This window comes from Benincasa hispida, chromosome 10 (genome assembly GCF_027475165.1).
Source record: "Benincasa hispida cultivar pf3 chromosome 10, pf3_genome.v1.1, whole genome shotgun sequence".
Taxonomy (NCBI): domain Eukaryota; kingdom Viridiplantae; phylum Streptophyta; class Magnoliopsida; order Cucurbitales; family Cucurbitaceae; genus Benincasa; species Benincasa hispida.
The window spans coordinates 48,053,605-48,195,148 of record NC_143487.1 but is presented as its reverse complement, the minus strand read 5'-3'; the positions used below and the strand labels follow the sequence as shown (position 1 = coordinate 48,195,148).

The 141,544-nt window shown below is 37.2% G+C and overlaps 1 protein-coding gene across 2 annotated transcripts; it reads left to right on the top strand.

The window, feature by feature from the left end:
* Window positions 1–50,444: 50,444 nt before the first annotated feature.
* Window positions 50,445–136,841, top strand: LOC120089385 (nucleoporin (DUF3414)). 2 transcript variants are annotated; one of them, XM_090305853.1, is made up of 33 exons: window positions 50,484–50,790; window positions 50,864–51,037; window positions 51,929–52,024; window positions 60,668–60,711; window positions 60,779–60,848; window positions 61,020–61,150; window positions 76,063–76,203; window positions 76,292–76,446; window positions 88,172–88,340; window positions 88,430–88,528; window positions 88,715–88,792; window positions 97,631–97,690; window positions 97,807–97,964; window positions 105,309–105,510; window positions 110,604–110,720; window positions 111,643–111,728; window positions 111,812–111,916; window positions 112,024–112,095; window positions 112,756–112,844; window positions 114,207–114,355; window positions 114,914–115,057; window positions 115,130–115,237; window positions 121,782–121,892; window positions 122,478–122,582; window positions 122,678–122,788; window positions 124,017–124,195; window positions 124,358–124,829; window positions 125,144–125,251; window positions 125,337–125,395; window positions 133,599–133,983; window positions 134,397–135,932; window positions 136,116–136,326; window positions 136,411–136,841. In XM_090305853.1, exons 6-33 carry the CDS (start codon window positions 61,124–61,126, stop codon window positions 136,506–136,508), a joined length of 5,334 nt encoding a protein of 1,777 aa, XP_090161979.1. In that variant the 5' UTR covers window positions 50,484–50,790; window positions 50,864–51,037; window positions 51,929–52,024; window positions 60,668–60,711; window positions 60,779–60,848; window positions 61,020–61,123; the 3' UTR covers window positions 136,509–136,841. The 2 variants fall into 2 exon arrangements, with proteins under 2 accessions (XP_038902764.1, XP_090161979.1); XM_039046836.2 differs by lacking the exon at window positions 60,668–60,711 and having other exon boundaries at window positions 50,445–50,790.
* Window positions 136,842–141,544: the final 4,703 nt, after the last annotated feature.

Here is a 141,544-nt window from a genome sequence, read left to right as displayed (position 1 = left end):
CTTCCTCTAGAAAAGTTGCATTTGTTGATACAAATACCTTATCTTCCTGAGGATCATAAAAGAAACAACATTTTGTCTCTTTAGGGTAACCTACTGAAGGAACTCTTTTGACAAAGGGCCTTTGAGTGGAAGCGGATCATTCAAATCCCATTTCAATTGAACGCATACATTTATAGTCAACAAGAACATATTATGCATAAAACTAAATTACAACATGCTTTCTCATAATAAAGAAAAGGTTTAGAGATTATACCTTTGAAGAACTGTTCTTCAACTTAATCCCTCGATTGTACTTGTTCACGAACACGTCAAACAAGTCACGAACTCTCTTCGAACACCAGAAAATGGCAACAAGAAACTCGAACCAAACAGGGACATTACCACTTGGTGACCTTAGTATTCTCGATGTGAGAATCCAAGAGTGGTGGGCTCTGGCTAATTTTAGTTAGAGGGGAAGTTTGGAGTTGGAGGAGGAAGACGATCGAGTAGAAGACAAAGATATCGCATAGACAAGTCTCTTGATCGTGTAGGCGATGAGGCTATCATATAGTCTCTCAAAGTCTATTGTCTAGTAAATCTCTATAGAGTAACACCTCTCTTCTTAAATAATGAAATCATATTTCATATATCCGAAATTGCCATAAAAAACCGAATAACTTCCCACTAAGGGTGGTTATGGAGAAAAATGATTTAATCATCAAATAATTAATAATTATAAATAAATATGATAACTAACTTATCATATTATATTTATAACCTGTAGTTTTAATATTGCATCATATACAATATATAAACCATAGTTCTTTTTCTCTATTTTATGGCATTTAATATAAATCATATTTATATTAAATTTAATATCTATGAATCTTATTCATAGAAAATATATTTGAATCATATCCAAATATTTATTTCTCCAATTAAACAATAACGTATCAAATACATATTGTCAATTATATCATATATAATTGAACTAATTTATTATATCATATATAATTAAATTCCCTCTTATTAATTTGAACATTTCAATTTAACCAAAAAACTGATTCTCAACTTAATCCATTGAGCTATCAAAGGCGCTTTATAGACCTGTAGCTTGAAACTCCAACGGTACGTGAATAACTTATTAAACTCTTTAAACACATTATCTACCATCTGTTAACTATTGAGCACTCCACTAAAAACTGACAACTGCACTCTTCGCACTACTAGAGTTGGCAACGGGGAGGGGCGGGGCCGGGGGATGCACTCCCTGTCCCCGTCCCCGAGCCATTCCCCATTTTGGGGAGTGGGGGTCGGGGTCAGGGAATCCCCGTTCGGGGATCGGGTTTCTGCAGGAAAAATTTCCCGTTTATATTTTTATTTTTAATTAATTCTTTATTTAAAATCAATTAAATTTGGGTATTTTTATTCAAATTTTAAATATTTAATATAACAAAATAGTATTATTATTATTTTATTTATTTAAATTAATAATTAAAAATATTTTAGATTTAATAAAAAGCTTAATATAATTATACTGTGAAATAAAAAAAAATTTAAAAAAGTTAGAAAAATAAAACAGTAGTTATAAGCCATTGTTATATATATATTATTAAAAATTATTAAAAAAATATTCGAGACGGGGTCGGGGACGGTATCCCCGCCCTCGCTCTGTCCCCGATTGGGAACCCGTTTTTTATCCCCGATTTAACCTTTATCCCCGGTTTCCCCGTCCCAACAGTACAAATATATTTTTGTGTCCATTGGATATAACCAATCAACAGTACAATGACCCTTCACAAATTGCTCGTAACTACAGTTGAGCCAAATTACCATTTTGCCCCTAATTGCTTGTAAGTACATCTAACTCCTTAAGTACCACTGATTTCTCTAATGAACAATAGATCAAAGTCCCACTATGACTAAACCCCTCTCGAGCAAAGAGAGGGTGTAGCGCCACATTGTTCAAGACCCAAAATTAGCTCTTAAGGGAGCAATTTATCTACTTACCCCTGCTTCGGGGGAAGAAGTGAATTCCATCTTGTGTAGCTGAGCTTTTAGCTCCCCAATCAGACGAATCTCCAAAATGGTAGGCTTGTTGAATCGGCGATCTGGCCACTTGTAATCTCTTGGTATGCATTGATTTCTATGCATTAAATTGAATAATATGCAATGTGCGTTAACGTGTATGCGATGACCATGCATTCCTATCACAAGTTAATTAACTATGCGCTACTCCTACTCCTAGCTAAACAAACTGAGTAATGGAATTTTGACTGTGAGAATTTGTAGAGATGCGACAACTGTTAACGCATAATAAGATGCATGGAGAAATAGAATTGTCGAAGGGATAAATTCACCGCATCATTAAGCTTGGTCGCAAGGGTAATCCCAGCTCGCCACACTAATGCATCGCACACCTCTCGGTGGTCAGCCACATACTTATATCTCTATAACGCATGGTTGCATTGAGCATAAGATTATTCCTATCTTTAGAAACACATCTTACTTTGCTTAGTGACTTCCACTACTTACCCTCTTAGGTGGCTATAACTACTCAGCTCATAGACAAGCATTGCGATAGCCTCGCACCAAGCAAAGAGGATTGACTCACTATACTTACGCAATGCACACCTCTCGATGGTTTGCTAAATGTGTCATATCTCTATGCCGCATGATTCAGTATGTAATAACTATTGCAATCTACACTTAATTTATTACAATGAAAGTAAAAGATGAGTAAGAAGAAGATGAAGATGAAGATGGTGTTAAAGGAACTACAAAGATGCATTGATTACAAAATGTATTAATGTAATACAATACAGAGGTAAGAGGAGAGGTGGAGGGCTAGATGTAGGCGAACTCTTGCTTCCATCAAAAGTACGTCAAGACTTTCGGTGGTGCCATGGATGGGTGGTGGTGTAGTCTCTCTCGAGCTCTATCTCCAACGAAGCTCCGATCGTCACTCAGAAAGGGTTGAGGGAATGAAGAACTCTTGAAGAATCTCTTGCTCACGCTCTCATCTGTGATCACAAGAATCTGCCTAAGGCAGAGACTCGGATGCTTTGAATTTGGGCTTCAAGGCTCTATTTATAAAGCACAAACGTCGATAGCATTGGTAGTCCTGCTCTGAATCAATGCCACTTCTGACCCGGTAGGTGAAATGTCAACATCATCTTACCCCTTTAATACTACCAAGGTATAAGTTCATGATTGTTTCTTCTGAAGTATAAACGCATTCCACCGACTTCGTGATCAACCTTCTATCACGGTTATCACATTGTAGCTACACATTCCATGCGATGAATTGGTCTTCATGAATATCAACGCATGCAATCAACTTTGCGATGGTTTGGGGTCAATGCATGTAATCGATTCCTAGAATAGCTACAATAATAGACATTTTGACGCAGAATAACGGATGATATAGGGTTAGTGGGGATTTTCAGTGCTAATCGACGCAAGCTCACTTTTCTACATGAATCTTTAGTTATATTAACGCATATTATGCTTATCAACCCTCATAATTCTAAGTAAAAGGCTTCAATAGCTTGTATTTCTACAAGCTATCACCACTCTCACCCATGCAAATCAAAGGACCGCCCTCATAGGCAAGAGTTCACAACTCACTCAGGATTAAGGTCATGTTACCTATGGTCATCCTAATGAAATGAAAGTCTCAATTGTAAACGCTTAATATAATGAGACTAAACATTTCGTGGTCTGGTCTTATACAAACTACTTTGTATAGAATATCCTCACTCGCATGTCTAATACATGAATGATCAGGATCAGTTCATTTGTAGCACTTTACAACACTTGTAACACCTATAAAGTGGGTTATACTCGTAGTGTCACCAAGATAAGGTACCCAACCTTATCCATATACTACAAACCATTTAGGTTACCACTTAAACACGATCCACCTATATGTCTCCACATATATGTTTAAGTTACAACGATAACCATGGATGTTAGTTTATTGGTTTGTAGTAAATGCAACTAAAATATCATATATTTCATGGACATAAGTGAATAAAATATCATATATTATTAAACACAAAAATGTTTGTTCAAGTGTTTACAAACTATAGGACTCTGTGAGATTTAGGGTAATAACCCCAACACCTACAGATAGGCATACCTTTTAACGGCATTCCACCTTCTTAGGATTTTGCACCAACACATGTGCTAGGCATCCCTAGATCTTAAAGTGACGTAAACTACCTTTACGTCCTCTTCATAACTCGTAAGGTGTTTCTGGAACACTTTTCGAGGGAACCATGTTTAATATATACACCACAGTCTCAACTGTGTGTCCCCAAAAAGAACTTGGCAACTGGGCATAACTCATCATAGAACAAACCATGTTTAACAGAGTCATATTCTCCTTTCTACTACACTATTTTGTTGAGGTGTGATAGGTGCTGTGAGTTGAGACTGAATTCCATGTTCTATCAAATAGTCCAGGAATTTTAAGTCCATATACTCACCCCCTCGATCTGATCGAAGTGTTTTAAGCCTTTTACCTAATTGGTTCTCAACCTCAACTTTATATTCCTTGAACTTTTCAGGTGTTTCGAACTTATGATGTATTGGGAAAATATGGCCATACCTTGAATAAATCATCAACGAAACTCATGAAATATTCATATCCTCCTCTATCTTTAACATTCATTGGACCACAAAGGTCTAAATGTACTAGCTCCAAGGGTTCTTTGGTTCTAAGACCTTTTCCAAAAAAAAAGATCTTTTAGTTATTTTTACCCTCAAGACAAGATTCACATGGCGATAATGAAATGTCTTCAAACTAATTTAGATGATCGTTCTTAATCAATCTCTCAATCTTGTTGAGATTGATGTGATCAAGTCTCAAGTGCCAAAGATGGGCATTTGGAGAAATTTTCTGTTTCTTATTTTGAGTCTCAGCTGTTTTAAATATCTCTATGTTCTAAACGGCTTTTACCTCATTCGGTTTTAACATGTACAAGTTATTTTCTAGTTTTGTAGAACAAATTTTGATATCTTTCAAAGTAATGAACATTTCATTATTTTCAAAAGAAACTTTGTAATTTTGTTCTAGTAAACATGAGACAGATATTAAATTCCTTTTCATATGAGGAATGTAATAAACATTTTCAATTAAAATGTACCTATCTCCTATAAACATTTTCAAGTAATAAACATTTTACCTCAGGATTAAGATCGAGTTACCAAGGTTTCAAGTAAAATGTACATATCTCCCACTGCTTTAGCTGAAACAGCCTCCCCAGTTCCTACCTTAAAGGTTGCTTCGCCTTTTGTTAATTATCTCCAGGAACTTGTTTCCTGAGAGAAAATACAGATATGATTAGTGGCACCTGAATCTATTATCCAAGTCTTCTTATCGTTTTCTACTAAACATGTTTCGATGACAAGTAAATCGTATTTACTATGTCGTTCAATTTTTGCATTCTCATCTATATAGGTCAAAACTTTAGATGAGATGGGAGATAAAGGACATTCCTCTGTTAAAACTTGTTTTGAATCATCTTTTGCTAGTAATTTGCATGTTGAATTGTTATTGTTGTTAACTAATGTGGAAACGAGTATTCTAAAAGAATTCAACATACTGAAATTTTAAAAAAAAATTTATTAGTAAATTTCAGCTAAATCCAAATCAAGTTTTAGCAAAAAATAATAATGTACCCGTAATCAATATTTATTTGCAATGATACAATAGTGAGTCAGAATAAGTGCTACTAAGGGGCAGTCAAATACTCCTTCATTAAAGTAAGACGTTATTAACTAAATACTATTTCTAGAATAACTTTTATTCCTATAGTCCTTTAGTTACCGTTTTTTGTTAGAAATTACTAAAACTTAGTAATTCTGTAAGTGTAACCCTCCATTTTCAAACTTCAGAGGTCGACCCCAACGATGCTACCGAATTGGAGAGTCAAGTTTGAGAATGGACCTAAGAAATCCTATCCATTTATGAAGTTTGAGTTGTTCTGAATCCTATGTTACAACTCTCCGAGGGGATAGACATTGTTAAACAACTAGTAAGGGCCACCCAAAGCTAACTAGCAGGTTCAACATAAGAATCTCACGGTCCAAGCCAACGGAAGAGACCGTAGGACATGTTGACATATATCCTTTACCCACTTACTATGAACTTCTTCTCCTATTCACCTTGATCTTGACCCATACAAACACTTTCTGAATGGAGGTCACTCCAAGGGTGACACAAAGCGTCATATGAATCTCACGGTGTGAAATTTCTAGGGGCATGAAAGTTGAAATCATTATATCATATATTTGATTTTACAATAAACAACTTCCTTTTATTCACTTTAATATTGACTCATGTAAACACTTTCCGAATAGAGGTCACTCCCAGGGCGACACGAAGTGTCGCATGAACCTTACTATGTGAACTCTTTAGAGATGTGAGAATTAAAATAAAAAATGTCGTGTATTTGATTTTACTGTGAACAACTTTCCCTATTCAACTAGATTTTAATTCATGCAAACACTTTCCGAATGGAGCAATCGAGGTATAATTGACATGAAGTGAAGTATGAATCTCGATGTGAACTCTTAGGGATGCGAGAGTTAAAACCAATATATCGTATATGTTATTACTCTCCCACTGAAGCGTTCTAACAACATGTCATATACGTTATTAAATTCTCATTGAAGCATTCTAACAACATATCATATATGTTATCAAACTCTCACTGAAGTGTTTTACTAATTGTATTGGTATACTTATACTCAGGTTTATTTCGGCTAACTAAACAACCCTAATTCTATGTGGTTTGTCCAAGTATAATGCTTATAAATGGATTTTAACCTACATTTTCTATAAACCATTTTATTACCTTACACTGCCCATGTATGCTTATAAAACCAGTTAACAATGCTCAATTATTCGGCCATAATCCCCAGGTAGGAGGTGTTTGATAACGGGCAGAAATGCACGTTATCATAGTGCTAAGTTCTTAAACAATGTTGGATTGCGTTGATAAAATATGTTAAATTACGTCCATTAATCATAAAATCTATAATATTGCGGTCACATGCATCCAATGCATTAGAACAGTTAATCTTTATATTTTCGTGCAGAATATGCGTTAACACAATACAAAGATGGCGATCATAGGAATTCACTGGTCGAGCGCAACTTCACTGCAGTCTTTGCGTTGATTGTGCTCGCAAACATTCGCCCAAGAAGAATCACGGCAAATTGGTCAGTGCAAAATGGTGGGCACATCCGAGTGAAAGGATAATTAAGAGCGATAGGACAGAAAGTTGATGACAGTCGGATCCAAATTAAGTTGACAGTCGATAATGGTCACGAAGTACATTCAGCTTTATCGGTGATAATTATTCGGCGCGTCAATCAGGAATTAAAGCTATCCCATCTGTACAACCGGGAGAGAGAAGTCGCCTTTCATCATGGAAGGTCTATAAATACCAAGTGTATTCTTCAGAGAAAGGGTTAAGCAGTCGATTAATTCATCACTTTACAAGTTCACGCCTCTGTCCATAGTTTTCTTTCATTTTAAGGCGGACGCAAGGAAGAAAGTGTGCTGGTAGATCGTTCCAGTAAGCTTGGGAAAGCACCGGAAGCTCCAAGACAGAGAGAGGGCCGACGCTTGCGAAAGTGGGAACATTTGTAGATCAGAATAGATATTCAATGTAAAAAGCCTCGGTCAGCAAGGAATTACTACCAGGCTCTCTACCTTTACTTTCCATTGTCATTTTGTACTCAACTCAGTTATAAGAATGGAATTTCTTTCTCTATATCTGTTCACTCTCTGTTATTCATGCATGAGTAGCTAAATTAGTTGAATGGGTTGAGAAGCAGTTAGCTAGCATAACGAGGGAATCTTCATTCTTTGCGATTATCTTGTTTATGTATGTTGCATTCTTCTATTAGAGATACTCGGGAGGGTAGTCTAAGGACAGGATCTAGACTTGGGGAGGTGAGGTCAGAATCTAGGTTTGGAAGAACTAGATTAGAACACATAAATGAGAGATAGGTGCTTAGGAATGAACACTATTTGTTATTAACGCATCGCATGCATCTTAGTGATAAGATATGATTGTATGTGGTCACCTTGCTTTCATGCATTTGGCATCAACGCATAGGACAAAAGTAGAGACTTAGGGATAAGCTCTATGGACATTTTGCATTCAACACATGCGTCCTAAACTTAGGAGCATCGCATTTACAATGGGAAATGACTTGCTATGCATGGTTGTAACATGATCGCATAGTTTGATGCATTCCCGAGTAACGCCAGCTAAAGATCTTCTCAACCCATTCATCGCATACTCATTGCATCTATCAACGCAACTATCTTTCTCAAATCCGCCGCCTTTATTTACTACTTTTTCGTCAACACAACAACATACCCAACACTTTATTTATTTACTTGGTTACCACAAAGTTTTCATAAACATTAGCAAAATAGCAACTATTTTCACAAGTCCCTGTGTTCGAACGTAGACTTACAAGGAAACTCAGAGGAATTTACACTTGACTTCTGCTGGGGAAACTTGAGTGCACAACGCAATCCATCAACGCATATCATCCGTATTTCCATTCAATAAAATAACGCATCAGTGTTCCATAGACTGTCAGCTTAAAAACCTCCAGCCTCAGACAGGATTATGTACCAGTTAAGTTTGTAACCGTGATTTATAAGATAACGACCTATTTTAACTATTTAAAACAAGTATTAAGCTACGTGAGCACGCAACTTATCTTTGTTATGGATTTTAATGTCTAATTCAATTTTATAACTACTTACAAAATTAGACATGCTTTGTATCCATAACTTCAATAAGGCATCAACATTTAATATAACACTTATATTAAACAAAAGAAACCTTAAACATGCATACTATATATTATAGCTCTTTATTACATATGTCCAATGCATGTAACATGCTTCCTATGGTAGAGTTTTAAATCCACATGACATAAAATATGCACAAACATGTTTTAATTTAAATATAACATATTCACGTGTATTAATATTTATGATATGGTTCAACTTTGACATCCTAAGCAAGCAATAATAATTAAATTATTACATAAAATGTACAAAAACAACTTCAATTTTGATTTGGACTGCACAAATCAACCTGAACCGGACTTCCAGAGCTTCAAAAGAAGTTGAACCAGACCAAACCAGGCCAAGTCAGACCAGAATAAGCCAGACCGGTCGAACCAGTCACCTTCTATGTAAACCAGGTCACGGACGCGCACTGTTCTTAGCTCGGATGATCAGCGTCATAACGCTGCATCCCAGCATTGCAATGTTGTTCATCATTATGCTCGAAGCATTTTAACACTTGATGAACAGTGTCACGACACTGATGGGCAGAAGCTTTAGTCCAGAAATCTGCAGCTCCACCACGTTTGCTTCTCATTTCTTTTACAACCTAATTTCAACTCTATTGACTCCAAAGGATCTGAAAAACCAGAACAAACTGCGCTTTTCTCAAATCTTTTATTTGGTATTGGGTCGCCAACCACTGTTTTAACGTCGGTCAGTAGACCTACATCATTGCCAATGAGTAGGATATCATCTTCATACAACACTAAGAAAGCTACTGAACTATCAATGATTTTCTTGTAAACACAAGGCTCGTTAACATTTTAATCAAAGCCATAAGATTTTATCGGATTATTAAACCTTATAAGATCAAGAAGCTTGTTTTGATTCATAAGTGGACCGATTAAGCTTGCAAACCTTTTACTCTTGACCTTGGATTACAAATCCTTCAAGTTTCTGCATATAAATGGTCTCCTTAAGATTATCATTCAGGAAGGTAGTCTTAACGTCTAGGGGAGATGGTGACTTTCTCTGAAGAAGACGGAATTCATCCTTATGGTATGTCCGCTTTACTAGGACAAAGGATGTGATTGTTGGCTTTTTGACCCTTAACCCAAATTAATTAATGTTAATTAATGTTAATTAATTAATTAATCAACATTTTGATGATAACAAACCTGCTTTTACTTATTACTAATTTCAGTGTTTTGAAGTGTCCATTGCATAGAGCTCGGGACAACGATTCCAGCGCAATTTGAATCACCTAAATTGGACCTCTAATAACTTGTAGAAATACAAGTTATTTATCCTACTTTATTTAGATATTGCGGCCAAAAGAAAGGAAAGTTGCATCAATTGTAGAGAAATTAGCTAAGAAATGCAATAATGATAAATTGTCGTCAATATACCCACTGACACCATCGCAATGGTAGAAAATGATGTTTCAAGTCTGTTTTGTAGAAAATCAAGTCACCGTATGCGTTCATGGCTCAAGAGAAAAAGAACAATGCATCTACGTCGTATTGTGCCAATCATTCAGAAATGAATAGACAATCAATACAATGACGGCGCATGCAACAATCGATCAAGAGCTAAGTGATTAACGCAACTTCAACCGCATGCGGTAGTCAAAAACAACACCGCATGTGGGCAAACGATCGAAGATGCAAAAGAGCAGCGCAATTATGGAGGATTCAAACACGTGTACAGCTGACCGTTGTGCATTTCTGACGGGATTGATCGCGTAACAGAAGGAATATTCATTCCACCATCTTCGGAATTACCATAACAATAAGTGGGGTTCACAAGTTAGAGAGTCAAAGCTGAGCCTATGAATAGCCTCTGAAAGTTTATTGGAAAATATACTTGATACGGGCATATTTTGATATTTATATATTGAGAGAGAGACTGGTCTAAGTTCTAATCGGAGAAGATCTAGGAAGATTTAAGAGACAAGGCCGAGAGGTGAGTCTCAGAGTAAATCCTTTCAATCCCCACCGTGAAGCTTTGTAGCAAGGTCACTCCTACCGGACGAGCAAGACTGAGAGGGAAGCTCTTCCTTCCATTCACTTCATTTTCCGGCAAGCAAATCCACTATCCAGATCTGTGTCAAGATGTTGGCACTTTTCCGTATTTGTTTCTATCTCTTATCATCAATTGTATTCATCTTCTTAATCTCTATCATTCCCATCATGTATCAGACGCTAAATATTAGTATTGAATGTCATGATCATTTTCATCTCCATCTTTCTGTCTATTTCCGTTCCTCCACTAATCGCTTTCTCCATGATGTTTTCTTAATCCCTTGGTAATTAGAATGAATTAAACAAGTAAATTAATATGTGTTAAAGAAATAAAAATGTTTAGCTAAAGCATGCTAGACGGCATCTTCACCTGTGAGAATAGAAGTGAAGATGTCATTCTACCTGTCGAGAGAAGGTTAGAAGAATGCGTTGACTAAAGCGAGAAGTACTTCCAGAGATGAAAGCAACCTTGCGTTCATTACGTTCATCCCTGTTTCACCATAGAGATGTGGGAACATGCCAATCACCGAGAGGTGTACGCCAAGGGAAAGCAAAACCGTAGTTATATCTTTAACGTAATTAATGAACTTGCGATGTTTATAGTAATTACCCTTTCTATTTCTGTCGCATTCATAAAGACTTGCCACCGCATAACACGACCCTTTGTATAATCTTCACAGTCAGTCTCAATCTCGGTATTATGTATCAGTACCTTGTATCTTGTATCATATTAACTTAGGTTTACTTTTATGCACTTTTATTTAGTCATCGCAACTTTACTTTACCGCATATTTTACTTTACTGCAATTTTAAATATCTGTATAAACCAATCTTTTATTAATTGAAAAACCCACGGTCGCATATATCACAAATGTAACACATTAACTACGCAATCCCTGTGTTTGACCTTGGATCACTTCGAGAAATTTGTGGTGAAATTATACTTGGTTTCAACGTAAGGAAACTTGTGACAACGCATAGCATACTACAAGCATTTCATTAATAACGCATACATCTAGAAGTAGTATCGCATATCATCATCAACACATTCATTCTTCTACGTTACAAGTTTATGGCGCCGTTGCTGGGGACATGGACTTGTTCATTCATTCACATTCATATTTGCCCACATGCTTAAAGATATAAATTTGCGTTACAAGTTTATGGCACCGTTGCCAGGGATTGGTAACGGTTATTGTTGAGTATGTTTGTAATATTTTGCAGGACAGATCTCTTTGTATTGGCTATTCGACGCGGAGAGTAGTCTGACAGTTTATGAGTACTGGGACTGAACCAGAATTTGAAGCTGACCCAGAGATTGAGCGTACATTTCGCGCTAGGGCACGCTAGAACCGAGCGAGGCGAAAGAAAGCAGCCAACATGACAGATAATAATAATGACAATGTGGCTCCCGCAAGAAATCAAGGGGCAGTACGGCCAGCACAAGATCCAGTTTTCCTTGCTGCTGGCCACAACATTCCCATGAGGAACTATGCGGCACTCAATTTGTACGATTTCTTGCCTGGGATTTCAAGGCCGATGGTCGAGGAGAACGCGAGATTCGAGATCAAGCCGGTCATGCTCCAAATGATCCAGAATGCAGTGCAATTTAAGGGTCTGCAAGGTGAAGACCCACATGCCCACCTGACCAGCTTTGTCAAGATACGGCAACTTCTTGGAATTACCCCTAAGGATATTAAAGTATATCTCTTCCCTTACACCTTGAGGGATGAAGCCAAGAGGTGGGCTCACTCACTGGAGCCAAATGAGATTACTTCATGGAATCAGGTGGTTCAACGGTTCATGAAAAAGTTCTTCCCTCTGGCAACGCAAGGCGACGGAAGGATGTGCTGAACTTTGAACAAATGGACAATGAGACCTTGAGCATTGCCTGGGTGCGATTTAGGAGACTAGTGAAGAACTGCCCGTATATCGGGATACCCAATTGCATCCTGATGGAGACATTCTATAATGGCCTAAACAGATCAACGCAGGCTATTGCTGACACCTCCGCAGCAGGAGGTTTTATGGATAAGACGTATACTGAGGCCAAGGTCATCCTTGACCGCATCTCGCAGAACATAAATGACTAGGTCGATGATGGATACGAAGGAAGAGGCTTTGCAGAAAGAAGAAATGAAACTGCCATTGTCCCTGCAGAGACAATGAACACACTGGCCGCTCAGATGGCCACAGTAACCTCAATCCTCCAATTGATGGCAATCAATCAAGAAGCCATCTCCCAACAAACAGCGCAACCCACTGCGTCAACTCAAGTGGTCGCAATTAGTTGCGTTAATTGTAGAGAGGCCCATGCGGCAGACATGTGCCCATCGAACGTCCAGCAAGTATGCGACATCCAGAATAACCCCTTCAGTAACACATATAATCCTGGTTGGAGGAACCATCCTAACTTCGGTTGGGGAGGGAATCAAAACCAAGGTGGGCCAAGCAACCATCAGGGTGGCAATTCAGGGAATCGGGGAAACCCTCCTCCTTTTCACCATAATTCTAATCACGGTCAAGAAAGGCAATCGCAAAACCAACAACCCTCAACTTCAAACACCTCTGGAAGATCATTGGATGCCCTACTCAAGCAGTACATGGATAAAAATGATGCAATGATGCAGACGCAGGCGTCTTCAATAAGAAATTTGGAGATTCAAGTGAGGCAGCTGGCTTCTGAACTTAGAAATAAAGACCCTAGAACGTTGCCCAGCAACTCTGAAGCCCCCGGATCTCATGAAAACGAGCAATTTCCCTGAAGATATTGGGTAGGCAAGCTGGACTTCCTGCAGAGATGTGGATTGCGCTAATCAGAGAACACTATTTTCCGGTTCATATCTCAAATCTATGTTTAAACGCTTTCTAAATTCCTGTCTTTATTGTTTTTGAACTTTGTCATTTATTGCGTCTTTAAATCTGCTTTTATGACTTTATGAATTTATTCTTCAATTAACTCTCTTGCATTTATTTCTATGCTTTCTTTAATTCTTTTAACTTTTCTGTATTTAATGCGTTATTCTTTAACTTGGTGAATGATTGTTGAATAAGAGGAAAATGACTACCGCAAGGCCTTTATGGCTTGCATTGATGAAATAATAATAATAATAATAATAATAATAATAATAATAATAATAATATAAAAATAAAAATAAAAACAAATAAAAATAATAATAAAACTGTGAACCCCGAATCCTAATTTCTCTACTTGAGTATGTTCCCTACTAAGACTAGTGTGGTGAGTAGGTTGATGTGGAAACTAGTGTGTAATGGTAGAGAAAAGAGTGGAGATTTGAAGAAAATAGGAAATTTGGAAGTTTAACTCTTGGGGAAATTTTGGAAAATTTGGCTAAGTATAGAATTTTGTGTGGGATGCGTTGGAAGGGACCAATGCGTTGGAAGGGTGTGTTGATGATGGCATGCGGCTGAAGAAGGAAAAATGGAGATGACGCGTTGGAAGGCAAAAGGGTAGACAAGGCATACGTTGGAAGGCAGCCCATGCGTCGAGCAGCCTCGGCCAGTGCCTTTGCCCAATGCGTCGAGCGGCCAGCCATGCGTCGAGCAGCCTCGATCAGATGCCCTATCCATGCATCGAGCAACCTCGGCCAGACGCCCTACCAATGCATCGAGCTGCCACACACATGCGTTGAGCACCTTGCTGAGCGGCCATACCCGTGCGTCGAGGTGCCCTGCCATGCAACCAAGCGCGCAGCCCATGCGGCCAAGCGAGCGAGCGATGACCAGCCTATGTCGCACACCCATGCATCGAGCAACCAGCCTATGCAGCGCGCTCATGCGTCGAGTGGCCAGCCTATGCAGTACGCCTATGCGTTGGTGGCCAGCACCATGCGCCCATGCCAAGCAAGTCGTGCAATGCTACCTAGTGAGCCATGCGTTGAGGGTGGACGGTCACCCTATGCATTGGTGATGGTTAGCTCGTGGCGATGGCTAAGTTGTATTGTAATGATAATGAATTGGCTTGCTATGCGTTGGTGATGGCTATGCATTGAGTATGGACTATGCGTTGAACATCCAAGAGTTGGACGCATACAAAGGATGAGTTCATCAGGAGAACATCATAAAAAACATGTGTCTTCTTGGGAGGAAAGCCTTAAGCCATAAGAATGTGAGGTGGTGGCATCAAATTGGAGGCTCATGCGTTGGCAACATGGGATGAAGAAACTTAGCTTGCGTGGATCACAGAATTGCGTTGATGGGGTGAAAATGAGACACTTGGCCATGCAGCCAAGTAGGTGGTGTCAAATCTGGAGAAGGTTTGGATGCCTATAAATAGAGCCAAGAGACTTCATTTTTAGATCAAAATTCAAAAATACCATAAAAAGAGTGGTAAAGTTGAGAAAACCTTGCGTTGGAGCCAAAATCCATGTGTTGGTCATAGTATTTCAAAGAGGATGCATTGGACAGTGAAGTCTGGAAAGTAGCATATTTTGGACGAGGAGTTCTCCCAATTTACTCGCACGTTTGGAGTGATTCAAAAGCCACCTAAAATCTCTGAGAGTCTAGATTTCAAGATAAGGCTGTCGGAGGAAAAGCTCGAAGGGATCGGGCTGGAAACTGAGAAGAAGACAGAAAGGTCAGGCTATCGGATCAGTTTGGGCCAGTCTTGAAGATTCTATGATTCTGGCTAAACCACGAGGAGTTCCAAATTTTAGGGAAAGCTTCCTAAGACATTTTATAATATGTTTGTAGAAGGAAGTATTTCAAAATAAGGTCCAGAACTATGAGTAATCTAAGCTGTAAGTTGAATCTGGATTCTAGGGGTGAAAAAGGAGCCCGAGGAAGAAAAGGGAGCTACTAAAGTGAAAAGCTCCTAAGCAATCAAGGTGAGTGGCTAAAACATTTTGACCAATACATTTTCTTACAATGTTTGATTACAACGTGTTATAGAAAGCATGTTTTAAAGAAAATTATTCTCATGCCAGCTAGTTTTACAAAGTGATTTCCAAGCAAACCATGAGTTATGTTTTAAACGCATGCATGTATGAGAAATTGTTGAAAAGCGATTTATATGTGTTTAATATACTCAGCATGCATTAGTACCTTTAAAGCAATGTTTTTATATGTGTTATACTTTACATGCTTTAAAGAGAGAAAGTCATTTATGACTAGTTTTACTTAAAACGCGATACCTAAGGACATTTGAGAAGGTATCCGCCCAACTAGATACCGAACGACTTTGAGAAGATATCTATTGGTACTGAAAGATGTTTGAGAAGGTACCAAACCAACCAGATACTGAAGGACGTTTGAGAAGGTATCTGAATAGAAGTACCTAAGGTATGACGGTACTTAGTATGGCCACGTGCACGTAGGTAGAGTCAGAGATTAAGCAAAAGGGTTCTCTCTTGACAAGTAGTTGGTGTTGGGATTGTTTTTATCCATAGTAGGGTTATCCTCAACTGAGAAACAGTTTTACTGTTTTTGTTTAAAATAGCTTTATATGTTTCATGCTTGGAAAATGTTTATACTATAGTACAAGTACTATAGAAGCTTATATTTCAGTTAAACTCTTTATTGAGATTTTGCGTGAGAATCAATTATCTTTCTTAAGTCACTCACTGGGCGCAAGCGCACCCCGTTTTCAAATGTTTTCTTCCCCCCCCCCTACAGGTAGCAGTCAAATCCTCTGAAGATAGCTCTGCATCTGCTCTGCCACTAAAGGACAAAGAGATTTGTAAACCGTCTGTTTAGGTGGTTTCTGTTAATATTGTACACATGTTACTGTTGTTCATATAGAGACTAAAGTTTTTGAGTTTTGGGACTTGTAAATCTAGTGTTGTAATGACTCTAAATTTGTTATGTTTCTAAATTAATAAATTTTTGGCCTAAAGACATTCCGCTGTATATAAATTATATTTTGGTATCAGAGTTATTCTGCAAGAGTTATAACGCAATAAGTGTCAGCCAAAGGATTGATAACTGCTACAGTCACACCCTTCTTTAGGCTAAGAGGGTGGTCTAGGGCGAGGTGTGACAAAAATAATCAACATCCGATATGCATTGCATTAATGGGTGCATCTTGTATCGCAAGATACACTTTGCGTTCATCCAATTCAAATGCATTGCGTTGAGGGGTGTATTGCGCTCGTATGTGTTCTTTGCCCGTCCTTAGCAAAAATGCACAATGTTGAGGTAGTGTTGTGCTGGTAGAAATACCGTGCGCCTGATCCTACACAAATGCATTTAGTTAAAGGGTGTGTTGCGGGGATACATGTGTTGTTGCCCGTCCTCTGCAAAAATGCATTTGCGTTGATGAATTCATTGCGTAATTCCTTACCTTGCGCCCATTCGAATAAAACTCCAAAGAAAATTCTTTTTGCAAGCTGATAAGTCTAATCGCTTCAGCTTCCAAGGACATGAAGAATTTATAGTTGAAAGAACGACGACTCTGCAATTTCATAAATGTGAGGAGTACTAACGACAGGCTTTTTGAGTAGATCGAGGCCTGCCGCCGCAGAATTCGCGTTGGGCCCATCAAGGCCCAACCTATAAAAGCAGGTTTTTTCGTCTTAGGTTGTCTACTTGCTTCATTTTGCAAAAAAAAACCCTAAAATCGCCTTTGCATACCGAGCTTTCTTCTTTCTATAACCTTACCAATTTTCCAGTTTCTTTTCACTCAAGAATCAATGGCAGACCAAACTTCCCAGCCTTTCGCTTCACCTCCAACACCTTCATCAGCCCAAATTTCCATGCGAGAGACAGCATTTCTTGCTACCAGTCGCCGTCTCGCTGCCTAACCATACACCATTCCTCAAATTGTCGGAAGACCCCGATGAAACCCTCTAGCAGTCAGGCCAGTCGTATTCAAAATGGGGAAAAGTTCTGAGAGCACCCCACTCCCAACACCAGCAGTCTCCACTGAAAGTGAGAAGAAGAGGCAAGATGACAAGGAGGTGTTTGGGAGCATTCTGAGTAACCTAGAGAAAGAAGGAGGTTTACCCGAGGCTGGGGTTATGTACCAACCACTGCTTACGGAGGAGGTGATGGTGGAGGAGACAGAGAAAGTGGTGGAAGAGGAGACAAGGAGAAGCACTCTGGTCATAATGGATCCTAAGGAAACTACGCAAGTAGAATCCTATGAAGGACCCATCAGAGTCGCATTGGAGGAAGTCGCGGCAGAGAAGCAACTTGAAGAGGCTGAAGAGAAGAAGAAGAAGAAGAAGAAGAGCAAAGGAAAGAAGATTGGAAAAGGTGAGCCATCCCATCATCGCAAAGCAGAGAAGAAAATCAAAGAGAAGGAGGATGAAGAAGATGAAGAGGCCAAGTTAAAGAAGAAGCAAGAAAAAAGTGAGAGAAAAGAGCGCAGGCGTGAGGAAAGGCGCCTGAAGAAAGAAGAGGGTTATAAGCCTAGAAAAGGATGGAAAATCGACCTCCATAAGGGAGGACAAGGGTGAATCAGTGCAACTTAGACAAATAACGCAATCTGAAATAACGCAAACGGTTGCAACTGAAGAAGAAGAAGAAGGAGAAGATGTTACCTCCTTATGCGGCGTTGCAAGGAGAATGCGCCGCAAGGGTCACCAGTGGCCCGCCAATTTTGATTGACGCATTAGAAAAGGAGGAGAGGAAGAGAAAAAGGAAAAAATGGCGCGAGCACAACTCATCATCGCAGAGGTTAATCGAAAGAGAAGACTACAAGATGAGTAGGTGCGCCGCAATAATGAAATATCGAGAATCGAGGAGATAAAAAGGCTCGAAGAGGAACAACACCTTTTACTGGCCTTCGAGCAGTTTGAGAGAGAGTTTGAAACAGAAGAGAGGGAAGAGGAAGAAGAAGAAAAGAAAAAGAAGGCAGAAGAAGAGGAAAAGCAGAAAGAAGAGAAGGAGAAGAAGCACCAAGCAAACAGGCAACGCTTAAGAAAGAAGAAAGGAAAAACACTTGCAGAGCGAGAAAAGGAGGAACAACGCAAGGCGCGAGAAAAGAAACAAAGGCAACAATCTCGCCTTGCATTGGCCAAAGGAAAGGGCAAAGCAGTTGCAGAGAACAGCAAGCCCGCGTTGGCAAAGGTGCGTCCATCAAGAAAGAAAGAGAACGATGACTTGTTGATGGAGATGGGCTTTTTCCCTGTGCCAATGCCACTACCAGACCTGATCACGAGTGTGATCGTAGAGCATGAATAGGACACGTTTTGCTAGTGCCCAACCATTTTCATTCCAAAGGTAGTGAGGGACTTCTACCACAGACGGCTATATGGCACCAAGGATGTGGTGACCATAAAAGGGCAAATGGTGTCTTTCAGCGCAAGGGACATCAATGAATTGTACCAGATGAAGGATAACTCGGATGCACTGGGCAACAAAATCATTGATGATCCCACTGAAGAGCACATGGAAAATGCACTGCGAGTATTAACGCAACCAAGCACTAAGTGGTCGGTTTCTTTAAAAGGCATCAAGACCCAAGCGTCCAAGACTCTGCTTCTTGAGGCACGGCTTTAGGTTTATTTGGTCAAACGGCGGCTGATCCCAACTTCCCATGACAAAAAAATTTCGAGGGATCAAGTCATGGCTGCATATTGCATTACGCGCGACATTCCGAGTTTGAAACAAAAGAGAGGGAAGAGGTATAAGAAGAGGAAAAGCAGAAAGAAGGGAAGGAGAAAAAGCGCCAAGCAAACAGGTAATGCTTAACAAAGAAGAAAGGAAAAGAACTTGTAGAATGGGAAAAGGAGAAACAACGCAAAGCGCGAGAAAAGAAACAAAGGCAGCAACCTCGCCTTGCGTTGGCAAAAAGAAAGGGCAAGGCAGTCGTAGAGAGCAGCAAGCCTGCGTTGGCAAAGGTGCGTCCATCAAGAAAGAAGGAGAACGATGACTTGTTGATGGAGATGGGCTTTTTCCCATACTAACGCCACTACCAGACCTGATCACGAGTGTGATCGTAGAGCATGGATGGGACACGTTTTACCAGTGCCCAGCCATTATCATTCCAAAGGTAGTGAGGGACTTCTACCACGAAGGCTATATGGCACCAAGGATGTGGTGACCATAAAAGGGCAAATGGTGTCTTTCAGCGCAAGGGACATCAATGAACTGTACCAGATGAAGGATAACCCGGATGCACCGGGCAACAAAATAATTGATGATCCCACTGAAGAGCAGATGGAAGATGCGCTGCGACTATTAACGCAACCGGGCACTAAGTGGTCGGTTTCTTTAAAAGGCATCAAGACCCTGGCGTCCAAGACTCTACTTCCTGAGGCACGGCTTTGGGTTTATTTGGTCAAATGGCGGTTGATCCCAACTTCCCATGACAAAACAATTTCGAGGGATCGAGTCATAGCCACATATTGCATTGCGTGCGACATTCCAATTGATGTGGGCCAGTTGATCGCAAGGAAAATTTGAGGTTTTATGGGGCACATAAGAGGGCAGTACTTCTTCCCATGGACAGTTTCAAGTTTATGCCTATCACTAGGTGTGGGCATAGATGAAGAGCCAATGGTAGAAGTTCAGAACCTAATAAATGTCAAGATTTTGAGGTTGCTCTTCAAAGATTCCCCACACTACCCTGAGCTCCCTTTGAAGAGGCTTAACATTGATTTAAATGCGCCGCAAGAGCCTAAGCCGAAGAAACAGTGTAGAGACGACAAGGGAAAGGGGAAAATCCAAGAAGAAACAACACAAGAACCAGAACCCTTGGACCCTTTACCCTTGATAATTCGCCCTCCAAGCCCTCCCGCACAACCCTCTTCCTCCCTTCCCGAGCACTTTACTAATCTTCTTCTTCCCCCAGATTCTCCAACCACATATCCAGCAGCCCCATCATCACCTTCAGCATCATCACCGCAACTTCCCCTTCCACCATCGCATGTTGATGACCTACACGATTTGGGTGAAGGCACTTCTGCCCAACCCTAAAACATCGATGGCGAGGCATCGTAGGCACAATCGACCATTGCTTCCTTAGCTGCTGAGTTAGCAGATATGCGATTCCTTCTTGCCCAACAACAATAACTCTTCTCCCAACAGCAAGAACTCTTTTCTCAACAACAAGCCTTCTTCGGCCTGAAAATTGATGCGATAATTGAGCGAGTCAACGATTTACAACGCAGTGCTACCATGACAAGGCAGGTGTTGATCAATATTCAGCGCAACATTCTTACGATGCACCTGCATCAAAGACAGCTAGCAGAGCGGAACCATAAGTACTTTAATTTTCTAACAGCATATCTTCATGGACCTGTGGTACCTCCGCACCTCAGGCAACATCTGATTTTCGAAGATGCTCCTCAAGTACCACATCCGAACCCTCCTTCAGAACCTCCTGCTCCTCAATAATTTTTACAATTTAATTTTTATTGTGGCCATTCTGTTATCATTCTTTCATTCATTGTTAGGTAAATTATTTGATTCTTTGTACAAGCAACAATTTTTGTATTGCGTTATTTGCAATTACTTGTATACTTAGTTAATTTTCAATACAATTAAGTAGCAATTCTCTCTATATGTCTGTGCCTCTTCTTTATCATCCTTTGTCAACTTTGCGATATTCTTAATCTTTCTTTTTATGTTATTCATTGCGTTGCCATGATGTATAATATGCATACATTTAGTAACATTTCCCACACTCTGTATTTTCTAACTAACACTTAGTTAATTCGTAGCTTAGTAGTACTTTACCTTTTATCCTTCAAAATTCTGCTCAAACCTTCTTTTTGAAATTTTGTCTAAGTGTTTGTCTATTCTGTCCAAACAATGCAATGAGAACCTTGCGCATCTCTAAATTTGGGGGTGGGGACGGTCTGAGCATATGAGATCAAGAGTATGAGGTCATTAAGAAAAATGCGTTCATTTTTCATCGTAAAAAAAACTTAATGGAGAAAACCCGAGCTGATGACATGGAAGAATTTTCTCATCAAAGTGGAGCAATTGAAATGTGCCACTCGGAGCAATGGAGAAGTGACACATTGTGGACTTTTGATTTTTTGATTGTTTTTAAACAGAAAATGAATTTAATATTATTTTATGTTTGTGTCTAACGGCTAGTTTTAGACACATGCTGGGCTTTTGCTTTTTGATGATTTTAAAAGCTATAATTAATATATATAATATTATAATATATCTTATTTATATATATATATATATATTTATATTTGTGTCTAATGGCTAGTTAAGTTTAAAATCTCTACCATTGATATTTCTTTTCTAAGATCCAATGACCCAAATTAAATGTAGTTTTCAATAATTTTCCTCTCTATTTAAACTCGTATTATTTTCTGAACCATGACAACAACTTTAATTATTTTCAATCCTCCATAACTCATTAACCCACCATTGTTGTTCTCTTTCCAAGCGTCAATTTTCTGCTTTTTATCATCTTCTTGAGAGAGATATTCTATGTTATGAAAATTGATTCATTGAGTGCTAAATTTTTAAATCCACTCTATTTATAGAGTTTGTCAAGTATGCTCTTCATTTTTTCAAACTATTGTAAGGATTGCTATTGATTCCGAAAAAAGAGTCGTTGTAACGGCTTGATCCTCAACCGTGGAAAGGACTGGATTTGTTCTTGCGCCCGAAAAAAGAATATTGTATGGTTCGACTCTAAGTCATGGAAAGAGTCAAGTTCTTAGTGCCATACCCAAGAGGAGCTTGAGAAGTTGATGTAGGCCGGTTGTGCCGGACCACTATAAAATTCTCGATGTCAATTTCTCTATCCCTTTTCTATTTAATTTTGCAATTAATTTGTTAATATTTTTAATTGCATAAAATTAATTGCTACATTTTGTTCTTGAATTTGTTTATGTAAAACTCTTAATTATTTTGGGTCGATATTATATGCTTGAAATTCTTGTTTGAATTAATTTGAAAACGAGCATTGACTTGGTAGTTATGCAAGGTGTGTAGTGGAAGTTATGTTGATAGCTGAAGAACTTTCAGATGAGCCAAGTAGGTGGAAGTTGCATAAAAAATATCAGCAAGATTTATTGACATGTGATGAAAAAGGAAAATCTTAGGAGGTAGTATTCTAGGTGGTCTACTTTTTATGATGATGTAGGTTATGGTTTTATGAGATGAGAATTATGATTATCGGTGAATATAATTGATGTTACAGAAGCTGTGGATTCTTTAAATACCTTGCCAAGGTGGAATTTGTTAGGGTCTTGGCAAAAAATTAGAAGTGCAGTTTGTTTCCCATTGGTTAAATTGAATAATGTGGATGGGCTTCAAGCCTATAAAAGGAAACTATGTATCTAGTTTCAAGTTATCTCAGATAGAAACACTTTAAGTTTGGTGTGCTAACTCTAATTAAATTCCTTTTGTATTCTTTAGTTTAAGAGTGAAAAAAAATGTGCGAGTAGTCAAAAGTTTTAAGAGAATGCTATTGTAATCGGAGTCGGGAGAAAGATAGTAGGGTCAAGTTTATCATTGCTGTAAACCTTTGCTACACAAATAATATTTATAAATCCTCGAACTAACTATTTATACTAACTAGTAGTACAAGGACCATAATAGCCCTCCTCGACGAATCCATATGGTGTTGGCATCCATTGCAACCTTAGGCATGCTTGTGTGGGATGTCCCTCGAGTAGGCAACTTCTGCACACCTCCACTTGTTGGGATCTTCTTTTCATCAAGTGGCAACCTAAGGAAGTCAACTTGGCAAGCTCGTGGCGAAGGCCACTTACCTCATCATCAAAATTTGTAACTTGGCTTTCGAACATCCAAGACTGATTCAAAAATCTTGTCATGCTTAACTAACACAAAAAGAAAAAAAAATTAAAGCAAAAGAAATTTTAACAAAAAAAACTAACTAAAAATAACTAATTGGCTTCCTCGGCAACGACGCCAATTTGTGGGGTCGAGTTTACTGTCGCTTGTAAACCCTCGCTACACAAATGATATTTATAAACCAGCGAACTAACTACTTATACTAACTAGTAGTGCAAGCGGCAAGTCTGGGGTCGAACCTCAGGGAAGCGCGGAAGATTAGTTCATCAAAGCTCGTTTTCAGTTAAGGAGATAAAATGGGGGGGGGGGGGGGGGGGGTTGATTGATAAATGAAATTGCATAAAATAAAGTGCAAGAAAAATAAAGGTAGAAGTGATATTAATCGAGATATCTTAGCTTAGAGAAATGGATTCACCCAATATAATTTAGATCATTGAACCAATTTATGACTTTTCTTGTTTACGCCTAACCCATTTGATTGGAATCCCAACCAATGGTCCTAATTATCTAATTAATCAAAATGCACAGAAAATGAATATGCTCCATACAAATTGATAAATCGCATTAAGTTCGAGGGATTACGCTAAGATGAGTGTTTAACTTCCAACGTCTAATTAAACAATCAATATGGTTTTTCTCTAAGTTGCTAGGAGTAGTCCTTTTTGCCTAACTAACCTATTGCTTCCATTGGGATTAACCTATAATTATATGTCACATATTACAAGCTAATCACAAAGCATTAGAATTACACAACAAAATCATTGGGCGTCAATCAACAATTAAAATCATGCAATTCATAAATGTAAATTTGGATTAAAACCCATAGTCAAGTTTGTATACATCAATAAATCAAAATCTCACAAAATTACATCGAGTTCCTCCAAATCCCTAAGCTAAGAAACCAAAACCTTAACTTCCTATGGAGATGGAGAAGCTACAATTCGACATCTACCCGATAAATTACTAAAGAAACACCCAAAATACAAAGTGGAAGAGAGAAGAGAGGGGAAATTCAGCTGGAGGCCGAAGGTGGGTGAATGAATCTGACCTAAAGCAAAAAAATGTATATATCGGGTAGCATCACAGCATTTCAACGCTGCACAGATAAGCGTTGCAATGCTACAAGTAGCGTTGAACGCTATTCTGCCTTGCAGTGCACTTTCGTCTTCAATTCGTGGCATTGCAACACTACCTTGTTTTGCCCAAAATAGGTAGCTACTGCCTTATAGCGTTGCAACACTCCATCCAGGGGTGTTTTCGTCCGTTCACATCATTTTGAAGCCCGATTGCTCAAATTAGCTTCTAATTGCTCCAAATTAACCTCGAATAGCTTGTAACGACTGATTCTACCTCCAAGATGCTCAAACCCTACAAATTCATCAAATAAACACATGAAACATAGTAACAACCTAGAATTAAGAAGAGGAAAATAACACATTTTCGGTGCTATCAAACACCCCAACTTAATTCTTGATTGTCCTCGAGCAAGGTAGAATCCCACATTCACACAAAAAAAGATATTATGCTTGCTCAATCACATAGGTCGTTACTTTAGTCCCAACAGTCTATAAGGATGAGATTTTCAATAAAAAAAATGCAATTAAATTACAATCAATCAATGAAGCACATTTAAAAAAGATTCTAAACTTTTCATGCATGAGTGAGTCAAAAGCCCTATTAATTAAGCTCGCAAAACCCAAAATGGTTTTATAGGGCCCTTAATTCGTTTTCCCCCTACACTATCTCGAAGGTTCAAAAGCCAAGCTTTCTAGACTCAACTTTGTAATAATGCACTTAAGGAAACAAAAAATTTATTTTAGCACTTTTTTTCCCTTTTTTTTTATTTTTACTTTACACAAAAGAGGAAGCCTTATCTCGACAAAACATCTTTGTTTTGGCTTGCCCACACTGGTGTCATGTAGGTCATCCAACTACGAGCAATGTCTCCTAACAAGGTGTCGAAGCTTACTCATTCCTCGAGATACATTAGCTTAGGGGGAAACTACGGGTGTCATAGCCGCCCCAGGTAATTATAATCCAAGAAAGAGGAGTAATCCCCTTCAAAAATAACATACAAACTTGCTTTTACTTTACAACACACTCTACCTTTTACAAACTATTTTTTACATACTCTACACTTTGCTTTTACAATACAAAACAAGATTTTCGCAAAAACTTAGACATGCAATTCTAGGTTGGGCTTTCAGTCAATTAACACATATCACCTAGGTCTTTCGAGGTGACAACAAAAATATAAGCCCAATAATACAACTCTAAGCACGCAAGACCTAACTTCGTTGGACATGGAACTTAAAGATGCATGAGAGATAGGAAAATTTTTTAAAACGAGCTAAAAATCATGATCATGCTCTTTAAACAGAGTTTCATGCAAAAATTACAAAAATGGTGTGTCATCAACTACTCATCATAACAAACCAAGCAAAAGAGCAAGCAAGCAACTCAAGCACATAAACATCGTCCGAGCACAGCGCTCAAGGACCCCAACAGTTACACATACCCCACCTCAACTTAAAATGATACATTACCCCCAATGTATCCCCAATTTAAGCCCAATAAAATAAAATAGTCAAGGGAACAGAAAACCTCCCTTGATGATGTTTTCGCACACGGGATGGTGGTAAGAGGATTGCGTTAAGTTGATCTTCTTCTTCTTTAGGGCAAAGGGAAAGATCCTACAAAAGAGAAAAAAGAAATTAAACTAGAAAGCAGTAAAGGAAAGCAATAAAATTTTCACTTGGCTCCCTCCAAGAAGGGCAAATTTTTAAAGTCGATTGCTCGACGTGACCTGTCCCCTGTCAAGGTACAAAGAAATTCTCATATTTCTCTGGTCCTTTCTTAGATGAATCAACATAGCTCGGTAAGGCTATAAGGCTTCTCATCTTCTGAAGAGAACCAGACAGGTCCAATTTGGGTTTTTTGGAATATGGAAAAAAAGGTAAAAATAAAGACTCAAATGACTCAAATGACCCAAAAGAGTACAAATAAAAGACTCAACAGACTCATGAGGACTAGGGGAACAAAACTCGAATATATACAAAATACCAGGAGTCAGAATAGGGCGAGGTCTTTTGACCTCTAACTCTATCACTTGGATCTCATCAGATTTAGGCTCTAAATTCTCCTTAACCTCACAAACTGGCAAGCATGAAGTGACATCTTCATCATCATCATGGAAGTAGTAGCACTCCATAAGGAACTCGGCCTCCAAGGTACAGACAATGGACTGCTCTCATCTACTTAATTCAAAATTTTAGACGAGTTGGGAGATAGAAGACAATCCTCTGTTAAAACTCTTTTGGTGTAATCAACCGCTAGTAACTTGTTTGTTGATTTGATTTTACTATTATTTAAATCGGAAGAAAGTATTCTAGAAGAATTTGACATGCTGATAAAATTGAAAAAAAATCTAATTAGCAAATTGTAACTAAATCCAAAATCAAGTTTTAGCAAAAGTAATAATGTACCCATAACCATTATTTATTTGCAACGATACTGTAGTGAGTCAGAATATGAGCTACCGAGGGGAAGTCAGATACTCCTTCACTAAAGCAAACAATTTTGACCAAACACTATCTCTGGAATAACTCTTATTTCTATAGTCGTTTAGTTATCGTTTTCGGTCAAGATCTTTACTAACAATTTAGTAATTCTTGTAAGTGTGACCCGCCATTTTCAGATCTTATAGGACGGTATGAATTGGCCTTCGAAATAAAAGACAATATCCAAGACGGAACTATAAAACCCTATTCATTTTACTGAAGCCTGGGTTGTTCTGTATCCTATGTTACAACCCTCTGTGTGGTTAACCGTCTTTAAACGACTAGCAAAGGGCCACTTAAAGCTAACCAGTAGGCGCAACATAGGAATCTCACGGTTTAGACTAATGGAAGAGACCGTAGGATATATTGACACATATCCTTCACCCATTTACTATGAACTACTTCCTCCATTTACCTTGTTATTGACCCATACAAAACACTATTCCATATGGCGGCCACTTCCAGGGTGACACGAAGCGTCATATGAATCTCATAGTGTGAACTATGTAGAGACGTGGCAGTTGAAATTTATATATCGAATAATAGACTTATGTTTGAACAACTTCCCCTTATTCACCGTAATCTAGATTTAAGCGAAAAAAATACTTCTCGTATGGAGGTCACTTCCAGGGTGACACGAAGTACCGCTTAAATCCATACTGTGAACTCTTAGGGATGCGGGAGCTGAGAATAACATATCCTATATGTTATTAATCTCCCACTGAAATTTTCTAATAACTTTACATATATAAGTTATTAAACTGGCACTAAAGTGTTCAATTGGGTAGATTTATACTTAGGTTCTTTTTGGCTAATTAAAACAACCCTACGTCTATGTGGTTTATCTAAGTATAACTCTTATAATTGGATTTTAACCTACGATGTCTAGGTGATAAACAATTTTATTACCTCACATCACTCACATGTGCTTATAAAATCAGTTACCAACGCTCAATAATTCGGCCATAATCCCCAAGTAGGAGGTGTTCCATAAACCGTCAACTTAAGTACCCCTAGCCTTAGACAAGATTATATACCAATTGAGTTTGTAACCTGAGTTTTATAAGTTTTAACTATTAAAACACGTGGTCAACCTACGTGAGCATGCAGCTGTTGTTTATGGATTTTAAACGTTTAACCCAATTTTATAACAACTTATAAAACTTTAGACATGCTAAACATCCATAACATACATAAAGGCATTCAATATTTAATATAACACTTAAATTAAATACAAGAAACCTTAACATGCATACTATATATTATAATAGATTATAACATACTTTCAATGCATGTAACATGCTTCCTATGGTGGGATTTTAAATCTAAATGACATACTGTATACACATACAAGATTAATTAATTATAACATACATCAAATGCATAAATAATTAAACATAGACTGATATGGTTTTAGCTTTGGTATAAACAAGCAAACAAAAGCCTAACTATTACAAACAACTTCAAAATCGTCTTTGAATCGCTCGAATCGCTCCAAATCGAACCCAAGCATCTTGAACCAGACTGGATGAGTCTGAACTGGGTCAACAAATTCTGAACCAGACCAGCCAAAAACCCTTTGAGGCTGAACTGGATTGGACCTTGAGAAAATCGGTCGAACCGGCTGCTCTCGATCTAACCTCAAAGTCTTGCCAAGGAAAATCATGTAGCGCTAAAGGCAATCATCTAACACCATCGCCTTGTGTTGAGAAGACGTACATGATCGCTTATTGTTGTATGTCTATCGCATAGAGAAACCGCTTAGCTTTCGGGTAGAACTATACGATCGCTTAACACCATCGTCTAGCGCTTCATGTCATTGTTTAGTGTCTGCCGCAGCTAAACGATCGCTTAGCTCTATCGTATAGAACATCATCATGTCATTCAGCATTATAGCTAAATGATCGTTTAGTTACATCGCATAGAAACTTCAATGCATCGCTTAGCAATGCATCTACACGATCGCTCAGCACCGTATCTAAACGATCGCTCAGCGCTATTGCAAAGCACTCCACGCAAAAGCTAAACGATCGCGTAGTGTTATCGTATAGCATTTGAACACATCGTTTAGCTCCTATAGGTACACGATCGCTTAGCGTCCATCATCACAACGGCCAGCGTCCATTGCTATACGATCGTCTAGCTTTTCTTCACATCGTGTAACATCTGGAACTAGACAATCGCTTAGCAACTAAACCTCAACAACGATTTTGAGCAGAAGTTGAAAAACTGGAACAGTAGCTCGGCCTCCTCGCTTATTTCTTCAATTATATCTTAATCTCAACTCTAATGACTCTAGATAAATTACAAACTCTTTCTAACACATAAAAGCTCATCAAACAAGAGCCAATTACATATTTAAATGAGAAATTAAAGAGAATTAAATTACTTAATCTCAGAAAACCATATCAGTGCATCAGTTTCATATATCTTATATAAAACACCTACCAAACCAAAATTAAACCGAATTGAATGCTTATATGATGCTCTGATACTAATTGTACGAATGTATCAGCAACAACAGAAGCAACAAGGATCATTTAAGAACTCTAATTCATTAATTTTGGCAAAATATGAAACATGCTCTTGCAGAAAACAAGTGAGTTTCATGACATACCTTTGTAAAACCTCTTCAAAGCACGATTTCCAGCTGCAATCTTCTCCAAATCTTATTGCAGACCACCTCAAGATCTTCCCCACTATTCTAGATTGAGTTGTGGGACTCAAAACAAGCTTGAATCAATGGATGAAGGAGAATTTCTCATAGCAGCAATCTTGTTGAAGAACACTTTCTACAGCACGAATTTTCTCTAAAATTCTTTCTTGATTGCATCTCTCAAATTCACTTCAATCTCTTTAATATATTACAGATCATCATGCAAGGAAGAGAGTTTCATGAGTTGCAACTCATGCTTGGAGTTAATGAAGAAGAGAAAAGGAAAGTGTGTGAGCATGAAGAAGATGGATAATGGAAAAACATGTTTTTCCATTTTGTGCATTGCTTTTCCAATTTTCCAATTTTATATCAAAATCAAAAACTTGATTTTTTAAATCCATTTTTTATTTTTAAAACTGAAAATTTTAATTTTATAAAATTAATTTCATAAATTAATTTTTAAATAAAACTAATTAATTTAATATCAAATATAAAATTAATTTTTACACACATCCATCTTTATATTTTAAATCATATTTAAATATAAATTCCCCTATTCCATTTAATTCTCAAATTAAACATGTAATTATATCTCATATAATTTCTAATTCCCTTAATTCTAATTTGAACGTTTCAAATTAACTTATCACACTATTCTAGAGTTAGTCCATTACGAGCTAGTAGGGGGACCTCGTGGACCTATAGATCATAGGCTCCAACGATCCAAGATTAATTGGTTAAACTCATTAGACCAGATTAATCCCCATTCGTTAACTAATGGGTCACTCCACTAAAGCTCATAGTTGCACTCCCTTCACTGTAGATATATTATGTCCACATGATTTAACCATAATCAGCAAGTCAACCCTTCACAGGTTGTTCATAATAACGGTTGGGTCAAATATCTGTTTTACCCCCAGGTTACGTCTTATTCCTCAAGTTCCTACTGATCCTCTGATGAACAACTAGTTTGTGATCTAATCATTAAACCAAACTCTATTTAGCCACAAGATCCACCATCTGTTAACTGCCAGGCATTCCAGTAAAGACCAATAGTTGAACTCTTCTTACCACAGATATATTTTTGTGTCCATCGGATATAACCAATCATGAGTACGATGACCCTTCACAGATGCTCGTAAGTACAGTTGGGCCAATTTACATTTTTGCCCCTGTAGTTATATCTCACTTCTTAAGTACCACTGATTCCTCTAATGAACAATACAACATAGTTCAACTATGTGTTCACCTCTCGGGCCAAGAGAAGGTGTATGGCGCCACGTCGTTCAAGCCCTGGAATCAGCCCTTAAGGGAGGTATCTATCTAATTGCCCCTACCTCGAGGAAAGAGTGAATTTCATCTTGTGTAGCTGAGTTCCTAGCTCCCAGATCAGATAAATCCCCAAAATGGTAGGTTTGAATTGGCGACCTGGCCACTCGCTCCCATACAAATCAAAGAACTGCCCTCAATGGCAGGAGTTCCCAACTCACTTAGGATTGAGGTCATGTTATCTATGGTCATCCTAATGAAGTGAAGTCTCTGTCATGAACGATGTTATATAACAAGACGTTAACACTTCGTGGTTAGGTCTTATACAAACTCTTTGTATAGGATGCCCCCACTCAAATGTCCCCTACACGAATGATCGGGATCAGACCATCTATGACAAGTCACAACACTTGTGACCATTCCACAAAGCAGGTCACATCCATAGCATTACCAGGATAAGGTTTCCCTCCTATATCCATATACTACAGACCATTTTGGTTATTACTCAAGACATGATCCACTTGTATGTCACCACATACATGCTTAAGTTACATACAGATAACCAGAGATTTTATGTTTATTGGTTTATGGTAAAACAAATAAAACAAACAACTGAGCAAAAACAAGATGTGAAATAAAATATCATATAGTATACAACACAAGCGTTCCTACAAACTGTTTACAAACTACAGGACACGATACTTTAGGGCATCAACCCCAACAATGACCTCGAAGTTGATTTCCTTGAATCAATACCCACCTCCTTCAAGCTTCAATTACTCCAAGCATGAGATAAATCTCATGCAACTATTCTCATTGCATGATAGTCTACAATATAGTGAAGAGATTGGAGTGATTTTGAGGCAATGCAACCATAGAATTTTAGTTAAAAAAATTCGTGTGAAAAAGGTGTTCTTAATTTGCTTTGCTGCTGTGAACATTCTCCAAGTTCCCGATTCCAGCTTATTTTGAGTCTCACAACTCAATCTAGAGCACCAAGAGGATAGTAGGGACGATCTTATAGTGGTCTGCATAAAGATTTGGAGAGATTTGCAGCTAGAAATCGAGATTTCAAAGTTATGTCATGAAACCCATTAATTTATGCAATAACATGTTTTCGTTTCTGCCAAAATTAATCAATTAAAGTGCTTATTAATCCTCGTCGCTTCCGCTGCATGCTAGTACGTTCCAACAATTGGTAACAGAGCATCATATAAGTATTCAATTCGGTTTAATTTGGTTTGGTGAGTGTTTTATATGACTAGTATGAAACTGTTGTACTCATATGGTTTCCTGAGTTTTGGCTTTTAATTTCTCTTTGATTTCTCATTTAAATTTGTAATTGGCTCTTGCTTGATGTGTTTATATGTGATCCCAAGAGTCTGTAATTTATTTGGAGTCATTAGAGTTGAAATTAATCTGTAAATTGAAGAAACAAGCGAAGAGGTCGAGTTGTAAATTCTAAACATTCAACCCTGTTCGTATCATCGTTGAGCTTCAGTAGCTAGACGATCGTTTAGCTTCATGCGTTAGACGATGTGAAGAAAAACTAAACGATTGTGTAGCTTCGGGCGTTAAGCATTGAAGTGTTATGCACTAGACGATTGTGTACCAACGGGAGCTAAACGGTTCATTGTATTGCTATACGATGGCATTATACAATCGTGTAGCTTCGCATGGGAGCTAAATGATGCATTGTATTACTATATGATGGCATTATAGAATTGTGTAGCTTCGCGTGGGAGCTAAACGATGTGTTGAAGAGCTATGTGATGATCGTTTACCTTCGAGCAATAGCTAAGCGATGCATTGAGATGCTATGTGATAGCACTACGCGTTCGTTTACCTATATGCGGAAGTTAAGCAATATGTCGAGAGTTATGCGATAGCACTACACGATCACTTATCTTTGTGCGCGAGCTAAACGATTAAGATGAGGCGTTAGACGATAGCGCTCAATGATCGTGTAGTATTTGTCTGCTAAACGATGGAGCTGCACGATAGTGTTGGACACTAAGAGATCGTGTAGCGTCCTCCGGCACTAGACGATGACACTATGCAATAGAAGGCAGAAACTACACGATCACGCAAATACTAAACGATTAGGCAAACACATGACGATGGTCGTCATTGCTAAACAGCCTTAGCAAGATTTTGAACATGGCGAGAGTAGCTAGTTCGACCAGTTCTCTTGAGGTATGGTCCGGTTCAACCTCAAATGGTTTTTGGTTAGTTCGGTTCAAACTCTGCTGGTCCGGTTCAGCCGATTCGGGTCCGGTTCAAGAGGTTTGGAGTGGTTCTAGTGGTTTTGAAGCTGTTTTTATAATAGTTAGGCTTTTGTTTGTTTATTTTTGCCAAAACTAAAACCATATCGTTCTGTGTTTAATTATTTATGCATTGGATGTATGTTATAATTAAATAAATCTTGTATGTGCATACAATATGCCATTTAGATTTAAAATCCCACCATAGGAAGCATGCTACATGCATTGAAAGTGTGTTATAAATTGTTATAATATATAGTAAGTATGTTAGGGTTTCTTGTATTTAATATAATGGTTATATTAAATATTGAATGCCTTTATGTATGTTGTGGATGTTTAGCATGTCTAAAGTTTTATAAGTTGTTATAAAATTGGGCTAGACATTTAAAATCCATAACAAAGAACAGATGCATGCTCACGTAGGTTAACCACTTGTTTTAATAGTTAAAATAGGTCGTTAAACTTGTAAAACTAGGGTTACAAACTCAACCGGTATATAATCCTGTCGAAGGCTGGGGGTATTTAAGTTGACGATCTATGGAACATCTCCTACCTGGGGATTATGGCCAAATTATTGAGCGTTCGTAATCGGTTTTATGAGCATACGTGAGCGATGTGAGGTAATAAAATGGTTTTTCACCTAGACATCGTAGGTTTAAATCTATTTATAAGTGTTATATTTGGATAAACCACATAGACTTAGGGTTGTTTTATTAGTCGAAAAAGAACCTAAGTATAAATTTTACCCAAAAAAGAATAGAACATTTCAGTGGTAATCCAATAACTTCTATATGATAGAGTTATTAGACAACTTCAGTGGGAGATTAATAACATATTTGATACGTTATTTTTAGCTTTCACGTCTCTAAGAGTTCACAGTCTGGATTTAAGTGGTACTTCCTGTCACCCGAGGAGTGACCTCCATACGGAACGTATTTTTTAGCTTAAATCTAGATTTTGGTGAATAAGGGGAAGTTGTTCGAATAGAAATCAAGTATACGATTTCAACTACCACGTCTCCACATAGTTTACACCGAAAGATTCATATGATGCTTCGTATCACCTTGGGTGTGACCTCCATACGGAAAGTGGATGTATGCGCCAATAACAAGGTAAATGGGGGAAGTAGTTCATAGTAAGTGGGTAAAGGAAATGTGTCAACATATCCTGCAATCTCTTCCATTAGTTGGGACCATGAGATTCCTATGTTGCACCTGCTGGTTAGCTTTAAGCGACCCTTTGCTAGTCGTTTAATGACGGCTATCCCCATGGAGGTTGTAACATAGGATTCGGAACAACTCAAGCTCCAGAGATGGATAAGATTTCTTATGTCCATTCCCAACCTTGACTCTCCACTATGGTAGCATAGTTGGGGCCGACCTCTGACATCTGAAAACAGAGGGTTACACTTATAGAATTATTAAGTGTTAATAATTTCTGACCAAAAGTGGTACCTAAATGACTATTGGAATATGAGTTATTCTGGAGATAGTATTTAGTCAAGAATGTCTTGATTTAGTATCGTTGAAAAAAAAATAATCTTGGGTACATTATTAAAATTGTTAAAACTTGATTGGATTTAAAAGCAATTCACTTATAGAATTTGTTTATAATTTCAGAATGACGAGTTCAATAATATAATTGTTGGCATCGGATAAACTCATCGAGGACAATTACGTGACTTGGAAATCAAATTTGAACACGATACTTGTGATAGAAGATGTACGATTTGTCTTAATATAGGATTGCCCTCCCATTCCTAGCTCTAACACAAACCGAACTGTTCAGGATGGATATGACAGATGGGTCAGGGCAAATGATAAATCTCGTGCTTATATCCTCGCCAGCCTATTTGATGTCTTGGTGAAGAAGCATGAGGATATGAGTACTGTTAAAGAGATTTGGAATTCTCTGCAAGGGATGTTTGGACAACCGTCCTTCACCCCTAAGGCATGATGCCATCAAGTATGTTTACAATAGCCACATGAGAGAGGGGACCAATGTTCGTGAACATGTCCTGGACATGATGGTCCACTTTAATGTGGTAGAAGTAAATGGTGTCGTCATGGACGAGAGAAGTCAAGTTGGTTTTAGTCTGGAATCTCTTCCGAAGAGTTTTCTTCAATTATATACGAATGCATTGATGAATAAAATTGAATACAGCTTGACTACTCTGTTGAATGAGCTATAGGCTTACCAGACTATGATGAGAACAAAGGTTCTTGAATCAGAAGTAAATGTTACCACTATTGAAAAGAGAGGCATGTCCTCAAGGCCTGATGTTGCCTTCTCTTCAAAGAATCAGAGGATTCCTGTGAAGAAGGGCAAAGGGAAAGGGAAGAAGAAACCTACTGGAAAGAAAGGCAAGGAAAACGCTGTAGATAAAGGAAAGTGTTTCCACTGTAACGAAGAAGGGCACGAGAAGAGAAACTACCCTCAGTATCTTGCCAAGAAGAGAGCAGAGAAAGGTAAACAGGCTAACTAGTTCCTTGGGACCGTTTGCTCAGCTCAACCAGTGGGAGAAGTTGTTGCTTTTATGATCCTGTAAAGAACAAATTGTATATATTTTTGTGATAAATGAAATGTTCATTTTCAGAAATTATGTACGTTCTAGCAACTTCTGTTAAGAATAAAACTGTTAAAAGCCATTTGCAAATATTCAGATATTCAAATGGCTAGATCAAAGTATAAAAAGTTTAAAGATTTCTAGATCTGACTGTTAACAAAGTTGTTGAGACAAGTCATATGCGTCTTACTCAAAGAGTTGAGAATACTTCAAAGTAGTAGGAGGAAAGTGTGCTTCCATGCCATTATTGAGAATAAGATGCATTCCTCATATAGTTAAATTTAAAGCCTATTGTATACTGACATGTTTATAATGGTTCTCTCGGCTAAAGTGTTTGAGAATCACCTAGTAGGACTAGGAATACCAGATTAATAACCTAGGGCAAGTGGGAGAAATATCGGGTATGGGATACCAAATGGTAAACCATGGGTATGAGATGCCCTAGTTTATTGTATTTCTCTATAAAACTCAGAAACTCAACCTTATATATTAGATATATAAGTTACCATTGGAGTTTTAGTCCAAGTGGGAGTTTGTTGGGTTTTATGTCCTAAAATTCATGGTATATAAACAATAGAACTTATTTTGAAAATTCAATAAGGTGTTATTGAATAGATTTTTTGCTTAATAGAAATCCAATAAACTTGAAAGTCCCTTGACTATTAGATGAGTACTTGAACTTTATGTGGAGATATCAAGGTGGATCAGGTTCGAGTAAATAGTCAAAATGATCTATAGTATATGAATAAGGTTGGGTGTCTTATTCTGGTAACACTATTGGATGCGGCCTGCTCTTTAGTTGTTACAAAGAGTTGTGAAATGCTACAAACGAAGTGATCCTAATTCGTTCATGTTGAGACATGGGGAGTGGGGGTGTCCTTGTACAAAAAGGTTTGTGCAAGATTGGACCACAAAATTAGTCACTCTTACTTTATAAAGTTATTTACTGTTTAAGACTGACTATTTAAAAGCGATGACCTAGGTAACTTGACCTTAATCCTAAGCTAACTATGAGCTTCTGTTTATTTAGAATTATCCTTAGATTTGCATAGGTGAGGGATAGCTCAACAGCATCGGCTCAATAACCTCCTGTTTCAGGGGTAAGACAGGATAGATAGCTGGGAACATAGGGTGCAAGACGGAACTTACTCCTACCCGCTTTTATGGATAGTAGAGAGGTTGTTCCCTTAAGTGTTGATTCTGGGTCTTGAACAAGGGGTCCTGCCCTCTCATTGGCCCAAGAGGGACTTGGTTTTACTGATTGGATCACAAAACAATTGTTCATTAGGGGATCAGTGGGGACTTAAGGAACAAGAGGTAATTTCGGGGGTAAAACAAAGATTCGACCCAGCCGTTATTACGTACAACCTGTGAAGACCTTACTAATCATGGTTATATCGAGTGGACATAATATATCTACAGTGAGGGGAGTTCAACTATGGGCTTTAGTGGAGTGACCCATTAGTTAACGAATGGAGGTTAGTTCGGTCTAATGAGTTTCGCCGAATAATCTCGGATCGTTGGAGCCCATGATCTGTAGGTCCACGAGGTCCCCCTACTAGCTTGGAAATGGACTAGCTCTAAAGTAGCGTGGTAAGTTAATTTGAAACGTTCAAATTAGAATCAAACGGAATTAGAGAATATATATTTGAATATATGAAGATGGATTTGTGTAAAATTAATTTAATATTGGATATTAAATTAATTAGAATTATTTAAATTGTTTAAATAATTATTTATTAATTTTATTAGAAAATTAATTTGTAAAATTAATAAATTTTGATTTTTAAATCAAAAGTAATTTTAAAATCAAAATTTGGATTTTTTGAAATAGAAATAACACAAATGCAAAATTAGTTTTATTCAATTCCATCTTCAAGTAGCTTACTAACAACCCACCACCTTCAAGCTTCAATTACTCCAAGCATGAGCTGCATCTCATGCAGCTATTCTTATTGCATGATAGTCTACAATATAATGAAGAGATTAGAGTGATTTTGAGGCAATGCAACCGATAGAAGTTTAGTTAAAAAATTCGTGTCAAAAAGGTGTTCTTAATTTGGGTTTCTATTGTGAGCATTCTCTAAGTTCCCTTGATTTCAGTTTATTTTGAGTCCCACAACTCAATCTAGAGCACCAAGAGGATAGTAAGGAAGATTTTGTGGTAGTTTGCATAAAGATTTGGAGAGATTTGCAACTGGAAATCGAGATTTCAAAGGTTTTCAAATGTATGTCATGAAACCCATTAATTTCTGCAATAGCATGTTTTCGTTTATGCCAAAATTAATCAATTAGAATGCTTATCGATCCTTGTCGCTTCCACTACGTACTGGTACGTTCCTACATATCCATGGTCAAAGGACTCCCCCCACTAAGAATGGTGAGGCTGCTAGTCCCAAGGACCATAATACCCCTCATCGGCGAATCCATATGGTGCTGGCATCCACTGCAACCTCGGGCATGCTTGCGTGGGATGCCCCTCGAGTAGGCAACTTCTGCACACCTCTACTTGCTGTGATGTCCTTTTCACCAAGTGGCCAACCAAGGAAGTCAACTCGCCAAGCTCGTGGCGAAGGCCACTTACCTCGTCATCAAAATTTGTAACTTGGCTTTCGGACATCCAATATTGATTCAGAAATCCTGTCATGCTTAACTGACAAAAAAAGAAAACAAATTAAAGCAAAAGAAACTTTAACAAAAAACTAACTAAAAAGAACTAATTGGCTTCTGATAACGGGCAGAAATGCACGTTATCATAGTACTAAGTTCTTAAACAATGTTGGATTGCGTTGATGAAATATGTTAAATTGCGTCTATTAAGCATAAATTCTATAATATTGCGGTTGCATGCGTCCAACACATTAGAGCAGTTGATCTTTACATTTTTGTGCAAAATATGCGTTAACGCAATGCAGAGATTGCGATCATAGGAGTACATTGGTCGAGCGCAACTTCACCGCAAGACTTTGCGTTGATCGTGCTCGTAAACAATCGCCCAAGAAGAATCACCGCAACTTGGTCAGTGCAACATGGTGGGCGCATCCAAGTGAAAGGATAATTAAGAGCGATGGGACAGAAAGCTGATGACATTCAAATCCAAATTAAGTTGATAGTCGATAACGGTCACAAAGTACATTCAGCTTTATCAGTAACAATCATCCGGCGCGTCAATCAGAAATAAAAGTTGTCCCATCTGTACAACCGGGAGAGAGAAGTCGCCTTTCACCATTGATGCCCTATAAATACCAAGAGCAATCTTCAAAAAAGGGGTTGATTAGTTAACGAGTTCACAAGTGCTTCTGTTCATAGTTTTCTTTTTCATTTTACGGCGGAGCAACAGAAGAGTGGTGGTGCCGGAGATCGCCCAGGGCAGCTCGAGAGAGAACCTTGAGGCATAAGAGCAGAGAGCGGGGCCACTCTCGCGAGAGCGAGAATATCTTTAGAGCACGAGTAGAAACAGTGTAAACGCTTGGTAGCAAGAAATTGCTACCAGGCTTTTTGCTATACTTGCATTGTTATTTTGTACTTCATCTCATATATATTCAATGGAAGTTCTATTTCTACATCTGCTCGCTCTCTTAATACGCATGAGTAGCTAAACTAGTTGAATAGGTTGAGAAGAACTAAGCTAACATGACCTTGGATGCTACCGTAGCTTGAGGGGATGAGACGTTACTGGATTATGTCATGGGTAAATTTGATGTTAAGTGGTCAGATGTGGACTTCGTATACACGGCAAAAAACATTGATCAACATTGGATGTTGATAGCATTCGATCTAAATAGAGGCCGGTTGTTCATATTTGATTCACTACCGTCCATGACATCGAAGAAGAGGCTGGAGTCTTTCCTTGAATCATTGATTTACACCTTACCATCGCTTCTTCACTATTGTGACTTGAAATGTTGGAAGCCGGACATCAAAATGTCTCGTTGGAAGATATCCCGACCTACCTCTACGAATGCATAGCATGGATCGTTAGATTGTGGAATATTTGTTGTAAAATTCTTAGAACATTTAGTGACTGGTAGTGCCCCATCTTTAATAACTCAGGATAAGATGACTGACTATAGGATGCAATTGGCATGTCAATTGTGGACGAACACTCCATATTATTGACGTACATGTATACTATGGATATTATGTATATTATTGATGTAATTTTACTAATATGTTATTTAAATTGTTAGTGTAGAACTACCATGAATATAGAAGATTCATTCATGAATAGCCAACAAGTTAAATTAAACTTATAAAAGGGAGAGCGAGATAAACGAGACATCTGAAGGGATTCATGAATAGACAAACTTTAATAATCGAACTTATAAGAGAGACAAGGGATTATCAGTGATAGCGAGATTAGCGAGAGTGAGATTCACGAGAGCAAGAGACAAACTTTAATAATCGAACTTATAAGAGAGACAAGGGATTATCAGTGATAGCGAGATTAGCGAGAGTGAGATTCACGAGAGCAAGACGTTTCCAGAATGGTTCACAAATAGCCAACAAGTTAAATTAAACTTATAAAAGGGAGAGCGAGATAAGCGAGACATCTGAAGGGATTCATGAATAGACAAACTTTAGTAATCAAACTTATAAGCAAGACATTTTAAAAGGGATTCCAAGTGATATCGAGATTGGCGAGAGTGAGATTCACGAGAGCAAGACGTTTCCAGAATGGCTTACGAATAGCCAACAAGTTAAGTTACACTTATAAAAGGGAGAGCGAGATAAGCGAGACATCTGAAGGGATTCATAAATAGACAAACTTTAGTAATCAAACTTATAAGCGAGACATTTTAAAAGATTACAAATGATAGTGAGATTGACAAGAGTGAGACGTTTCCAAAATGGTTCACGAATAGCCAACAAGTTAACTTACACTTATAAAAGGGAGAGTGAGATAAACGTAACATCTGAAGGGATTCATGAATAGACAAACTTTAGTAATCAAACTTATAAGCGAGACATTTTAAAAGGGATTAGAACTCTATATGATCGTTTACAGTCTCTACACGTTCGCTCAGTAACATTAGACGATCGCCCACAAACATCCCACGATCGCTTACTAACTACTACATGATCGCTTACCGGATTCTATACGATCGCCTACCAAATGCTACACAATCGCTTAACTCTGCTACACGATCGCTTAGTAGAAGTAGACGATGAGCGGCACAGTACACGATTGCTTAACTCTCCTTCCTCACTTCTGATATTCAAACTTCACTGCCCTTTCTTCCGGTTTCTTCCCTCTTTTTAAACCTCAGCTTCTCCCAACAACATTGACAATATTCTTTTTTTTGATATTGCAACATAATTGGAGACCCATCAATAGCAAACAATTTAGGAAACTGATTCTTAATAAGATTTTGATTAACGTAATCGATCAGCACACCAACTAAACGAAAACTGAGTTCTTTATTAAACGATAAGCGTCAAGCAGAACTAAACGATCACTTACAGTTGTTACTCGATCGTTTATCAAATGCTAAACGATCGTTTATAAGTTCGACACGATTACTAAGAAATACTAGACGATCGCTTACAAAATACTCCGCAATCGCTTACAAACTCCTACAAGATCGCTTACCAACTACTACGATAATTAGCACACGATGACAGAGACTACACGATGGAACTGAAAGTTATTTCAGTTGCAGTTCTTAAACCTTCATAACAGACTCAACCGTCGACGCTCTTTCCAACCTTTTACTCTTCCTTCTTTGAGTAAGATGCTTATCATTAATTATACTTATAAAAGGGAGAGCGAGACGTTTCCAGAATGGTTCACGAATAGTCAACAATTTAATTACACTTATAAAAAGAAGAGCGAGATAGGCGAGACATCTGAAGAGATTCATGAATAGACAAACTCTAGTAATCAAACTTATAAGCGAGACATTTTAAAAGGGATTACAAGTGATAGAGAGATTAGCGATGGCAAGATTAGCGAGAGCGAGATTCGCGAGAGTGAGACGTTTCCAAAATGTTTCATGAATAGCCAACGATTTCATTAACATTTGAAGAGATTTGTGAATAGACAAGTGCAACATAGAAAATTACAGTTTTGAGGATTAAAGTGGCACATAGAATGTTATAGTTTTGAGGATTCGTGGATAGACAAATGGCACATAGACAATTACATAGACAAATGGCACATAGACAATTACAAATACAAGTGGCACATAAACAATTACAATCGACCGTCATTTGAATCATTTGGATTAGAATCAATAGGTCACCCGGACGTCAACGGTTCACTGTAGTTTTGCCAATTATGCCTGTAGTTCCCGCACCTACCACATTTTATTTCTCTGCGTTGTTCTCCTCTTGATGGTATTCTTTGTACTCTTCGTCGTCCGACCTGTACCACTATTCTAGAAGGTGCAATATGCTTTTCCACATGTCCCGGAGGTCTCTTCCATTCAGATATGTGACCAAGTGGATTTACAGGCTCTGCATCAGCAGTCATGAGCGAGTCAACACTATAGAATGGACTGCACAAACCATGGATGAGGATGTTTCGTTCTCGCGCAGTCACAATCGCATGCGAACATGGGATACCGAGTGAGTCAAATTCCTTGCATGTGCATTCCTTCGTATGAAGGTTCACAATACCGTCCAATCGATTGTCCCGCAGATGGATCCTATAACAATCAATCAGCTCAACTCGATATCGTTTGCCTTTGTCACACTCAGTTGCTAATCGATTTTCACAGTAGTCCCAGTGTGACGTCGATCGAGATGCTCAATAATTTATCCGTTCATAAAACCATGACTAGATGAGGCCTCGAACATGTTCCAACAAGCACATTATGGGCAGTTGTCGATATTCTTTGGTCAATGAATTGAAACACTTTGCACTATTGGACGTCATGTTATCATATCTTCGTTCTGTTTGATAAACACGTGCCTACCTTTCAAGACCAATATCCTCCAAATATTTCGATACTGCACCCTTTCGAAAAGTACGTAGTTGGTCCCAGTTTGCTTGGAACTCTGACATGCGAAATGCCCTGGTTGCATCCTTGAACATCCCAATAATCATGTTGTCCTTAAAGTTGGAAAGAATATTATTTTCTAGGTGGTAGGTGCACAATCCATGAAATGTTGGGGAAAAACTACACAAATGGCATTGCCAATAGATACCGCTCGATCGGGCACGAACACCAAGTTAGGGGGTTCTTCAATGGCACACTTCAAGTTCAACATAAACCACTTCCAAGCTCGATCAGTTTCATTGTCCACTATGGCATATGCTAGTGGGTAAACTTGGTTGTTGCCATCCATGGAGACGTCAACCAACATGGACCCTTTATATTTTCCTTTCAGATGCGATCCATCAACAATTATCACAGGCTAACAACTTGAAAAACCTCTAATACAAGGTCTTAATGCCATAAACATGTACTTCAAATGGACATCATTTTCAAATTCGATTTCAAACCTTGTACCTGGATTCTCCATCTTTAATGCTTCATCATATGCATGTAAAATAGCGTACGACTCTTCTGAAGTACCCCTGGCGAGAGCATAAGCGGTTTCCCTTGCACGCCACGCCTTATTGTAACTTATGTTTACGTCGTACTCTTTCCTCATATCCTTGACAATGTGACGAGGTTTATAAATACGTCTTATGCCTGTAAACTTGTCTTTGATTAGTTCATCAACTACCGCAATCGTTGCTTGCCTATGGTCATGATTTAAAATTTCAATAGAACATGTGTGCGATCTCATATACTTCGTGATCTTAAATATGTCACACCCTGGAATTTTAACTGCACGAAGGCTCCATTTACAATTATCCTCTATACATTTAACAGTAAACAAAGACTTAGTTGACTTCCTTACCTTATTTTCAAAATTATTGTTTATGCACAGAATAGACAATCTCATTTTTAAATCACTCTTATTCAACAAAATTTGACCAACTTCAACATCTGTCTCGGATGAAGAGGTGTCAGGTATAATCAATTCCCCTCTACGACATGAAGACATGGAATTCAATCCTGCTGATCTCTCAGTAATAGCCACTGTAGGTCTATGCACCTCTGAAGGACCACAGTCTATAGAATTTAATCCTACTGATCTTTCATTATCAACCACGAAAGGATCATGCTTTTCTGAAGGATCACAATCCATAAAATTCAAGCCTGCTGATCTCTCATTACCAAGCACAGGTCTGTTACATTGAGTTTCTCTTCCCAAGTCCACTGCACGAATGTTGTCATTGTCTATTGATAATGTTGATGGTTGAATGTTCATAGACAATGGAATATCACCATCTTCTCGATTAAGTTCATATGATGTCTCGTATTGTCTGTTTACACCTATACCATCATCACTCATATTCACATTTTCGTCATGATATGATTTTAGTGTTACATATAGCTGAACTCTAGAAAGATTGTCCCGAAAAAGAAGGAAGTAAACATCATCGTCATTCCGTATGTACTGTGGAGGGGATTCAAAGTCAAGCTTATATTTAACTCTCATAACAACATCAAACTCTGAGCAACTTTGCAACCCTGTAAATGTGAGCTTTAAGTTCTTCATACTTCAAGGTAATAGGCACAACGATTCCTGTTAGTTTGCCTCCAACATACAAATTTTGGTTCTCATCCCAATGACCTCCGTATCGAATTAGTATACACTTTTTTGTCAACCTACAAAGCAAAAGAATATTTTTTATTAAGCAGATAGTAATACACATGGATCTCTCTCGCTCTCGCGACTCTTGCTCCCAATTTCTCTCGCTCTCGCGCCTCTTGCTCTCAAACCTCTCGCTCTCACGCCTCTCGTTGTCGCTCAATATCGCTTTCTCCACCTTTCTCGTTGTCGCTCAATGTCGCTCTCTCCACCTTTCTCTCTGTCGCTCTTTCTCATACCCCCTTTTGTTATGCTATTTTACAATGTCTATTTACATACCTTTTTTGAGACCACGTTTCTACAAACACTAATGAAACCAAGTTCAAGAAAAGTCTGTTCCGTTCTGAAAACTCCATTTGGTTCCAAAAAACTTCGCTCTGGAAAACCTCATTCAATAAATTTTCATTTAACAAAATGACAGTTCAAATGAAGTTTATATTTTAAAGAATTCACCATTTTGCTATGTGTTAACGATTTTAAGTTGTACACAGATTTCGTGAAAATTGTCAAATCAATCGTACAATGACAAACAATCACATCACGATGGAAGATGAACAGATAGCGAGAGCGAGATTAGCGAAGTGAGAGTGAGACGGTTATCAGGGGTAATTCATGTAATCTCATACTGTGATGACGTAAGCAAAGGGTCAATTGACATTATTTTTTAAAAATGGGTCATTTGACATTTTGGACCCAAAAATTGGGTCATCCGTACAAATTTCCCATTGATAAATCGTATTAAGTTCAAGGGATTATGCTAAGATGAGTGTTTAACTTCCAACATCTAATTAAACAATCAATATGGTTGTTCTCTAGGTTACTAGAAACAGTCATTTTTGCCTAACTAATCTATTGCTTTCATTGGGATTAACCTATAATTATATGTCACATATTACAAGCTAATCACAAAACATTAGAATTACACAACAAAATCATTGGGCGTCAATCAACAATTAAAATCATGAAATTCATAAATGTAAATTCGGATTAAAACCTATAGACAAGTTTGTATACATCAATAAATCAAAATCTCACAAAATTACATCGAGTTCCTCCAAATCCCTAAGCTAAGAAATCAAAACATTACCTTCCCATGGAGATGGAAAAGCTATAATCCGACATCTACTCGATAAATTACTAAAGAAACACCCAAAATACAAAGTGGAAGAGAGAAGAGAGGGGAAATTCGGTTGGAGGCCGAATGTGGGTGAATGAATCTGACCTAAAGCAAAGAAACGTATATATAGGCCAGCGTCGCAGCGTTGCAACGCTACATAGATGAGCATTGTAGTGCTACAAGTAGCGTTGCAACGCTACTCTACTTTACCGCGCGTTTCTGCCTTCAATTCGTAGCGTTGCAATACTGGCCTGTTTTGCCCAAAATAGATAACTATTGCCTTATAGTGTTGCGCAACGCTCGTTTGAGCATTGCAACACTCCGTCCAATGGTATTTTCGTCCGTTCACATCCTTTTGAAGTCTGGTTGCTCAAATTAACTCCTAATTGCTCTAAATTAACCCCAAATAACTCGTAACAACTTATTCTACCTTCAAGATGCTCAATACCTACAAAATCATCAAATAAACACATGAAACATAGTAACAACCTAGAATTAGGAATAGAAAAATAGCACATTTTCAGTGCTATCAAAAGAAAATTATTCTATGCGAGTGTGTAGCAAATTTTCACATAGTAGATTTTTTGTGTCCATGGTTTTTTTTCTCCAGTTTGGAGTTTTTCCACGTAATACCTGAGTTCTCGGATTTTATTGTTGCGGTTGAAGTGGGAGGGTTTTTTTTCCCAAACCATTGTTCGTAATTCTAATGGTGAACATGTGATTTCAATGCAGAAATCTATAAAGTTCGTCAGTACTATTGAGCTCGTTTGGGTTGTTGCTCTCCTACATATAGTTATTACATTTGAGGAATCATAAATTTGTCTTTTGTGGGTTGAAATAGATTTGACGATTATCTGAAACTCAAATGAAAATCATAACTATTTCAACAATGAAGTCCAAGTCTTTGTTGATGACATTTGAGTCTTTCTTTAACAAGATATCGTTGTATGCTTCTCTTTTTCTCCACATAATTGTAATTTCATTGCTCGTATTTTGGCATGTAATGCATGGCGAACCAATGTCTCTAATGTTTGGCTTTGAGATCACCTCCATGAATTGATGTTGTTGTTTCTTGTTATTTTATATCTCTTTAGTTCCTTATTCTTCTTTGCATTACTAAAAAAAAAAAAAAAAAAAAAAAAAAGAAAGGTTATATCAATCATAACTTTAACTAGATAAGTGTAGGATGTTTGAGAAAAGGTAAGTGTAGGTTTGGTTTGTTTATTAGAATTTAATTTCAATTAAGTCTATCCAAATTCAGTCATTAAAATTAACTTAGTCCTTTGTATTTTATTTATATCAAAATTGTTTCAACACAACAATTATTTTCATGTGAAGAACGACACCGCGTGGATATATGTCCAAAATATATCGAGAAAATGTTGACATAGACCACCTAAAAAATCAACGATAAACTAACCTAATTTACTAATTTAAAATTTATTGAAAATATAAAAACTAAACTTAAACATTTGGCAGAAAATGAAAATAAATCCAAGTCAACATGCCAAAGCGATATTTTTAACCACAATTGAATCAACTTAAACTATAAAATTTTAATTTAGACTATTTGATACAATCGTATCATTTGATTTTATTTAAAACCAACACCAAATCATACATATAAATTGATTATTCTCTCACCAAAATGAGTATAGTTCAACTGACATAGTACATAGTACATGTACTGTCAACCTCGAATTTAGATATTCGATTCCCTCACCATCACTTATTGTAAATTAAAAGAATATATTGTTTTCTCACGCTTCTATCAAAGTATTATGAACTAAACACTTTGTCTACTAATTTGAGCAAACAAACTCCTCTTATTAGACGAGCTCAACCTGGAGATTGAGGATGTGGACGAGATCTGCATGTGAATGATATATTAGATATTTTTGTAGAACATAATATATTATATGTGCGTAAATCTTATGCATGAACTTTTAATGAACATCAGGTAAAAGAAACAGTGTTGTAGTTCATATTTTCAAATATGTATTTAGTAAATGACTAAAAACAATTAGAATATAATTAACATTTTTAAAATTTCGAATATAATTATATATTTTAAAATTTTAATATACTAAAAACATAAAAATATCGGTAAATATCAATTAATATCCTTGAACTTTTGGTGTTTATCAATTTATAGCCTAATATTAATTTAAACTTTGAACTTTGAGGGTTGTATCAATTTAAACCCAAACTAATTATCGTATCAATTTAAACCTTGAACTTTTATAAGTGTATCAATTAAACCCTAAATTTTCAAATTGTATCAACTTAAACCCTTGATTATGTTTTATTTGGATACATTTACGAATATTCATGGCTTAAATTGATATATTTATGAAAGTTAGAGTTTAAATTGATATAATTATTAGTTGTGGTTCAAATTGATATAAATATCAAAGTTTAGAGTTTAAGTTGATATAACCTCGATATTTAAGGTTTATTATACAATTTTTAATTTAGGATTTAAATTGATAAAATTTCCAAAATTTAGGGGTATACATTGATATTTGCCCTAGAAATATTATTGGGTTTGGAACATAAAGTCTACAGACAATTTTTAGAAAACATAATACAAATTGTCTATCAACTTTTAAATTTTTTATATAACAAAGGTTTGTCAAGGAAATCTAAACATAGAGATCCAGTGAGTGGAAGCGGATCGTTCCGTTCCAAATCTCATTGAGAAAGAACACTAACAATTACAGTCCAACGGAAACGATCATGTATATACTATAAATTACAATATCCTTCTTATAAATGAACAGATAAGGGACAAAGTATGCAAACCTTTGAAGAACCTTTCTTCACGTATCCCTCAATCGTTCAACAACTCGTTCAACAACACGAACACGAACGCAATGATTAGAACACGATCTTAACGAACCTCTGGATGAATCTCGATCACAATCGAGTTAAACTTAACCCTCGACCCTCGAACGGAACAAAAATATCATCACAAGAGTTACTTTGGTATTCTCGGTGTGAGAATCTAGGAGTTTTGGGCTCTGTATGATTTTGGATAGAGGAATGAAGGAGGTAGACGATCAAGTAAGTGAGAGATGGAAGAAGTCTATCGTATAGATCATATACTCGATCGTTTAGTAAAAAGAAGCCTATTGTATAGACTTACTACTCGATTGTGTAGCAACGAGTAAATGAGTAACTATCGTATAGTAAACTCGAAACTCGATCATGTAGTCTCTCTATGCTATCGCTTAGTAAAACACTTTTAATTGATAACATTTATGTGAAATCAATCCGAATGAACCATCAACCGATTTTGGAAAACCATTTTCCTTTTATCTCACAGTTACCATAAAACTTCCAAGAACCTCCCACTCAAATCAATTATTAAAGAAAAAGAATAATTAATTATCATATAATTAATATGTTATAAGTAAATATAATAACCAACTTATCATATTATATTTATAATCTATAGTTTTAATATTTCATCATATGAAACATATAAACCAAAATTCTTTTTCTATTTTATGGTATTTAATATAAATCATATTTATATTAATTCCTCCAATTAATGTATCTAATACATCAAATCAATTATATCACACATAATTGAATTTCCTCTTGTTAATTTGAACATTTCAAACTAACCCAAAATATGATTCTCAACTAGAACCTATCGAGCTACTAAATGGACCTTATGGACCTGTAACTTGAAGCTCCAACGGTATGTGAATAACTGATTAAACTTTTTAATCACGAGATCCACCATCCGTTAACTGTTGGTCACTCCACCAAAGACTGATAACTGCACTCTTTGCACTATAGATATATTTCTGTATCCATATGACCAATCAATGGTACTATGACCATTCACAAATCGCTCGTAAATACAGTTGGGTCAATTTACCGTTTTGCCACTTTAATTACATTTAACTCCTTAAGTACCACTGATTCCTTTAATGAACAATAAGTCATAGTCTTACTATGACTAAGTCCTCTCGGGCCAAGAGAGGGTGTGACCACTATGTTCAAGACCCGAAATCAGCCCTTAAGGGAGCAATTTATCTACTTATCCCTGCTTCGGGGAAGGAATGAATTCCGTCTTGTGTAGCTGAGTTCCCAGCTCCCCAATCAGACGAATCCCCAAAATGGTAGGCTTATTGAATTGACAATCTGACCACTCTCATCCATACAAATCAAAGGATTGTCCTCGGAGTTCCCAACTCACTCAGGATTAAGGTCATGTTATCTATGGTCATTTTAGTGAAATGTAAGTCAATTATCAACGACGTTATATAAAGAGACTAATCATTTCGTGGTCCGGTCTTATACAAACTCTTTGTATAGGTTACCTCGCTCGCATTTCTCTACATGAATGGAGAGGATCAGACCATTTGTAGTACTTTACAACACTTGTAACATCTATAAAGCGGACCGTATCTGTAGTGTTACTAGGATAAAGTATCCCTATTTTATTCTTATAATACAGACTATTTAGGTCATTATTTAAGGCATGATCCACTTGTATATCTCCACATATATACTTAAGTTACATAAAATAACATCGGATCTTAGTTTATTAGATTGAGTAAATGCTTATAAAACAATACTTATTTTATTAATAACAATATGTTCACAAAGTGTTTACAAACTACGAGACTACCAGGAGAATTAAGACACCAATCCCAACCATTTGTACTCAGAGGTGTTTTCAAACATAAGAAATAGTAAAATATCATAATCTATTTGTGGATAGACGGCGATAAATTAATATTTATATCTATCTTTAAATATTTTTTAGCAATTTCATTTAAAAAAGTTTTCCTTCTGCACCAGAAAATTAACATATTTTGAAAAAACCTAAGCCCACACATTTTCAATGCACTGCAATAGGTAGCGGGAAAGCAAATGCACTAAAAATTCATCTTCTGAAGCGCTCTATGGCAATTGCTGAAGCCCTCTGAAACTCAAGAGGCGCGAAAGAAGAAGAGATAATCACAGACATTTTCTGTTTTTCCTTGTTAGGGTTCAGTTCCCAAGCTCTTACCTTGGACTTTTCTCGTTTCTCGCTTCTGGCATGGCTACCTCCACTTCTGTCGATTCGTCTCTTTGGTGGGATCCTTTCCGTCCACTTCTTACTGAGCTCGAAAATGTATCCCTCTCTTCTGCGGAACTTCCCCCGAAACTGGTAAAATTCCCCCCTTCCATATCTTGCACACTAGTGTTTCAGTGCACGTGTAACTGTGGCAGTGTCTTTTCAGATGAAAAAGATGGACGACAACCATGCTTGGTTCGTGGATACCGTTTCACTCTTTAAGAAACCGAACGAGAAATCAAGGGTGGCTTTAGATTCTCAGGAAGTCAAAATAGGATCCCACACGCTATCTATACAACCTGAACTTAAAACTAAAGCTCTTAAATTGAGCTCTTATCTGGTATGCCTGCACGCTTTGTATGCTTTAGTTGTTATATTCGAAAAGTTGAATGTTTTCCATTTTAGTGTTTATGTAACAATACTATATTTGTTAAGCTACTAATTCATTTTCTTTTGTTACTCCGCTTGTAAGCACGACAATATGAGAATTCTCTTACTATTATTTAGACAATATACGAATTTCCATTTGAAAGTAGATGAAATTGTTCACAAGGAAATGAAATAGTGAAAGGATACTCCTATCAGTGCTTTAAAAAGCTCTCAGGGGTGCGCTACTAGACGCACATTAGACATGCACCTTTTGTGCTTTGGGCCTTGGGGCTTTATTTAAAGAAAAACCAGTAATAATTAGGGTTTCCTTCTTTATGAACTAAAAATATCAAATTTACTAAGCCTATATACAAAATTCCTCGTGTTTAGGGTGATATTTTTTTCCTTCGTATTTCGATGTCAACTATGTTTTCTCTTTTTTATGTAGTACTTTTATATATGGTGCGCCTCACAAAAGAAATCGACATCTTTTTTGGTGTATTGTGCTCAAGCACCAGAAGACTATTGTGCTTTATTGTGCCTTGTGCTTTAACAATATTGACTCATATAGGGAGTGAGAAAGAACAAAGTAAAGCAAAGGAAAAGGGAAAATAAAGAAAGCACAGAGGAAATATCACCCCAATGAAAACAAGAAACACAAAAGACTAATAAGAAAAGAACACGAGAGTTTATAATTGTTTGACAAAATTGGGTTTTCACTTTTCATTTATGAGGTATAGTATGAATGAAAAGGGCGAGCTTCCAAAATATTTATTGGACATGTTACTTTCTTTTCTCTTTGTTAAAAATATAATATTACCATTTTATTTATTGACGATTTATGTTCATCTGCTGGTTTCAGTGTTTGGATGAGGTCCAATCATACATTCTGGCTGCAAGAACCATTGCGCATGACAATGTAGCTGAAAACTCCTCATTTCAAGAACTTTTTCACATGGTCAGTAGCTTATTCTAATGATTTTTATATGTATCCTTAGTTGACACCTTTTGAGAGAGGTATTACATTTTGTTCTATGGTGAAGATTCAATATTTGATCATATGTTAAGTCGACGACGATAGGAAGTAGCAGGATGAACAATCTGGCGGTAAAGATATATTTTTGAAGTTATATGCTTAAGTACTTTTTGATTAATATTCTATGAGGTTAAATCACTAGAGCTCGTATGGTTTTTTATACAACAGAGGTAATGAACCACCATAGGTTTACCTAATGGTGATTGAGATAGGCAACAAAATATGGTTGAGAGCAAACGAGTTCGAAGAGTGGCATCTAGCCACCGAAGATTTAAAATTTTTCAATCTTTCTTGGCAACCGAATGTAGTAGGGACAATAGTTGTTCTTTGAGATCAATTGAGTTGTCAAGTGTGTGCAAGTTTGCTTAGACACTCCTGATATTAGAAAAAGCAATTTGTCAGAATGTCTCATTCACCAAAGAAGAAATTTCTTCGATTAGCAGTTACTGAGCTGGGGACCAATAAACCTCCCCCGACCTAATGGAGTTCTTAAAGAGGCTTGGAACATTCTAAACGATGATATTCTAGGAGCATTCCTACAAGCTTGATCTCATGTATGCAATAGATTATTTATTTATTGTTTGAACAAGGGTCACATTTTTTATTGAGAAATGAAAAAGACTCTAGTAGTCTCAAAAAGTTTGGAAAGAGAGCGTCATGAGGAAGCTTTGACTTGAGCAGTCTCAAAGCGATCTAACCAATGAAGTGATTAGTGACTTGTCTTGAAAAATGTGTTGATTCCTTTCAAACCATATTTCTAAAAGAATGACTTTGACAACATTAATCTACAATTGATGTGAACGTGCTTTGCAGGACGGACCAACTAAAAGTCGAGTCACGTTCTTCTTAAAATCACTACATAAAACCCAATGAAGGTTAAACAATGCAAATAGCTTTCTCCACAATTCTTTAGAGAAAATACAATCAAAGAAGGTACGCTGACAATCTTCATCATCCTTCATGCGGAGAAGGCAAATTGAGGGCAACAACGAGTGATTTGGCAGTTTCCTTTGGAGAGTCTTTGAACAATTAAGAGACCCGGAAATCATCTTCCAAATAATGATGTTCTCTCTCCTTGGGCAGCTTGATTTCCATAAAGATTTGTACAATTTGTTATCTATTGGAGAAGATGAAGCCAAAACAAAGACATAACAGAGAACACACCTGAAACTTCCAAGTACCATCTTCTGGAATCATTCCTTTCAACTACTCTTTTACCATCTAAAACTGTCAAAAGATTTTGAAAATCTAGCATATTTTCATCTTTTAAAAGTCTTCTAAAATTGATATCCCATTAGAGTGTAGCCGAATCCCAATGATCTGAAATCGATCCATTGGAGAACAAAGTAATTCTGAGTAATCTTGGGAACAACGTAGCCAAGGAAGAAGAATCCAACCAATTATCATGCCAGAAAGAAATTGTAGTACCTCGGCCGAGAATAAAGAAGCCAAATTTTCAACTTGTAACCAAGCTCGAGAGATATTTATCCAAGGACTTCTGAGGCTTCTTCCCACTTTTCCGGAAGTACGCCAATCATAAGAGCCACTCCCATGAATATTCTTCACTACTTTGCACCAAAGAGCTTCCTCTTCATGAATTAATCTCTATCCCCATTTTGCCAATAAAGCCATAAGTTTGTTGCTGTTTTAAGATCAAATCCCACTTGACTAGATGATTAATCTTATTATCGTTGGTCCCTTCCCAAAAGAAGTTCCTCATTATGTTTTGGCTAGGTTATTAACGTTGGTCCCTTCCCAAAAGAAGTTCCATCGTACTACCGTTGGTCCCTTCCCAAAAGAAGTTCCTCATCGTTGTGAATTTCCTCCCTTGGCTGCAAAATATTGTTTTGACTTCTCTGATATATTTATTTTGACTTGCATGGAGATTTTTATTTCTTTACGGGTATTGGTTTTGGTTCTTCGACAACTTTTTTCAATGGGTTATTTTTTTTCTAAGTTGTAGAGGGTTTCTCTTCTTCTTCTTTTTTTTTAATAAAAAAAATTTGATTTGAGGTGTCATGTGTAGAAGTTGCTTGAACTTTGGGAATTTGATTGCATCATTCTTTTTGGTTTTAGGTAGCTTTCTGTTTGTGTTGCTGTTAGACCTCCAATTATTCACACATATAGGAGGGGTAAAAAGGGAAAACCATTGAAAATTACTGATGTGGAAGGAGAAGATTCGGGTAGTGGGAAATAAATGGAAAGGATGATTTTGGGACCACCATCCAGTTATTTTGGGGAGGAAGGAGGGACCACCGGGCTGTTATATAAGAAAGGCAGGGGAGAGGCTTTTAGGCAAGGAATGTTTTAGCTGAGGGAGAGGAAACCAACCCTCTCGAATTGGCTGGAAAGTCAGGGCAGTGTCTCTTAGTTACTGTTTCTTTTCTATTTCTGTTATTTGTTCTTTCCAAGCTGTTTTTCTGTAATATTTTCCAAGAAAGTTTATTGTTAAAAATAAAAAATAGAGAAGAGAATAACAATAAAGTTACGTGGAAACTCTAGTATAAGGAGAAAAACCACGATATAAAGACTTTTTCTTATTCTTTTTAATCTGATATACTGAATACACAGGGACACACTGTATAAATAGATAGTAGAAAACCCTAGGGGTCTACACAATTACATAAATGTCTCTAGGTTAATAATTCTATTTTCAACACCCCCTCAAGTTGGAACATAAATATCGACAAGGCCCAACTTGCTTACACAATAATCAAAGCTTTGTCTCAGTAACCCTTTTGTAAGTACATCAACAACTTGTTGATTTGAAGGAATATAAGGGATGCATATGTTTCCACTGTCCAACCTCTCCTTAATGAAATGTCTGTCTATCTCTACGTGTTTAGTTCTGTCGTGTTGAACTGGGTTATTTGCAATACTGATGGCAGCTTTATTATCACAAAACAATTTCATTGGAAGCTTATTATCTTGATGGAGATCTGATAATACTTTCTTCAACCAAATTTCTTCACAAATCCCTAGACTCATGGCCCGATACTCAGCCTCAACACTACTTTTAGCAACAACTCATTGTTTCTTACTTCTCCAGGTGACTAGATTACCCCAGACAAACGTACAATACCCAGACGTCGATTTTCTATCAACAGACTCTGCCCAGTCAGAACCAGTGTAGGCTTCAACAGGTCGTTTATCGGTTTTTCTGAACATTAGGCCTTTACCAGGAGTTCCTTTCAAATATCGAAAGATACGTTCAACTGCTGTCATATGATCCTCACAAGGAGCTTGCATAAACTAACTCACAGCACTTACTGCATAAGAAATATCAGGTCTTGTGTGAGACAAGTATATCAACTTCCCGACTAACCGCTGATACATTTCTTTATTAACAGGAACTCTATCATTCTTATCACTGAGCTTCGCATTGTACTCTACTGGTGTGTCAACAGGTTTACACCCAGTCATACTTGTTTCTTTTAGCAAGTCCAGAGTATATTTTCGTTGAGAGATTGATATACCTTCTTTTGAGCGAGCCACTTCCATTCCTAGAAAGTATCTTAGCTTTCCGAGGTATTTAATTTCAAACTCTCGGGCCATCTTTGTTTTGAGCCTCATAATCTTTGCATCATCATCCCCAGATAAAACAATGTCATCTACGTAGACAATAAGAACAACTATCTTCCCTGATGTCGATCTTTTTATAAAAAGAGTGTGATCAGAATGCCCCTGAACATACCCCTGTGCTTTCACAAAAGTTGTGAACCTGTCAAACCAGGCCCTTGGAGACTATTTTAATCTATATAGTGACTTCCTCAATCTACACACCTTGTTTTTGAATTGACTCTCGAACCCAGGAGGGGGACTCATATAGACTTATTCCTCAAGTTCCCCATTCAAAAAATCATTTTTAACATCAAGTTGGTGTAGAGGCCAATCTTTATTCATAGCGACTGACAAGAGCACTCGGATAGTGTTAAGTTTAGCCACAGGTGAAAAAGTTTTAGAATAATCTATTCCATAGGTTTGAGTAAAGCCTCTTGCAACGAGTCTAGCCTTGTATCGGTCAATCGTCTCATCTGACTTGTATTTTATTGTAAACACCCATTTACATCTAACTGTTTTGTGCCCTTCAGGTAAAGCCACCTGTTCCCAAGTTCTATTCTTTTCGAGAGCTCTTATTTCTTACATAACACCAGACCGCCATTCTGGTTTTGTCATTGCAACACTTATGTCATTTGGAACCACCTCAGTATCCAAACTAGTAGTGAATACTTTGAACTCGGATGCCAGATTACTATACGTCATGTAACTATGCATAGGGTATTTAGTACATGAACGAGTGCCTTTCCTTAGAGCTATAGGAAGATCAAGCGATGCATCACGTTCTTTCACCTCTCTAGGCTCCTCACCATGATCGACTATCTGTGTATCAGAAACTTCAGTAGTATCCTCCACTTCATCATTAGCAAGAATCATTTCATTCTTTGCAGTTTCCCCTTCTGTCACTCTTTCAGTATTATTGCTTCCTTCTCCCTTGTCTTGCCTGCCTTCATCAGTCTCCATACATATATCAACATCATTAATTTCATGAATATACGTACCTGGACTTGATGGCAGGTTTGACTCCTGCACTAGAGCCGGCAGTTCTGGTTCGACAGGTGACACTGCTTCCTTCCTGAGATTTTTCCTATAGTAAGTTTTCCAAGGGACTTGGTTGGTAGTAAGGACCAGACTATCATGCTCAGAACTAGGGTTAGACAAGGTTTGAATGGAAGCTGACTTTAAAGGAATATCATAAGATGACCAGTTAGTCTCTTCATTTATGTTCTCCCCCTGAAGATGACTAACAGGGAAAAACGACTGATCCTCGAGAAAGGTGACATCCATGGAAACATAGTACTTACGAGATGACGGGTGATAGCACTTATATCCACATTGATGGAGTGGATATCCAACAAAGACACACTTCTAAGCACGAGGAGTAAATTTTGTGCGGTTTGGACCATGGGAGTGAACAAAAGCAACACAACCAAAAACCCGAAGAGGAACATCAGAGATCAATCGAGTAGTTGGAAAGGACTCTTTAAACAATTCTAAAGGAGTATGAAGATTAAGAATACGAGAGGGCATCCGATTAATGAGGTGGGCAGCAGTGAGAACTGCATCTCTCCATAGGTATGATGGAAGAGTGGTAGATAACATAAGGGACCGGGCTACTTCAACCAGATGCCGATTTTTACGCTCAACTACTCCATTTTGTTGCGGAGTGTAAGCACACGAGTTCTGGTGGACAATACCCTTAAAAACAAGAAAATCCCTGAAGGAGGCATTGACAAATTCTCGCCCATTATCACTTAATAAAATCTCAATCTTTGTTTTAAACTGAGTTTCGATAGTTGTATAAAATTGTTGGAAAACAGAGGACACTTCAGATTTGTTAGTAAGGAGGAAAACCCAGGTAAGGCGGGTGTGATCATCTATAAATGTGACAAACCACTGTTTTCCAGTGAAAGTAGTAACTGGTGAGGGACCCCATACATCATTGTGAACAAGGGAAAACGGACTCGAGGGTTTGTAAGGCTGAGATCGGAAAGAAACACGATGTTGCTTGGCACGAATACACACATCATAATTTAAAGAAGTATTAACATTGCGAAACAAATGTGGAAATAAACACTTCATATATTGAAAATTCGGATGTCCTAAACGGAAATGCCACAACATAACATCATGTTCAGAAACAGAGAAATTTAAAGACATAAACCCAGTTTGATGATCATTTCTAGAGGAAGCTTCGTCAGAAAGGAAGTATAGTCCCCTATCGTGCGGGGCAGTGCCAATCGTCATCCCCGATTTCAGATCCTGAAACAAAATGGAATCAGGTGAGAAAATTGCCTTACACTTCAAATCTCTTGTTATTTTACTGACAGATAACAAATTATACGATATTTTAGGTACATGTAAGGTATTGCGCAGAATTAAACCGTTAAACGAAGAGATATTGCCTTTCCCCGCAACAGGGGCAAAAGACCCGTCTGCAATGCGAATACGCTCATTACCAACACTTGGGATATATGACATAAACAATTCTGAAGAACTCGTAAGATGATCTGTGGCCCCTGAGTCCATAATCCATGGCTTTTTACCATTTATACTAATCAGGCCAAAAGAAGGGAAATTACTTGACTGTGCAATTGCACTCACCCCAACCGTACTCAAATTGTGCTTACTGTCAACGAAAGATTGCTTCTGAGTCTGTTCATCTACTGAGTCATTTACTAGGGCATGACTAGTATTAGATTTGTCATGAGACTGTCGTCGCCTGCTGTTTAGAGACTTCCTGTGCAATTTCCAACACTGGTCCTTTGTATGCCAAAGCTTCTTACAATGTTCACGAACAGGTGGGGTTTTTTTATCACCATCAGCACTGGATGACTTTGCGACGAAAGCAGCTGCATCAGTAGTAGGAATGGGATTATTCATGGCGCACGACCGATCCTCTTCCAGCCATATTTCAGAGCAGACTTCTCTGAGTGAAGGAGTCGGGCGCTGGCCCAATATCCGACTACGGACACCATCAAATTTAGGGTTTAATCCAGCCAAGAACATGTAAACACGGTCTGTCTCCTCAATCTTCAAGTATTGGGCCCCATCTTATGGACAGTTCCAGACAATCTCTCGACACAGGTCCATCTCTTGCCACAGCATTGATAGTTTGTTAAAATAAGAAGTAACATCCATGGACCTTTGTTTGCATTCAGTTTGTGGAGCGTATATAGCCGAGAGACATTCTGTCTTTTTTGAGTATAGATCTTGCGTTGCCTCCCAGATATCCTTGGCGGTTGCAGCATATAGTAGTGGTCTTCCTATTTGGGGTTCAATACTATTCACCAAAACAGAACATAACAGCGAGTCTTCTCCTTTCCAGATTCGTTCTTGTGGATCACCTGGAGCTGGCTTTGGAATTTCCCCTGTCAAGTACCCAAACTTGTGACGCCCTTCCAAGGCCATTTGGATTGATTGGGACTAGGAGAAATAATTCTGGCCATTTAATTTTTCCCTTACAATAAATCCTGCAGAATTACCCATCAAACCAGATAAGTAGGAAACATTTGGCAAAACAGGGAATGAGTTTACCGGATTCTCTGAATAAACTGGTTGAACTGGATGGGGATTTGCACCGAACATTGTATCCAAATCTGAAATCTGTTGTTGCAGGTAAGCCAATCATTGTCTCACATTGTCTGGGTAATGGGTTGAACTACAAGCGGCAGGGAACGGGGCCGCCACTGACGGTTGGAAGGATGCCGTCGGCTGGAAGGAGGTCGCCGGTCGGCTGGGCTGTTCGACATAGCCGGCTCGTTACTGGTCGACCATACCTCGGGCAGAGAACGAACGAGCTGGATCTGCAAGATTTGTGTTCGGCGCCACTCCTTGCAGAACAGATGGGCTTGTCGTGGAAGGATTGGCCGGCGCAAAACCCACTGGAGCGGAAGTCTACGAAGATTTGGAGTGGAAGTCGACGGGTTCTGTCTGTCCTTCGAAGATCTGCCCGGGTTCAGCACGGAATGACCCGAATCCGACTAGATCGGTGCCAATTCTGCCCAGATCGGAGCGCCTCTCCTGTTCTTCACGATTCGTCTGTTCTTCGCGGCCAAACCCGATCGCGACTGGACGGTTCGTCTGTTCTTCGCGGCCGAACCCGATCGCGACCGGACCTCCTTTGCGGGTTCGGCTGGTTTCTGTGTGGAGAAGTCTGATTGGCGCAGTCTGGTGCGGTGGCTCCCACTGACGGCGACTCTCCGATGACTGCAACTGGACGGCAGAAAGTAACTCCGGTAGGGCTACTTGAAAACACTCCTTTACAGCTGCTCGAATAGCCGTTTTCATGTCAAAACTTGAAGATCCATCAGCAGAAAAAGATTGGGGTTGATTCTCTTCCATAATGGCTAGGGTTTCGTCACCTAGCTCTGATACCATGTTAAAAATAAAAAATAGAGAAGAGAATAACAACAAGGTTACGTGGAAACCCTAGTACAGGGAGAAAAACCACAATATAAAGACTTTTTCTTATTCTTTTTAACCTGATACACTGAATACACAGGGACACACTGTATAAATAGACAGTAGAAAACCCTATGGGTCTACACAATTACATAAACGCCCCTAGATTAATAACCCTATTTTCAACATTTATAAATAAAATAATCACAGAGTATACTCTGTTTTCTAGGAAGGTTGCCATTGTTGGGTATTAGTTTTCAGGGTTGGATACCTAACAGTTGCATCAGATTGTTTTCTGGTGGGTTTTAAATGCTTTTAATGATTGGTTGGTGGTCGGTTCTTGGTTTTATTATGGAGTTTTGAAGAAGCTATTGGTTTTCAGTGTTTGATGGAGGTCTTATTCATAGTTACTTCATTCTTTTGCAAGCGCTCTAAGTATTTCAGTTGATTTTGGAAATGTTTTTGGCTCTTTATTTGTTTATTTTTCTTGGGTAATCTTTTTATGGTTGTGTTTGTTATTTGTATTTTTTCTTTCGTTTTCACTCCCTTTGGGAGTTTGCATTCCTTGAACATTTATTCCTTTTCATTATATTAATGAAACAGTTGTTTCGTGTTCATAAAAAACCGAGGCCTCAGATTAATGTCAGGTATGTGTTTGATCAGATTTTCTAAGTTATTGTCCTTGTCTTATTTGGTTTTCTTATTTTAATGAAGGTTCTACTTGAATATTACATTGAACGGCAGTGCTTGCTGAAATGTACAAGGCGCATACTCTTGCATGCTTGTAAGTTCATTTTGATGAGTGATTACTATCTCTGATTTTGATTTGTTTGCTCATTTCTCCTCTCTTAACTGGTTTTTGCATACACGAGTTTTCTTATTTAGGACCACTTTTTTCTATAGATGTTAATTTTTACTTAATTCCTAATTGATTTTATTGATGCTCACAATGTAGTGTTTATTGGAAATGGTTCCAAAAAAGGTGATGCTTGTGACAAGGCACTAAGACTGATCACTGATGGATTAGAAAACAAACTTATATCGGTTTTGCAGAGTCTTATGTCCTCCTCTCACCCTGAGCAGATGGTATGGTTAGAATGGTTATTGCAATCTACTTTTCTTCTTTACCGTTGCTTTACAGTTGTAAAATTTGGAGCTGGATGACACATATATTCTGATTGGGCCACTTCAATGAGTTAATTTCTTTGCTGGCACCGTTTTTTTTTTTTAAAACCATGTGATGAACTAAACTCCAGTAATCCTCTAGGATGTTTTTTCTTGGTGGCACACCATAGAAAAATGTTATTTAATTCTCAAAAGAATATAGTATTATGAATAAGAAGATATTTCTTTTTGAAATGGAAACAAGCCTCTTCATTGAAATAATGAAATGAGACTATTGCTCAAAGTATAATAAGAGAGACAAAGAGTGAAAGAAACCTAAGGATCGGGAGATGCATTCGGGAATCTCAACTAGGTTGACACTCCCTTAGCATCCTCATCATATCCGTAAATAATGTAACAAAAGTATTTCGAAGAACAAAAGAAGCATAAACACAATAATTAAACTAGAACAATACATCATGATAGAAGAACTTAAGCTGGAAAAATAAAGGCACGCCAATATAAACATGTCTTGAATGGAGAAGTCTTCAAAAAGCTTGGATAAAGTGCACCAAAATGAAGCAGTTAACTGAGTTACTTCAAAATGATCCATCCACCCAAGTTGCTTGGCTTGAAACACCCTCTGATTTCTTTCCCACCAAAATTCAGCAATCAACGCCTTAACCGCAGTAGCCCAAATGAACCAAGGGCCTACTTTCAAAGCTGGATAAAAGAAGTTAAAGGTTTTGTAAGAGGTATTTTAGAATTTGAAACATTAGGCTATTGGGAGGTATTGGAGTGCTATTCACAACTTTTTTGGGCTCTCTCTCTTACTATCAACTTAATTTGGTTTTGAGGTCTTTTGTCTCTTAATCTTTCCTCCAATTTGGCTCTAGGATTCCTCTTCCCTAAGGCCTTTGTTTTTTTTTTTTTTTTTTTTTCATGTCTTATTAATATGTCTCTGATTTTTTTTTTTTTTTTTTTTTTAAGGGAAACATAAAAAGCCTTTATTATTCATAAAAAAGATAGTACTGGAGTTGTGTACTTGAAGCATAAAGGCAAAAAACTAAGAACTAAGGATCAGGAGGCACACCCGGACACCTCAACTAGGTTGACACCCTCTTAGCGCCCTCATCATATCCAAACCAACAACCTCAAAGAACAAAGATAAAAGGAAACCTTACAAAGCAACAATAGAGAAACTAAGTACAAACAACAAACAAGACTTCTTTGACAGCAATTACAATACAAAGGAAACCAAAAACAAAAAGCCAGGAGACAAGACTACCCTATGCTGAAAAAACAGTCCACCAACTTTGATACTATCTGTCCATATGAATGAAGGCCTGCCAATTTAAACTTATATCTTGTAAGGAGTAGGCTTCAAATGCTTTAGAGAGGGAGTACCATAGTGAAGCATTAAGCTTTGCAGCCTCAAACCGAGCAAACCAAGGGGTTTCCTTATCTTGAAACACTCTTTAATTTCTTTCAAACTAAAGCTCAACAAGCGAAGCTTTTACAACATTAGACCACAACAAATTTGAAGTTTTCTGGAAGAAAGGCCTAGTAAGGATCTGCTGAACATTGTTTCAGAAAGCATTATCAAAGACCCAACAAATGGTGAAGCATTCAAAAAGAGCTCTCCAGCAATTAATGGCATATGCACAGTCAAAGAAAATATATCGGAGATCTTCCCCTTCTGATTTGCATAAAGCACACCAATTGGAAGAAAAAAAATGGGAAGGCAACTTCTGTTGTAAAACTGAGGAGCAATTAAGAGCTCCAAAAAGCATGATCCACACTGTAACACTATAATGTTTACTCTCTGAGGGCTGTTGGACTTCCGTAGAGCTTTTTGAAGGCAAGTTGTGAGTGGTGAAGCCAAAGAAAGGTGTTTGACCAGTGATTTTACTGAGAAGGAGCCATTAGCTTCTAGGAACCACGTGCGAATATCTTGGCAGTTTTTTAATTCTTTCTTGGACACCAGGAGTAGCAAATTTTGGAACTCTTGAGATCTCTTCTTCCTTTAATAGCCTTCTAAAGTTGATGGACCACGAAGAAGTTTGAGTATCCCAATTATTTGAAACTGAACCATTTGGGTTGCTGGCTATTCCAAACAAGGACGGGAAGCTATTTTTAAGAGGAATAATATCTAGCCAGGGGTCATGCCAAAACGATATTCTACTGCCATTTCCTAACTTAAAAGCTGCCAAAACTTCCACTTTCAGCCACAATCTTGAGATACTAATCCAAGGGCTACGAAGGCTACACTTTACCTTTCCAGAAATGTGCCAATAAAAAAAACTGCTTCCATGGATACTATTAACAACTTGTCTCCAAAAAGAAGTGCTTTCATGCATAAAACGCCAGCCCCACTTAGCTAAAAATGCCAAGTTTCTAGCCTTCAAGCCTCCTAACCCAAGTCCACCATCTTCTTGCTTTCTAGAGACAAGCTCCCATTTCATCAAGTGATTTATCTTACCACCTCTGTGGCCCTCCCAAAAGAAGCTCCTTATGATTCTTTCTAAAGCTGAAACCACCTAGTTGAGATGTCCTGGTGCACCTACTGATCCCTTTGGTTTCCTTGTATTTTGAGCATTAGTCTCATTTCATTTTCTTAATGAATAAAGAGACTTGTTTCCTTTTCAAAAAAAAAAAAAAAAAAAAAAACCACCTTTTCTGGCATAAAAAAGGAAGACATATAGTAAGTTGGTAAATTAGAGAGGACTAATTTGCAAAGAGTTGCTTTTCCTCCTCTTGATAGATTATATCTTCTCCATTTGTCCAATTTGTTCCTTAATTTATCAATTACGGGCTGCCAAAACTCCATTTTTTTTTGGGTATCCACCCCAGGGGAGGCCAAGGTATAAGAAAGGAAGGTGCACTAATTGGCAATTCAGCCTCGATGTAACTGTCCTCAACTTGTTTTCTTCTATGTTAATTCCACAAAGGGCAGATTTTTCCCAATTAATCTTCTATCCGGAACACCATTCAAAAAGTGCAAGAGTTTTTCGAAGATTATCTAGCATGTCATCATCATATTTGTAAAATAACAAAGTGTCATATGCGAATTGAAGGATGGAGATCTGATGTTTATCTTTTCCTACCACGAAGCCTTCATAGAAACCTCTTTCTTGGATCCTGTCAACCAAAATGCTTAAGACATCACTAACTAAAAGGAATAGGAAAAGAGAGAGGGGTCCCCTTGCCTAATCCCTCTTGTAGCCTTTACTCTTCCTCTTGGTCTTCCATTAATGAAAATGGAGAATTTTGGATTAGAAATACAACCCATAATCCAAAAAATCCATCTGGGGTGAAAGTTTATTCCATGAAGAACTTTTTCGAGAAACTCCCAATCTACTCTATCGAAGGCTTTTTCTAAATCAAGTTTTAGGATCCAACTTTTTTTCTTCTTGGCTCTATACTCCTCCACCGCCTCATTTGCTATTAGAATCGGGTGAAGAATTTGCCTATCTTCAACGAATGCATTTTGTGTTGGGCCTATTAAGCTTGGCATGATCTTTTTAAGCCTTTTCACAAGGACTTTGGCTATTATCTTATAGACAAGGGTGGATAAATTGATGGGTCTGAAGTCTTTCACTAAGACTCCTTCCTCCTTCTTTTGGATTAAGCAAATAAAGTTTTCTATGACACGAGTTAAGCTTCCCATTATGATAAAACTCCTAAAAAATGTCCTTAAGGCTGTCCTTTAGTAAATTCCACAATTTAAAGATGAATTCTATGGTAAAGCCATCCGGTCCTGATGCTTTGTTCCTTCCCAATGCCTTGATTGCATTTTTAATTTCTGAAGGGCTAAAACTGGTCACCAACTGACCATTTTGCTCAGTAGAAACTCTTGGCCATGCTAGATTCAGACGAATTGAACGAGAACCCAAATATTTTGAGTATAGATTGGAATAAAACCCCAAAATAATTACATCTATTTCTCTGAAGGACTTAGTTGGAACTCCTTGTTCATTGATTAATTTAGCAATTGAGCTTTTTCTCTTTTTGGCTGCAAGGAATCGGTGAAAGAAGGCTGTATTCTCATCTACCAATTGTAGCCACTTCAACTTGTATTTTTGCATGAGATCTCTTTCCTCTGTTCGATAAAGGGACATCAAATCAGCCTTCAAAGAGATTCTTACATCTTCTTCCACTGAGAAAACCTCATAGCTTTCTTCTTGCAAATCTCTTCTTTTTATTTCTTCCAACAGTGAGTCTTCCTTAATTTTCTGCCTTTTCTCATGATCTGCTAACCATCTTTTTAGGGACTGTTTAAAGCTTCTTAGTCTGGCTGAGAAAATAAACCCGGCTCACCCTTGCTGTTCCACTAATATGTCTTTGATTTGCTAGCATATTCGTATAGTTTAGTGGTGAAGACATCTCTATAATTTATTTTTTTTGAAAAAGGAAATATTTTCATTTGATTTGTTTTTTTTTTGGGTAAGAAACAATTTCATTGATGAGTGAAATTATGAAATTTGGGGGAAGAGAATGTAAGACCCTTAGTTGGGGAAATATTAAGATTATTAGTATGTTTATTAGTATATATTTTTTTAATAGGAAACAAGACCTTTCATTGCTAAAATGAAGAGTCTAATGCTCAAAGTATATGAAACAAGTCCTTTTATTAGTAAGGGCATATTTTAAATAGTTAGTTAAGAGTTTGTTAAGATTTTTAGTTATGAATAAAGGGAGTAGGTTAGGCGTAAGGTGTAAAAATTTTAGTAGGAATTTCCGTTGTAGGAATTCGGGAATATAGCCCTCTCGAAAGTTATGATATTGTAGTTTCTTCATCGATATTGCAATATATGTTTTCTGTCCTTTATTGTTCTTGTTAGGTGATGACCTAATACATTGGTATCAAGCTCGTTTGTTTTGGGAGGAGGGAAGAAAAATGGTTCAGAAAACATTAGAAGAGAGGATGATGGTATCAATAGAGGCAAGGTTAAGATCAAAGAAATGTTGTAGCATTGAAACGAAGTATTGAGCAATTGTCAGCAGAAATTATTAAGTATTGACGGGTAGGAAGAACTTCCAATGGTGAGATCACAAGCACATTCTCATTTATGAAAAGGTTTTCACATACATTGAACAACATTGAGGAAAGAGGGAGAGGGAGTGTTGCAAAAATTTCTGATGAAGGTAAGTCACGACAAAAAAAGGAAGAAATGGCAACAGTAAGGGAATTATAGGAAACATGAAATTATTAGTTTGAAGAAATAGTGAGAGGGATCAAATTGGACCAACAAGGAAGGACAATTGTGTCTCGAAGAGTTTAAAGCTTTGCAAGGGAGGAAACAACAAATGTAGACTATTATGAGGTTGGAGGAAAGGCAGGGATGATGTGAAGAAAGGAAATGGTTATGGAAAAAAAAGGAAAAACTAGGGGCCAAGAGAGAGTGACGAGAAATCGTCAAGCATCTGAAACAGAAGCAAGATGCGAGGAATTGAAGAAGTAACAACTGGAAGAAGAATAATATCGATAAGAAGGCGAGTTGATTGATGGACAAGGAAACGTTGGAGAGAGAACTATCTGATGGTCAAATGGTTTGAAAATCAAGATGTTGGATGGAAGAAACGACAAACGTTGTTATGATATTGCCATGGTGAGTCGATGCAAATGTTGTAAAGGGAAGGTGATACAGAGATTGAAGAGGGTCAGCTAGGATCGTTATGAACGACAAGTTTTGAAGTGGCCAAAGAAGAAGTTCAAGAGAAGACGGTGAGGCCAGAGTTGACTAGGTAACTCCGGTAGTGGGTCCATTACGGAAGAAAGGAAAGATTAGGAGGTCGATGATGGGATGAAGAACCCTAATTCCATCAAAGGACTACTGCTTGTGGTGTAACAAGGTGAGAGTAAAACTCAATTCTAAATAATGCTTCAAAGATGTATTAATTGTGAGGAGAGTTTAGTTTAAATTCTAAACTCTTGTGAGGAGAGTTTAGTTTAAATTCTAAACTCTTTAACAACCTAAAACTATTTTGGTTACCAACAGTAACTTTTGTCCAGTAAAGATTACAACATTAAGAAATTAAAGAACCAACTAGTTAAGTTTAAAAACATAAAAAACATTTAAAACATTAAAGAACCAGCATTTATCAAAAGCCTATGGAGTTCGGAAGATGTAGGGTGGTCCTCTGTGGAAGCCAAAGGAAGATCAGGAGGATTGCTCACAATGTGGGATGAAAGCAATATTTCAGTATTTGACACAATCAAAGCTGAATTCTCCTTAACAGTCAAGTGTCAGACAATAAACAAGAAACAATGCCAGATTACGAATGTATATGGCCCCACAGACTATAGAGAAAGGAGAAGATTGTGGGCAGAATTATCTTCCCTTACTGAAGAGCTTGCAGAACCTTGGTGTATTGGTGGAGATTTTAACAACATTCAAAGAAGTTGTGAAAGGTTCCCAATAGGAAGAGCAACAAGAGACATGCTTCAATAATTTCATTAGAATAAACAACCTATTGGGAATTCCTCTCTCTAACGGCCGTTTCACTTGGTCTAGAGAAGGAGAAGCTGTCTCGAAATCACTCATTGATAGATTTCTAGTATCAAACAATTGGGAAGAAGCTTTTGAAAACGAGGGTTGTCAGGCAAGCAAAAACCATGTCAGACCATTTTCCCCTCCTCTTAGAAGCAGAAGCTTTTGATTGGATCCTTCCCCCTTTCGCTTTTGCAACAGCTGGTTGAATATCAAGGAGTGTTGTAGATTGATTGAAAGATCCTTGAGCATGGAGGAACAACATCACTGGACAGGTTTTGTACTATCCTTGAAACTGAGAAAGACTAAAACAGCCTTAAAAAAATGACTTATTAACCATGATAAAGAGATGAAGAAGAAGGAGGAAAGTTTTATTAAAGAAATTCAGAGAAGGGATCAATTGACAGATAAAGAGGATCCTCATACTAGGGAAGAAGATGTAAGAATAGCATTGAAAGTAGATTTAATGGCCTTATATCAGCAGGAAGAAAGAAACCTCATTAAAAAAAGTAAATTAAATTGGCTAAAGATGGGTGATGAAAACACTTCCTTCTTTCATAGATTTCTAGCTGCAAGAAAGAGGAAAAATTTGATAGCATAACTGATTAATGACCAAGGTTTACCAACCAGATCGTACCGTGACATTGAAGATCTCATTCTGGGGTTTTGCTCCCCTCTTTACTCAAAATGTGAAGGATCTCGAGCAGTACCACTTAATATTGACTGATCTAGAGTATCAAGAAACCAAAATGAGCAGCTTGTAGCAAGATTCACTACCCTAACAATCAGAAAGGTAGTGAAAGGGTTGGGAAAAAACAAGGCACCAGGCCCAAATGGTTTTACACCAGAATTCATCCTCAAATTTTGGAATCAACTAAAGGATAACTTCACAAAACCGTTTGATGAATTTTACAGCAATGGGAAGCTCAACTCTTGTGTTAAGAAGAACTTCATTTGCTTAATTTAAAAAAAAAGGTAGATGTGGTGAAAATAAAAGATTTCAGGCCGATCAGTCTCACAACCCTTACGTATAAAATAATTGCAAAAGTATTAGCTGAAAGACTCAAAGGGATCATGCCAAGTATAATAGCTCCTACTCAAAGTGCTTTCATTGAGGGGAGACAGATCCTTGACCCCATTCTCATAGCCAAAGAAGCCGAAGAAGATTATAGATCCAAAAAGAAGAAAGGTTGGATCCTTAAGTTGGACTTAGAAAAAGCTTTTGATAGAGTGGATTGGACCTTCCTAGAAAAGGTGCTTTATGGAAAGTTTTTTGATCCAAAATGGATCGCATGGGTAATGGGCTGCATTGCCAACCCAAAATTCTCCATCTTCATTAATGGCTGGCCACGAGGAAGAATCAATGCAACAAGAGGTATTAGGCAAGGAGACCCCCTTTCTCCTTTCTTATTCTTCAATTTGCGGATGACACTCTAATTTTTTGCAAGTATGAAGATGCCATGCTAGATACTCTTCGAACTACCCTTGATCTTTTTGAGTGGTGTTCAGACCAAAAAATTAATTGGGAAAAATCAGCACTTTGTGGCATAAACGTAGATTTAGACAAGTTGGTTGCAGTGGCTGCTAAATTCAATTGTAAAGCTGAGCCACTCCCTTTCATTTACCTCAGACTTCTTTTGGGTGGATACCCAAAAAAGGTGGAGTTCTGGCAGCCAGTTATTGATAAATTTCAAGGCAAACTAAACAAACGGAGAAGATACAACCTATCTCGAGGAGAAAGGGCGACCCTTTGTAAGTCGGTACTCTCAAATCTTCCTACTTACTATATGTCCTCCTTCTTGGTGCCAGGGAAGGTGTTATCCAGATTAGAAATTTTTTTGAGAAACTTTTTTTGGGAAGGACATAAAGAGGGGAAAATAAACCACTTAACCAAGTGGGAGCAGGTGTCTAAAGTCCAAGAGGAAGGAGGTTTGGGGCTGGGTGGTTTAAAAGAAAAAAATTTGGCTCTCTTAGCAAAATGGGGATGGAGATTTATGAATGAGAACTCCTCTCTATGGTGTAAAGTGGTCAAAAGTATACGTGGCAGCAGCTTGTTTGGTTGGCACACTTCAGGTAGGGCAGGTTGTAGTCTTAGAAGCCCTTGGATCAACATATCAAGGTCGTGGCTGAAAGTGGAAAAATTAGCAGCCTTCAAAATAGGTAACGACTGCAGAATAGCTTTCTGTTGGATGCTTGGATGAAAAATACTCCATTCAATCTTAGATTCCCTAGTTTGTTCTGAATAGCTCTTTAACCAAATGGCTCAGTGTCGGATCATTGGGATAAAAACATTTTCTCTTGGTGCATTTCATTTAGAAGACTACTGAAATAGGAAGAAATTTCAGATTTTCAAGTTTTGTTAAGCTTAGTTGCAATAGTAGAAGTGAAGGATTGCTTCGACAATCGCTCATGGTCATTGGAGTCCAATGGCCTTTTCACGATTAAATCACTAGTCACTCACCTTCACAAAGCCCCTCCAATCGATCAATCTTTAAGACAAGCACTTTGGAAGTCTAAAAGCTCGAGGCGAATAAATATAGTCTTATGGATAATGATATTTGGAACTCTAAACTGTCCAAGTGTGCTGCAAAAGAAGCTGTCCTCCGATTATCTTTCTCCTAATAGATGTGCTTTGTGTAAAAGGAATTGGGAAGACCTTCAACACCTTCTTTTTGATTGCGTTTATGCTCAAAATTGCTGGTTCTCACTATTCAAGGCTTTCAACTTAAGCTGGCTTTTGGGGAAGCATTCAGAGATAATGTCCAGCAGTTGCTAGTAGGTCCAAACCTTAAAAAAAACAACAAATTTTGTGGGTCAATGTTGATAAGGCAGTGCTAGCAGATTTGTGGTTTGAACGGAACCAAAGAGTTCCAAGATAAGGAAACTCCTTGGTTCACAAGATTTGAAGCAGCCAAGCTTAATGCCTCTTTGTGGAGTTCTCTCACTAGCACCTTTGCAGCTTACCCATGCCAAGAAATCAGTTTGAATTGGCATGCCTTCCTTTCTCTGGAACTTTGAAGCTATCTTCCCAAAGGAATTTTGGCTAGCCGTGTTTTATTATTATTCTTAGGCTGTCTTGCTTTTAATTTGTTCCCTAATTACTGAAAGTTTATCTTTGTACTGTTATGAAACCTTTTATTTAATCTTATATTTTGTCTTCGGAAATGATGAGGGTTCTAGGGGGGTGTCAACCTAGTTGAGATGTCCTGGTGCACCTCTTGATCCATTTCGTATCCTTGTATTCTGAGCATTAGTCTCACTTCATTTTCTTAATGAATAAAGAGACTCGTTTCCTAAAAAAAAAAAAAAAAGTTAAAAAACATTAAGATTCAATGGTTACACTTAACTAAAGGACAAAATATAAGGATTACTACTTCAAAATACATCAAATTCCCTCCGTGCAAATGAAATACAACTCGTCCTTGAGTTTAAGCTGAAAGAGATAGTTGGTCTGGTGGGAAGTATTCTGTCAAGTCGGCTACATTGAAAATAGGGCTAATGTGTAAATCCTTCGGTAGTTCAATTTTATAGGCATTATCTCCATATTTCTTTAGTACTTGAAAGGGACTTAGCTTCCTTGGTTAAAGCTTGTTGTAAGTGCCTACGGGTAATTGATTTTTGCAGAGGTGGATCATTACTAAGTCTCCTTTGAATTCCGTGAATCTTCTATGCTTCTCCGCTTCTGTCTTGTACTTGTTGTTCATCTTCTCTAAATGTTTTTTCACTTCTTCGTGTAATTTAGCTATTCGGCCATAGATTCCGCTTCTAAGCTAAGATCAATAGAGGAAGGTAAATTAGTAATGTTAATCTAGGAAGTTTTGTGTATACTATTTTAAATGGTGAATTTCCTGTAGATCTATTCTTCATATGGTTGTAAGCGAACTCCGTTTGAGTTAAGACAAGGTCCCATTGCTCGGGTTTGTCTCCTCCAATGTAACGAATAAGATTTCGAAGGATCCGGTTAGTGGCTTCTATTTGCCCATTGGTTTGGGGATGACTTGTTGTGCTAAATTTCAGGTTTACTATATTAAATTCAATTCAATTTTGAGGATCGATTTCGAGGTTCTTCGATTTATTTGAGTTAGTCGTATTGATTTTTTTCTCTCTGATACTCACATTTTCTATCTTCTTTGTTCGATTTGTCTTCAACTAATTCTTCTTTGCAATGATTTCCTTTTCTATTTGTTTCTTGCACAGTTTTACAGCTCCTTTAGATGGATTCTTGATTTTCTTGCATTATTTCTTTCTTAAGCACTTGCCATTGTTCTGAAAGTTGCTCCACGTTTTGAGTCATCTTTCCCAAGAAACGTTGGATTTTCTTTACTTCTTCATTTCTTCCAATACTTCAGGCTTGATGTGCAAATTGGGTGTTCTTAAATAGGCTTCCACATCATAATTGTTATAGGACCAATTCTTGAATTATCTCGAACATGTCTCAATCTTTCTTGGTCGTTCTCCATAACAAAAATAATAATTTCTGTCCCAAAATGTATTAGGTCTTCTATAAATTCCACTCATGAATGATTCTTCAAATTCCTTCTCGACCTTGAATCTAATAGGTCTCTTTAGTTAGGTATGTGTTGTTCGGTAATGAAGCTCCCTCTTGTGATTGATGTTGCCAAGAGTTTCTCAGACTTCCAGCGACGGCAGCGACAATCAACGTTGACCCAAACGGTTGCTCTGGTACCAAATTGATGTAGCCTAAATGATTGAGAAAAATCTCCAAGAAACCAAACAAAGTCTCTTTTATTAATGAGAAGATATCTAATACAAGGGGGGACATTCTATTTATAGAGAATTATAAGAATCATAAAAGGATAACTTAAAGAGGTTAAAACTAATTTGGTAATTAAAATGTAATTAATCAAGGATGAACCAAGATTAACTTAAATTTACCGAATTATCCCAATCCTGTTCCATCATAAATCAATCTTCATTTTATAGTCTTGCTGTCTATCCTATCGTTCTTGGTCATATTGCCTCTGAAAATTTCATCTTCTCGGTTGAATTGGTCTATAAACTTCACTTACGGATGATGTAGACTCAGTTTCTTGAGCTTCCTGATTAACTTCTTGAAATCTTGGAGCTACCCGACTTCTTGTTGAAGATTTGGATTCACTCTCAGTTTCCTGCCTTTACTGCCTGCCATTTACTTCTTGTACATGCCTTCTCCATCCTCCATCTCTTCTGTTGCCATTTCGACGTGGAGGAAGGGTAGGCAACACCTCTTCCATTTATCTCGACAGCCTATCAATTGCTTGATTCATTTCTGCCAAGCCGATCTTCATGTCCCCTAGCAATTCCTCTACAACCAAAAATCGGGCAGTGGATGATTTGGGAGTGAGAGGTTCGACTTGCATGGGTTGGATGACATTGTCCTGTTTTTTGTTGATGAGTGCTGCGCTTTTACCAGCCAAGGACATCCCACAATCGTAGGTCTCTGATACCAATTTTGGTGTAACAAGGTGAGAGTAAAACTCAGTTCTAAAAAATGCTTCAAAGATGTATTATTTGTGAGGAGAGTTTAGTTTAAATACTAAACTCTTTAATGTATTATTTGTGAGGAGAGTTTAGTTTAAATACTAAACTCTTTAACAACCCAAAACTAATTTGGTGACCAACGGTAACTTTTGTCCAATAAAGATTACAATATCAAAAACTTAAAGAACCAGCTAGTTAAGTTAAAAAACATCAAGATTCAGCTGTTACACTTAACTAAGGGATAAAATATAAGAATGGCTACTTCGAAATACATCAGATTGTGTGGGAGAGGAATGGAACTGTGGGCCTCTCGATGAGCCAAAGTCAAATATGAGTAAGGTCCCGTCCTCTTACTATTAGATATGGAAAATTGTGGACTACACAATCACATTGGGCTTCTATATTTTAATGGGGAGAAAAAATTCAACCTAATTCACGGGAATCAAAATATTTCGGAGAAGGAAATGACCATGGGCTTGTAGAGGTTTCTGTTTGTAAACAGATTGGAGGGGCCCATTACATTGATAAGTCAGAAAAGATGGTAATACTCGAATATGGGGTGTCATTTTGTTTTAAACCCAAAACCTGACTTGCCATGACAATATCATAAACATGTGGAGAAACTAGCCTTAGCCGTAATACAATGTGCTCTCCACACATGTTGCCGGTTGTCGTCATTGTTGAAGCATTCGTCGTTGACGATTGCCACTAGGCAAACACAAGAAAGAAAACAGAAGGGGAGAGAAGATGATGAGCAAGAGGGCTGGTGTTGGAAAATCGGTGGGCAACGATGGAAGTTCCACAAGGGAAGTGGAGAGAAGGTCGAGCAAGAATGGGCAAAAGGGAAAAAAGTTAATAGAAAAGTAGGGTTGCAGGCAAAAGAAGATTTGGCGATTGAACTACTTACTAGCAACCGGTGGTGATGGAAAGTTGTTTGTGTACTTTGGTCGAGCATTTCTAAAGGCAAGCATCGTGATTCTTTATTTTATATTGGTGTTTGATCTTTGGCAAGCTATGATAATGACGGTAGAGATGTGTGTCGGAATGGAATGCTAGATGACCGGATGGATGTTGTTAGACTGTGGACACCGAAGAAGACGCAACCAAGGCTGAAGGTGACCATACTGAAGGAGTTGCTACAGAACAAATGCAGAGGAAGATGGTGTTGGTGATGGATGGAGACGAAGGCTTAGAGAAAGTGCTATTTTCCTTTTCTGCGAAGTGGTGGGAACACAAGTCCCACATGATGTGTTAGGAGGTGTGGTCAACAAGTTATAGAAGCATATTGGGTTGAGTTATGGCAGCTTAGTGGGCTTATTGAAGAAGGCTCGATGAAAATTTTGTTTGTCGATAGAGATTCCTTCTTTTGTACCTAGAGCTTGGTAGAAAGCTTAATTATTCTTTTCTGTTTTTTATATTCCATTGTAGAAAATGTCCTGGCATACAAGAAGATTGGGTTGATTCAAAAGTTTAGTTTTAATGGATTGAGTTCTATTGTTGTGGACGTTTTCAGAGATTTTCTTTGGCTTCTTCTGTCGGTGTTAACCATGTTTGGCAGTTGTGGTGTTGTTGATTGACGTTTGAGGTGAGTTAGTGATTTCTAGCTTGATTTTGTCCCACTTGTTGCTTTGAGGGTGATTAAAGTCATTGTTTTGGTTTAGCTTTTGATTTGAAGTCTGTGAAGGATTCGGATAGCATATGTTTTGGTTTCTTTAGCTTCTGCAAAGGCTTGGGTCGTTGGGATTCGTTTGCAATTCCTCATTTGTTGGGGGTTTATGCTGGACACACATCTTTTCAATCTCAAGGCTTTACGAGTGATTGATTTGTACCGGTTTATCTTCTAAAAAGTTCAGGTTTGATTCAACTTGCCTTAAGGCTTCATCCTAATGCTTTCTTCCCAAATCTTTCTTTGGTCTCTCTTTAGAGTATTTTTAGGATATATGTGTTATTTACAACCTTACTTGAACAAGATTTATTGGTTGTACAATTGTGTCCTTGAGTTCTAAATGTGTAAGACAATCGGTTGCCTCTTAAGATATATGTTTTCCCTTATTTTTTTTAATAGAAATCTAGCTTGCATTTGAATATAAAAGGGGCTTACACAAATTGTAACTATAACCCCAAAAAAAGGAGGCAAAGCAACAATTAAGGACCTAACAAGATAAAAAAGTTCTCCAAATTTGGTTTGAGCGGAAAAGTAAACTTATGATCTCAAAACTTTGCTCTTCAGATGGTACTTCACTTGTACCTTTTACGAAATCTGAAGCTGAAATTTTGGGTTTCTTTGTATAGCTATACCAAAAGCTTCCGGTCAAAGCTCTCCTTTCTGAGTTATGGTGAGAATGGAATCGAATATTATTTTAAGATAAGTTTCGTGCATGGCCAAACTGCATCGATTTGGCTAGTCTCCAGGCTTCTTCTTCATGGTCTCTTTTTAAATGTTATTTTGACTTGTTATAGAATTTGTGTCTAAATTGGAATGCTTTTATCTTTCCTTTTGTAATTTGTGTTCTTTTGTAATGTTTTGTACTTTTTTGAGCTCCATCTCTTTTCATTATATCGATGACAAGTTTTGTTTCCTGTTTCAAAAAAACAAAAGAATAGATACATTAAACTTAGCAAGAGCTCATGCCTTTTCCCATGACCAGAACCTGTCAACGTCTTGTGAGATCATTTGACAGGCATGGACACTTACAAATGTTTTAAGAAAAGTTGCATGTTACTTTGAGATCAGAGCCTATAATCTATTTCTTGTTTCTGCTGAAATGGTTGCTTTGAATGTCATTTAGATGTTTACTTCTGCCCCCACAATATTTGGCCGCTTGAGTGAGAAAAATGATAAAGGCTATTTTCCCCATTTGTCTATGCTTGTATGTTTTAACTTGATAATATATATTAACCATGGGAAATGCTGTGTAGGATGTTGACCTTTTCACATTTTGGGCTGAAGAGACCTTGACAGAAGATAATCTAATTTTGGACATTCTTTTTATTGCATATTATGAGTCATTTGTTAGATGTAATGCTGATCGATGGAGAACATTGTGTCTGCTTTATAAGGTACATTGTTTTTCTTCTATTATTGTGTCCTTTTCTTTTGTAGTTTTAAAAGTATTCTACGATTCTGTTAATGATGCAAGTGGTCCAGGGAATCATATCTGGATCTTATAACATGGAAATGCTTGCAATATCAAGTTCGGCAATACATTCTTCTTGTCAAGTTAAAGTTCGATTATTATTTATCCTTATGGAAACATTGGACCTAGAGAGTCTTCTCCAGATGGTTCATGATCAAACTTTCAGGTTATAATCTTGTTTATTAAAGCTTATATATTTTGAATTTATAGGTGGGCAATTATATAAGGATGTCTTACCTTTTATGAACCATATAGTTTCTATCACCGTTGGAATGTTAAAAGTGTTAAAAGTATAATGATTTGTGAAAAGTGTAAAACTGATAGAATATTTTATTGGACTTTTTTGTCTAGAACTTTTGATTTGTCTTAATTTCCTAAATAGGGGCCAACACTTGTGGATATGTTATTCTATTTTTATATATGTGGGTGTATGAGTTTTAAGGCTACCTAGTAGGCACTTCTTGCGACGTGTCCTTGAATACTTAACACCTTTAGTATTCACAGACGTTGCTCGGCCTGAACATTCAATCGTTCAACCATAAAGCTTACCAAATTTCGAGGGCTCACGTTTTAAAATTTTATATAATTAATTGATCTTTTTCCTACCTTTCACTGAGGCTTATGCTTCTCATGCCTTAGAGGCGTAAGTCAATTTGTTGGCTTTGGGTTTGAATTTTTGTTTTAAACATTGCTCTGTTTTTTATGTTTTTACCTTGGCTAAAAGTTAAGTTTCTGTTTAGTTTAGTTATTGTTAGTTACTATTAGTTTTTCTTCTTCCCTTTATTATTATTTTTTTTTTTGGAAATTGTTATTTACTATTAGTTAAGGAACAAAGGCTGGTTTGTAGCCTTTAAATAGGGGTTCCTAGGTTGTAGGAGCCATTAGTTCTAGGAATAAAAACAAGATTTCTCCAAGATTGTGTCCAAGAAAATTAGTTTACACTACTTGGTTGTTTGAAATTACCTCTACCTTGCTGTTGTTGAGGTAAGGCTGCACGTTCTTGACCACGAGCTGGATTGATGTTCAGTTCTTGATTGCATCTTGAACGTGGGCCGTGGTGGAAATTTTATCGATCTCTTGAGTGAGGTGTTCTACAGCTTGTTGAATGCCTGAAACCGTGGCCATAATTCCGACCATATTGGTTTAAACTTCTTGCAAACTTCCATTTAATTCACCAAGAGAGGTTTTACATGTGACAGCTGCTGATTTAAGGTTTGGGGAGATGGGGATGATGCTTCTGCATCTTGGGTAGGGGGTCTAGATTCTTGATGGTATTCTTGCCAATCATCAAGCCCTTTCACAAAGGTGCTTTGATACCAATTGATGTATTGATTCTTGGAGAGTTGTTGAAGAAGAAGTATTTTATTAATGAGATAACAAAAGGGATGGGCAACCATATATATAGGCTGCCTCAACTGTATACAAGGCTGGAAAGTAATAACCAGCAGGTAAATAACCTAAGACAGAAGCTAAGCTAGAGAAGACTGAAAATAAAGAAACTTAAAACAAATTAAACTGTTGGGAATCCCGATAAGCCCTTGCATCACAAAAAGCTTAAGTTAAAGGGTGAAGGTAAATTTAATATTATAACACTTCCACTCACTTTTGGTCTTGGAATTTGTAGACAATTGTTAAACCCCCAATTATTCACACCTATAAGAGAAAGGGTAGAAGGGGAATTACACCAAAGATTATAAGTGATGCGGTAAATAACCATGGGGCTAGAGATTGGAGAGGGGGGGGGGGGGGGGGCATTGGTTTGGCTACAAATGGAATGGATGGGAAGGCGAGATCAGTAGGTCAAGTTTGTTATCAGCTTGCCTGCTTTTTTTTGTTTGATAGGCACGAAGCTCAACCAGCCTAACCCGCCACACACAAAAGCCACTCCGGATGATCCAACTTATTTGAAGGTAGCCCCCTTCTCTTTCAGTAGATGCATGCAACAATATTGGCCTACTAGGTGATCGAAATTGCTCAGGTCAGTGAGGACTCACATCCACATAGAAAGCTTACCCTCTTCCACACATTATCGGTGGATGCTACAGCTGATTACCAATCATGGACGAGCCTCCTCTACGAATGCAAAGAACTTTGACCTTACCTTTAAATAATGTGTTCTCTTATTCACCAGGAGACGGAAACGAAATCTTCCCAATCCGGTCAGAAGAAACATGTCAAATTGACAACCTCAGGGTACAAGTGTGGGGGGCGAGCGACAGAGGAAAAGAGGGCACTGACAAAAAAAAAATCTTGGATCTGTCGATTACATTATGGACGAAGTCTTACTCATGGGACCTGGTCGAATTTAGAAGTCAAAGACCTCCCTAACAATTAAAAACGTAGTTTTGTAGCTAAGTCCCTATACGTACATGAATTAGGCTCTTGCTCGGGGTTGGGCAAGATTCTCGGTCCCTAACCATAGCCGTGACAACCAATGTTGTTGAGGTGCAGCCAGGCGCTTGCTTAGGCGAGAGGCGAGGCGATGGGAGGCCATACCGCCTTGCAAGTACCTGGGGCGAGCACCTTCAATGGGGCCCTCTTCTTTTGTGCCTTTTTGTCGCCTTGAACATATGTTCAAGGCGACATAGGCACTTGCCTTTTTTTCTTTTAATGATTCTTCAAGTTTTTTAGTTTTCTGCCCAAACTTTCTTCTTTAATATCAAGAATCAAGATTTAAACAAGAAGTCAAGAAACACCAAAGAAAAGAAGAAGAAATGAAGAGAAAGAATAGCACAAATAGTAGAAAAAAGTTGAAGAAGTCATCCTTTTTGTTTAGCCATCCATCGGTTGCTTTTCAAAAATGAATAAAAGGAAGAAGGAATATTAATTTTGGTCTACGATTGATCTGATCCAATGGATCGGACACCCTAGGATGCTGGACGGTAGGTATGTGCTTTATAACGCTCCAAAGACCAATGTTGAATCTTGCCAATCCACTTTAAACCCACTACGGCTTTTGAAAACCTTACTAATAATAAGAAAATGGAACCAGGATTGGTTGGATCTGCTGCTTCAACTCGATCAAATGCAATTGTTGGTCTTGACATCCAATCGTCAAAATCAATAAAAAGGCCATCGTGGACCTGAAGCTAGCAACTCCCCTAGGCCCATAGTAGTACATTTTCTTCTTGGGTTTCGGGGGTTCATTGATTAGTAAACCTTTGATAAAAAAGGTCTGATTGAACTGTACCAAAGACCTTTGAAATGTCTCCGAAATGAGCCAACCACATCCTCCACGGAAGATCATCGAAAAGAGTGAAGTCAGGCATGATCAGTCCACGTCACAACCCATTCTTAGACGGTTCCTGCTAGCATCGATCCATGGCTTTGGAGTTTCCTTAGGTAGCCACCGACCTATAGTTATCCTTAAAACCAGAGCCAATCATCTTGCCGTTACTTAAATAAATAGGATAAGTTTTATCAAGAGTCATTTGGTCCTCCTAAAAAGATCTAGGTTTTGCCATATTTTATCATCTCGCATACCAATTGGCAACTGCTCTTTTTTGTATCATCCCACCCAGACCTATACCAATTTGTTATGTACGGATGATGAAATTCCATTGACATAGACCTCATTTCCTTGTTCATCAAATCATGAAAGAGCACAGTCATGATGACGATCATGAAGGATATGATCTTGGGTCTCTGTACAAGTATAAAGAAATTATCATGATATGGTTGGTGGTTCCCGACTCAAGATGAAAGGGAAAATGCATGAGGCGGATTTAGCACAAAGGCAAGGGATCGGAAGGGCTAATAAAAGTAAATATAAATGGCTGGAGATGGCGATCTCCGTGGGAGAGAATCCAGAGTCTTGGGTTTAATAGGGTAGAGCATTATTTCGAATACATGAATTAAGCAATGCAGAGAAAGTGAAAGTGGCAGTGGTGAGCTTCGCTCCAGATGAAGTCGATTGGTTTAGATAGAGTCATAATTGGAAGGCGTTCCATACTTGGGAAGAGTTGAAGGAATGGTTGTTTGAACATTATCAGCCTACCGGCAAAGGAAGTCTCGGAGCGAGATTATTACAAATCAAACAATACGGAAGCTATGTCGATTATGTGAAGAAGTTTGTGATCTATTCGGTGCCGTTATCGAAAATGGCGGAGAGTGTACTCACGGATGCATTTTTGAACAGACTTAAGTTGTCTTTACAAGCCGAGGTCATCAGTCGGCACCCTGTGGGCTTGGATGAATGTATGAAAAAGGCCTAACTCGTCAATGACCGTAACTTAGCTCTTAAGTTGGCCTGAATGAATTAGAAATTATTGGGTCGAGCAAGTGTGAAGCCCAAGTTGGAAATAAAACGAATTATGTATTTGCAAAAGGGAACTCAAAAAGGCACCGAGAGTGGTGCGACATGTCAGGTTTCGATTCCAGTCAAGGGAAATTCCATGAAGAAGGATATGTCGGTGAAGCGTCTGTCCGATAGCGAATATAGGGAATAGTTGGAGAAGGGACTGTGTTTTCATTGCAACGAAAAATATTCGCATGACCATTGCTGCAAGGTAAGAGAGAATCGGGAACTGATGTTGTTCATTGCGAATGAGGATGAAAAGAACGAAGAGACGGACGATGTAGAAACAGAAGAAGTCCTAGTGTTAAAATCAATTGAGGTAATAGAGGACGCGGAAATTTCTCTTCAATCTAAGATGAGGTTTTCAAAGCGGGGTACAATGAAATTGAGGGGAACAATAGAGGAAAAGGAGGTTGTTGTGTTGATCAATTGTGAGGCAACTCACAATTTTATCCATCAGAAATTGATTGATGAGCTGAAACTACCATTAATTGACAAAGTGAAGTATGGGGTAGTAATCGGCAATGGAGAGGCAACGAAGTTTGCAAGTTTGCGGTAGTCAAATTACAGGAATTGGTTGTAAGAGCCATTTTCTCCCGATCGATTTGGGACAGATGGATGTAGTGCTGGTTATGCAATGGCTATTCACCACAGGATTTATGGGAGTTCACTGGCCTTTGTTGACAATGTGTTTCATTGAGGGAGAAAGAGTAGTTACGTTGAAAGGAGACCTGTCGTTGACTAGATTTGAAATTTCTCCGAAGGCTTTAGCTAAAGTGTGGGAAGAAGATGATCAGGGATGCCTGATTGAATTCTAGAATGTGGATATAGCGCATAATCGAGACTTGCTTCTTGATGAGCAAAGTAAGGAGGAAAAAGTGCTACCGGTCATGATTCAAACACTGCTAAGCAAGAATGAGGATATTTTCGAAATCCCAACCGAACGTCCTCCAAAATGCAAGATTGACCATCAAATTACAACGCAAGGATGGTAGTTGCTAGTCAATGTAAGACCATATAAATACGGACATCATCAGACAGAGGAAATTGAGAGGCTCATGGGGGAGATGTTGCAAGCTAGAATAATCAAACCTAGTCGAAGCCCGTATTTGACCCCTGTTTTGTTGGGTAAAAAAAAGATGGGGTTGGAGATTTTGTGTTGACTATAGAAAGCTGAACCAAATTACAGTGGCGGATAAGTTCCGATTCCGGTCATCGAAGAATTGTTAGATGAGCTCCACGGATCGGCGATATACTCGAAATTGGTTTTACGATTAGGTTATCATCAGATTCGAATGAAAGAGGGGGATGTTGAAAAGATGGCTTTCTAGACCTATGAAGGACATTATGAGTTTTTGGTGATGTCCTCCAGTTTGACCAATGCTCCAACCACTTCCCAATGATTGATGAATCCGATATTTCGGCCGTTCTTACGAAGGTTTATATTGGTATTTTTCGACGACATTCTTATCTGTAGTCCTGATATTACTACTCATGAGATGCATTTGGCTATGGTTTTTAACACTTTACAGGATTATAAGTTGTACACGAACAAGAAGAAGTGCTCGTTTTGTCAAACTCGAATCCAATATTTAGGTCATTGGGTCTCGCAGGAAAGGGGTGGAAGCCGATGAAGTAAAAGTGAAAGCAATTCACTAGCCTCAACCAAAGAATGTGATAGAACATAGAGGGTTCCTTGGCCTTATCGGGTATTATAGAAGGTTGTGCAAGGTATGGGTAGATTGCAACACCATTAACTCAGGTACTCTAGAAAAAATGCTTTCAATTGGAATGAGCAGGCTAAACAAGCGAAGAACTTAAACAAGCCATGATGACGATCCTTGTTTTAGCTCTACTTGATTTTTCACTCCCTTTTGTGATTGAAACGGATGCATCTGGTTTTGGATTAGAGGCTGTCCTAACTAAGAATTCTAAACCGATTGCATATTTTTGTAAGAAATTATCTCCTTGAGCTCAAGAAAAATTGATCTATAAGAGAAAATTGTTGGCTGTTGTCTAAGTAGTGTAAAAATGGTGACATTACCTATTAGGCAAAATAAGTTCACGGTTATTTCAGATTAAGAGGGCTTGAAATTTTTGAGCGAATAGAGGGAGGTACAACCCCAATTTCAGAGATGGTTGACGAAGCTGATAGGATACGACTTTGAGATTTTATACCAACTCGGACTTCAAAATGGAGTAGCTGATGCTTTATCCCAGTTACCTCTAATAGTAGAAATATTTATGTTTACCACGCCAGCACTGTCGGATGTGGAGTTAGTGCTTAAGAAAGTAAGCGAAGATGAAGAATTACAGAAAATCATTGCCTTGTCGAAAGTGAACCAAGAGGGAAAACCAAAGTACCAATAGAAGCATGGAAGATTTTTATACAAAGGACAGTTAGTACTTTCGAAAACATCTTCCTTAATCCCTTCACTTTTTCATACTTCCCATGATTCGGTTTTAGGGGGACATTCAGGCTTCCTTCATACTTAGAAAAGGATGTCAAGAGAACTATTTTGGCAAGGGATGAAATCTAATGTGAAGAGACATGTAGAGCAATGTGAGATTTATCAACGCAATAAAACAGAATCACAGAAACCTGCAGGGCTGCTTCAACCTCTGGCAATTCAGGAGCAGATTTGGGATGACCTGACCATGGACTTTGTAGAAGGGCTGTCAAAATCTGAAGGTTATGATTCAATCATGGTGGTAGTGGATAGATTGAGCAAATATGCTCATTTTATTCGTCCGTGACATCCTTTTTCAGCTAAACAAGTAACAGAATTGTTTATCCAAGAAGTTATACGAAATCATGGGGTTCCAAAATCGATTGTGACGGGCTGGGATAAAATCTTTCTCAGCCATTTTTTGAAGGAGTTATTCTCAATGATGAGAACAATGTTAAAAAAAGCACATCATTTCACCCTCAAATTGATGGCCAAATGGAGAGGGTAAATTGTTGTCTTGAAACCTACTTGAGGTGTTTTTGCAACGAGCAGCCTTCTAAATGAAGTATGTGGATACCTTGGGCCAAGATTTCGTACAATACACATGCCATATGTCGATTAAGACAACACCTTATCAAGCAGTTTTTGGTAGAAACCCTCTGTCTTTAGTATCGTATGGGGTAAAGAAAACAACGAATGATTTAGTGGAACAACAATTGATGGTCAGGGATGCTGCCTTGAATGCTTTAAAAGAACATTTGGTGATTGCTCAAAATCGTATGAAGAAAGAAGCTGATTTAAGCCAGAGGGACTTACAATTTGAGGTGGGGGGTGGGGTATTTTTTAAACTCTGTCTGTACGAACAGAGGTCTATAGCTAGAAAAGGTTGTCAAAAGCTAGCTCCTAAATACTACGGTCCATATAAAATTAGGGAGTGAATCGGGGAAGTAGCATATAAGTTGGACCTTCCTCCTGAAGCAATTATACACAGCGTATTCCACATTTCACAGCTGAAGAAGGAATTGGAATAGTCGGCTCAAGTTCAACAACATCCACCAGCATTGTCAGAGGAGTTTGAATTACCGGTGGTGCTTTATATCATTTTAAGGGTGCGTTGGAATGGGGAGTTAGCTACAAATGAGTGGTTGGTGAAATGGAAGGGCTTGTCGGAGAGTGAGGCTACATGGGTGTTGGTTTATTTGATGAATGAACAGTTTCCCCAATTCCACATTGAGGATAAGGTAAAATTTGAGGCGAGCGGTATTGTCACATCCCTAATTATTCACACCTATAAGTGAAAGGGTAGAAGGGGAATTACACCAAAGATTATAAGTGATGGGGGAAATAGCCGTGAGGCTAGAAATTGATTTGGGGGGGGGGGGGGGTGGGTGGGGGAAGGGAGAGGGAGGGAGTGGTTATAAACGGAATGGATGGGAATCAGTGAAGGGTGTGGACTTTTTGGGTAAAGGCTAAAGTAGCTTTTGAGGAGAGAATCACCAACTCTCTCGAATGTGCTGGTCTTGTTTGCGTTTCTTTACTTATCATTTCCTTTTGATCAATCTGTCACTTAGCACATAGTTCTTTTTAACATTGTAATAGCAGCGTTGTAGGGATTTACTGAGTTTAGGGAAGTAGATACCTAACAACCCAATAAGTGGAAATTAATATTAACTAGAGAGTAAATGCGGCATTATAGGGGTTCAACAGAAGATCTCTTGCTTTTGTGGAGAAGGGTCGTTCCTTATGGCTTGTGGGGGTGTGTGCGATTATTCGGGTGTTGTGGGATGAGAGGAATAGAGGGGTGTTTAGGGGTTTGGAGAGGGATCCTTTGGAGATGATGTAATTGGACTGGGATAATTTGGTAAATTCAAGTTAATCTTAGTTAATCCTTGATTAATTATATTTTTAGTTACCAAATCATCCCAATCCTATTACATCATATTCTATCTCAATCATATTACATCAGGAGATTTGGCCCCTCATTCATTTTCATTTCTCTTTGTGAGTTTCAATTTTGAAGATCTTTTGTAACTATTCTATAGGCACTATTTTGCATAGTTGGAGTTCTTTTCTTTAGATGATGTTTCCTTTTTTTATGGGTTTGGTTTTTTTATATGCCTGTGTATTCTTTCATTTTTTTTTTTTTTGAATGAAATTTGTTTTCATCAAAAAGAAAAACACATACGATCTCTTGCTCTGATATCATGTTAAATCACCAATTGACCCAAAAGCTTAAACTAATGTATGAAGGTAAAGTTAATATTATAACACTCAGATTGCTGTGAAAGGAAAGGGGGTTTGTAAGGGGGTTAATCTAAAGGTGGGCAACTTAACAATTCTAGAGAATTTCCTTTCGCTTCCACTAAGAGGGGTAAAAGTCATGGTCAGAATGCAATGTCACTTTCCATTGGGAATTATTGAGGTCAATTGGCGAGCTTTGTCTTTGAAAGTTCGAACTAGAGATGAGTTCTTGGAGTTAAAGCGTGATCTAGTTTGAACCTTGTAGGAATTCAGCCAAGTCTTTTAGTGGCCGAATGAGCTACCATTTAAATGGGAGATTGATCATCGAATTCATATTAATAGAGGGGTGCCTTTGGTAAATGTATGATCCTATTATTATGCTCACGCATAGAAAACATAAATCAAGAAATTGGTGGATGAAATGATGGAAGCAGGATTATATGTCCCAACTCGAGTCCTTGTTCGGTTCCTATCCGTTGGTTAAGAAGAAGAATGGAGGGTGGCAGTTTTGTGTTGATTATAGGGCCTTGAAATGTAACAATTCTTGACAAGTTTCGTATCCCTCTCAATGGTCCCCACACCTAACATTCTCATTTCACTCCATCACTCCCATGTAACTAACTACTTGCTTCCTTGTCATGGCCTTTTAACCCCTCTTCTAAGTTTCCCTGGTTTTCCATGATTGATTGTTTCAGATAGAGATAAGATTATCTTGAGTCATTTCTAGAATGAACTCATTCGATTGGCGGGTGCTAAACTAAAGAAGAGTTCAACTTGTCATCCACAGACGAATGGGCAGATGAAAGTGGTGAACAAATGTGTAGAAACTTATTTGAATTTTGAGATGCTTTTGTTGTGAAAAGCCAAAAAAGTGGCTCATGTGGTTGCATTGGGCCAAGTATTGGTACAATACGATGTATCAACTTTCGATTGGAGTAACTCCATTTCAAGCAGTGATTGCCAACCTTCCTTTGTTTTCATTTGGAGAGTATAAGACGATAATGCTAGTTTGGATGATAGGGATGTAGCTTTTAGGGGATTTGAAGGAACACTTGCTGGTTGCTAAAGAACGAATTGAGAAATTTGCTGATAAGAAATGGAAAAAAAGGAATTTGAAGGAGATTGGGTGTTTTTGTAGCTTTGCTCGTACTGTCAAGTTTCTCTTATTAAATGGAGAGACGAGATGTTGACGCCTAATTACTTTGGGCTGTACCAGATTGTAGAACGAAATGGGCCTATGGTCAAGTGAGGCGACCATTCACCCGGTATTTCACATCTCCTGACTGAAGCGGGCCTTGGGTAGTCTTCAGGAAGCTCAGGATGGGCCACTAGTCTTATTAGATAAATTTGAATGGATAGCTGATCACAAGGAGGTGTTTGGATACCGATCAAATTCAACACAAATGCTTGTTAGTTAGGCAGGATCACCCGAAGATGAGGCAACTTGGGGATGTGATGTAGCCTAAAGAGATAAAAGGAGAGCTTTCTCTAAGAATCAAATCAAAGTCTTTATCATGAATAAAAAATTATGATTACATGAAGACAATTCTTCTCTTTATAGAGAATTGTAATTTAAACTAATCCTAATCCTAATTCATCAAACAAATTAATAATAATCCTAATAAACCAAGGGAACTAATCATAATCCTAATCAATACATTCTCCATTACTATGTTCTCATACGTAGGAATACCCCTGTTAGCCGATTTTTGTAGCAAATTCTATTTGTTTTTCGTCGCTTTGGGTTGTGGGGCTAAGAAAACTAATCATAATCCTAATCAATCAAGGATTTAACCAAGTTTTTTTAATTTACTCTAATCCTACCACATCAAGATGGATGACTTTAAGTGTTAGTTTCCATCATTCAACCTTGATGACAAGGTTAATCTTGATTTGGAGGGTAATGTTGGGCCTCTTCCCCAATTGTATTCAATATAAGAGGAGGGGTAAAAGGGTCATGTCAAGGAAACAAGTAGTTAGTTACGTGGGAGTGAGGCAGTGGAATAAGAATGTTAGGTGTGGGGACCATTGGAAGGGATCAATCTATGGTAGCCTTCTATTTAGGATTTAATATCCTACGAGTTTCTTTAACACCTAAATATTGTAGGGTCAGGTAGGTTGTCTTGTGAGATTATCGAGGTGTTTGTTAGTTGGCATGGACACTCATGGATATCAGGGAAAAAAAAGAGTAGGGTTGTTCTCTCTTTCATATTTTTCATTTTTGGTTGAGTCTAGTATTTCTCGAGAGTGGGAGTAAGGGAATTGAACTGCCTTAGGGCAAACTATTTTCATATCAGGACACGGTGAGGAAGTATCCTTTCAAGTGCATCATTGGAAATTTCTATTAATGGCTTTACTTGTTTGGCAAAAGGGCTGCAAATCGGAGATTTCTGCCCATGTGTCGTTGTTACCGTTTCCACCATAAGAGGCTTCTGACACTTTAGGTTGATTTTTGATTGTGTTATTCATTGCTTTGTTTGTTCTATATTGTTTTATCTTGAATTTGTGGGCATATTTCTTTGTTACTGTATTGCCTTTTGTTTTTGTTCCTATTGGAAACTTGTGACCTTGAACATTTTCCTACCTTTCCATATATCAATGCAAAATGGAAAGTTGTTTCTTTTTTCTTTTTTCTTTTTTTTTTTTTTAAAAAAAAACTCTTTACCAATTGAGAAGAATTAGAGGCACTGACTTGTGGCAATTGGTTATTTGATTGTTTTGTGTAGCTGTTTATCCTTTTTTTTTTTTTTGTCATTGCTCGCTCTCCTGTTTTTATTTTTTATTTTTTTAATTTTTTGATTTATTCTTTTCTTTGACAAGAAACTCAACTTTTCATGGAATTATTCAAGTCTCGCTCTCCATCTTATCTTCCATTTTTCATGAAGTACTTTTCCATTCCTCAGGCATGGTGCTTCAGTTTTTACGTCGTCCGATTTTCAAGAGATGGATGCAATAGTCTCTAGTTTGAATGCTTTTGAAATAAAAGAAGCGGGTCCATTGTTACTAACATGGGCAGTTTTTTTGTGCCTAATATCCTCACTTCCCGGAAAAGAGGAACACAATGTACTGCTGGTATGTGGGTCCGTAAAAAGTGCTGGGTTGTTTTAGAGTTTATTGGATACTTCATACTACTTCAATTTTAACATATTATCCATCCCCAGGAGATTGATCATGTTGGCTATGTTCGTCAGGCTTTTGATTCTGCAGCATTCAATTATTTTCTTGATATACTTCACAGTGATTTACTGAAGGAATCAGAAGTATGCTACCCTTACTCAATAATCTTCTTATTGTTATCCAGTTAATGAACGAATTTGCCAGCTTCTTTGCCCTCGTTTGCTTTGTGCATGATTATGACTCATTTTAGTTTATATTTTGTCGTGTAAGGTTGGTTAATCTGTGTGTTGTTTAATACTTTGCTTTATATGTATTCATTTTTTTTGTAGGGACTTATTGTTGGCTATCGAAGTGTCTTGAGAACCTTTATTTCTGCATTTATTGCTTCTTATGAAATTAATCTTCAGGTACATGTTTTGTTTTTAATATGATGCTTGCATAGAAAGGTTGATGTTTTGTTATTAAAATTAAACTTTTATTTTTTAATCTAAAAAAAAAGAAAAAAAAAAAACTAGTACACTAGTCTATGCTAGTGGTAGGAAACAAAAAAAACCTAGTACACAAATCTACAGAAAACCTAGCATACAAACACAAAGGACAGAAAATCCTAGTACACAAATGTAAATTACAAAATTCTAGGCCCAACATACTTGACATTAATCCTGCATTCCTACTACATCGAAAAGAACCTTAAAAGCTGAAATAGAGAAAGGAAAGGTTGCTTGAGAACAAGTAGCAAGTAGAAAGGTTTCGAAGTCTATGCTGGTAGAAGGTTATTGGTGTAGATTCAAAATCTTGGAGAAAATCTTGAAGTAGAGTATTATTGATTAGAGAGAAATGTAGACAATGATCCCTTTAAATAGATCCAAAGGGAAAGGGTTGTTTCACACCTAACTACCTAACTAATTCTAATCCTAAAACCCCTTTAAATAGACTCAAAGGGGAAGGGTGTTTTCACACCTACACTAAAAAGAAAACAAGTTAAAATTGCAAATTAATATAAATGGAAATTACAAAATATTCCCAAAATGCTCCTACATTAATTCGACCCCCTGAGAATTAAACTCATCCTCGAGTTTATGATGAAAGTTGAAACTCATCAGGAGCATGGTAGGGAAAAATATCAGCAACGTTGAATGTGTTGCTAATGTTCATAGATGTAGATAGATTTATCCGGAAGGCATTTTCTCCAATTTTTTTTTAGTATTGTGAATGGGCCGAATTTTCTGTTGGTTAATTTGGAAGAACTTCCAGCTGGTAGTCTTGATTTTTTGATGTACTCCTTGACTAGATCTCCCGGTTGAAAAGTTTGTTTCCTTCGATGAACATCAACTTTGTCCTTATATCTTGTATTGGCAGCTGTTAGGTTTTTCACAATTTCTTCATGTATCCTTTGAATTCTTTCCACCATGTAATCTGCCTCTAGGTTGCTGTCAACAGAAGAAGGTAAATTAGTGAGGTCAAAAGTTTATCTAGGATGATGACTATAAACAATTTCAAAGGGATACTTCCATGTTGATCTATTTTGCCTATTGTTGTATGCAAATTCTGCATGTGGATGTGCAAGATCCCATTTTTTGGGTGGTTCTCCACAGATGCATCGAAGTAGACTTCCCAATGTTCTGTTTTTCACCTCAGTTTGACCATCTATTTGCGGATGGCTTGTTGAGCTGAACTTTAACTTCTTCCAAAGACTTTTCCAATAAAAAGAAAAAACCTCATGAATTTAACATTTCTGCTAGATACTATTGATTTGGGAATTCCATGTAAACGTACGATTTCTTTGAAAAAAAATTTGAGCAATATTTAAAGCATAGGAGGTTTTCTTGCGAGGGATAAAATGAGCCATCTTGCTAAATCTATCAACAATAATGAAAATAGAATCAAACCCTCTTTGTGTGCGTGGAAGACCGAGGATAAAGTCTATAGAGAGATCCTCCCAAATGTTTTGGGGAATTGGAAGTGGGGTATAGAATCCAGTATTTTGAGATTGGCCTTTTGTTGTTTGGCATACAAAGCATCGTTTTACAAAATTATTTACATCTTTTCTGAGTTATGGCCAAAAGAATTTTTCAGACAACATTATATAGGTCTTATCTCGACCGAAATGACCAACTAATCCACTAGAATGAGCTTCATGTATGATGGCTTCTCTTAGGACCCTTGAGGTATACATAACAAATTACCTTTAAAGAGATAATTGTCAAACAAATGATAATCATTAGGGGCAGAATGTGTATCACACTGCTGCCAAATTATATGAAAGTCAGGGTCTAGTTTATAGCAAGTGGGTAGGTGATCAAAAGCTGTGATGGTGCCCTGGAGAAGAGTTAGTAGAGATGACTTTCTACTTAAAGCATCAGCTACTTTATTGGTGCTATTTGAGGTATGTTTTATTACAAAATCAAATATTTGGATAAATGTTATCCATCTAGCATGCATCCTACTAATATTTTTTTGTGAGTGAAGAAACCTGAGGGAATAATGATTGGTTAGTAGAATGAATTCTTTACCTATAAGGTAGTGTTCCCAATATTGTAAGGCTTTTATTAAGGCGTATAATTCCTGTTCATAAGTGGTCCATTTTTGTCGAGGTTCACTTAGCATTGCTCCTATTCCAACACCACTAGCATCAACAACTTTGAAAGGCTTCCAAAAGTTTGGTAAAGCTAAAACATGGGGGTGGTTAACTTTATTTTAATTATGTTAAAGCTATCCTATGTTTCTTGATTCCAAGTAAACTTCCCCTTTCTTAGACAATCCGTTAATGGAGTTGCTAATGTGCTATAATCTTCTACGAATTTTCTATAAAATGAAGCTAACCCTAGAAATGATTGTACCTCCTTGACTGTGGATGGTATTGGGAGGATCGACTTAAATTCTTTTAGAGCTAATAAGAAAACCAAGGAAAGAAATTTTGTTAGTTAAGAAAGCACATTTCTTCCGATTAATGACTGATTGATGAGTGTCAAGATATAGAAGACATCCTGTAAGTGTGATAAGTGTTCCTCTGAGCTCTTGCTATAAATTAAGATGTCGTCAAAGTAAATAACGACAAACTTATTTAAGAATGGTAGGAATATTTGATTCATGAGTCTCATGAACGTGCTAGGTGCATTTGATAACCCAAATGGCATAACCAACCATTCAAAGAGGCCTTCGTTGGTTTTGTATGTAGTTTTCCATTCATCCCCTGTCCTAATTCGAATTTGGTGATAGCCACTATGGAGATCTATTTTGGAAAAGATTTGAGCACTTGCTAATTGGTCTAGGAGATCACCTATTCTAGGGATGAGAAATCTGTATTTGATAGTGATTTTATTTATAGCTCGACTATCAATACATGGGCGCCAATTACTATCCTTTTTTGGGGCTAATAGAGCAGGGACAGCATAGAGGCATAGCTTAGGTTGGATATGCTGTTTTTTGAGGTCTTCGATAATTTCATGAAGTGCTTGTACTCGGATGGGCTCATTTTGTAATGGGGAAGATGTGGAAGTGAGACTCCGGATATAAAATCAATGTAGTGTTGAATGTCCCTTAATGGAGGTAAGTTGAAGGTTCCAGATGTTATTCATGGTGGAATATTTCATCAAACACTTGTTACAAGCAGAATTGTCACTCATAATTCTTGCCAAATTCTCTATTTTGGTTGCAAAATGTGGTTTGTAGATGAAATCAATTTCATCTCATTCTCCTTTGGTTAATGTTTAGCTTGGTGGTTTTGTCTAGGAATTGAACTGTTATTGTTGAATTCTTGTGTTTATGCACCTAAGTCTTACTTTTTTGCCCTTAAGAAGTTACATCTTTTTCCTAGTGGTTGCAAGCTTTGAAGCCACAATTTAGAATTGATGAAAAGAGAAAACAAGAAACAAACACACAGTTTACGTAGAAAACCCTAGAATAGGGAAAAAAACCACTATTGAGATTTATATTTTATTATTGGTTTGATACATAAAGTACAAGGGAACAGACCAAATAAATAGACAATGGGAAGCCCTAGGTACACAAGAAATTACAAAAATGCCCCTAGTTGATAGGCTATTTTCGAAAAGAACTCGTGATTTGATCCTTGCACTTATGGCCTTATTGAGCCATTAGTATCAAAAGAATACAAAAAACCATAATCAGAGGTACCACTTATGTACTTGATGATTCATTTGGCACTCAGCAGATGATTAGCTTTTGGTTTTGCTTGATATCTTGTACACACTCCCACGACAAAGGCTATATCTGATAGCTGTAAGATACAAAAGACTTTTCTGTACAGACTTTCATTCACATCAACACCGTCAGAATCTCTGGGGCTTGTTTCTATCCATACAAGGCTTTTTGGAGTTTATAAACATGATCTAGACACATAGGATCCACAAATCCCTTGGGTTGCTCGACGTAGACCCTTTTAGTTAAGTACCCATTTAGGAAGGCACATTTGACATCCATCTGATAGAGTTTGAATTTCAGAAGACATGCAATACTCAAAAGAAGTCTAATAGCTTCCAGTCGAGCCATTGGTGCAAAAGTCTCATCAAAGTCAATACCCTCTACTTGAGAGTATCCTTGAGCAAACAATCTAATTTTGTTTTTTGTAACCACACCTTTCGCATCAGACTTGTTCTTGAAAATCCATTTGGTACCAATAACATTGGCAGGCTCAGGGCAAGGAACCAGAGTCCATCGAGACTTTCAACTTGCATGGGTCCCATAAGATCAACGTGTATTAGTTTAGGTACACGACTTGTAACAATTACAAGATCCGGTCTGTGAGACACCCTTATTTGCTTGCCTACTTGGACACTCTCCAATTCTTCCTCGACCACTAACATTTGGAATACCGATCACAACCTTTTTGTTAACAACCTATCGAATAGCCTTGATGCTTACATGACCCAACTGTTTATGCCATAAAGTAGTTTCATCATGCTTAGAAACAAAACATTGATGCTGAGAATCAGTAGGTGTCCATAAATAACAATTGTCAGAAGATCTCTTACCAGTCATGACAAAAAATTTAGCATTATCCATGACAACACACCCTTCTTTTGTAAAATTCACGTTCAGCCCTTGATCACATAACTGGTTAATACTAATCAAGTTTGCAGTCAGGCCTTCTACTAGCATTACATTCTCAAGCACTGACAAACCAGGATAGTTAGTGTTCTCTTTCTAATGATTTTCCCTGTTGCTCCATTACCAAATGTAACTTGTCCTGATCCTACTTTCCGAATATCAGTAACATAGTTTCTTTCTCCTGTCATATGTCGAGAAAAACCACTATTGAAGAATCGATCCTGTTTGGTTGAAGTTCTAAGGGATGTAAGTACAACATTACAGAGATTTTGATTGTTTTTTACTTTAAATTTGCTTCATTATAGGAGAATGAGATCTTCTACTATTGAAGTAACCAAATGACTGTGAGTTATGTTCAAAACTCCGGTAGCCATACAACTCGTAGTAGTAGGGTCTAATATAGCCTCTTTTTCCACATAAGTGATAGATCCACTACTCTTTGCTCGAATGATTCTTGCTTTGAAAGTGACTAGAAGTAGGACATTCTGGTTGAGCATTTTTTTCATGTTTCTTGCTCTCTAACAAACACAATTTTCTGTTTCCCTTTATCTGAACTTTGATGTCTATTGTGAGACCTGGAACCAGTAAAGCCAATACCACGAACATCTCTGGAAGACTTGCCTTCAGACAAGATTTGTTCTAAACAAATAGTTCTAAAATTTAACATTCTAATAGATTTGCTGATGGACTTTTTGTCTAATTTGACTTTATCGAGTTCACGTTTCAAATTTGACATAACTTCCATAAGGTGAGCATTATCAACAATAAGAGGCTCAATTCTTGCTTTCTGAACATTGAGAGCCTTAGCATACTCACACTTCTGCTTGTAAATTTCATGATAGGACATTGCAATAGATGAGTCATGGGAATCCTCATCAATCCTTATTGTAACAAATTCATCGATAGGCATTTTCTCCTTTGAACTATTTATGAAATGCAACTGACAAAGGCCTTGACATCTTCTTCTAGATCACTACAGTCATCAGACTCCTCGTCAGACAAGGACAAAACATAACTCTTGTTTTGCCTCTTCAGAAATGTCGGACATTCTGACTAATAGTACCTAACTCTTGTTTGGTCACTATTAGTCTTGTTTTGCCTTTACAGTCATCAGTCTTCACATTCACGACATCCAAACTGTTTATCTTTGTTCATACCATTACCATTTAGTTTGTCAGAATCATTCTTTGATCTTTGAGTTTGTTGTACATTTAATCCAGAGCTGTTCCCCGATTTGGCCATCCTTGGGGTGGAAACTAGATTTCCTCTCAAACTTCTTGGCATGCGAAAAAACTGTTTTGACAGTAAGGAGATTGGATCAGCAAGATTTTCTTCGGTCTTCTCTATTGATTCAGATGAGTGCTTTTCAATTGAGGATTGCAAAGTCATTCCCTTGTTCCTCTTCTTAGGTTTGTCACCAAGTGACATTTCAAAGGTAAGTAGAGATCCAAATAAATCATCAACCTTCATTACGGTGATATCCTGGGCTTCTTCTATTGCAGTGACTTTCATATCAAACTTCTTAGGTAACGATCTGAGAATTTTCCTGACAAGTTTGTCTTCAGAGATCTTTTCTCCCTTGGTAAATGATTCGTTTGCAATGTCAAGTAATCTGACATTGAATTCAGCAGTAGTTTCTTCTTCTTGCGATTTTTAGAGCTTCAAACTTTGTGGCCAACATGTGCAATCTAGATATGTTAACTTTGGATGTTCCTTCGTGAGCAACAAGAAGAATATCCCAGGCTTCTTTAGCAGAGACACACGTATTGATCATCAAAAGATATTTTTATCAACACCATGAATATGACATCTATGGCTTGTGAGTTTCTAAGAGAGGCTTCGTCCTCTTGAGGATGGGGTCCAACCAACAATAATGGACTTCCAGGACTTGTTGTCTAAGGATTTTAAAAAGGTTGATATCCTTGCTTTCCAGTATGCATGGTTTGTTTCGTCCAATACAGGAGGACGTGTAGTAGATCCTCCTTCCTTTAATCCTTTCATTTGAGAGGGCGGATCACAACACTGGAGATAATGGTGACCCGCTCTGATACTAATTGAAAATAAAAAAAGGAGTTGACTACTGCAAGATAACTATGTTAGCTACAATGTTATAACATTCTACACAACTATTACAAAAAATAATCAAGAGACAGATGAACACAAGAGATTGGTAACCCAGTTCGTTTAAACCATCTACGTGTGGGAGGTAGTGTACCTAGGAAAGATAACTTCACTAAGACCAATGATAAGCAGTTACAACGTAGTACTTATTTGTAATGATAACACAATTACAGTGACTCACGAACAACTTTATCACCCAACCGTGCATCTAGGCTTCCCTTAGGTTTAAGATTTCCTCTCACGGAAACTTAAGTTCCCTTTAAATAGTAGTATCAGTGAAGAATGTCTTAGGCTCCCCCTAAGATCGAGACTCCCTCTCTGTAAGACTTGAGCTCCCCTCAAGTCGTGAGACTCCTTCTCACTTGAATTGTATCTTTCCTTCTAGGAGCAAAGTTTCCTGTGCTGGAATGACACAAGCTCCTCTTAAGCTCTGAGAATCCCTTCTCAGATGAATCACGATACACAGAAAGTAAACAGATTGGAGTATGTCTCCAAGTGATGCAACTCTCTCCTTACATGATTGATACACTTTCAATGTTGCTCTCGTATAGATAGAATGACCAACTCGAACCAGAGATCTGAGCAACCCTAACTTCCATAACAGTCACATACTGGAAAGGAAAAGAATTGGCAAATAATGATGTAGAAAGAAAAACCCGATAAGGAAAGTATTTTGCAGAATTTGCATTTTCGTAGAACATCCCTTTGATAGAAAACCACAAATGCAGAGATAACTCAAGTAACATTTGTGATACTTAAAGAAATATTGCCAATCACATAATATCTAACACAAATGAACACTTAAACTCGAACAAGCCCGAAACAAAAAAAAAATGAAAAACTTGCAAAGGTCGAATTTAAAACTAATGAAGACCCACTAAGCATGATTGCTGAAAAATCAAGGCTATAGGAGGATAAAACAGCTGCTGCAGCAAACCAAATGTTGATAAGGGAAGAAATCCGAACTTTGAGCTTGATAGAACAAGAAACTGCTGCTGAGGAGTCTAAATACAACTTTGATGTCGAGCAAAAGAAATCCCATGACATGAAATCCCAAGCCAAGAAACTGCTGCTGAAGAAGGGCTTTTGTAATTTTTGACGAGTGTTGAGAGCTTGAGATTCATATCTCTGTCATTGAAATTTTAGGGCTATTAGCCACCGAATTAAATGCTGAAGATAAATCTACTCCATTAAAACTTGGGGAAAATGAAGGCTGAATTAACTGGTTCTTGTCCAGCGGGATAAAATTATTTTCCAATAAAACTTTAGAGTTTCCTTCTATCTCGGGAAGAGACAACTTTTGAAGAAAGTCTTTGGGAAAGTCCAAATTCCTCTTTGCCATGGAAAATTCTTTGATTTCTTTCCCACCACAAATTTGATAATATAGCTTCAACCCATTAACCCAAAGCAACCTAGCTTTGGAATTTATTAATTAGGGGCCAATAAGATGTTGAAAGGTGTTGCTTCTTTGGCTCTTACGTAAAGATAGATCTTTGAGGACAAGTCAGTTATTGTTAGATGATATGATATTAAATTTGCCTTCAACTATTAGGGGTCAACCAATGATTTAAGATGGTATCAAAGCAATTGGTCTTGGAGGTCCTCTGTTCAAATCCTTGCAACTTTATTTTCTCTCCAATTAAAATTTATTTCTACTTGTGTTGGGTCTTCGTCATATTTCATGGCCACAAGTGAGGGGGAGTATTAGCTGTTATGACACTAAATTTTCCTTTACTCATCAACTTAAGCTTTTGGATCAATCGTTAATTTAAGCGTTATAGAGAATTTCTTTTGGGCTAATATATAGTACATCGGTGTTGGTGTGCAAACCACAAGAACCTCCTCCTTCTTCTTCTTCCTTTTTTTTTGATGGGTTTCTCTTATCTCGGCCCTTAGGTTGCCCTTTTTTTGATCAATACAAGTTCTTGTTTCTTGTAAAATTAAATTGTAATAGACTTTGTTGAGTAAGGTTAAGAGTCCAATCTCTAAATGCTATATTACATCAATACACTTTTTTTTTTTAAAAAAAAAATCCGGCTTTATCTGTATTGCAGATGGAGGACACCACCTTCTGCTCAATTTTGGATATACTTTGCAATATATACCGTGGGGAGGTTTGGATGTATAATGATCAACGATTGTGATCATTCTGTAGTTTTTGCTTCTTGTTCTCGTTACATCATTTGCTGATTATTTTCTGTCTGTATTTTTTTGCTCATAAAAATTGCAGGAAGCACTTTGCATTCAGTTCTGGGACAGAGAGAGTTTCACTGATGGTCCTATTCGATGTCTACTTTATGACCTAGAAGGTGAATTCCCTTTCAGGCTTGTGGAATTTGTTCGTTTTTTATCATCTCTATGTGAAGGAGCTTGGCCAGCAAAATGCGTGTAAGCAGTGTCTCTATTCTCCAGTTCTTATTCGCCTTGACATTGGTGGAAAACACTGTACCTTTGAAATTTGTAATTCTGAATCTTTGGGTGCAATATCATGTTGAATTTTTGCATTCTCTTCTGAGTTGGAAAAATTGAAGTCAGGCATGTTGAATATGAAATTCTTAATTCCTTTCACGATGAAAAGTTTTTTTATTATTATTTATTAATTGGTTCACCCTGATTAGAACATCTTTGAGGAAAAATATGTCTTTCAGTTTCAGAGGAGGGCCCAAAAGCCTGGTGGGGGAGGAGGTTAGATAAATAAACTAGAAGAAGGTTATAGTCGTCAAATCGGCATTACTGGGTTTAGGGTTGGGGAGAATTTTTTATGCAATAATATCATACACCTGCAGAGGACTTACCTTCTCCATCACTTCTCCTTAACGAAGCTTTCTTATAATACCTTGATAAAGAGCTACCAAATCTCCCATCCTCAACCAAAGTGCTGGTCAATATTAAGGTAGCTTTATTATTAAATTTGAAAAGTGAAATACACAGAAGAATCTAATGAAGGCCGACAAAGTTTAGAAATGTTCCTCTTTGTTGTTGGTGCTTTAAAACGTTTGTTAAATGATATGATATTAAATTTGCCTTCACCTATATGTTTAAGCTTTTGGGTTAGGGTGATTTTAGATGGTCTGGGAAGTCATATGTTCAAACCCTTGCAATGTTATTTTCTCCCCATTTAATATTGATTTCCACCTGTTGCGTCTTCTCCATATTTTAAACCCTCCAAGTGAGGGGGAATGTTAGATGATACGATATTAAATTTTCCTTCACCCACAAGCTTAAGCTTTTGGATTAATTGGTGATTTAAGAACATTTAATATTTTTTTTTAGATGAGAAATATTTTATTGAATGAATGAAAGCAAATAAGAAACACTAAAATGCTTAAAAGGGTGTCTAGTTTACACCAATTGAAAGCTGTAGACAACCAAATCTATGAAACTATGAAAAACTGAAAAAGAAAGACAGTTATTGCACTTGCTCCATAAAGTCCAAAAGAAAACTCATACTATAGCCAATTAGACCATTTTCTTTGTACCAAGAAAAGGATGTCCCACCAGAAGAGATGCAAGGATTATCAAAAATATTATTTGGACGAGCGAACTACCAAAGGCTTCCAAAACGATATGCTAGATGCAAGAAGCAAAAGAGCAGTGAAAAAAAGATGGGCAAATGATTTAAAATGGCTTTGACACATCAGGATGGAGATGTAGACATATATGGCATACACTGTTGAAGATGATTGGCAGTATTAATTGCACCAAGAGTAAGCTCCCATAATTTTTTTTTAAAAATTTTCTTAGGGAAATGGTCCATCGAAATGGCAGAATATAAGTCTTTCACAAGAGGTTTAACCTTATGCACCAAATCATGCATAAGAGATTTCACCAAAAACATAGAACAAGGTCCAATAGTACTTGGCACAACAAGCTGTCTCCACAAAGCATCCTGTTCGTGCAGAAATTGCTAAATCCATTTGGCCAAAAGAGGCCAATGTTTGAATTACAAAGAAACAAGATATGCTCCAAAAATTAAAACGAAAAGCGAGGGATCAACATGGGCACACAGATATCTCAACTAGGTTGACACACCCATAGCACCTTCACCATATCCCAATAATGAGACGTTCTAATACTCAAATTACAACGGAAACAACAAATGGAAATGGAAACGATAGAGTTTCGACCACAAAAGTTGCCAACACCAGGACTACCCATCAATTTTGGCGTCGAGTAGTTTCCCAATTGACATTATGCATGCTATCATCACCACCAGTGCCCTCTCAAAAGAAATCACGAATCAATTTCTCCGATCTCTTAATAATTTTTGTAGGAGAATAGAAGAGAGATTCTATTGCAGGGCCAGAAAGATTAATCCCAAAAAGCTCACTCATCGAGAAATTAATAGATAAAACAGGGTCTTCTAAAAAAATGAATAACCTCAAAAAGATGTTGTAAAGTAGTACGGTCAACAGTAGAATAGAGCAAAGTATCGTTAGCAAACTGTAAATGGCTCGAGGATAAAAGACGAGTAACCAATAGAGTGAGACTCAATAAGACCCTTTGATAAGCTACGGTCCATAAGATGGCTTAGGCAATCAGCAACCAAGATAAATAAAAAAGGAGTGAGACAATCTCCCTGTCTAATGCCTCAAAAAGGAAAAATCTTACCTTGAGACTCACCATTAATAATAATTGAGAAATTTGTATAGAGATACAACCATGCATCCGCAATCTCCAAGTGGATCCAGAACCCTTGGCCTGAAAAACAACATCCAGAAATCCAGTCAAAGCTTTTTCAATGTCCAGCTTAAGAACCACTCATTTCCCATTTTGAGATCAATCATCAATCAATTCATTAGCCATAGAGAGAGGCATCTAGAATCTGCCTATTTTCAATGAAAGCAAGTTGATTAGGAGCAATGGTGTATGGAAGGATCATCTTTAGACAAATGGACAAAACATGGGCAATTATCTTATAAGCACATGGGATCAGGCTAATAGGACGGTAGTCGGAGATTGACTTGGAATCAATTTTCTTTGGGATTAGACAAATATTAGTCTCATTCAAGAAAGCATTGATAATCCCAACATCTGAAAAATCATGGATCATATTCATAATGTCTGCTTCAAAGTAGGCCAGAAAACTTAAATAAAATCTGCAGCAAAACCATAAGGACCAGGAGATTTACACGCAGCTAAAGAGGAAGCAACCTTGAAAACCTCCTTAGACAACGGTTGTCAAGATCTGCTGCATGGTCGCTACTAATGGGGCTCCAATTGATATTAGTCGGGAGGAACCGAGGACAACATTTCAGAAATCACAAAATTTAGTTTCAATAGTACCTCTCGTCAAAAGGCTTTTACCATCCCGAGAAAGGATTTCAGTGATGAAAAAAAAAAAACGATGAAAAAATTGAGTGTTTTCATCCCCCTCGAGGAGCCCTTTAAGCTTACATCGTTCCCTCCAATAAATGTGTTCTTGTGCTGTCAAACATTCAATTTGTTCTTTAAGCGAACAATGAGAAGAAAGTTTGATGTAGATTATGAATCTTGGAGAATTCTTGAAGGAAAAGTACTATTTATTTAGTTTTTTTTCCATACATGATGGGGATTATTCCTATTTATAAATTTTTAATACAAGTGGGTTAAAAAGGGTATTAACCTAGACTATTACCTAATTAACCCCATTCTTCTTACATCAGACTTAGGTCTTGTAATTGAGAGGTTTTTTGGAGATGTCAAAATCAAAAAGAAAAAAATCATTAATAGAGTTGAGGAGATTGATTTGAAGGAAATGGAGGGTCGTCTGGATCCTGCTTTGAAAGAGGAGAGAGATTCTCTGAGAGAGGAGTATGCTGATATGATTAGGAAGGAGAATATTAGTTGGAGCCAAAAGATGAAAGGGAATTAGGTTAGGGATTATAATTCTGCATTTTTCCATAGGGTGGCTAGTGGGAGGAGGAATAAGAATTGTGTAGATTCTTTGGTTAAGGGCAATGGGAAGTGAACAAGTTGTGACAAGGATATTGAGGAGGTGGTTCTATCGGTGTTCTCTGACCTCTATAGTCCTGTTGTCATTCCAAAATTGTTTATTCAAAGGATTGATTGGTTTCCTATTTTGCAGAAGGAGAGAGAGGAGCTGGTGGTTCCGTTCTCTTTAGATGAAATTAGGAAAGCAATTCTTGGGAGTGATGGGAATAAATCCCTGGGTCCAGATAGTTTCTCCATGGCTTTTTTCCAAGATAATTGGAATCTTTTAAAGGGGGGAGTTGGAAAATGCTTTTAAAGAATTCTTTGAAAGAGGTATTTTGAACGTTCCATTTTGGAAACTTTTATGTGCCTTATTTCCTAAAAGGAGCGTGTAGAGAGAGTTAAGGATTTCGGACATATTAGTCTTATCACCGGTGTTTATAAGATCTTTCCTAAGGTCTTGCTAAGGTCTTTGCTAATTTTTAGATGATATAATTAAATTCGTGTCCACCCATAAGCTTAAGCTTTTCGGTTTATTGGTGAGTTAAGATGGGATCAAAGCAGATGGTCTAGGGAGGTCTAGTGTTCAAGCTCTTGCAATGTTATTTCCTCCCCATTTAAAATTGATTTCCACTTGTTTGGCATTCTTCATATTTCAAGCCCACAGGTGAGAGGAAGTGTTAGATGATATTATTAAATTCGCCTCTACCCGTTAGCTTAAGCTTCTGGGTTAGTTGGTGATCTAAGACTAATCTTTTGAGGTATAAGGAACTTTTGTACTTGGGAGACAGACTCTTGATCAGGCCCTTAATGCCTTTGGAAAATTAGAATCTTTGGAAAATTTAGAAATAGATAAAAGATTATAGGCTAATTTTGGAACATGTAAGACCGATTGGAGAGAAATATTTTCAGTCAATTTAATAGTTCATTTTCCTGCAACAGAATAAAAACTACCGTTGGCAATTCTAATTTTCTCATTGCAATATAATGGAGAGTACAAATTAAAAGAAGACGAAGAACTAGTCATGTGATTTGAAGCTCCGGAATCAATAATCCATAGAGATGAGTTACTACACGAGAATGTCTTGGGACCTATGTGAGTCAAAGAAACACATGAATTACTAGATGAAAAATTGATAGTTGACAATTATAGGATTTGATGAATTTGCTCTTGTAACATGGTAAAAGATTTAGCAAATAGTAGAAATCCACCCAAAAAAGGAAGAGTTTTTATACCAAATCCAAGAGAAGCAACCCAAACCAAATGAACCAGATTTTAAATAAACCAGTACACCAAGCTAGGCCAAATGCTAAACCAAGCCAGACCAATTGTTGGAAGAGGAACAGGTTGGTGCACTGGGCGGCATCCGGCACGACTTCAAATCTGGCGGCTAGGCACTAGCGGCAGCGCGAGTTCTGGCAATAGTGGCTGGCACCGACTGTTTGAAGAAGAAAAACTAGGTGTTGCGTGAAGGCGACGACCGCTTGAAGAAAACCACGAACGAGCGCAAAGGTCTGCAATTTATTATTATTTTTTTAATTAAGATTGTCGATGGCCGACGGTTGAGGCGAGCGTCAGTCGGAACCCACGAACAAGCACGACTGCTAGCTAGCCGGTGTCTCTGATACCATGTAGAAATTGGAGGAATAGAACTATTAATCTCCTTTTTCTCTTATTTAATATGTGCAGATTAGGTTTTTTTGTATAGAAGAAAGACCTTTTACAAATATGGAAAGAATAAAAACAATAAAGGAAAAAATATTCATATACAAATATAGAAATTCCAACACTCCATATAAGATATTAACCTGAAGTGGAGTGCTTTCATCCACTCGGACAGCTAGGAGATTGAAGCCACTAGTATCTGTTTCTTCGATCTTTTGCTTTACTTTATTTTGTGTTTTTGGTGAAGTTGTAGGGGCTGAATATTGGATTTGTAGTTTCGGAGAGTTTTTTGTTCTATTATTGTATTGATCTCTTCCAAGAGCTCTTGTAAGTTCTATTTTCCCATGTAATTGTTTGAGTCAAGGTTGGCTGGGATGCTCCTTGAGCTTAGTGGATTTGCACTAGTTTCTTTTTGAATATGATGAAGGCACTAAGGGGATGTCAACCTAGTTGAGATGCCTTGGTGCGCCTACTAATCCTCAGCTATTCTTACATATAACATTGTAAATTGAGTATTAATCTCATTTTATTTTCTTAATGAAAAGGCTGGTTTCTTGTTAAAAAAAAGAAAAAAAAAAGAAAAATCTTATCTTTGGAAGTTTCTTTGTCAACACATCAATAATTTGCTCTGAATCGCTCCCGCGTCAATTTTTTCCTTTGTAAAACGTTTATCAACCTCAATATGTTTTAACTTATCATGAAGAGGTTGTGAAAATGTTTTGTAAGTGTATATTTTGTCGACTCCCATTCATAATTTTAGAACTCAAGGACACAGTTATACAACATATAGAACAGATCTTGTTCAAGTAAGGTCATGACTCCTATTCATAACTATTGTTATAATTCTATAGTTAGGATTTTCCATTCTTGTAAATATTTTGTGATATTTTCCTTTTCTATGCTTTGTACACTTGTATATATTCATATCTTTGATGAATGAGTAGAGTATTCTGATTCTTTCTCAAACCTAAGAGTTTTACAACTATCAAACAGATCTAAGTTTTGCCAAATCCTTGTCTGCTTGTAAAAATATTTTGTAGTTGTTCAATTCAAAGCACAATTTCGAGGTAAGATCAAACTCTCTGATACCACTGAGTGAGACGTGTAAGAGACAAATTCCAAAGAAGTTCAAAAGCGATTTTTATTAATGATGGCAGGCCCTTTAAATAGGTAAAGGGGTTGTAACAGAACTTTGGCCAGCTGGAATAACTAACTAAAAATATGACAACTTAATTAGACAAACAAGAATTAAAGGACCTAGTCCACTAAGGCAAAACTGAAATTAAAATGATTAAGGAACATTTGAATGAACCCAAGAACTAACAAGAATGGTCATGATTCTCAAGAATAGATGTCCTAGATAAGCGTGTTTGACAATCAGAGCTCTGATAAGCGGTATAACTGTCCGATGAAGGGCGAAGTTGCGAGCAAACAGGTCACGTGGTCAGACATGTCTAAAATGGCTTGTCAACGTACGACGATGCGATGGAGATATGTTGTTGCAGCTAGGGTAGGTTTTATGTTTTCTGCTCGGATACCTTCTAAAAATAATATTTTAATGAATAATAGCTATTTTTCTTACCTTACATAATTACAAGAGTCTTACTTAAAATAAAATAGACCTAAAAAAGAAAGGGAAAAAATCTTTTCATAATAATCACATTCTAATTATTGAAAATATAATAACACACATTAAGGGATAAATCAGCAGAGTTTTATGTGGATTTTTAAGGAGAATCAGGTTCTTCTTTTGATTATTTTGCTGGTATGTTGTGTGAAATTTGAAACCAAGAGATACAGGAGGAGTTTTAGAGGAGTGGAAATCTCTTTGGGAGATTTGAACCGTTCAGGTGTTTGTGATCATTACCCAGTTTTGGTCTTATCCTGTGTCTGTTATTGTTAACAGCTTCAGCTATTCGTTGTAATGCTTTTGACTTTGTTTTACTTTTTTCTTTTTGGCCTGATTTTTTATTGCCTGCTAGTATCCACCTTACATTTCATTTCCTTTATGAGTGTATGGTTTCTTTATATCTGCTAGTACTATATTTATTTATGTTCTATTATCTCGTCACCTCTCCTTTGTTATTTTAGATTTAGTCTTACTCAATTGCCTTGCAGTTGTTACCATCTTATGTTTTGATTACTTTTAATAGGTTTGACTTTCTAGATAAGTCTGTGGGCATATCATCCTTGTTTGAGATCAATAGCAGTACCTCGGTGGATAGTATCCCAGAGATTGTGGAAACTCAACAGCCATTACTTGTTCCTGGAATGGAAGGGCTGTTGATTCCCTGTAAAACCCGTGGACATGTTTTGAAAGTGGTCGGTGGAAATACTGTTCTTGTACGTTGGGAGGTAAATGAATGAATTAATATTATTCTTCTATTTGAACTGGTTACTGCTTTGGTGCTTTTGGTCTTTATTGCCAACAAAAATTTCACAGCTGTAGTAATATTAAAATGGCTATTTCAATATTCTTAGAGTAAATAATCAAAAAGACTTTAGAGTGGGGGGAGTCAGTTTTGGGTGTATTCCCTTAAATACAATTCGGTTAAAAAGTTTTCAAATAATGATTGAAGCCATAGGAATATTTGGACCTGGCTTTATACCTCCTTATCATGAGGCTAGAGTGACATGCTTGAAAAAGGAAGTAAAACATACAAAAAATTTAATGAGTTACCATGAGGTTGAATGGAAAAGAAATGGTTACTCTTTGATGTCTGATGGGTGGACTAATAGAAGAGATAGAACCCTGATAAATTTTTAGTGCATTATGCTGTTGTGACATTGTTTTTGTAATAGATTGATGCATCTTCAAACTAGAGAAAAAGTATTTGAACTCTTGGATAGCATGGTGGAAAAGATAGGAGGAGAGAATATTGTCCATGTTGTGACTGATAATGTTTCAAACTATGTCCTAGCTGGCAAATATTTGGAAGTAAAACAACCACATTTATATTGGATACCATATTTAGATTTGATATTAGAGGACATTGGGAAGATAGATCAGATCAAAAGATGTCTTAAAAGGGTTGTAGCATTAAGTGGTTTTATTTATAATCACTTGTGCATACTTAACATGATGAGAGAGTTCACCAATCAACATGAATTGGTGAGACCGGTGGTTATACGTTTTGCAACATCGTTTTTTATCTTAGCAAGTATCCACAGGAATAAAGCGAACTAGAGAAAGATGTTTATTTCTGAGAAATGGACGACTTCCAAATGGGCAAAAGATCAAAACAAGCAGCCGACATCGTTTTGATGCCATCCTTTTGGAACTCAGTGGTCTACACTTTAAAGGCATCTGGACCCTTAGACTTGTCGATGATGATAAACCTACAATAGGATATATCTATGAGGCCATGGATAGGGTAAAAGTGTCCATTAAGAGTGGGTTTAATGATAAAGAGATGAAGTACAAGCCAATTTGAGAGATCATTGATAGAAGATGAGATTGTCAACTTCATCAACCATTACATGTTTTTGGATATTATTTGAATCCATCACTTTTCTATGAACACAAGGATAGAATTACTCAAGATGTTGAAGTCATGAGTGGTCTACTTAAAGTTGTGCAAAGATTCATACCATCTACTAGTGATCAAAATCAATGCACAGTGGAATCGGAGTTATATTCCGAATCTAAAGGCATGTTTAGCATTGACTTAGCAATCAATACGGGGAAGGTAAGGACATTCCCTACTACATTAATAGTGTATATTAGCAATATTTCAAAAAGTGGTCAGGGCGTAAGCCTTGAGTCACGTCTTGAAGTGTGGCGGCAGTATGATGCCTTAAGGCTTATGCCTTGAAGGTATCTAAAGAGGCAGAGGCGTAAGCCTTTGTGTGAATGCCTTTGAGGTGTTAATGCGTATACCTTGTTTATAATGTTGGTGGGCCATGGACCCACGTGGTGGATCATGCTGAAGCAAATTAACTTGGAGTGGTGCCAGCGATCTGCATGTCTTCTAATTCAATTTGGTTGTGGGCCACCACTGTGGGGCCAACAGTACATATAAAATTCATTGAAAATTAGAAGTTGAATCAGTTGAATAAAGTCAGAAGGCTCTGTGTTATTTTATAAAGTTGATTATAAGTGGCTGCCTGCAATCTGCATTAGCCATGGAAAAAAGTTGCAAGTGAAACTGTAAAATTTTTTAGCAGCACAGCAAGTGGTAAGCTTTATTATTGTTTTTCCTTTCTTTGCTCTTTGTTTTTCTTTTTCTTTTTAATTTTTTTTTCATAGTGTATTTACCATTCTTTTCTACTTCAATTTTTTTTCATTTTATTTTTTTTATCAAATTTCTATTATTGTATCTTTTTTTTCATTTGTTTCTCTTTTTTTTTTTTTTTTTCTCTTTTCTTTTCTTTTCTTTATAGTTATTTGTTCAATTTCCTTGCTTTCTTTTTCTATTTTCTCCAATGATATTGGATGAAGAGGAATGAGTATATATTCAAAGTGACAATGAAAATGAAGATGAAACTATTTGATATGATGATGACTTTGTGGAAGATTCTAGTAGTAACGGTGATAATGATGTTGGGGATGAGCTTTAGATTTTCAGTAACAAAATATTGGTGGAATATTGAGACTTTTTTTTTTTTTTTTTTTTTTTTTTTTTTTTTTTATGTTATGTTAAAAATATATGAGGTTTTATGTTTTATGATTTAAATATGTTTTCTTAATTTAAAATGAGACATATGCCCCATATCGCCTTGAGGCTTAGGCCTCTACCCGCCTCGCCTCTCTATGAGAAAACGCCTCAAGGATGCCTTTAGCCTTTTGAAATATTGTATATAAGTATGCTATTTCTAAATCATGTCAAATGTGTGAACAACATCATGGTGGGTTCTTTATGGTGGTTATACTCCAATTTTGCAAAAGTTAGCCATGAGAGTCCTTAATCTGATGTGCAGCGCTTTTGAGTGTGAGCGCAATTGGAGTGTTTTCGAACATGTAAGTGATTATTTTGTTTTCGACATTCTTAATTTAAGATTTAAAATAAACTTCTAACTCCATATTGGTTAATAATTTGTAGATTCATATGAAAAAGAGAAACAAGTTAGAGCAGAAATGCTTAAATGATCTCATTTATATAAAGTATAATCAAACACTTAGTGCGTTTTGATTTAAAGGATCAACTTGCTCCAATCTCCTTAGATCATATAGACGAGAATAATGAATGGCTGGTCGGAACATTGGATGAAGAAAATCATGAAGATGAAGTTGACAATGAGCTAGTTTTTGATGACGACGATCTCACATGGGGAGATGTAGCTCGTGCTAGTGGCGTTAGAGAACCCATCACGTACACTAGATCGAAAGGAAAGTCAACTGCCTCTGCCTCCACTTCTAGAGTTCAAAAGCAAACACCAACTATACAAGTGGTTAGTGATGAAAATGAGGACAACGATGAAGAGGAAATAGACATTGAGAACAATATCCAAGGAAGAGCAATGGATGGAACCATATATTTAGATGGGAAGGATGTTGAGTTTGACATTTGATCATGTTTTAAACTTTTACTTTAGAGTTTTGATTTTTATTGATTAGATTACTATTATTGATCTTTGAGGTTTTGACATTTGTATATAAACTTATGTTCTACTTCTACATATATTATTTATTTATTTATTCGTTGTGCCTTGCTTCGTTGGGGCGTTGCCTTTTTGTTGCCTCTCCCCTTGAGGTGATCAAAGGACTTGTCGCCTTGAGGGGTGCCTTGTGCTTTGAAAACACTTGGCTTGACGTCTTCTTGGTGCCCTATCCGAAATTTGTTATAACTCCCATCTTCTTCGGATAATTAACAGTGATGTTGAGGCGACCCCAGGCGTGCACCTCAGGTGAGAGGCGATGCAACTTGGGATCTTCTCGCCTCTGTGCAAGTCAAGGCGAGCACCTTCAATCATGTGCTCGCCTACTTGCGCCTTTTACCATTAACAAAGGCGTTCGCCTGGATTGTAAATGAGCCAAAATGTGATTTCTTTTTCTAAATCAAAATTATTTTCATAAAGTGAAAAGAAACAGAAATGAGATCGAAAGGATTCACTAACCTCTCATGGAGCCCAAAGGGCAAAGAACTTGTCAAACCAGTTTCTAAGAACTAAGAACTAAGATTTAAGGAAGAAGGGTAGATGGGATGCCACATGCATGCATGATAGAAGTTGACTTGGAAACAAAAGAAAGAAAAGGAAATTTGGAAAGGTGCATGACTAAGTTTGAAGACTGAAGTGAATACACAGAAACCGAAAGAAAGAAAAGGAAAACTTGAAAGGTTGGATTACAGATTGCGAAGGGACATAAAGTTTCAAAATGGGAATTTAGAAGGTCAAACGTAAATAAATTTTAACCAATTACTTCAATAGAAATGGGTGGGTGCGAGTGGTGTTTTAATCTTGTTACAGTTCCACAAAATAATTTATTGTCTTTGAGAAAAGGTGGGAACACTCCACGAAGAAGGAAGCCTTGGAGAAGGAAATTCAATTAATACTCTGACTTATTTTTAATACTTATTTAGCTATTCTAATGTTTTATTCATGTTAATACTTAATAGCAATAATTGATTATTTTTTGTGTTAAGTTCTTGGTCATATATTCCATTTTATATATTTTAAGACTTGACATTTGAATGTTTTAACTTTATATATATATATATACACACACTCATTGTGCCTCACTTCACTCAGGCCTCAGGCCTCGCCTTTTTGATGCCTCTCTTCTTGAGGCGATCAAAGGGCTTGTCGCCTTGATTTGCACCTTGTGCTTTGAAAACACTATATAATTTAGAATTTTGATCCATAAGTCCTAGCATTTGGGTTTCGGGTTGGTGCTGAAAAAGGATATTTTGAGGTCTTCTTTCTTGAGGAATCACCGAATCTTGGTTGTTGAGATTTAAAGAAAAATTGGTTTTAAATCTTGGTTTTTAGATGTAAAAGTCAGTGGTTGTTGAGTATCGGTGAAGAAAGAGAAAGGAAACATATGGGAGGTTTTAAACTTTTTGAGTATGAGTGAGTAGGTGATCAGTGCATTTTGATGATGGAAAAGTCAGTGGGTGAGTGCTAAAAACCCTTAGATTTGAAGGATGGATCGGACCTTAATTGGTGGACAAACTATTGTTTTTTTAATTAAAAAAGTTTAGTAGTCGCATGTCCTAGAATGTCCTTCACATGTTCCAACTTGTTGGAAAATAGGAAAATAATAATAAAATATTAAGACACTATTTTGTGTGTTGATGTCCGACACCAACACTTGGTCATTTTAGGAATGTCGGTGCTTTATAGGTTTGAAGTAACGGAAGTCTTGAATGAGATATTTTATTTTATCCCAAATATATTGCTTCAAGAAAAAAAATTAATATTTACATCTTTCTATTCAAATTTATCAAATTCTGTTATCATTTTCATATTGCTTTTTTTATTTTTTGAAATACATAATTGTTTTGCAGTATAAACTACCAGGGATGCTCATGTTGCTCATGCGTTTGGCCCAAGGAATGTATTTGAATAACAATGAACAAGTTGTTATACTTGACTTGTTGAGTCGAATGGTTTCCTTTAATACGGTATTCTTTTTTACTCTTTTTATGTTGCTTGGTTATTGTAAACTTTTTCAACTCTTACTATCATTCATTGGATCTTAACGTTTCTGTATTTTATTCTTGGAGTCTCCTCTGCAGACTGTTTTTTTCCATTCATGTGAAGTGATGCATATTGCCATCTGTATAAGTAGGCTGTATTTTTGGAATATGATCGTTTAAGGGCCTCATGTTTAAGGGCCTCATGTTTAAGGGCCCTTTATCTTGGTGCTCTTTCAAGGTCTTTTGATGAGTTTTCTTGAGAAGATACATGTCTCAATTGGAATGCTTTTATTGTTGTTTTGTTGTTACATTTTCTTTTTTATTCACTCCCTTGTGGAGTTTGTATCTTTGTCCAGTAGTCTCTTTTTATTTCTTCAATATAAAGTTCATATCTTGTTAGAAAAAGAAATAAAGAGAAAAGATAGTTTGTTGCACATCAAGGATCTTTGACTTTAGACATAGTAACAAGTTATATGGGCTATGTATTTCTTGAGAACTTTAGCATATGCATCTGCGATCTTCCTGGAAGCATTAGCTTCCTAGCAAAGAATCACTTCCTTTTGAAGTCTTCCGAATTCTAAATCTATTTCTTTGGGTTGAGAATTTTAGTCCTTCATTTTGTAATTATATATCGCCAATGGAATAAATAATGTCTCTTTAAACAAACTTTCATCGAAATAAAGGACAGAATATGAAAAGAAAGTGAAGAGGCATACTAAAAGGCTGACCACTAAAAAGAGCCCAGAACTAACTAAACAAAAAAGCATCCCATTCAAAATAATAAGACCTTGCAGATGATTAAAAAAACGTCTTGAAACTGACACCCATGTGAATATGCAGTTGCTTCTTGAGATTTTTTTGCATGGTTATTTTATTGTTTTATTAACAGTTACAACGTCTTGTATAGGCTGTCTGTTTTGCTTTGATGGGTGGTACACACATTTCTAATCCTCAAGTTGCAGACAGAGCTTGTCCGACAGAAAAGAATTTGTGGTGATTTTAAATTCTTTTTATTCTGTTAAAAAGTTCCATTACTTATTTGTTATCAATCCGTTAAATTTAGTATTGTTCACCAGGTTGGTTGAGATTATTTGTGTTCTCGTGAGAAACTTATCTCCTAATTCAAGTAATGCTGCTGCGATGTCCATGGGTCTAAATATTTTGTCAAAGATGTTGAAATGGTAATCTTAGAGTTCTTAAAGTTGTTTTTCACTTCACAGTATTGTAATTTTCTTTTCAGGAATTACTCCTTTCATCTTTTTCTAATACATTTTGGTTCTACTTCTAGTTTCCCTGCTACGGTCACTCCCCTGGCACTCCAGGCAAATATTTTCAATGTTGCTGGCCACGATGCACTGAGGTGAAGCTTCCTTTGTGTCTTCTTTATTTTCCCTGAATATATTTATTGTTGTGTTGCTAAGTTGCACATTTTCAGCAACTTGAAAGTTGAAACTGCAGCCTGAATTTTTCAACAACAGAAAGCGATTATTTGTTTTCGTTTAAGCTTAATAATACAAAATGCATAAAAAGCATTTTCAAGTTATATTTTACCCTGAATATTTTAAATTGTTGTATCCCTTTGTTAGCAAGCTCTGTTAAGAATTTTTAATAGAAAATAAAAGATTGGGGTAAAAGTAAATATTTTAAATTGTTGAGGGAAGAAACAATGCTTGATGCTTGCGAAATGTTCTATTACTTGAGTTCCTCAGCATGCCATAGATAAATTAGTTATTTTTGTCGTGGTTTATTTATTTTTAATTAGAGACAGAGGAATGCCAATTTTCTTTTGGCCGCACCTGTATATTATGCTTTTGTATGGGTTGATATTTTGATATTTTAAGGTTTGATGTCCTGTCCACAATCTGTGTATCCTTTTTATGAGGAAGAGGAGGATTCGGTTGTTTCTTAATTTATTTTTAATAAAAAATGTGATTGTTGTACATTCATGCTCGTTAATTAACTTCAATAACTTTATTCTATTCGCAAATGGTAATTTTTCTTCTTTCTTTTCTTTTTTCAGTGAGTCATGGCTTCAATTTGGAAAGCTCGCAAAGATGTTGCTTATTGATTTTGAGCACAATGATACTGACTCCCCGCTCTGCATATCACGTATGTTCGGCTCTAGTTTGTAATAATTTTTGGCCGATATGATTTATTTCATTTTGGCCCTTCACTTTCTTGGCTTTTGATAAAAATACTGAAAAATTCGCACCATTTATACACGAGTTTAATATGTATCTATACATAGAAGCCCTAATTTATGAATAGTAAAATTACAGTAAAGGAGAAATTGCTAGTTCAATGAATTCATTGCAAGCACCATTTGTTCAAAGTAAAAACTGCTCGTAAACAGAACTTTGCTACATCAATTTGGTGAGTTGTTTTGCAATGAAAACATTTCAAGTTAGAGAAAAAAAATTACATTTTTGGTGATAGGTGGTTACAGAAGTATAAAAAAAATACTTTATGATAGATAGTTTGTTAGAGTATTAATATAATATTAAATTTATTGCCACCCATAAACTTAAGCTTTTGGGTTAATTGGTGATTTAACATGGTATCAAAGCTCATGAAGCCCAAATGGGCATTCAGTTCCTAAAAAAAATAATTGGGATCCGATCCAAAAATGGTGACACCATCTTGAGGGGGATGTTGAGAATCCTACATCGGAAAAATCAAGAGACCTCACAATCTCTATAAGGTAGATCATAGTTGGGCTACTCCTCTCATTGCCAATTGGTTTTGACATGGAACCCCATGTTATCTCATACTGTCCTCACTATGTCAAATCTCCATAATCTCGTCTCACGAAAATTTATAGTAGACTTGATATGGAACCGTGGTAGTTTTTAAAATCTTTTGATTTGATAGTCTTTGGTTTCAATATGTTTTATTTAAGATATCATAGATTTCTATGCCTACAATCATTTACTCAGAGCTTTATTTAATTTCCTACTTTGAAACTATCATCCTACCATCTCAGATGTCTTTTTCCTCTGAATCAACTTTCCATCTATTATATTTCTTTTTCTACCTAAAAGAATAAGATCATTTATTGTATGGTATTGTGGCAATGATAACATAAACAATTTGTCAGAGATCCACTTCCACGTTTCACTGACAACTCAAATTAAATTTACCATAACCCATCAACTTAAGTTTTTGGGTTAATCAATGATATAACATGGTATGAGAGCAGGAGGTCCTACGTTCAAACTTTTTAATGTCATTTCCTTTTCAGTTGATATTGATTTCCGCTCATTGAATCTTCTACAAAATTTGAAACCCACAAATTAAGTGAGTGTTTAAGTGTTGATATAATTAAATTTATCATATTAGCTTCAACTTTTGGGTCGTGATGATTTACCAGTTTTAATGCTCGACAACCTTGTGTTGTTGATGTCCTTGCTTGCTTCAATGTACAGTGCATGCTAACATGGTCTTATTCCTGTGAACTGTCAAACTTTTCAGTACTGGACTTTACCATGCCGCTAATGGAGACTGGATTAGAAAATGATGCTATCCTAGCTCTTATTGCTTTCTGTCTTCAGTATATTCTAGTTAATCATGAGTACTGGAAGTACAAGGTTAAGCATACTCGTTGGATTGTAACTTTGAAGGTATGTTCTCATTTATAGTTGATGTTTTCTTGGCCTTTGTTCTTTTTTCAAAGTCTAACAGTGTGGGCTATACAATTCCTACCTTCAGTTGAGCATATCAATTTCGTTGTTTATTCTAGTAAAATTTGAAGTTTGCAGATATTACATTTTCTTTTTCTTCGTCTTTCACATTGAGTTACATATTTTAAATTGATTGCTGTTGGTATCTTTTGTGCCTGGCATTATCTCTCTAGACATTTTTTCTCAAAGTTATTTCTATAGAATTGAGCTGGCCGTATTTTGTGCTTATATCAAGAAAGAGCCATATCTTGTAATATCAAGTATCTATGTTAGGCTGTTAGCTTGCGGTTTGAGTGTCCTCTCCCAACTTCAAAGAGTTTATTTTTCTTGTTTACAAAATAGAAAGAGGAAAAAAGAAAAATATATGTTTCTTAGAGAGAGAGAGAATGTAATTGTAACTTACCTGTCTTGCATTTGTTATAATTGTCTAGGGAAAGGCTTGGCTCAAATATCTGTTCCATTTCTGTTTATTCTGGACCGTTATCCATTCTGTTGCAGGTGCTTGAGGTGACGAGGAGATGCATTCTTTTAAGCTCAGGTGCTGGAAAACTGGGCCCACTTGTCCAGAATATGCTTCTTTCTGATTCTTCCATCCATAACACTCTTTTTCGAGTGGTTTGTACGACTAGACAAGCTCTCGAGGTCTGTCTAGCAAATGTAGTTTGTGTATATTTTAAGCTTATTGATTTTCTGACATGGAGTTATATTGATCAGAAACTATATATCAGCCGTCTTTCTGACCCACGGGAGATTGAGGGTTTAGAGCATGCCATCTGTTCTGTCCTGGATATTATTTTCATCATGCTTTCTGCATTTTCAAAGGTATTTCATGATTGCATCACTTTTTTGTTTTCTTAAATGTAATTATTTCAAGGAATCTTCGTTACTTTAACCAAGTTTCGGGTTAATATAACTGGTTCCATCTTATTAGTTTTATGCATTGTTAATTGAATATATCAAGGTTTTTAAGGGTCTTTTCAAGTGAGTCTTTTCAAGGTAAAGCCGTTGAGGATTTCACGTTTCAAATATTAAGGGATCTCATAATGTACTCAAACTACATTTGTGTACACTATGAGATGAAACCTTATGTTAACTAATATGGTATCAAAGCCTATAAAACTCAAATGGGCATTCGGCCCAATAATAATAAATGAATCTTTTATTAAAACGAAAATACTCTTTTCATTGAAGTGGTGAAAATAGACTAATGCTCAAATTATGAGAAATGAAATAAAAGTCTAACTATAAAACAAGCCAGACCAATAAAAATAAAGAGAAAATACATCACAAAGAAAGCATTAAGCAGGAAAAATAAATGCATTCCAATTTAAGCATAGATCTTGAATGGAAAAATCTGCAAAAGACTCAGAAAAAGTGCACCAGGAAGAAGCGTTAATCCAAGCAACTTCAAAACGATCCATCCGAGGACACAATTTATTGTGGACGACCCTTTGGTTTCTTTCAAACCAAATTTCAGCAAGTAGAGCTTTAACTGCATTAGACCAAATCAACTGAGGTAGCTTCAAGGTTGGACCTACAGAAATCTGCATTTCATCATCTCAAAAATCTTTACCACACACCCATTTAATGTTGAAAAAAGAGAACAAACGCCACCTGCAATGTTTACCATAACAACAATCAAAGAAAAGGTGTTGCAAATCTTCGCTTTCAGCCATACAAAGAGAAAAAATAGAGGGAGATGAGCAATGAGAGAGGAGTTACCGTTGCATTATCGAAGAACAATTCAAATATCCAAAAATCATTAACCAAACAAGGATATTAACATGTCTTGGGCTCTCTAACTTCCATAGAGCTTTGAACATCAGGTTATCCAAAGGATTAGTAGTCAAGTGATTTGTGAGGGCTTTAACCAAGAAAACCCCCTAGGCTTTTAAAGACCAAAACAAAATTGCAGTCTGATCCAATGAATGTTTTAAAAAGTCATAGTCAGTATAGGCCTCAATGCATTTCCTATCGGTTTTTCTAAACATTAGACCTTTGTTAAGAGTGCTTTTCAAATATCTCAAAATTTGATTCACAGCTTCCATATGTTCTTCATAAGGTGCCTGCAAAAACTGACTGACTATGCTGACAACATAGGAAATGTTTGGTCTAGTATGTGATAAGTAAATTAACTTTCCCACTAGACGCTGATACCTCTCTTTAACAACAGGAACTTTGTTAACAAAATCTCTCAGTTTGGCATTGAATTCTATAGAAGTGTCAGCAGGTCTACATCTAGTCACGTCTATTTCCTTTAAAAGGTCAAGAGTGTATTTCTGTTGTGAGACAGAGATCCCTTCCTTGATCTGGCCACTTCCATTCCAAGGAAATACTAGTCAATGTCGCTTTGGATAGCAGTGGTAGCGTTCTCGACGGTGGCAGCTGTTGTAGGAGATTATCTTGCACAATTGGTTTTCGTCAACAGCTAGGGTTTCGTCACCATGCTTTGATACCATGTTAAAAGATAGAAATAGAAGACACAAGGTTTACGTGGAAAATCCTAAAATATGGAGGAAAAACCCCGATAGAGAGTCATTTTTATTATTTTTTAACATAATATGAAAGATACATGAGGGTTCTTATTTATAGGTCCCTTAGTTTCAACAGTATGATTGGAATATGCACAAACAATAAATAGGCCATCGAGGTGTTTTAAGATATTTTATGCCCTTTTTTAAACTGTAGGTTAGCGTTTATTATGCATGCATGTTAGTTGGTTTAAAATATTTGTATGTGCTATTATTCATAAACGTGACATCGGGAATTTTAGCAACATGAGGGTTCTTATTTATAGGTCCCTTAGTTTCAACAGTATGATTGGAATATGCACAAACAATAAATAGGCCATCGAGGTGTTTTAAGATATTTTATGCCATTTTTTTTAAACTATAGGTTAGGGTTTATTATACATGCATGTTAGTTGGTTTAAAACATTTGTATTAATAAAGGTGACTTCGGGAATTTTGGCAACATTGTGTCCAAAATGTTCTATTATTAGGGTTTTCCATTATTGTAAATATCTAGTTATATTTTCCTTTTCTATGCTTTGTACACATTTATATATATCCATATCTTTGGTGAATGAATAGAGCGTTCTAAATCTCTCTCAAACCTAAGAGTTTTACATGGTATCAGAGCCCTCTAAACAAACTTAGGGTTTTATGAACCTTAGAGTTTGAGAATTTAGAATTTGTTTGTGTTACGTCTAGGGTTTTGTGGAAGGGTAAGTTTACACTTTTGCTCACAGCTGTTGTCTTTGGTTCGTTCGCCTCTGCTGTCGGGAAAAAAAGGTAGTTTATCGACACTGCCAAGTTCGTCGAGAAGCCCAGCCGCCAATCTACAGAACCCCAAAGTCTGGATTCCATCTGGCCAGCGCGTGAGACTCACGTGCCACTTTTCCCTTCTGTTTTCGATCCACGTGCCAACGCGTGTAGGCGCGTGCGCCAATTGTTTCAGTTCGTCTTCTAGGGGTTTCCTCGGTTTTGTTGACTCTTCTTGGTGGTGTGTTTGTTTGGGCTATATACTCACTGTTTGTTATGACATCTCTTCGGTAAATTAAGGTTTTATTCTCTTCTGTTCGATGTTTATTTTTTGAAGTAATGGCTGATAAGAAGCTAGTTGTCATGTCTGAGATGGTTCCTATGGTGTCAAAAGTAACTGAACACAAGTTGAATGGATCCAACTACTATTCATGGAGATCAAATGTTCTCCACTTTATTAGAAGCATGGAGATGGATGATCATATCACAGAAGAGGCGCCGATTGATGCAAATAAAAAGATTTGGCGGCAGGACGATTCAAGAATGCTTCTACAAATAAAAAATTCTATTGACCGTGAAATCGTTGAACTAGTAAATCATTGCGAATCAGTCAAAGAACTATTTGAATATTTGGATTTCCTTTATTCTGAGACAGAGAATATTAATAGAGTGTTTAATGTTTGTAAGACTCTATATCAACACGATCAAGGAGAAAAATCTCTTACAAGTTACTTTATGGAGGTTAAAAATACATGTGCAGAATTCAATGCCTTGATGCCAATCAGCACGGATCCAAAAGTTCTAATGGCTCAACGTGAAAAGTTGTTTATCATGAATTTTTTAGTAGGTCTTGCACCTAAATATGAGATGGCCAAAGATCAAGTGTTGTCAAGCTCAAATATCTCATCATTGGAAGAAGCTTATACTCGAATACTTTGTACAGAGAAGACACAAGCAGTTATGTCATCTGATTCTAGTAGTGCTTTGATTGGGCACACAAATGATTATAGAGGTAATAAGGGGGTTGAATCAAATAGCTCCAAAGATCATCCCAATAACCAAAGATCAAATCCAGGAGGTGCTATTTGAATCAATTTCTTTGTCATCAGTTTTAAATTTACCACATTTCTTGTTTAATTTGATTTCGGTCAGTAAACTCACTCGTGATCTTCATTGTTGTCTTCTTTTTTCCTGGTTATTGCTTATTTCAGGATCTTACGACGAAACAGACTATTGGTAAAAGGCGTGAATTTGGAGGTCTTTACATCTTTGAACCAAAAACACCCACAGCCATCACAGGCTTTAACGTGTAGTCTTCCTTTGAAGAGCATTGTCGTTTGGGTCATCCGTCTATCTTTGTGTTGAAGAGTCTTCGTCCACTACTTCAACATTTGTCTTCTTTAGATTGTGAGTCATGTCAGTTTGCTAAATTTCATCGTTTGAGTTTGTATCCTCAAGTCAATAAACGAGCTAGTGCTCCTTTTGAATTAATCTATCCTGATGTTTGGGTTCCATGTTCTATTGAGTCCAAAGGAGGGTATAGGTATTTTGTTACATTTGTCGATGACTATTCTCGTGTTACGCGGTTATATTTAATGAAAAATCGTTCTGAGTTACTTTCTCATTTGCGTAACTTCCATGCTGAAATTCGAACTCAGTTTAGTGGTGCTTTTAAAATCCTACAGAGTGATAATGCTAAGGAATATTTCTCTCATGCACTCAAGTCTTATTTAGATTCTCATGGCATTCTTCATCAATCTTCTTGTGTCGATACTCCATCTCAAAATGGGGTTGCGAAACGAAAGAATCGTCATTTCCTTGAGATAGCCAAAGCTTTGATGTTTCTGATGCATGTTCCAAAATTCTTTTGGGCTGATGTTGTTTCCACAACTTGTTTCTTAATAAATTGCATGCCCTCTTCCATTCTTAAGGGTGAGATACCTTTTCGTACTTTATGCCTCAAGCAACATTTGTTTCCCATTCCACCCAAAATATTTGGTTGTACCTGCTTTGTTTGGGATGTTCGACCTCAACATACCAAGTTGGATCCAAAGACCTTAAAATGTATTTTCCTTGGTTATTCCTGTGTTCGAAATGGGTATTGGTGTTATTGTCCTAGTCTAAATAAATATGTCGTCTCTCCTGATGTTTTTTTAACATTCCTCATTTTTCATCACCGTCTTTCTCTTCGAATAAGAGTCAGGGGGAGCATACAGAATTAGAGGATGATTTCCTTGTCTACACAGTTATTTATCCTTTTGATCCTCTTCCTAATTCATCTCTACCTATGGCTACCTCTACTTTTCCACCCATCGTTAAGGTCTATACTCAATGACAACCTCCTTAGTTCCATGCCCTGTACCAAAGACTTCTTCGTCTCCTTCGATTCCATGCCCTATACCAGAGTCTTCTTCGTTATCGGATCCAGAAACGAGTGATGATCTTTCTATTGCTCTTCGTAAAGGTAAACATACATGTGCTCATCCTATTTCCTCTTTTGTTTCATATAACCATTTTTCGTCCTCCGCATGTTCATTCATTGCATCCATAGAGTCTGTATCCATCCCTAAAACTGTTCATGAAGTTTTGTCTCATCCTGGTTTGTGTGCCGCAATGGTGGAGGACATGACTGCCTTAGATGATAATTGTATTTAGGATTTTGTTTCTTTCATTAGCTATCGGTTGCAAATGGGTGTTTGCAGTTAAAGTCAATCCTGATGGTTCTGTTGCTCGGTTAAAAGTGTGCCTTGTAGTGAAAAGTCACGTACAAACTTATGGCGTTGACTATATGCTGATACTTTTTCTTCTGTAGCAAAAAGGGCATTTGTGAGGCTTTTTATTTCATTAGCTTCAATCAATCATTGGCCTTTACATTAGTTTGATATTAAAAATGCATTTCTTCATGGTGATCTTCAAGAAGAGGTGTAGATGTAGTAACCACCAGGGTTTGTTGCTCAGGGGGAGAATGGAACGGTGTGTCGCCTTTGTTAATCTTTGTATGGATTAAAGAAAAGTCCACGAGCTTGGTTTGGTAAATTTAGTTAAGTGATTGAAAGCTTTGGAATGCGGAAGAGCACGTCAGATCATTCGATTTTTTTTAAGAGATCTGATGATATTGTTATTCTCGTGTTCGGAAACATTGTTAGGATTTCCCATTATTGTAAATATCTTGTTATATTTTCCTTTTCTATGTTTGTACACTTGTATATATTCATATCTTTAGTGAATGAATAGAGTATTCTGATTCTCTCTCAAACCTAAGAGTTTTACGATATGTATTATATATTTTTTTCAAAAGTGTTTTTGTACATAATTTGTTTGGTTTGGTTAATACTGAAATTATTCCTATTAAATGTCAAATTACTATAAGACTATTAAATACTATGAACTAATAAGTTCAAAATTTTCTTTAAAATCCTTTCATAGGTCGATTTTTTTTTTTTTGTTCCTGTTTTTTTAAATATATGATCATTTGAGTTGGGGTTATAGTTAGTTGTCGGAGATTATCAACGGAATTGGCCACTGAAGATAGTCATGCAAAGATTGTGGTTGTCAAAGTTGATCGCCAGATGTGGTATTTTTCAAAGGTGGTTGTTGGAGTTGGTCACTAGAGCATGTCACTGGAGTGAGGCGGTGGTATTTGCTGGAGTTGGTAGCCAATAGGTGGAGTCATTGGAAACATTAGAGAAAGGAAGAAATGGGTTGAGTTGAGGTGAGTTGGTAATAATCAACTCAACGACTAAGTGGGTGGGCCAAACATTGAGTTGGTGAACCAAACACCCCTATGAAAATTGGTAAATTGGTAATTAAAATCAATGAAGGAAGATAACATGTAAGACATATTCTAGATAAATGATTCTTCAGCCTTTTGATGGTGCTTAACTCATGGAAAGCACATTCTATTACCAGTACTATTTTTCAAGTTCCTTCTGCTTATTTGAAATGCAGTTGAGCTGGGTGGGTAGATCAATCAAGAAACCTATTATTATTTTTCATTATATTCTATAAGTTTTGGATAGGCAATTTAATATCATAAATATATTGTGCTTGATCAATTAAAAACTGGTTTGATTGGGGGTAAGACTGACATATGTTCATTTCAGGATTCGTCAGCTGCACCTGCCGTATTTCATCAAGCATTGATATCATTGAAAACTAAACCCATTCCTATAGCAGCAGCGGTCATTTCTTTGTTTTCTTATTTTCGAAATGTGGTATGGATCCATTGATCAATTTGAATCAACTTGTTTGAAAATTTATAATGTCTTTATTGAAATCCGAATATCAGTCTTAATTGGAGAACTTTCATTTATCCTTCTTAGAATTTCATCTTCATCTATTATTGTATTATCTAACTGTTTCCTAGTTTTTATTGTTTTTTATTTCATTTGTCCTCTCCCTAGTGGAGCTTGTATCTTTTAAGAACTAACTTCTTTTTATTTCATCAATGGAAAAGTTTAGTTTCTCTTAAAAAAAAAAAAAGTGCCAGATCAGTGGAGTGTCGTGGGAGAGTTTATTGCCAAATCATCCATCCATTAGTTAAATAATAGTCAAATGAACTTACAGACCATTTATAAGTAGTTTTGAAATCTCAATGACCAAAAGTTAGTTTGCTAAAAAATTTATTATTGCAAGTATGTAAGCAGTCCTTTAATATGCTTATGGTCTAGATTTTCCATTACATCTCTTTCGTTATTGAAATGTACGAGTCTGACTCGGAATTTTTTTATTACTTTATAATATTTTTATCATTGTTTATTATCTGTACCAAAGATTTATGGGTTGTGATATTTCTGCAGAGAGTACAAGTCGGTGCAGCAAGGGTACTATCTATGTTATTGTTAATAACAGACGACTTGCAACCCCATTTGTCTAGTGCGTGCTTTAGTCTTGATGATGAGCAAGTATAGTACTCTTTCTTGAGCTAGTTTCACTTGATTTCTGTTTATAGGACTAACTATTTTTCGATTGACATGTTTCTTTGTTCTCATGGTTTTAGATAGCAGATTTGAGGCAATCAATTGAGTGCATACTTCTAAAAAAGTCTGTGTGGGACGAAGATCTCTTTGTTGCTGTAGTTAACATGTTGACTTCGGCAGCACTTTATCAGGTTGGTTATTGAATCTACTTATTTCATGGTTATAAACATTGGGGATAACACGTGAATACATTCTTAAGTATATGTGCACTTATTATTAGTACCCAGGAGGTCAATAATCTACTAGTTTTTACTTCAATTTAAACTTCTTGTTGGGTTTTCTTGATATTTTTGTAATATAAGGTGTGTTGTATGTGTATATTTATCATTTATGTTTGTAAGATTGTAGATTGGGTCGTCGGACAAATTCTTTAAACTCCATTAGCCTGTTTAGTTGTAATGATCTCAAAATCTAGTCGCTTTATAGCAATAGCCGTTTCGTGGTTGGCTCTGTAATTCCCAAACTTTCATCCACAAATTTATGGTTTGACCCTAGGCTTATCGAGTTGATTTGGATGGCCAAAATCCCCAAGAAAAAAAATTTATGTGGATCCTCGGTCAAAAGAATTATAAGTACATGGTGTAGAATCCGAAGAATGCCCTTATGTTGTTTATCTCTCAGCTCGTTTACACATCTGCTCCTTTGCTGATGCTTGTTGGCCTTTTCATTTGAAGACTTTTGGCCTAAGATGCTGCAATCCTCCGATATAAATCCTTGGTGGCCTAGCTAAAGTGACTTGGTCCAACACTGTCTTTGCTATCCATTGGAGGATTTGATTCGAGAGGAATCAGAAAGTTTTGGGAGGAATTGTGTTAAGTCAGAGGAGTGCTGGGACATCATCAAATATTTTGGCCTCCACGTGGTGCTCTTGGAGCTAGCTCTGGAATCATATAATGAAAGTAAATTAACAGTAGACAATGATCATTTTTGGCCTAATTCCCTGCGGACACGGCAACACTACACATGTATAAGCCCGATTTCCTCAAACATTCTGCCATGGCACTCGTAAATTTAAGATGCCTCCCTCTTGATTTGTTTTAAATTAAAACATTATATAATATTTTTAGGATTTTAAGGTTCTCTCTAATATTCCTCCGAAATTTCCATACTTGAAAGAGTATAGGTAAGAAACCTGAAAATGTAAAACTTTGCCCTTCCCAAATTTACATTTCCGGCAAGTTGATGTGGTTGAATTGTAAAGTTTTGTTTGTAATTAGTGTTGGTTAGAAGGCTTCCAGCAAGTTGGTGCGCATAAATTCTAATTGGAACATTTTAGACCATTTTATATTGTTGTTACCAAATACCTAGGTGGCATTATTCTGATTTGTTATTTGTTTTCTTCATGCGTCCTCTCTACAGCCTTCTTTCCTTGTCACTTTATTAGCTAGCAAGGAAAATTTGAATGCCCAACTAAATTTCAATGGTGGTGGGACTCATCAAACTAAAGATTCTTTGCCGGCTTCATCAGGATTGGAGAAATCAAGTATGATTGATGCGCTTTTACAATATCTAAAGGAAGCCAATAAGCATGCAAAAAGGTTCATTCCCTAAAAGAATCCCTCCCGATTATCAAAAGCTTAATCCTTTTATTTTACATTTTAAATTGGGGGTCTTGTGTCTATTTTGTTGGGTGCTAGATTCCTTGTGTTATTTATTGCTATTGTCTTAACTTAAATTTGTTTGCCATTTTTGATCTTCAGCAACCTCCGGATACAGCTGAATGTACTCAATTTTTTCAAGGCACTTTGGCAGACAGCTGGCCCATTTATAATGATTTTGGATAGGATGAAAACTTCAGAGAAGGTTTTGGAACAATTGACAGACGGTGTTTCACACTTCGTTTCTGGAGAAGCTTGTGCCGCCAAAAATATTGCTGGGATGCAGGATCTAAACTCTGCTTACAAATATTTGTTACTCTCATCCATGGTGGAAATAATGTCGTATGACATTTTTCTGCAAAAAAAGATGCTACATGGTGAGTCGATTGTAGAACAAGCTGGACCAAAGGACAAAGCTGCGATTGCTGTGAGCAATGAAAATTCGAGATTACCCTCTAGTCTCTCTGATGTCAAGAATATATTATCAGCTGCATGTGATGGCTTCCTTTTAGGCAATCTGACCAAGCTGCTTGCTTCTTGTGAATTTGATAATGAAACATATCACCGGGCAAAGGTGGTTTTCATTCAGTTTATTGTTTCTTTCTTACATCTTTATGCTTTTTGAAAAAACATCGGTAATTTCTAATTACCCTTCTGTACACTAAGTTTTGGTTTCTGTTTTTTTGTTTTATTTTATGTTTTTTTAGGGGAAAAAAAATTATTTATTTTATGTTACTTGCTGGACTTTGTCTTACATATAACCTTTTCACCCAATGTTGCTTTGATAGAGCTTATGTTCAAAGCTACCTTGACAAGTTGATATGTTTTTCTCAGAGCTGTTTGCTGCATCTGTCTATTGAGCTTAACAAGTCGTGTACTTGATGATAGGTTGCTTCCAGTTTATTCATTGTACATGCGATGTCAAAATTAGCAACTGGTGATGGGGGGAGCTTGTCAGTTTCAATGCTCGGGAAGATCCATGAGCTGTTGAAAAAGGTTCAATAGTTGTTCTTTGTCCTTCGTCAAATCAATGCCTGCCAAGTGCTTCATATCAGTCTAATTGCAGTGATTTCTTTTGCAGCTTATCAATTTGCCTGCTTTTGCAGAATTATCAGCACAATATTTGCAGCGAGGTTACAGGTAGAATATTGTTTTTTTTTTTCCTTTTTATTTATTTATTTAGGGGCCTTTTTAAATATAAAAAATATTTAAAAATATTTACACTTTAGCAAAAAGTTCCTAAAGTATAAAGCACTTTTAGACTTTTAGAACTTTTTGTTATAAAATGTAAATATTTTTTTAGATTTTTCTATTTATAAGAAATTTCCATTTATTTATTTATTTTAATTGACCTTCTAAATAATAGTCCACTTCTAAACAACTAATGTTTCTTTTATCATTGATCTCTTTTTATATTTTGAACTGGAGCCCTTTTTTGTAATTGTCTTTTGTTACCTTTTGGGAGGCAGAGAGATCGAACGAGGAGGTTTGGTAGGGGGCTTGATTTAGTGCCTCCTTGTGCGCATCGGTCGACAGACTTTTTTTATACTTGTGATCTTGGTTTGATTGTTTGATTTTTTGCTACCTGTTAATCGCATATTGCATGCCAATTCAAAACAGTATTCCTTTTCTTGTCTTTTGGGTGGGAGACAACAAACTACTAAGATGTGTTTCATTTCAAAACCAATTCACAACGAGAGTACCCTATGTATATTATAAATATTGTGAGTTATCCTTATCTCTTCAGCGTGGGATTCTCAACATGACCCCTCAAGATGGTGTCTCTTTGGGTTTGTTGTTGGTCGATTCTTTTCTTCGATCAATTACCCGTTTGAATTTTTTTCTTTTTTTTTCCTAAAGGATACATAACTTTTCATTGAATTAATGGAAAGAGACTAATGTTTCAAATACAAGGAAACAAAATATTTAGAGTAGATCATGAGACAAACATAATATCAAAAACATCATTCTAAGATTTACATAAGATGAGCTAAGCAGAGAAAATGAACGCCCCCCAATGCAAACAAATATCTTGGATGAAAATTTTCCCAAAGAACTTGGAAAGAGAGCACCAGGTAGAGGCATTGATCCTTGCAATTTCAAATCGATTTGACGACTAAAAGGATTTATCGTGGAACTCCCTTTGGTTTCTTTCAAACCATAATGCAGCAAGCAATGCTTTGATAGCATTGACCCGTAATAATTGGAATTGAGGCTTCAAAGGACTGGTTAATACTTGAAGAACCTTTTCTGTAAAGGAGGCTCCAAAAACCCAATGAAGATGAAAAATAGCCTAAAGCTTCTTCTAGCAAGCAAGAGAATAGCAACAATCAAAAAAGGAACATGTTGAAGATCTTCACTGGGCTGGCATGCAAGCCCATCATGGCTCAAAGGGTAGGTCGCATGGGGTATGGGGGTGGCTTATGACGAAATGGGGGTGGCTTATGACGAAAAAGGGACCGTGGTGGTTGGATGCCCAAGTATATGAGGTCAAGTCAATCCTAAACAGCCTTTAGTGATTCAGTATGACCAAATAAACTTAATTTAATACTTAAACACTCACATTTTGCTCCTTAAGTCCATTTTCCTCACCAAATTATTTCTATCATCACAATTTGAAATGAAAGATTTAGGTGAGGTTGACGTGATACTTGGTGTTAAGATTAGAAAAACTAAAACTGGTTTCTCTCTATGTCAATCACACTATATTGAAAAATTTCTAAAGAGATTTGATCTAATTGTAAAGGTGCAGGACACTTTAACATTACCAGAGATCGATCACGAGGCTTTGATACCATGTGATGTAGTCTCTTTACTATTAGCTGAGGGTCTTTTTGTATTTTGATCACTGTTTTATATAATTGACTGTGGTTGGAGTTTTATTTTTTACTTTTTGTAAAATCAAGATTTGTTTCTTGATTTGTTATTTTTAGTTGGCCTACAGCTTGTAAATTGGCCGTTAGTTTCAGTTGGCTTGTAGCTTGTATAAATAGTCTTGAAAAGTTAGGGGAAAAAGAAAAAAAGACCAGAGTTACGTTGAAAACCCTTGACCAGGGAGAAAAAATCACGATAAGAATTTTTATTTTTAATTCAGATACACAGTACACAATACAGGAACAGGTATAAATAACCAAACAATGAGAAACCCTAGACTGATCAAAGACAAAAACGCCCTTAGGGCTAAAATATAATTTCAACACTCCCTCTCAAGTTGGAGCGTAGATGTCAATGAGACCCAACTTGCTAACACAGGTGTCAAAAGTCTGTCTGGGTAACCCTTTGGTGAGAACATCCGCAACTTGTTGGCTGGACGGAACATAAGGAATGCAAATGCTACCGTTATCCAGTTTTTCTTTGATGAAGTGTTGGTCAATCTCAACGTGTTTGGTTCTGTCATGTTGAACCGGATTGTGTGCAATATTAATGGCTGCCTTATTATCGCAGTAAAGTCTCATCGGGTCATGACTTTCTTGATGTAGATCTACCAAAACCTTCTTCAACCAAATCTCTTCGCATATATCCAAGCTCATAGTCCTATATTCGGCTTCGGCACTGCTTCTAGCCACGACGCCTTGCTTCTTACTTCTCCAGGTAACTAAGTTTCCCCACACAAAGGTACAGTATCCTAAGGTAGATTTCCTATCTGTAACAGAATCGACCCAGTCAGAATCTGTGTAGGCCTCTATACACCTTTTATCATGCTTTTTGAAAACCAAGCCCTTTCCAGGAGAAGACTTCAGATACCTCGGAATCCGTGTGACTGCCTCCATGTGTCTTTCACACGGAGCCTGCATGAACTCACTGACCAAGCTAACTGCATATGATATATCAGGTCTGGTATGTGATAGATATATCAGTTTCCCCACAAGCCGTTGATATCTTTCTTTGTTTACAGGAACATCATCTGCTAACTCTATCAGATTGAGATTGGCTTCTACAGGTGTATATGTAGGTTTACACCCTATCATTCCAGTTTCTTTCAACAAATCGACTGTGTATTTCCTCTGAGACACTGAGATCCCTTCTACTGATCTTGCTACCTCCATTCCTAGAAAATATCGCAAGGTACCGAGATCTTTTATCTCAAACTCATCTACCATTCGTCATTTCAACCTGTCAATTTCTGTTGAATCATCTCCTAATAGTATAAGATCATCAACATAGACAATCAATACTGCTATTTTTCCTGGTGCTGACTTCTTAGTGAACAAGGTGTGATCTGAATGCCCTTGAACAAACCCTTGAGATTTAACAAAGGTGGTGAATCGATCGAACCAAGCTCTAGTGGACTGCTTCAGTCCATACAAGGATTTTTTTAATTTGCACACCTGATTGCCAAACTGGGCTTCAAACTCTGAAGGTGGGTTCATATAAACCTCTTCTTCCAGTTCACCATTCAGGAACGCATTTTTCACATCCAACTGATGGAGAGGCCAGTCTTGATTAACAGCCACAGAAAGGAGGACACGAATAGTGTTAAGTTTTGCCACAGGTGAGAAGGTTTCTAAGTAATCCACTCCATACGTCTGAGTGAATCCTTTTGCAACCAATCTGGCCTTATATCTGTCGAGAGTTCCATCTGACTTGTATTTGACAGTAAACACCCACTTGCACCCTACGGTTTTGTGCCCTCTCGGAAGACTAACCAAATTCCATGTTTTGTTAGTCTCAAGGGCCCGCATCTCCTCCATAATTGCACCTCGCCATTCGAGAATTTTCAGAGCCTTGTGCACATTGCCCGGAATTATCACATTATCCAGGTTGGTGGTGAAAGCTCTAAATCTCGTAGACAGGTTACTATAAAACAAGAAGCTTATCATAGAGTGTTTGGTACACGACCTAGTACCTTTTCGCAGAGCTATCGGCAAATCCAAGGTAGCATCAACCTCAATCTCATTGGTCTTGTCAATCTGTTGATCTGTACCCAACTGTTGTTCATTTTCAATCCCCTGAGCACCACTGGGCGCTTCATTATTGCCATCATCCCTGACTTCACTGTCATCATCTTTGACTTCACCTGAGTCCCCTATATCACCTTTAACATACTCATTGTCATTATGACTAGGGGTACCTTGAACCTGAGCTGGTTCCGGTTCTGACTCTTGAACACCTTTCGGCGGAGCAATAGGGGAAACAATTTCGGGAACCATTTCCTTTCGGAGATGCTTCCTATAGTAGGTTATCCAAGGCACTTGTTTTGTAGGAAGGATAGGTTCATTTGTTTCTGTTTCAGGGATAGGTTCGGGAAACAAATCTAAGGGAACAGAGTAGGTGGAAGTGTTAGCCTCTTCACTCGAAGTCTCCCCCTGAACAGGACTAACGGGAAAGAATGGCTTGTCCTCTAGAAATGTGACATCCATGGTGACAAAATACTTTCGAGAGGAAGGCTGAAAGCACTTGTAGCCCCGTTGATAGAGCGGATAACCAACAAAGACGCATTTTTGGGCCCTAGGAGCAAATTTACTTTGGTGAGGATCATGATTATGGACGAACACGGTGCACCCAAAAACTCTAAGAGGAACATCAGGGAAAAGGTGAGTGGACGAGATGGATTCTTTAAAATGTTCTAAGGGGGTTTGGAATTTGAGCACACGAGAGGACATCCAATTTATGAGATGAGCTGCAGTAAGAACAGCATCCCCCCATAGATACGAGGGTAAGGATGCAGGTATCATGAGGGATCGGGCTACTTCAATGAGGTGGCGATTTTTCCGTTCGGCCACCCCATTCTGCTGAGGTGTATAGGCACAGGAATTTTAGTGGACAATTCCTTTCGAGTTCAAGAACTCACGAAGGGTCTGATTAACAAATTCACGCCCATTGTCACTTCGAAGAATGACGATTTTGGTATTGAACTAGGTTTCGATGGTAGTGTAAAACTGTTGAAAGACCGTCGTCACTTCAGACTTGTCTGTAAGAAGAAACACCCATGTAAGACGAGTGTGATCATCGATGAAGGTAACGAACCACCGTTTACCTGATACCGTTGTGACATTCGAAGGGCCCCAAATGTCACTATGTATCAGGTGGAAGGGTCGGGAAGGTTTGTAGGGTTGTGAGGTAAAAGACGCCCTAGGCTGCTTAGCACGGATACAAACGTCACATGACAAAGATGACACATTCACATTACGAAATAAATGGGAAAATAGAAATTTCATATAATCAAAATTTGGATGTCCAAGACGAAAATGCCATAATAAGGAATCTGTTTCAGAAATAGTAAGAGAAGACAGTAAACAAGTGCTAGATAAACTCCTAAACGAAGCATTGTCGGAAAGAAAATAGAGCCCCCTATTGTGCCGGGCAGTGCCAATCATCTTCCCCGAGCTCAAGTCCTGAAACAAAACATTATCTGGTGAGAATACAACTTTGCAGTTCAAATCTCTGGTTAACTTACTGATTGATAGCAAATTATATGATATTTTTGGCACATGTAAGACATTATGCAAAATCAGTCCTTGAAGTGGGGATTAGTGGCCCTTTCCTGCAACGAGGGCAAATGACCCATCTGCAATTCTTATTCTCTCATTTCCAGCACTTGGATAATAGGAGAGGAATTGGTCAGATGATCCAGTTAGACGGTCCGTTGCTCCAGAATCAAGGATCCAGGATTCATCTCCCTCAGCAAAAAAACTAAAGGAATGGGGAGTACCTGACTGTGCAATATTGCCGATTCCGACCGTACTTGGATCCACCTGGCTCATCCCTGGAGGGGCACCATCAACTGCTTCACTAACGAAGGCGCGACCGGACTTAGATTTGTCGTTCGGAGGACACCGCTTGCTATTTGGAGGTCGGCCATGTAATTTCCAGCATTGATATTTCGTATGTCATGGTTTCTTGCAATGCTCACAAATTTGAAAGTTCTTTCCATTCTGTTTGTCATTTTCTGAACCAATGACTTGACTCCAAACGCAGCAGAGTCCAGGGTATTAGGCGTTGTACCATTCATTGCGCTGGTTCGATCTTCTTCCAATCTAATCTCTGAGCAAACTTCCATCAGGGACGGCATTGGTCTTTGTCCCAAAATTCGGCTCCAAACACCATCAAACTTCAAGTTTAAGCCAGCCAGAAAATCATAAACACGGTCAGCCTCCTCAATCTTCGAATACTAAACCCCGTCAACTGGGAAATTTCAAACTATTTCCCGACATAGATCCATCTCCTGCCACAATAGTGATAATTTATTGAAATAGGATGTTACGTCGAGTGTCCCTTGCTTGCACTCATGCACCTGTTTTCTCAAGATATAAAGACGTGAAGCATTTTGCCTCTTCGAGTAAAGTTTCTGAACAGCTTTCCAGATATCCCGAGCAGAAGCTGAGTAAAGAAGAGGCTTACCGATCTGAGGCTCCATACTATTTATTAAAATTGAGCGAAGGAGAGAATCCTCTCCCTTCCATATCCATTCCTGAGGATCCCTGGGGTTTGGTCTAGGTATTTCTCCTATTAAATACCCGAACTTGTGCCGCCCCTCGAGAACCATCCTCATAGATTGTGACCAAGAAAAATAATTCTGTCCATTAAGTTTTTCGCCAATGGAAATTCCTGCAGAATTGCCTATAGACCCAGACATAATGTTTGTGAAAGGTGAAGTAGGGTAAGTAGTTACCGGAGTTTCTGAACATAACGGAACCCCTGGGTATGTATCTGGTAGAAAATCTGTTGAAGGATTGGCCGAAGATCTAACAGTTGCTCAAAGTGCAAAAATTTGGTGTTGAAGGTTTGCCAGTTGCTGTTGAACACTAACAGTCCCACCATGAATCGTTGTAGGTTGTTTCTGCCCATAAACCCCTGAAGATATCATTTCTGTCGGTGTGGGAAAACCAACGGGAGGAGCTGGCTGACCAGAGGAAAAATAGTTGGAGACAAGAAGTTGCTGTAAAAGGTTTGGTTATACTGGGTTCGGTTGGACCGGGTTCAACTGGACCGGGTTCGGTTGGACCGGGTGGTTCAAATGATGTTGTGGGTTCTGGTAGACCGATATATCGGGCACATTCAGAGGGCTTGGAAAACTCGATGATGAAGGAAGACTCGAAGATGGAAGATTCGATGGATAGACAGAACTAGGTAACGCTGGAAGGGAGAACAACTGACCTGAAACACTTCCACCGGCGGGATCTGGAGCGGAATCAGCGGCTGTAAAACCCGGCGACTGGAAAACATAGGAAGTCGACGGCGGATGCTCGTATCTGGGCTGGGCTGACGCCGGATGGTCGAGTCTCGACGGCAGCGGTGGCAATGTGGTTGAAGTCATTGTCGGTAGTGGCGGGGGTCCTCCAACGGCAACGACGGCAGTAACTGTTGTATCGATTAGGGCTGGTTGAATCTGAATCGGTCCAAATAATGACCGTAGGTATTGATCGACGGTAGCCCTAATTTTAGCGCTGTTAGAGTTTTCTCTTGGAGTTCCATCCCCTACTAGAGTCGATGACTGAATCTCTTCTATTCCAACGACGCTTTCATCACCATGCTCTAATACCATCTTAAAAAGTTAGGAAAAAAAGAAAAAAACACCAGAGTTACATGGAAAACCCTAGACCAGGGAGTAAAAACCACGACAAGAATTTTTATTTTTAATTCAGATATACAGTACCAATACAGGAACAGGTATAAATAACCAAACAATGAGAAACCCTAGACTGATAAAAGACAAAAATGCCCTTAGGGCTAAAATATAATTTCAACAAATAGCAACCCTTTTAACAATAAAAGGGTTAGCTAAAATCTGAAATAATAATTAATTCATCAATCAACTTTTATTTCATATGGTAAGTGTTGAAATATTGATGTAATAATTTACCTTCACTCATAAACTTAAGCTTTTGGGTCAATTGGTGACTTAGCATGGTATCAGAGCGGGAGGTTCTGTGTTCATATTCCTACAATGTTATTTTCTCCTCAATTAATATTAGTTTCCACTTGTTGGGTCTTCTACGAATTTCCAAGTCCACAAGTACGAGGAGTGTTAAAATGTTGATTTAATATTAAATTTACTGTCACCGATAAGCTTAAGCTTTTAGGTCATTCGATGATTTAGTGGTAAGTTTAATCTTTTATCAACGCTACCATAAATACCTCTAGCTTTTCCTTTTAACGAAGAAAGGTCGTAAGAAGAGGTCAATTGCCCCAACAGTAGAGGGAAGAGCTTTATGGTATCTTGACATTACCCAAAATGAGGCGCCTGTGTGGTATCTTCACATATATTTCATACAATGCCTATTGTGTTTTGTTTTCGTTTCCTTGTTTCTCTGTTTTGTATTATTATTGTTATCATTATTATTTATTTTATTTATTTCGTTTTCATTCCTTTCATTTATAATTTCTTTACTGTCTTTTGCAGTGGAGGTGATGAATTGAACAGTTTGATATTGAGCGATCTTTATTATCATCTACAGGGAGAGCTTGAAGGCCGTAGTATTAGCTCTGGAGCTTTCAGAGAGCTTTCTCTTTATCTTATTGATTCTGAAATTTTCCATTCTCACCAACATAACTATGAGGATGACATTTTTGTGAACATCAAAGATGCATACTTGTTTGACCTCGTGCATATACAGACAGATTTGGGATTAGATCTATGGGATTATTCAGAATGGAAAGAATCTAAGGCGATTGCAGCAAGAATGCTCAGTTGCATGGAGGATGTAAACTCAATGATGCTGGTCACCAGATCAAAGCTTACTGCTTTGAAAGCATTGATAACCACCTTAACTTTGATGGCCGATGATGTAAGTTTGGAGCATTAGGACAAATTTTTGTCACTAATAGAAACTTGGAGGAAAATAATAAGAATAAAAAAAAAATTAAACTAGAGTTCTCATCAAACGCAGAACATTTTTTTTATTCCTTTTTTTTTTTCTTTTTGCTATATACTAATTCTTAAATGCATAATTTTGTTTTCGAAATTTGGTTATATCAATCTAATGATTATTTGTGCACCTGACGTCCAAAAATAGGATTGCAATCTTGCAATTTGACTCCCTTTCAATTGATCATATAACGTTTTATTCAATCCTCGAGACTTTAATTTTGAGGAAAAAAAACATTTCTACTCACTTTCCTTTTGGTTTAATTCAAAGAAGTCTAAAGAACTTTTGCTTGATCATTCGCTAATTTCTATGTTACATCTACATATTTTCAGACATTGGAGAAGGAGACTACACTCAGAAAAAACATCATCGATCATCTTGTTAGATATTGCATTGCAGACATATCGCATTATCTCGACATGACCATTGAATCATTAGCATTCGGTTTGGGTGCCTCCAATTGTGTCCTTTGTTTTCTTACTGCCCAATTGGAATTGATAATTCTCCTTATCAGGTCTGCAGATAAAACTGTGCCTCTGTCTGTTTGTGCACTTATTTTAAAGACCTCAGGCTCCGGTCTTAAACAATTAAGTTGCATCCAACCAGCTGCTGGAGCTCAGAAGACAATTAATCTCTTACTGAAGTTGGTTCTTTCTTCTGTGGAATGTCATGATCTTAATTCATTTTCAGATCGAGAAACTAATCCTGAATATGTCAAAGACTTCGCTGAATTTTCTAATGTTTTGTTGGGACTTCTACCTATATTATGTAGCTTTATCATAAATGCTGAGCACTGCACCCTGGCTTTGACTACTCTAGACTTGATAATAAGAAAATTTTTATCCTCTGAGACATGGCTTCCCGTCCTACAGAAGCATCTTCAGCTGCAACATCTTTTTCTGAAGCTTCAAGAGGAAAAAAATTTGTCTTCTGTCCCTATATTGATGAAATTCTTCTTGACCCTTGCTCGTGTACGGGGAGGTACTAATATGCTCATAACATCTGGGCTCTTGTCATATCTTCAGTTGTTGTTTACTCAATTTTCGGATGACAGTACTTGCTCGCAATTCAACTATAACAAAAATTACTTAATCTCTGGTGATAGAGCTCAGAATCACCAAGTGATTTGGAAACTTGGATTAGCTGTTATCACTGCTGTAGTGCAATCTTTGGGAGATGGTTCTTACCTAGATGTTCTTGATAATGTGATGAACTACTTTTTCTCGGAGAAAGTTTATCTGATCTCGTACCATCTCAATACACCAGACTTCTCCCCTGATGAGCACGACAAGAAAAGGTCAAGGACTCAAAGAACTAAAACTTCTCTCGGTGGTCTCAGGGAGACAGAGCAAACTCTCATGCTGATGTGCGTCCTAGCAAGGCATAGAAACTCTTGGGCTAAGGCAACCAAAGAAATTGATTCCCAGCTCCGTGAGAAATGCATACATATGTTGGCTTTTGTTAGTCGAGTGACTCATCGCCATGGAGAATCTCCTGTCAGGGTCGCTCCTTTCACATGTCCTCCAAACCTCAAAGAGGAGTTTGATCAATGCAAGAAACCATCGTTTATCCATAGCAAAAGTGGATGGTTTGCTCTTTCGCCTCTCGCTTGCGGATCAAAACCTGAGTTCACTGCTCCCTCAATGTCTTTGATAGTTGGGGATCAAACCACCGAAAATTCAGATCCAGTTTATCCAACATACTTTTCTGATAGTCTAGCCATGCATATCTATACAATTACATTTCTTCTTTTGAAGTTTTTATGCCTACAAGCTGAGGGGGCTGCTCGAAAGGCTGAAGATGCAGGTTATGTTGACCTCACACATTTTCCAGAGCTTCCAGTGCCTGAAATTTTACACGGGTTGCAGGTATTGCTGTAATGGCTTCAGAGGCCTATTAATATACTTCAACATTGTGTTTTTCGTGATCTGCATTTGAGTTTTTTGTGTTTATACTTTGTTAGCCACTTGGTAAACGTTAGTGGTTGTCCAGATCCGGAAGTTGTATGATAAAAATTAGAAAATAACTGTTTGACCCTGTTTATAATACAGGATCAAGCAATGGCTATCATTTGTGAGCTCTGTGACTCCAACGAATCAAAGCATATTGTCGATGTCGATGTCCAGAATTTCTGCTGTTTGCTATTGCAAATTATGGAGATGACACTATACCTGGAACACTGTGTTGTGCAGATTTGTGGCATAAGACCTGTATTAGGGCGAGTGGAAGACCTCTCAAGGGAAGTCAAATTATTATTGAAAGGTATGATCTATTATCCCATAATGCAAGTGATCTTAATGCTATTTACTTTGCTAGCGCTTCTCTGTTGACACCCATTAAATGTAGGTGTTGAGGGTCATGCATTCTTGAAACAGTCGGTGAAATCCTTGAAGCAAATATTGTCGTTTGTCTATCCTGGCTTGGTGCAGAGTGAGAAGTCGTGAGGACTGGGCTTTGCAGGTGAATGTTTGTGAAGCATGTAGAGATTTGGAATTTTCGTCATAAGATGCTTGATTCTCTTACGTCTCTTTTTCAAAAGAGATTGGAGATATTGTAATTACTTTTTGTATATATACGGCTTTTCCTGCATAGCCATCCAGTTATTTAGCTAAAATAGTACTAGTAAATTATTATGAAAATGTAAGTTGCGAGCTTATATGGGATTAGAAGAAAACAATGATATGGAATTGTATAATTTCGGTCTACAGACCAAAGGGATAAATGTACAATTTTTTACCAAATTAGAAGTGAATTACTAGGGTTTCATTTGGTAACTATTTTACTTTTTGTTTTTGTTTTTGAAAATTAAGCTTATGGATATTACTTTCATCTCCAAATTTCTTTCTTTATTATCTACTTTTCACTAATGGTTTAAAAAACCAAGTCAAATTTTGAGAACTAAAAAAAGTTGTTTTCAAAAAGTTGTTTTTGTTTTTTAAATTTGACTAAGAATTCAACTATTGTACTTAAGAAAGATGCAATTATTTTAAGAAATGTTAATGAAATAGGCTTAATTTTTAAAAACAAAAATAAAAAAAATAAAATGATTACCAAATGGGATTTAGATAAATGTGATTTTCATTATCATTTTCTTACCTTTATAGCATAGTACAACTTGATTTCCGGATTAGCATAAGTTTATTAGCAAAGGTTCACTAAAATAAGGAACAATGAGATAAATGGAACTCAGTTTGGCTACAAATAACCATCCCTGTTCTACTTGTTTTTTCTTAATTTCCTTTTTTATCTCTCTTAAAAGAAACAATTTTTTTTTTTTTTTTTTTTTTTACATTTCAAAAATTGAACTTTTGAAATTATGAGTACAAAGATGACAAATTATGAAAGTTCATAGGTGAAAGAAAGTATTTTTTATAAGTTTAACTTTTGAAAATTGAAATACAAAAATCAAATGGTTATCAAATTTTAGGGTCTGTTTTATTACCCTTAGCTTAGGTCTTATAGTTATTTAGTTTTTTAAAATTAAACCTATTTTTTCTCAAATTCTTAAAATATTTATATTTTTCTTAAGTAAAATACTTGAATTTTTAATTAAATTTAAAAATAAAAACAATTTTTAAAGATTTTTTTTGTTTCCTCAACCTGGTTTGATTTTTTAAAAAATATTTGGTAAAAAGCACATAGCAAAGCAGACATTTAGAGTTGAACAAGGGGTTTATGGGCTTAATTTTCTAAAATCAAAATCTAGAAATTTAAACGGTTAACATTTATTTATTTCTGTGATATTTGTAGATATGCATCAATTATTCTGATATAATTATCCCAATTTAAATGACGTTTATGGGTGGAGTGACGTACAATTTATTACATAAATATTATAAATTCAAACATTAGATCTTATCGATTTTCCTATTGATAAAATTCATTTTACAAAGTCTACTCTAAATTTTTTTTCCACATTGTCTACTACTCAACTTTTGAATTGATAAGAAGTGGACTAACCTTCTAAATAATACTGAGTTTTTGACAAAATATTAGAAGTGAAATTTGTTCTACATCCGTTAAATTGAAGAATGGGGATGGACTCCAAACTTATAAAAGGAGTTCATGTCTTTAGTTTTCAATTTTTTCAGTTTGAAACACTTTAAGCTTAAGTGTGCTAACTTTAGTTAAATTCTCTTGATGTAGTCTCTAGTTTTTAGAGTAGGAAGATAGTGTGGATAGTCAAAAGCTTTGAGAGAGTGTTATTGTAGTTGGGATCGGGAGAGAATTTTTCTATGTGATTGTAACAATTTTTCACATGGTGGATTTCATTTCGGTGGGTTGTGGTCTTTCTTCGAATTGAGAGTTTTCCACGTAAATTCTTGCATTTCCTATCTTATCGGTGTTATGGGTGATTTTGGACTTAAAAGGTGTAACTGACATTTAGAAACAACAAAGTTAAGGAGACGTACAATACGGGCCAAACATGGAAACTAAAGACCGAAATGGGCCTAGGAGAAGAGGTTGGCTTAGGCCTGGGCCAGCTAGTGACCTTGAGCTAAGGTCTTAACCAAGGGCAATCCTTGCTAAACACTTAATAGGGCATGTTTTACGCATGTCCCCGACCCAAAGTAACATTTTAGGCCCAAGATATGGCATAAGAGAGACGTTCGGCCTCGACCGACCCTAGCCAAATGCAAAATTGGGCACATCCCTTGATCTGGTAGATTATCTAATTATCTTAAGACGACTCAAAAACCTTAGAGAACACCCAAGGTCAAATTTCTCTGTAAATATATCATTATAATTTCATATGAGATAACTTGAGTCCTACTCTCAAACTCTGTATCTTCCACATTCTTTCACTCTCTAACTTAAGCATCAGAGTGTGTATGACACCACACTGGTGTGTAGATTTTATCTTTTGTAGGCAACATTCTTCTCCCTTTCAAACAAATTCACTATTGGTGTCATGTAAAGGTCAGACATATTCACCCCATGTTCAAATTTTGGCATTAACAGTTGGCGTCGTTTGTGGGGAAGAAAGTGTTCTACCAATAATCTGCATGCCTTATCAAAGCATGAGTAAGAGGGATGAGAACAAACTTGGACGAAGATAAACCAAGGCCGAGGCGATCAATTATGAGGTCGAGGGGACCAAGTAGATGTTGGCTTTTTGGCCCTTTATCTCAAATTAATTAATTAATAGTTTTGATGATAACAAACATGTACTTATTCACTAACAATTTGAATATGTTTAAGTGTCTATTGTATAGAGCTTGGAACAATGGTTCCAACGCAATTTGAATCACTCAAATTGGAGTCAAACCAAGAAAATATAGCTGAAACAAACTTAACGAAAAAATCTCAAGTTGATGATGTAGTGGAATATTTCTCATCAAATTGGATCAATTGAAAGGTATCACTTCGAGCAATGGATGAGTGACGCTTTGATTTTTGGATTGGTTTTTTAAAAAATAAATTTAATGTTGTTTTATGTTTATTTCTAATGGCTAGTTTTTAGACACATAGTGAACATTTGTTTTTTGTTGAATTTTAAAAGATATATATTATTATATTATTTTTTTTCTTGTGTATAACAACTAATTTAAAAAAAAATAAAAAGAAAAAGAAAATTCCCCACCATTGAATTTCATTTCAAGATCTAATATCCCAAATTAAATGTGATTTTCACCAACTTCCCTCTCTTTTTAAACACTTCATCTTCCCCAAATTTTTCAACAACAATTTTACATCTTTTTACAATCCTCCATAATTCATTAAGTTTACATTGTTACTCTTTCCAAGCTTCATTTTGTTTTATTCTTGAGAGAGATATACTATATTGTGAGTATTGATTTTCTGAGTGCTTTAAACTTATAAATCCACTCTGTTGAGAGAATTATAAATGTGCTATTTAATATTTCCATACTTTATTAAGGTTTGCTCTTGATCATAGAAAAAGAGTTGTTGTAACTCTTTGATCCTCAACCATGAAAAGGATCGAGTTCGTTCTTGCTTCTGAAAAAAGAACATTGTAGCAACTCGACTCTAAACTGTGGAAAGAGTCAATGACTTCTAGTGAAGTACCCAAGAGGAGATTGAGAAGTGGATGTAGGCTGGTTGTGCCGAACCACTACAAAATTACTAGTGTCAAATTCTCTATCCCTCTCTTATTTAATTTTGTCATTAATTTGTTAATAGATTTCATTGCATATAATTAATTGCTTCAATTTGTTCTTATACTTGTTTATGCTAATTTATTGATTTTTTTAAGTAAATGTATTTGTATAAAAATTCTTGTTTAAATTAGTAATTGACAAAAGTGTATTAATTTGTTTAATTAGGCCCACTTTAGAAAAAATTCTCATTAAGTTTAATAAACCCTATTCACCTCCCTAAGGTTGCCATATCGATCCTATAGTAGAAACGAAAAGCAAAGGCCGATACGAACAATATTGAGGTCGAGGAGACTAAGTTAAAACGAAGAAACAAGGTTGATGCGACCAATATTGAGGCCGAGAAGACCAAGTAGAAGCCAAGAGCAAAGGTCGAGGCGACCAAGTAGAAGTAAAGAGCAAAGGTTGAGGTGACCAATGCTGAGGTTGAAGAGACTAAGTTAAAACGAAGACATGATGTCGATGCCAAGGAGATCAAGTAGAAACGAAGAGCCAAGTCCGAGGCGACCAATATTGAGGCTAAGGAGAACAAGTTAGAGTAAAGAGTAGAGGTTGAGGTTGAGGCTACCAAGGTCGAGGAAAATGAGTCCGAGTTGAAGCAAATAACCAAGATCGAGGCTTAAGGGGTTGATCGAGGCCAACCCTAAGTGCATCAAGGTAAAATATTTTCACTATCCATATGGGTTTAAGTACACCTTGTGCACTGTGGAAAGTAGGCGAGGCCAACCCTAAGGACATAAGGGTCAGAGATCTCTACCAGCCTTATCTTAATGTCTAGAAGGTTGTGTGAACCCTAAGTATTCAAGGCTGAGATCAAGGTTCAACCTTACTGATGGAAAGATAAGTTGCTCAAGATCTAGAGATAGTCCAAGGTTGAGGCCAAGGATTACCAGAAACCAAAGATCATTTAGAATCTTGAAAGATGAGGAGACAGTCGAAGACAAACATGTGAAACTTGATTAAAGAAACACTGTTTGAGGATAAACCTGAAGGATCTCTTATACAAGAGTACCGATGAGCGGAAGCGAATCTTTCCAATTTCATTGTGATAGAATTCCCACACATACATTCTAACATACAGATATGCATTAAAAGACTAATTACTGGCATGCTTTAAAAGATAAAATACAAGAGACTGAGAGACTTACCAGTTGAAGACTTTCTTCACAAGAACTCGGTCTCACCGTGAATGAAACTCCTCTCACTCTTTCTCATCCAGCAAGCAATCGCCCAGCAACACCACGGTCGTCTATACGAACAGTAGCGCACAAACAACAAGCAACCAGGGACGACACCACCACTTGAAGCCCTCAGTATTCTCGAAGTGAAAATCAAAAGGGTGGACTTTGATGGAATTGGTA

Coding starts and splice junctions, on each gene's coding strand:
- LOC120089385 (XM_039046836.2), top strand. CDS start 50,680: ATGGCTACCTCCACTTCTGTCGATTCGTCTCTTTGGTGGGATCCTTTC. Junction 76,204..76,291: donor CATTGTGTCTGCTTTATAAG/GTACATTGTTTT, acceptor CAAGTGGTCCAG/GGAATCATATCTGGATCTTA. Junction 112,096..112,755: donor GCTGGCCACGATGCACTGAG/GTGAAGCTTCCT, acceptor TTCTTTTTTCAG/TGAGTCATGGCTTCAATTTG.